Genomic DNA, 144,179 nt, shown 5'->3' with positions numbered 1-144,179 from the left:
TTTAGTTTACCTCTCCTCCCAATCTGAGTCGTTCGTTCATCCCATGACATCTTCATAACCTGAGCTATGCAGTCGGTACTGGATACAGAAATTATTAGTTCACCTCTCGAGTCGTTGAGTCGTTTCATTCTTTTGTCACGTAACTGTGGTTATTATATGTATCTTTGCTTTATCAAAGTGATTTTCCCCATCATACGGATACAATTTTATAGCATTACCGACTCTTTATTACCACATTCAATCGTATGGAAAATAACCATCATGACAGAAATTAAAAAAATTATAAATTGTAAGAAATAAAAAACCTACATTTTGAGACCAGAAACGCATCATATAACTGTAAAGCCCCGTTCACACCGCCAGCGTCACGCAGCGACAAAGCAACACGATCGCATTCATTTAAATGGAGTGCTGGCGACTTCCGGCGACACGATCGCTCGTGACCGTTGGCGACAGAATGTGGGCGTGTCAAGCGACGCGAGACATGCGACAAAAGATCCGAAATTTCAACTTTATGCAAATGAGAAGCGATTTTCGCGAGCGACAACCAATAGGAAAGAATACTTTCAGTGGAGCTCACGTCACCGTCTCGAGTGCAGGCAAGACAGAAGTGTTTGAGGGCGATTTCACTCTTTTATTTGATTTGACTGTAACCACATACATGGATATAATAAAATGATGCATGAAAAAGAAACTGTCGACACAGTCTCAGTGAGTTTAATTCATACATTTATAGTTCGAGTGTTGTAATGTTATGATGCAAGTTTAGCACTGCTGCAGTTCACTTTACAGTTTCCCCTGCATTATGTTGACTATTAGGGACAAGAAATTAGTTCTCAAATTCGAATGACGTTTTAGTAATTTATGACAGTATGAGTGAGTTTAATTTGTTGATTGATCGATCATTAATCTAGTAAATGATTTAATCCACTGAACACTGCTGTGGTAATATAAAAACACTCTCCCAACAGCATACTGTTTCTTTTGAGCCTAATTCCTAGTCAAAATAAAATTACATAGTTGTATATCACTTGTGATGGTATTTTGTATAGATATGGCCAGACGTGCAGTCTACCAATAACATTAGAGCGACAGCACTAGGAACGCCCACAAGCGACTTCACAGTACAGAGACTAGCGACATACAGCGACAAAGTCGCTGGCGGTGTGAACGGGGCTTAAGAGTTATAAAAACGGCCTCCTGAGATAGATAAGATCAGATGTGCACTTCAAAATCTTGCTAGAAAAAGTAAATCCGGGTACTTTTCGCCTATACTCTCTTATATACTGTCATTTAGACATATTACTCATTGACTTGATTATAGTGAGTACTGCTTGTCGACTACTGAGGAAGAACTGTAGGCATGCTTGGACGTTTCTGACAATCTGCAGGGAAGAGGAGAGCAAAAAGAGAATTTGTCTTTGATTAGTGTAAGTTAACATTTGTAAATATATGAAAACATTTTACTTTTAAATACAATTTAGCATGTTCTCAATTTGGAAGTTTATTATTTTAATCTCAAGCATCACCATCACCATGTACTGTCACATCAACCATATTTTTTTTTTAATTTAAGCTCTATTTGTGGAAAAAAAATCTTGATTGCAGGCACAACATTTTTGCCATTGTTTGTGGAGTTACGTGATTTGCATAATTCCTTTAATGAATTCGGCGTTAAAAGAATGCAGATAGTGTGCAAAAAAAACCTGTGTTATCAGCAGCCCAACTTCATTCTTAGTGAAAAGTCATCAAATGAGTGTTTCAATAATCAGTCTAATTATATGTATTTGCATTACTACCAAGATCAGAGTCATTTGTGGCTTGACTGAATATCTTAACTGTAATGTAGTGAATTGTGCTTTGGCTTATTTTTTCCTACTATGTCTCTGGGTGCACTAAAATGAAATGCTTCAACCACACAGCTTTGATCACTTAACATCCTGCTTCACTGACTACAGACGAGTTCTGCTTGTCGTCAGTAAAATTTTGTCAACAAGACTTCAGTTAACAAGAATTTCTGATAAGGGCTCTTACAAGTGGAGATGAGCTTTACACAGTATACTATGAACTTCACCATAGCAGTTTGTTTTTACTTTTCCCCCAAATCGGAAATATTCACAAAACAAGCAAGATTATTATCTCTGTAGTGTTCACCTTAACCTTTGTTTTCATTCCCAGATTACATTTAACATCACACTGCCTCCATTGTGCTTCTAAACTAGATTAGAGTAGAGCCGCTGCGTGATACATGGAACCATTTTCAAGACGATGTTTAGGAAATATGTCTTGCTAACCTCAACACTGCACCCGCTGAAACACAGTGAATGAGATGTAGGCTCTTGTGGATATATGTTTGATGGAATTGACACACATTATCGATTTTCCCTTCCGAGAAAATACACAATGTACGGTCTAACATGTCAGCTGGAGAAGTAAAGAGATTTAACTTTCACCAAGCGCCGCTCTCACAGCGAGAACATAGTTGGCATCCCTTTCTTAGGATGCAACCACTGTCTATTTATTTAGCCTGGAGCAAAGCCTGATATTGCTGCATTTGCATATACATGCATTTGTAAAGATCCAATCAGACATCAAGGTGAAAACACAATTCCAGAATTCAAAGCTTAGACAGCTCAGTGAAACAAATGCACATAGCCTGGGGTGGTGGGGATGCAGATAAAGCGGCTAACTGTATCTTGCTGATAGGACTGAGTGAACATTACCTTCTTTAAAAAAAAAAAATATACAGTATATATATGGTTGGCAGTTTTGGCAGACATTGTACAGATTTTGTTCACATGTATTATACAGTAGGTGCTTCAACTATGGATACATTTGTGTCTGTGGATTTATAGAAAATAAAACACTTTTTCACATTCTCAGTTTATTTAATGAGTAGACATACAAACATCACAGGAGAATTCAGTCATGTTTTGTTAAAGCACATTTCAAATGAATCGTATTTAATAGCATTCTGTGGTGGAATTGACATTTTAAATATTATTTGGATTAAAATGTCGGACTTGTCTAGCTAAGAATAATTTTAGATAGATTTTTAGGTGTCCTAAATACAATTAAATCATATATAAAATAGTGTTTTATTCTTTCGTCATTATTTGCATAAAATTATATTTATTTATTAATATGACATTTTTTGTCTTGATAACAATGAAATGATAACAATACTTTTTAATATTATCTCTCATATTTCACCTTGAATGCGTTATTCACTGACACTTGTCTCCTCGGTCACGGAAAAAAAATGTGGAAAAACAAAACAAAAGACTAAAATGTTAATCGGTGATGAATGATGAAAATGTGGGATAGTCGTAATATGTGTAAATTAGTGTTATTTTTATTCAGCTGTTTTATAGCTTTTTTGCATGATCTGCTGTATCTAATATTTTTATATATACAGATAGTCAAGGGTAAAAAAAATCTAGCCTATATGTAAAAGTCTCTTCAAAAGTAGTAACAATGTTCTTCAAAACTTTTCTAAAAGAATGTGACCTTCTTACAACACAAGATAAAAGCTGAAATCTGTTTTAATCAAAATCACCCCCTGAATAAAGGCACCAGAAGTTCATAAAACAATTTTCTTTTCATCAAATACAAAATTATAACCACCACTTCATGTTGACAGATGTATTAAAGATTCATTTTAATAACAGTTTATTTATTCTTTGTGAACTTCTTATTGTACTGGTGTCAAGTTTATTCTTTAATAATTGTAATGGAAATAACTGCATTGCTGTAATCTTCAGTAAATCAGTACAACGAGAGATACTTTCTTCATAAAAACCTTCAGCATATTGTGGATGGAATAGCCTACTTGAAATAATGATTATCATATTATTCCATTCACATCAATATGTCACATTCAAAATGTTTTACACCCCAGAAATGGAATTTCTGCTTGCAATACTGTGGCAACTAAGACCAATGAACCCCCACCCCCCAAAAAAAGACCAATGCAAGGCTCAAATATCCAGCACAAAACATTATCACTCCCTTGCCTTCAAACGGATTTTATGGTAAAATCTCTCATACTAGTTAGACTGCGCTGATTTAAAAAGTTGAAAGAGAGCAGAAGTCAGGAGCTCTGGAATATATTAAACACAGTGCGAGAAGATAGCAGAAATATTCATCATTCTGAGACTTCAGAATGCATTACCAAAGAACAATTTCAACAAGCTCTTAGTACCTCTCATTAGACGGTGTATCAAACCAGAACAAAACTCACTTCTCCTAACTACGTGGAGGAAGTGGATTGGAAAATTAAATGGAAGAGACAGCACAGCCTTTGCCATGGTATTGTCGCCAGGCCTCGTTCACGCTCAAAAGTCCCTCAGCTGCTAAATTACATGCTCTTTAATATCAAATCATTGACTGTCTTTGAATGCCTAAGCATATCAGAAAACACATAAAAATAATTGCTTGAAGACACAATGTCTGGAGTTCACTTGAAGATGCCCAAGCACACTTTTGAAGATAATGCATTTTAAAGTTTGCATGGTGGGAAGAGTTGGTAAAGCGAAGACCTTCTGACCATCTTCTTTTTAAAATCTGGAGTTGTATCACAGAGCATCAGTGGTAAGTTTGCAGACTTTCTTTTCGTGTAGCAGTGACACAGTTGCTCAACTCATGGTGAATATCTTAGGAGTAAAAATTTATTGGGCTGGCTTTGCTGTGTCAATTGCCCCTCCTCTTTTCTTTCTTATGCATTGGAAGCAGTCCTCAAATGAGTCTAGTCTCTCATCTCCGTCTGCTATAGGGAATCAGATAAAAGCCTCTTCAGAGAAACCTGTTCCTTTGCATAAGCACTACAGCCAAATCAAACAGTCCTTTCCTTCGTTGTGCTCTGACAGCAGTATGACAAAGGTACACCTTTGGTTCTTTTCCGATGGGACAATAGTTGTATCATGCACATCAAGGGAACTTTTAAACATTTCAAGAGCCCCCGAGTTGTACCATGCATGCAAATATTCTCTTTGCCTCTGTGCATGTGTGGCTTGAAAGACAGCAAGCTCACATTCCCTAGAGAACAGTGGTTTGAGAGCACAGTTTTGCCCATATTTTGCGTGCTAGCTTCATCCATATGCATTGCATGATATTTTAAAAATGCATTAAAAATCAAATGTGTCATTTTGCTTTTCATTGCTTAATTTTTCCAGTGATGATGCCAAGTTTGTTTAAATGCCCATGCATTTTATTAGTGCTGAATAGAACTGAGTAACTGAATGCACTGCACATATATATCGTCTGCAGAATAAACAAGCTCATGGTTTTATTTTTATCAATTAATCTGAAACACCAAAGGTTTTTTTTTTTCATCTTTAACATGGAAAAACATTATTAAATTATTTTGTAATGACAACTGCCTTATTGTTGTTGTTTAAAAAATTATCATTTTGATTTGGACAATAATAGCAAAATAACAATATATAATAATTAGTTGCATAAATGTTTGTCAAACTGCTTTTTTTAAAGCTTTAATCAATTAATGTATTATTGGGCGTATCATTATTATGGCAACACTAAATTACTGTCACTGCAGCATTTTTTGCCTCGAGACTGGGATTCTGAAATCTTTATTCCCCAACAATTGGTCTGGAGACGAAAGTGTAACACGGAACAGACAAAATAACCATCCAATTCACTCAACAGCCTTTGCAATCACATATTGAAATGGAAATTACACCCTCTTGGAAGTGCCTAGCTGATTCATGAATTACTTTTGCATTGATTGTGTGTTTTGCATGCATCCAACAACTTGCATTTTGCACAGTTGCTGATAACATATGGAGTGTTGTAATTTACGACCGATTGTGTATTTTCACTGCTTGAAAGTGACACAAATCATTTTTGATCCATTCTGCAAGATTTATTTATTCTGCCACTGCAAAATAATACACCAATTTTTTTTTTACTGAGGAGCTACTGAAGAAATCTGTACAAAATTATAGTGCTGCGGTTAAAGACAGCATGATGTTGAAGAACAAATCAAGCAGATTGTGAGTTCTGCAGCTTGGAGAAGGTAACAAATGTGTCATGACATGCCAAAAATAAGCAATTTACCTAACAGAGTTGTAAAACAGATCCATGCAAATGGTTTAGGTGAATTTGTCTATTTACAGAGAGCAGCTCTAAACCTCCCAATGGTACATAGAATTAGTCTGTTTAATTGTCTCTGCCTCTTGCTAGAAAAAGTAATCATTTTAAATGCACATCTGGGGCCTCATTTATAAAGCGTGCGTATGCACGGATTTGATCTTAGACTGTGCATACGCTAAAATCTACGTCAACGTTCATATTTATTAAAACGGTCTTTGACGTTGAAATGTGCTTAGCGTCACGTCAGGGCCTGAGCAGATGTACGCACTTTTCCTTGTGGCAGAAAGTCGGAGTACTACAGATATTCGGAAATCTAAGCACTCAAGTAAAGGATTTGGACGTTGACTGGTGCTTTATGTCCGCTTTGTAGGTGACGTTTACAAAGCGGAGATCGGAAACGATTCAAGATCATTTGCGATGTATAACTTTCACTTCTGGAAGAGAGAGCGTACGCACAAAACAACTTTTTTTGTCCGCCTCTCTTCCAGAAGTGAAAGTTATACATCGCAAATGATCTTGAAATTGTGCGCAGCTGAATGTTCATTCTCTAAATCACATTTAGAAAATTGATCGTAATATTACGGTTTCTACGCAACATTTTATATTTGAGGCCCCAGAAGAGTTGGCGTGACACAAGTCAGCCAGGGAGTTGTTGTTTTCTCCGTCATTTAACCAACCCACAGATGACCTTCCACATCAGGCCTGATAGCGAACACCATTGACTTGGCCTCATCTATGTCTCATTTGAAGCTCTCTTATGTACTTGGTGTGACACAACTATTTCTAGCTGATAGTGCATCTCGCCCCAAGTCTTTGTGATCTTAGATATCGTGTTTGACTTTGCCAGCTGATCAATATTCTATGAATTTTTGAAGCTCATTTAGTCTTGGGGAGAGAGAGCAGTCAAACGTGTTGGGGCATTACTGTGGATAAATAAATAAATAGGACTTTTCACAGTGCAAAAGTTGTGTTGCTGTTGTTCTTTAAACACAGTGTATTGCATGTATACAAATATCTTGATTGAATTTATGAACTTCATAACAAAGCAGTGGTTCGGTTTGTGTAAAAAAAAAACGTTTACAGAATGGTATTTGCTGCAAACTATCCGACAGATATCTCATTTGATCAAATGGCCATAATACTGCAAGCTTTCACTGTCTCCTGCTGTCATTTCATTTAGCAATACCGGAAATGTAAGACCCTCATACTGTGCTTTCTCCCAAGAGATTGTTAGACACTTCAGAATAGGAGATGACTTCAGCGGTTTACAAAGATGTTTTGAAGAAATTTGAAGATGACTAAACCCTCATCCTGCTTTGTAATTTGTGATGTAACAGTACTTTAGATAGACTATTGGTGGCACCAACAGAAAGATGAATTTAACTGAACTAGATGTCTAAAAGGTTTGCATGCAGAAGCAGGTCTGATGGAAAGCGCATTTTAAATTTGAGACCTCCCATTCAACTTCAAGTCTTCTGAATATTTGATACCTTTTTGTGATGAATAAACTGAAATTAAAGCATGCAACTACAACTGAATGCACTGCACAAACTGTGTGCAGAAAAGATGAGTCATTGAATCATTAACTCAACCGATTTGTTCAGAAACCTTGCTTTATTCAGCTATTAAACAAATGTTTATGAGCGAGTCAGTTAAACATTAATTAATCAATTTGTTTAAAACACTGATTCATTCAGAAACACCACTAATCCGTGCCTGTAGATGCAACAGTTGTGACGTAAGCCGCGCTTGTTGTTGTGACTTTTATTTTGACTGCACGGCGGACCTTTATTTTGACAGCGCTGAGAACGCCAGCCAGAGCCATGTGCTTGCATTATCCGTGTTCATTAGTTTACGATCTGTCTAACAGTCTAATATGTTATTAGATAGAACTATTATACATAGAAAGCAGACAGTAATGAAAAGTTATTAGCGTATACCGTGTGGTTGATGTCCCGTGTTTCTAGCTGAGCAGAAATACATACTGTACATAATGTTTCTCTTGGTCCCCTCAAAGTTGGGTTGGATTTTCTCCTTAGCGTAAAGGTTAAGAGGCCCATCTATCACTGTTTTCCATGTTTGAGAGTTAGTTTCTGGAGTAAATCAGCGTACACTAACGCCACAGATAGTTCCTATAGTGCTGGTTTAGACCTTACTCTGAAGTAGGAGCTAAATTAGTTCCTCTAAAAGGAGTTCCTAGAACTAAAATCGTTCCTAGTTCCTGCGGCGCAAACACGCCAAAAATAATACTTCTGCCAATAGGTCTAGGAACTGAAAAGGTTCCTCCGGTTCGAAAGCCACAATTGTTGTATAAAAGCCAATTCACGCTGCACTGACAGACACGATAATCACCAGATTACAATACGGACACTTCTCAGACATTACACGATCCGACAAATGCCGATTCAACATGTTTAGCGAGAGCCAACAGACGATGACGGTTAACGCACTGATCCGACAAACTGAGACAATCACTAGATTATAGTATGTCACTTCTCAGACATTCCATGACCAGACAAACAGCAACTGAATATAGTTCAACTGGCGAAAAGGAGCGCTGACAAATGCCAACAGACGCCCAGCAGGGGTAACGCACAAATACGACAAAACTGGACAAAAATTTATTTTGCCATTTGTTGGCGTCTGTCGATGCAGAGTGAATTGGCCTTAAAAGCAAAATTCTGATTCTGCATGAGCGGGTAATACCGCACTCTTTCTCATGCGATATGTGACGGTGCTTAAGTATCAAGCATAGAGTCACATATTCTTGCTAAATGTACAATAAATCATGGCTGAAACTTTGTGTGCTCGTGGGAAGTACTTTTGTTACTAGAATTTCCCTTGAGAGAATGCAACCGGACCGGATCATAAGTTTAGCCACCTGTCCAAGAGATTAATTTGAGATGGTTTGTAGTGGGCCTAATGATTAGAGGTACACTCTGCTGCAAGAAAAATAATCACATCAGCTAGTGTCATTAGCACTCCTTTCCCCAGAGGTTAGGCCGTGTGGCACTGTGTACAACTGAAATTAATTCCCTGACCTAATCAGAACCACATTCCAAGACACGGGTTTGATTTTCTTTTCTTAAGGCTGTTATAGAATTTATAGATTAGATACATTGTGGCTTCCGTAATTATTAGTTACAGCCATGTAATTATATTCTGCAGTATTCCTGACTTGAGCATGCAGCAAAGGAAGCTCACATAGTTTATACCTCACATGCCTCAGTGTTTATCTCCATCCTGCAACAAGTTTTAATATGCTGGTTTATTATGAAGTTGTTATAATCATGCTGCCATTATAAAAATAAAAATAAACATATTAGGGAGGCTATAAACACGAGGGTAAATTGGACTTGACACTGTGAATTTCAAATTGTAAATTAGCCATAGGCAAGACTTTCGCTTTTTTAAGTCATGCTGAAAACACTCTAATGTCAAACCAATTGTCATTGCTGAATGAGATTGTAGTATCAGTTAATAAGAAATCCATGTTATGCTTTCAAAACGAAAACATGCTTATCTTCATCTAGCACCATCAGAGGAAGTCATTAGAATTGACAGTGTCTCCTTTGGTCTTAATTCTACTAAATCCACTATTATGCATAAACAAATAATTTCAAACACAGCCTGTATAGTTTTTGTGCTGAAACTTTTAGTTAAAGGTATAATTTACCCAAAAATAAAAAAATGATGTCATAATTTACTCACCCTCAAGTTGTTCCAGACCTGTATTGAATTTCTTTTTTCTGCTGAACACAAAAGGACATATTTTGAAGAATGTTGGTAACAAGACCCATTGACCTCCATAGTATTTTTTGAAGACATACTGTGGAAGTCAATGGGCCCATCACCTGTTTGGTTACCTATATAGCCACATCAACATCTTCCTTTGTGTTCAGTATAAGAAATAATGTTCTAGGTTTGGAAAAACATGAGGGTGAGTAAATGATGACAGAATTTTCATTTTTGGATAAACTCCTTTAAGCTTAGACCTTGAATTGAGTGAGAATGACAGAACCGCAAGATATGTTATGCTGTTAAACTTATTAGGGTGATTATTTGTAAATTGTGGGAATATTTTTTTTATTTACTGTCCTGCAAATGAATTTTGTTAGCATGGCCATATCACTTTAACTATTTTGTGCCCAGTTCATTGTGACTACATAGTGTGAATAGGGAGAATTTTCATTTGGCCAGCAGTCTTCAGCTGTCACAAACATGGATCCGACTTGTTTTAAAGGCTATAAGGGAATGACAGGCCACTGTAAAATATGCTTTCAGACATTACCCTATGATGATGCCAGTTCTTCAGCTGTGCCACCACTTGCCACAATTTATATGAATCATTCCCACACTCCCCTTGCTGCTTGTGACATACAGTATTTATTGTAAATCTATTCCACACAAGTATGACTTTCAAATATGGCTATGCTGCACGCTACTGAAGAATGAACATAATACTTTGCACTGACCATAAACATTACTTTACAAGCCAGTGCCTGTCATAAAAGTTGTAGGGCGTGTGATTATGAATTTTGCATGTTTATCATGTTGGATGACAATATAGAGAGAAAAAATAGTATAAATCTTTTAAAATGTATTCAGAAAATGAAAGGGGCATTATTCAGAATGCCATATTGCTGAAATAAACATTGATGTCTTAAGAAATCAAAGATTACAAAAGTATATTAATGTTAATTAGTGTACAACTTTACATTATATTTAATTGATTTTCCACTCAACTTAATGATTGATTGGGCACATTAATTAAAAATAAAGAATGATGTGCAAAAAAAGAATAGTTAATTTTGATATTATGGTGACTTTATGTTCCTCTAACAGATCTGTGACCGTTTTATATAATCTGTAGTTTAGTAAACTATAGTGACCGGTAAAAGGGAATAATTAGAATATCAGAATAGCTGCAGAGAAACTTAATCTATGATAAAAGAAGAAAGATGTTTCAGAACGTAGTCAAAATTCTGTATACCTTTTCATGCCTCAAATCTGAGCAAATATACCAACCGCTCAGGAACGAGAATCTCTTTGTTAGTTTGAGCAGGATTTGAGTAAACTCTGAAACAGTGCTTATTGCTCAGTTATCCACTTTTGCTATAATGAAAAGCATGTCCTGAATCTGTCATGGGAGATTAGGTGAATGTGATTACTGTTGTCCTTTTGCCAGTGTTGATTTTATACCCGGCGGCAGTACAGTCAAACCATCCCGATGTGTTTTACCTCTCTTTATACAAGGGAAGATTAAAAAGATTGAATTGGTGATAAGGACTTAAAAAAAAAGAAATTGCATCCAAATTGTGGTCAAAATAGAAGGAAAGGGGCTATTTCACTTTTACAGTGCCATGCAAATGAATTTACCGTATACCGTTTTAAGAATGAATGTTCTAATATTAGTGCTTGTGGCTATATTTGCATCCATTTTTGAGGGTGTTAATACTTTACTTATGAAAGTGTCATCTCATCTCATCGCAGTGCTTTGCTAGGGAATTTTATGCCAAGAGAAGAAGGCACAAGTTGTAAGTGGCTTAGGTATGCTTGGCCATCCTTTGTTTGCTGCCCATTATAACATCCGGGATGGAGAAAAGGTCAAGGCATGTGTATGACATCCAGCCAAAGATGTGCGTCATTGCTATGTGGTAATGTATTTCACACCACACAGAACATATGACATTTTATTGTGACATATTAAAGGACTTTTTTTGTAAAACAAGACGCCGCCATTGTTTTGTCGTACGCCTGATTCAGTGCTGCCAAAATGGGGGTTGTGGGATGAACTTTTTGTTACTTCACTATGTGCTTACATAAACAAATATTGTTGTGTTTAGTATTTTGGAAACTGCCTACAGTTCTGTGTTGGATTCAATTAACTGAGCAGTTTTTATCTTTACCCGGTCCTATGTTGGCAATAGCTGTGAATGTTACAAGCGTGGGTGCTCTGCGAACAGCTACTACCTAACTGAGAGTGTGAAGAAGCCATTTTCTCTTGGCTCTAATTAGGATATGACAGATTGTAAAGCAGTCCAGGTTCAAGAGACTTTCTTTGTAATATTTCAAGTATTGTTTTTATAAAAGCTTTAGTTCCCCTAAAAATAAATATGCTTTCATCATTTACTCACCCTCATGTTGTTCCAAATTGTATGATTTTCTTTCTTCCGTTGAACGCAAAAGGAGATATATATTTAAACAGTACAAACAGATCTTTTCCATATAATGAAAGTACTGTAAATGATGACCAGAGCCAGTTAAGTGATTAGCACTATAATAGCATCTTAATGTTGTCTGTACTCAAAATTGCTGCTTGATTAGTTCACTTGATCTGAATTAAAATGAGACAAAGCAACTTAATTTAATTGCATTCAATCCATTTAAATTTGTATGGGACTGCATTAGGAGAGTAAATGTAAATAAAAATAAGTGTTGTTTTATGTGTTTTCAGAGGAGGTTTAGGATAGTTTATGTTACGCTGGATTTTGTGTGTGAAATGTGTGCATGTGTGCAGCAGCTAGTGTATGGTGTGTGTTGCTTTACTCACTGAGCATGAACTGTGCTGAGACTTGGAGTATACCAGCAGCCATGTCACCCTGTAGCCCAAGACTGGTCGCCTACTGAAGCTAAGCAGGGTTGAGCCTGGTCAGTACATGGATGAGAGACCTCCTGAGATAACCAGGTTGCTGCTGGAAGAGGTGTTAGTGTGGCCAGCAGGGGGCGCTCACAAAAAGCTCACAACTATAGAATTCTGTTCAAATTTGACCTCATCTTACCTGAGTGTTCCTTGGCGAATATTTTAATATTAACAGGAGCGAAGTGGAATAAAGAAAATGATCAGCAGGATTGATATTCAAAACGGTAAGCATGCACTGCTTTGTTTACGGTTTGTGTATCTGCAGCCTGCAGCGTCAGTTTTCCTTTTTTAATGACAAATATAGATGAATATATATGCAGAAATAGACAGTTGTCTCATTTACACGCAGGCGCAGTTCTCACAGCGTGTTCAAGTGCAGCTTTTTTGGCCCGAAGCAGGCGACGCGAGGCGAACACAGTCGGCTTTCATCAGCGCTAGTTCTTAAGCATCATTTTGGTGTGTCCCTAAGATGTGGCACCAAAAAGCAGATTTGTTTTTTTTGTTTGTTTTTTTGCTACTGAACTCAAATTTCCTCAAGCCTCAACCAAATCGTTTATGCAGGTGCAGATGAATTTATCATCAATATTTTGAACCTAGTCTCATTGGAAATGCACTACGTTTAATGACTACAAATCACTTGTAGCGCATGATTTGAAGACTGCGACATTTTGACATTTTCATCACATAAGTTATAACCATACACATCCATATGTACTGTTGACTTTTCTGACAAAGGGGGGTTTTCACACTGGGCACGTTTGCTGCAGCCTGAGTCTGAGCGCGATTGTTCCCCCGCAGCATTGGTCCGGTTGCATACTCCACTTGATTCTATCTAACCCTGGTGCATTTGCGTTCATCTTACGTCATCACAAATATGTACAGCGCATGATATAAAATAGAACACGGGTCAATATTTTGTGTATTTTTTTTTATAATGTGTTGCTATTACACAGCAGAGTGAATGGCACTTGAGTTGCACCCTTAGTAAACTTGCTCAGTAGCCCAGCTGGTACAGCATTGCACTTGCTTGTGTCAATCTGCACCTGTACACACTTAAAATAATTGTACATAAACGAAAAATTAATATGACAGGTTTAACAACGTGTATTTATAGATACACCAGGTTTATACCCCATCGGGCAACACACAGATATTTGACGCTGGAGGCTCGGCCGCACTCCGACATATCAAACAAACATTGCAAACCTCATCAAAATCTCCCACACACATTTAACCCTCAGAATCCCAATGTCCCAGCAGATCAAATGTTCATTCAAACGGCCTAAATTGTCCGGATTGAACTAAATGTCCTCCACGGTAAGAAGAAAGGAAATAGAAACAAAAAAATATATATCAGGTGAAGCTTGGCGAGACGCCGCAGTCAATATATTCCGCCGTTGACTTACCCAACCTCGCCACAGTCTGTTTAGCCGATGGGATGATGTAGTAGTCCAGAAAAAAAAAAACGATGTATAATCCACCAAAAAGAGTTTATTTGTCCCTTTGTTGAGTTCCTCTGACCAACATTACACAGAGCCCACTAAACTCCGACCACTTTGCCGGTTGCACTCTAGAGTTCCCCCTCCTTGTCACTTCCCACTCTCCTTTTAAAACCTAGGACAATGAAGAAGGAAAAAAAAAAACATTAAGGAAAACTGGATGCCCTTTTAGCGCCACACACTGAATATTTCACTTTGAAAGTGTCGCGAAACATGCAAAAACAACGTAATTTAATTTTGCAGAACTTTCGCCACTGGAATGTATTTCCAATAAGCCTGAGTTGCATGAATTACAAGAAGAATTACTATGACTGTCAATATGAGGTTGAGTACACAGATTATTTTGGGATTAATAATTACTTAAAAAAAAAAAAGTAATTTTTTTCAGTATTTTTCATGATTTTCACAAAATATTCATGGCCCCTAGAATATTTTCTTGTATGAATATCTGAACATAAAATATATATTTTTTAAAAGAACAGAACCACTACAAAGACTATGTCCGGATCGGATTCAGAGCGATAATAAAAACCTATACTGAGTAGATTAAGTCCATCAACACCAGTAACGTTGGTCAGTTTCGGTTTATAAGTTGTTTAATGTTTGATGATCGCATAAGCTTAAGCTTACATGCGTAACCATGCTTTGATCGCTTGTTTCTGCTTCTTGTTTTTGGATCCGGATATTCGATTTCAGAAGATGTGTAATAGCGCCCCCTACCCTATGACAGTGAAATCATAGATTACCAAAACATTTTGTCAATGTTGGGGAAATAGTTACGTTTAAAGTACATATTGAAGATTCTGACAAATACGAACTCTGTTGAAGAAGTTCTGTAAACCCAGTTACTCTAAAAAAGCATTTTCGTTAGCAATCCAGTGTTATAAGGGGCTAAGGTCAAAAGCTTTATCAGATGGGAGCATTAGAATTTCGAAACTTATTGAGGGAGGGGCCATGTTTGGTGATTGAAGAGAGGTAAGAGAACCAGCTTAATTAGTTTCATCTGAAGAATTATTGGGCTCTAATATAATGGTGCGATTCATCTTTCTCACCATCTGGTCCAAGAGAAGTGCTCCAGTGGTGCTGATTGCTTTCCCTGGTGCTGTGTGGAGGTAATAGGCTGTTCAAAGCCGACTCCACTGTGGACAGCTGAACAGAGGTGGGGCAGCAGCATCTGGGCTTGAGGTTGTCACCAGCTGCCTGTCACGCATACTCCCTTAACTAGCAAGCGAAACCCACTCTATCCAGCATTATGCACTTATGCTGAAGGGGAACAATCGTTATATCTTTGGAGGACTGACCAACTGATAGCAAGCCTGATGGCCCACAAGGTCATGGGATGCTAGGGAAAAATTATTATCGTAAATGGTTCCAGTTTCTTGTAATTATTGTGCATTAATTTACCCTGCACCCGAGTGATTTTGTACCATTTTTTAAATATAATGGATGGACCATGGTCCCGTCGGAGCAATCATACAGATAATCTGTGTAGGAAAAAGGTTCAAAAGACGTCTGATCAAACTGTTCATCTCCTGCTGACAGTGTTATCAAAAAAGCAGTCAATAGTCAAAGGAATAACAAGCTTGATTCAAAGGGCACTGTGTTTCATACTCTTTCCCAATGGGCCCTTAGTCCTCAGTCCTTGTCACGAGAATCTTGATGTCTAATTTTAGAGCCCTGAATAATTACGGAGTCTGGATGACATTTTGCAGCCCGTGTGTGGTCTCAGCTAACTCACCTTTTTGACACAGACCGTCTCCCTTCACAATAATATGAAACGCAGTTCATGAAGGTCTGCTCTTCGTACAAACAAAATATATGTAGGAAGATTTTTGTTCTTTAAACTCTTGATGCATGGAGCACATTACCTTGTAATCGCAATTCAAAGTCCCAATTAAAACCAAACGGGGCTTGCTCTTCATTACCCGATCTCCAGGCGATTTTCGGGTCATTAAGCTCTACCTGTATCTGTGGAAATGTTTAAGAGGTGAACATCTGGAGGTTACGAGATCGAATATAAAATGCAATGCCTCGGTGTCCTCTCTTTGACTTTTGTCCAGAGAGGCCAAAGATAATTAAATGTAATGTCGTGTGATAAGGATCTTGGCAGCATTGTCTGCAAAGCGATGCACAAATCATCATCGTTTGATAAAACAGTAGATAGTTTACGTAGAATGTTAATTATTTAGCCTCACACTGCTCATTGAAAAGTGACAAAAATCCCTATACCGTTATTTTTTAGAAACCTTGGGTTTACTCATAACATAAAATATAGATGCAGCTATATGAAGTCTTTACATTTTAATGCTGTGATAGTACAGCATCATTCCTCAAAGCCCTAGAGCTCTAGTCTTTATTCACTGCTGTGCCTAAAATCATTTGTATCTAAAGACCTCCTCTATGGTGTCCATGGCACAAGGTAGCATATTTTGTCACACAGAGGGAATAATACCCCCGAATAACCTTTGTTAAGCTTGATAATATGAGCTCTGGGTATGAAAATATGATTCACTTGTCAAATAAGAAATTCTCTGAAATTGCACCAAAAAGATTAGTACGACATGCACTAGATATGTGGGAGGAGTCTTATATTTAACTATATTTAACAGATTGTGTGGGAGGAGCCTGACGTTTGAAACATTAATTGCACTCTGTAAATGTGAAAAGTTTTGTGCCAGATTGCAGCGCTGTCTATTAAAGTCTTCAGATCTCTCATAGCTTCAAGGATTGTATAAATGTATTTCTTTAATTCATTTTTGTTTGAATAATTTAGACGTTCATCTATGTTAAATGTCTCTACCACTGGTAGATCCAGATGCTGTTAAAGTTCGCCTCAGGCCGACTTCAAGGAGTTTTCGTTGATCAATATTTTTTTAAGCAGAGGTACCAGCTAAATTTTTATTAATTATTAACTCTGCACTTTCGAGAACTACTAAAGCAGAATTAAAAGCAAATTGTGAAATTAATAAATATTAACTTTAGCCAGGCTTGATCCTTACCAGCAGCTTTTAATCCTGCGAGGTGATTTTGATCTGAAACTACATGTGTTTAAAAAAGAAGAAAGTCTTTTTCAACACAGAACTGTTTTATGATTTATGGGAAGCCCACATAGTTCAACCATGCAATATTCATGTTTAATTCTGTCCTCGACTTTTTCAAAGCAAATTTTATTCTTGCCTCAATATTGATTGGAGAAGAATGCGGGGAAGAAGTTTAAAACTGATTTTATTTCAGTTACCTAGATACTCTAGAGATTCATGTGGTCACATTCTGCAATAAACATACGCTATATCTCACAACATCCTACTAAAGCAATGTTTGTTACTGTAATGGAATCAGAATAACTTGACAAATATTGGCAGCCTGAAGTGAAAAGGACACATGGAAAGAACAACCAAAGGCCTTTTCTTCCTGGTCTCACAGCAGGTGGAATAGCAACATAAACTCACATGGTTCTTCAGGCTTCGGCTGCCTAAGAGACTAGCACACTATAAAAAGCAGCAAGATGAGTCAATGTTGCCATCTTGTGGAAAGCGAATATCCAATCACATGGCCAGTTCACTCACACAAAGAATGGCTCTCATTACATAGTCAAAAGAGAAATGTACTTTCTTGAAATGTGAGAAATTAAGATGACAACCTACTTCCAATTAGCACAATTAAAAGTATTCCTATATATAGTTGTTGATATAGATATAATCGCATTAAGAGGAGCATTACTTTTAAAGATGTGATTAAAAGAGGCTTATATTGAATATTAAACAGTTGAAAAGCACTTATGAGACATGACAGTCTTGACAACTCGAGTTAAAACAACGACAACAACAAAACTTTTATTGCCATTGGTTTGCCTTATGGAGCTGCTGTAATGATCACACTCAGTGCAGTTGTGAGTGTTTTTAAACCCTCTCTTGTTTCTGTGACCATCGTCAAACACTATTTAGAGTCTCGCTGGAGATTTGGATGCTTGTTGCATTCAAGATGATCCACAGTAATCAGCTCCTTTGAGTCCGTCCTTCTGAGCAGCAGCACATCTCGCTGTGTCTTTATGTTACATCATTCTCCACATGGCATATTATTAAGCTTATGGGAGCATGCTGGAAGAAAGCCTTGCCCTCCGATTCTTCGTTGCACTGAGCCTCAGCTGTTACGACCGCAGATGGATCACTTGCCGACCAACCCAGCGCAAGCCATTGAAAGTAATTTATGCATGCTTCTGGAGGACATTCTTGGCATTGACGTGACTCACATTGCTGTGATGCCTTTGAATATGATATTAATGACATGAGTTGGCTCTGTCAACAGGGATGATTTCTAACCGGAACAGAAGAACGACATCGCCCGGGTGGATTTCTGCATTGCACCTACACTCCTAAAAGTAAAGGTTCCAAAAAGCAGTGACAAAACATAAACATAGACAAACTACTTTTGGTTCCCCAAAGAAACTTTCAGTGAACAGTTATGTGAACAGTCAGTGAACAAAATATGTTTTTTTTCTTAGTGTGACTGCACATTTAAAATCTAAAGAATCTTTTGTAGAATGCAAAGGTTCATGGAACTATCGATGCCAATAAAGAACCTTTATTTTTAAGAGTGAACACAGCCATCTGCAATTCTGACCAGGTGCCGTGTCACAGTGATGCTTAGTTATGCAGTGGTGTTTCTTGTGTGCACTGCGGCAGATTATCGGAGCTTAACATGCCACACTGGAGATTTAGCTTTTATGTAGCCCATCCTCCAAGTGGCAATGCATGATCCAGGTGTTTTTTCTTTTTTTTCCTGAAAACACTGTGAAGGGCATGTTTTAGGAAAGTGCTAAAGCTTGAAACACAATGAAAGTGGCTTTTCTGTCACAGGGGGTGCTGGTTCCTCTTGCTCAACTCCCTGTGACTGAAAAGCTCAAAGGCATTGGCATGAAATCCCTCATTGGCAGACACATCATGCCTTTCAATTTGTCCCTCTTCATGGCATCATACCTATTAACTCTCGCTGAGTTTAATTGCATCTTCTAATGTGTTCTCTTTTATTCCTAGCATAGTTTTTCAGTTGATTATATACCATGCCTTCCACCAAGTTATAGGGGCCCTTGAGTAAAACTTTTCTATTATACTGATAAGTACAAATCTCTTTAATTTGTCCTAAATTAAATGGAATTCAGAACAACTTAAGGGCCATTCCTGTTGCGTATTACCTTAGGAGCTCTGTAAATTTACTACAATGAACATGCCTCTTGTAGTGGATAGATATCAAGCTCAGGCACTTCAGTATTATTAACTATGACTTGATTGTTTACATCGGCAAGAAAATTAGCATGTTGGAAATAAAGGCTAAAGTAAGCCATTGTTCAGAGAGGGATTGACAGTTAGCTTAATTGAGGGTGTCAACTTGAAGTTATTCTTTTGAAGTGTGAATTTTTTTTTTTTTTTTCTTAAAATTATACAACAGGACTGGATTATTTTAGAATGAGACAAACCAACTAACACCACAAACCCTTTGATTACTAAGCATGAGCCTGGTTTTTAACATACTACTTAAAATAAGAAAGGATAATAATAAACAAATTACCTCTAAAAGATGTATTAGCTTAGATAATTAGTTGCAACTGGACCCTCTGACCCCCCTTTGTTAGTTCAAATGATTTTACAAAAGACAAACAATATGAAAAGTGAATTTTAGGAGAAAGGATAAACTTATATAAATATTGTCATTATAGGCCTACTGTATTAAATAGGCCTACTGTATTTCCATTTAAGAAAGGGAAAAAAATTAAATATTTCTTAAAAGTGTCATGAACTGCGTTTTTAAAATTTATTTTATGTTCTCTGAGGTCCACTTATAATGTTATCAAGATTTTTACATAAAAAAACATTCTAATGTTTTGTAAGACTTTTGTAATGACTTGTAAGTAAACAACCAATATATCGTCACTGCATCATCTTTTATTTTCAGTCTGAAAAGCCTGCGTAGAACTGTGTCTTGTTTAAAAACGAATCTGCAGTGAAATGAAGCAAACAAACGAACTTACTGACGCGATCTGACTGGAACTTCTTTAAAAATATATTTTTTCACGGTTTATTAATGTTAGGATCGCAAGGATGGCAATACAAAGACAAAGTCTTGGCACTTCAAAACGTCTTGTAATCCTCAGAGGTATCTCTATCATTTTGTTGCTGGAGTAATCCTGATTTGCATATGTCTCATATTTACATGTCATGTGTGAATCGGTGGGCGGGGCTAAAGAAGCAATGATGTAGAAGTCAATCTTCTGCAGAGGTGTTTTTTTTGTCGAACAATGACGTTATAATCTGACAAAATCCGAAAAGAGTCATTTTCTGAGCCTTCGTTCAGATAAAAACTGTTTTCGGACTAATAAGGAAGTTCAGAGTTCTGAAACTTACAAGGTATTTTTATATGTGCCCTGTTATATGTCAAAATATCAAGGAAATTTGAATTCTCAATTCATTACCCCTTTAATACATTGTCTGTTTTTCATGTTAGAGGTTATTAAAGCACACAGGGACAAGAATTGCACAATCCACACCATACACACAAGACAAGTGACTAATTTCATTAAAAAGGCCCATGATTGACTGTCTAGACGTGAACTGCTGTGTGGGGCTCTCTGAAGTCAAACCCTAGGACTGTAATAACAAAGAAGGTCAGTGCCAAGTGCCATTGAGTCCTTAATAATCAGCTTTCAGTTCCAGAACTCTTTCACACTGTCCACATTCACCTTTTCCAGGAGCCTGGCTGAATGAATGAATTTATTCCAGGAGTGATTTGTTGCCCTTGTTGAAGGTTCTGCAGACATTCTGTACATCCAAAGAGTTTGTCTCAGTCCAAGTCAAAGGGCTACGAGAAAATTCTATTTTATGTGAAGCGAAAGATTAATGTGTGTACATGTTTGTGTTTTGCCAAGGGCGATGAATGGGTTAAGGTCGACGGAGACTCAAGCAGTGAGATGTTGTATGAAGGTCATGTGTGAACTATGGTGGGGAGTTTACTTTCAAGGACGTAGATGTGTGCTGTTAGAATATGCAGTCAGGAAAACAGTCTGCTTCGTGAAAACCGAGCCTGGACCTATACAAAATAAAAGACTTGTTGTGTGTTTTCATAAGCTATTTTCCTCAACACACAGTACAAAATATGTTTCTTAAATAAATCTCATGTTCTGGTGAGACTGCATGACTGCTGCCATTGTGTAAACGGTTGATGAGACCCCAGTAATAATAGAATCATCTGAGAAAGCAGACATATTCATAAAACCTATTTCAACTTAAAAACTTGCTGGCTTAAATTTTAAGAATAATCAGTTGTTGTGAATTACTGATCATGTCTTCTTTCTCTTTTTTTTGTACATGTACTTTTCAGACATGTCCTAGTATAGTAACATATTCTGTTTTGGTGACAAATCTAAATTGACAGCTTGCAGAAGTCTACTACATACTACAGAGTGTACACTAATCAAATTCAGTATGTACTGTTGATATTTTTTCTCCAATGTTTATGTTTATAGCACACTGAAGTAATTTTACGTACAGTATTATCTATTAAGATGATATTATCAAGCATATTATATAATTTGATGATGATCTTTAAAATGGAACTGAATCAACACTGAACTGACTTCAGCTGAACAATGACACTATTTTCTTTTAGAGCTGCTGTACAGCCGAAATGAACTCTGCTTGCATCAATAATCCATTTTCCTGTTATCACTGTAAAGCTGCTTTGAAGCAATCTTGTATTGTGTAAAGCGCTATATAAATAAAGGAGTCTTGACTTGACTATTATCAAGGTTTGTTTATAGTCATTTCACATAATTAGGAAAGTCCATGAAGTAGCAAACCTGTTTTTCAGTGTTAGGTTTTCTTTTTAAAATGGCTGTGTAGTAAGTTTTATATAAAAATATTTTTATACAATGTTATTGTTTATTTAATTTAACCCTTATGTGCTGTTGGGGCTGTTTTCAGCCACTATGGGGTATTTTTTAGTCTTATTTTGGCCATAACTTTCTCTGTGTTTCAGCACACAAACCACCAACAATCAAAAATGCATGATTTTATGGTGTCATGGCTTTGCAATCAAAAAATGTGGTTATAATGGAAGTCAATGGGGCAAAAACAGCCACGAACAGTAAATGTGGGAGAAAAAGTTAAAATCTGATGCTGCACAAAAACTATCAATGCATCAAAACCAATGTTGTTTCTAATCTTTGACATGTCCAAGACTGTGATAAAAGGTAAAAAAAAATCCAGTCCACAATCACATTTTATATTGAAAATAAGTAATTTTGTGTTTTTTTACCCCCAAAATCAGTGACATAATTTATGAATTTGGCAATTAAAGAGTTAAAATCTCAATTTTTTTTTTAAAACATTTAGTAGTTTTGAACAGGACTGAGGTTGATTAATAGATTTATGCAAAAAAAAAATAAAAAAAATATTTATCTGATCAATTTTTACAGCAGTTTAACGTAGTGGCTGTTTTCAGCCACGAACATAACGAAAGGATGGGAATTTGAACGATGCACAAGGGTTAAATGTGTATCATATCCGTTTTGAATGCCTGCAGAAGACGGTTCTGTTATGTTTCGCAAAACTAGTAATGGTGGATGTGAAAGCAGATAACGTCTTTATTCAATTACATATACAACGTGGAGAACATTTAGGTAGTGAATTGGATGCATGGACTTGGATGCAAAAATCCTGAACTTTGCATTACCAGCTTTGAATATCCACACAACGCCTTGGTTCTCCAAATGATATAACGCTTGTTAAACACATTAAAAAAGGCAGGTTGGGAAAGATGCACCGAGGCTGATTTTAAAGAGAATCTCTCAAATTTTCAAGCTGAAGGCTATACTACAGTATGTCAACTTATGCAAAGCACCCTTATGCAATAGCACCCCTGTAAGATCAAATTAATCTTTTTGAAGTTGTTACCAGCGATAGGCTGAAATCCAGACTCTGAACCTGGATCAGGCAGGTGCAGCATGTGCTGCCATGGGCAGGCCTTCTGGCGGTGCGAATGAGCTTTGGGCTTACACAGTGCTGTGAAGCAGTTCCCCACCATGAAACCACCTACAAAACGTTCCAAAAGTGATTAAATTAACTCGGTGTGCAGCAGTACTTGTGCCCCTTGGCTGGCAGCTCTAGACTATGACCCAGAGGTTAAACACTGCCACCTCTGCCCTGGTTTTCTGTGATTATCCTCTGAATATTTTGGGACATTGTTGGCTGATGAGAATAACTGCAAGTGACCTGCTTTGCTTCTGAACCTGCAGGTGTACGGTGCTTATGAGGTTGGGTGCGATTCTAGCAGAGCAGATTGCACCGCAATACCAAGGGGAGTATAAAGTGGTGAGGTCCTGTGTTTTTCCTCTGATGATTTATTATTAAATTATGTTAGATAAGAGTGATAATGATTTTTTTGGTGCCTTGTTTAACATGACGGCCTGTTGTTTGAAGTATTTCCACACTTAGTAGAACATAACTTCAGAATAACAGAATATCTCTGGGAATTGACAAGGAACTAGACAAACCCAGCCTGAGGTCTTTTTAGAACAGCTAAGCTTTGCGGGGTAACCGTTTATTCAGCAAAGTAATGGCCTGGAACTTTAATTGTCATGGGTAGTTCATCTTCACCAACAAAAGCAGCTAACAATGAGGTCTCGGTAGAATGCCTACTATTCACCTAAACTGGTGGTGATTAAGTTCTCTCTTCTTTTTGCAGCTGTGGAGAGCAAAGGATCTGCTCAGGGGGGGTTACGTGATGATCTATCGACTGATTCAATGCTATATTTGATATTTAATTAATATTTATTTCTGGCTTTGTTTAAACCTCAGTGTCCTTAACAAAAATCTTATAGAGGACTGCTCTTTGAAAAGTTCAGTCAAAAATGAGAATACTTTCATTATTTACTCAGTTATGTTGTTCCATATCTGTTTGACTGTACTTTCTTTCTGTTCTGTAACACGAAAGGAGGAATTATCGGAGAATGTCATATTTGTCTTGCAATTACAACGAATGGAGACTTTCGAGCGGATGCAAAAGCTCTAAAATCATCATAAAAGTAATGCATACTGTATGATTCATGGGCTATATTTAAAGTCTTCTAAAGCCATGCAATAACATTGTTTGAAGAACAGACTGCATTAAAGTTGTATTTCACTGAAAATATTGACGTCCACCCATTGACATAGCTCTCCTTGGCGTATTTATGAGAGTTCCTGATGTCTGATTCATGAGCAAGTTCACAAAACCGACCTAAATTATTATTAGTTTAAAATGAGTGACTCGCTGGAGAGGAAGATTACCAGTGAAAAACAATTGAATACTGTAAATGTTATCATGCATGACTTCAGAACTTTTTGTAGCATCAGTTGTGAAACCCATTTAAAACCGTTTTGATGCTTTCATGGAGATATTGCAACGCTATCTCACGACCAATTCGTACGAATTTGTACGAGTGATTAAAAGGTGGCTAATTCGTACGAATTCATATGACCTCACTCGTACGAATTCTTATGAATTTGGCAACTCGTAAAATATGTACGATTTAGCAAAAATCGTACAAATTCGTACGAGTGAGGTCGTATTAATTGGTACAAATTAGCCACCTCGTAAAATCCATACGAATTGCCGTGAGATCAGGTTGGATATTGCATCCTTTTTTAACCTTGAAACCAATAGCATGAAAAAAAGCTTTAAGGGGAAGTTAATGTAAAACTTGATTAAATGTTGTTGTAGGTTTATTATTATCTTGTACTCCGACCTTATGGTTGTAATTTGTTTTCTTGTCTCTTTTTCAAGCTATTTATATTTTTGTTTGATCTGAAATGTGAGGCACATCATATTTGCGCTCAGCTTGTCACTGTTCCTAAAACTGCAGTCAGACAGCAGACTTAGATGAATTTTGAAGGGTGTTTAATTAATAATCATAACACAGCCTTGGGAGCATTTCTGATGTAATTGCAGCCTATTATTTACTAACGTTACCAAAGTTGTTAGAAGTGTTAAACTTGGGCTCATGTTTGATAGACTTTTGTTGTCTTATACGTTTCACATCTTCACTCATTTTTTGTGCTATTTTTTTCTCCTGTGAGGATATTAAAAGACAATCCGTATTTTCAGTTCATATGAAGACATTATTTTTTGCACTCATCACTGAAGTGTGATTAGTTCTGTGTGTTTCTAGTTCTGTCCGTTCTGGTTCAGATCTTACAGATTATTAGAAATGCATTGCAAAACAAAGTCCATTGCGATTTATACACAAGGTTTCCTACAGGTAATTTGGATATGCTTGTCATTCATACCTCTGTTAAAAGTTCACTCACAAGCTTGTCTGGGAAATTGACATTCATGTTTGTGGAGGTTCAGTCCTCTTGTGTTTGTAATAGTGACTCAGTGTATGTAGTCGCTGAATTACAGAATATCTCCCTTGGAAGTTGAAGCCCATTAAAATGATAGATTGCACTGTGTCGTAGTTTATGCTTAGGGACAGTTTACACCCACAAAGCAGTCTAATTGCATTCATTCCGGTGAAAAATCCACAAACGTTGAATCTGGGCTCTCAGGCGAGTTGGCAGCAGTCTACCTGACATCAGAAGACTGCCTTTGAGGGGGAAGAACGAAAAATTTAAATTTTGACAATGAAAAGACAGGCTCTATATCATCTGAAGTCAGTGGACAGGCCTACCATGCATAATTTCAAAGACGGCACAAAGCCTGTACAAGCAAGCGATGGATGGGTTCATTTCTTCTTCTCTAAAGCTTGTTGATCTGCACATTCCTCCCGTCACATCTTGTTAAATTGAATGACAATCAGTGCATCATTTCAGCCTCTGAGACAAAGTCTCTACTTCCCATTTCAGGCTCGAAACATCTGACGAACATCGCACTTGCCTCTCATGCTGTGTGTCATTTTCTGGCACTGCAGAAAATACCTCTGAGAACGTATGAATAGCAATTAAGACATTTTCAAATGAAGTGGCTTTGGTACAACAGTTCGTCTTTCTCTTCCTCTTCCCTGCCTTGCCATATCACTTCTGACATTTTTGACAGCAATTACCAACATTTTTTTTATATGTACGTGTATATATATATAGGTCAACGCTGTATATAAAATCATATCCACATATTGTTGCTTTATTTGTATTTTCTATTTGTCTTGAGCTTCTAGCATATAAATAACCCCCAAGTTATATTTGTTGTCAGTTGTAATATTTGTTGTAGGGGCAAAATGTAATATTCAAAAGAAAAGAAAAGAAAAAAATGTTTTATAGAAATATTTCTTTTGACATTTAATCTCTGCATACCCAACACAAATGCATTTGCTGGGGGGATTATGGATGCCAAAAAGAAACTCTAAGGCAGCCATGCTCTGACATGCTCTTTTTTTTTTTTTTTTTTTTTTTGCAAATCATAAAGCATGGTTTGTCATATAGTGAGTAGAGGGGTGTGGAAAATATATACTGTATATATAATTTCCTCATATTTCATCTAATATTATGCAGCATTATTTTCTCAATTACCTGCCCTTGACCTAGTTTATGCAAGTTATTGTTCACAGCAGGGACAGAGAACGCCTTTTTTAAGCAATGGGACTAGAAGTGCAACAGCACCATCTGCTGTAAACACACAATTATGCATACACATTAAAATGTAAAGCCATGTTCTTTAGAGCCAGGTTGAGTCTGTCTCACTGTAAGTCATTGCAAGGTCTGCTGCAACTTTTACTGGATCTAGTCCAGACTGTCGTGTTCATATTGAATTCTTATTTGAGCTCCGCAAATATGCAAAGTAGTTTGATGGTCCCAGTTATATCGACAGGAGCGTAGATTACTTTCATGTAATGTCCAACAAAATTAGACTTTTTTATGCAAGATGAAATTAATTTGTGACAGATTATTATTAAGTTTTGTGATTTCAGAGAAAGTAAAGTAAATATTCTCAAACTTAGAAAGTTGCTAATACTAATAAAACAGATGAAACGTGAAATGTGAGTGGAATTTCTATAGGTCTGTACTTTCTTACCTTCATTCAGAGGTCTTGGCATTGATTTCTCAGTTCCTGCTTGGATGAAACAGACACAGCTTTCCATGAACCGGAGGTCAGGTAATTTCAGAAGGCTTTTCAGATATTGCCATTTCCAACATCTGGTGGGACTGAAACAACACCTGCAGCCGTTTTAGCCTTTCGCACTCCCTCTCCACCCGTCTTCTGATGTGCTGCAGCGATTGCGTTGCATTAATAATCAATTTTTTATTCCCTTTGAAATGTTCAGTCTTTGTTTTGCTCTTGCTCTGCTGGAGAACAAAGAATATAATTGCAATCTATCCATTTTATCAGATACAATCTGGCTTTGGACATTGCTCTGTCCTTTCGCATCACTTTCATCTTGTGACATTTCAGACTATCAACAAATAACACATTAATTTTTTAAAGGTTACACTGCACCAATTCAGGATCTTTTTTTTTTCTAGCCTTGGACCACTTAGGTGAACCTCCTAAGTCTCTGGGCCTGTTTGATTGAAATGCTATTGCCTCATTTCATTTCATATTGATTCCGTTATGTCCTTCATGTAGAATAATGATTCTACCCGTGTACTGGATGTATTGACCATTGTAGTAATCTTGCTGTCATTGTCAGATTTTGACTTCTAATCCATAATGTTTAGCATAAAGAAAGAAGCCAGACTGTTGGTAACATTTTGTTGCAGATGGCATGGTTCATCTTTGTGGTAGTGATACTTAGTGACTTGTTTCAGTGGTCGTATTTTCATTTTCAGATAGAATTCATTATTAGTTTCAAGACAGTAGTGTCTGTTAGATGTCTTAGATACAAGACATCTAACAGACACTACAGCTGAGGCAATATGCATCCAATGCTGTTCAAGAGACAACCACTGGAGGCCACTGGAGTATTACAAAAAATAAAAATAAAGGGGCTTGAAACAGCATATGCAGGACATGCAGTGCCTATTCAGATGGTATACGCCATGGAAATACTCAGTAAAGAGAATAACTTTTTATTTCTAAGTTTCTTCAGCATGCCATATAAAACAATGAAAAAGTAAACGAAAGCATTTTCTGTATTACAAATGCGTCACACTAGTAAACGTATTCTTGATCAGCATGTTACATTCCAGTTAAGTCAGGTAATGAGGCTCTTCAATAAAACATTATGGCAGTCAAACAACAAATGAATGTCAGTACATCACAAAGCAAGAATTTATATAGGCTAACAGTTTTAATGACTGGTTTTGACGTCATGGTTAAAGACCCCATGATATCAAGAGTGTTGTGGCATTTTGTCCATGTCTAAGCTTTGAAGTTGTATTATTGTAAATGCAGACAAAATTATCTTTTGGCAGATATACAAATTTTGAATTGTCATGGCTGTGACAAAACTTAAGCCGATTTAATATGAAATGAGCCTTTTGATATATCCCACCCGGTCTTCCAGTTCGAATAGGGAACATTTCAACACAAAACTGTTTGGCAAGTGATTTCATGGGGTCTTTAAAATATTTAATAATGGAATTCGAACATATTGAAGTAGCATGCCAATATGTTATGATATTAAATTACACTGGACCAGGGACTATATACAATACAAATTACAAAACCTTTACATAAAGGTGAAATATCAATATGATATAATAGTATAATTTCTACTGTAAACCTTATTACCATTAAAATCATGACTTACCAACACGTGCTAATTACTTTGGTGTTTTTTGTTTATTTGTTTATTTTTATTTTTATTTATTTTTTGCTTCTAACTTCGTGCTGAACCTAGTCTCAGACAAAATGTGTCTTCTGATGAGAATTGCATGAGTGAGTGTCCTCAAACATTTTGGGTAAACCAGGGTGATTTGTTGCAAGTATACAACTAAGTATTCACAGTGGTTTTTTAAAATTGTGTATCTAAGATCAAAATACATTTTCCACAAAATACACAAGTAAACAAGTATGCTGCTGTCTTTGAAATACATTTGATTTTGATATAGTTAAAAGATAGAACAATGTCAAAAATGTTGGATGAAATTAACAAGATGTAAATACTAAAATGAAAAGTTATATCTAAAAAAAAAAAAAAAAATTCAGCCTGGATACATTTTCAAAAGTATTCTTTTTTTTTCTCAATATAAAATGTGAAATTTTCTTATATACTTTTATTACAGTTAAGTAAAATCTTATAAGCATTTTTTTTTTCCCAGTCTCTAATAGTGCTGAAATATCTGAGCAAAAACAGAATGAACTGCACACGGTTGTTTAAATCTGTTGAGATGAATCCAGTATTGACGAGCTTTGATGAACTTTCTGTACTACGTGAAAAGAGCATTCCAAGAGTTGACATTGCACGCCTTTTTGAGGTCAAAGTTCAGGGACTCTGTGCCTTCAAGGCAGTTTCACGACCACCACACAGGCCCCAGCTCTCCCGATGTTTAGAAGAACCTCCTGGAATAACAAGAGACAGAGGTTAATGACCAGTGTCCGACCGCAGCAAATTCCCTCCTCCGCAGTGCTCTCAGTCACACTCTGTCTACTTACAGCCCATTTCAGGTAATCTTATAAAAGAGAGAGCAAGAGGGAGCCATGGGAAGCTCAGACAGGAGGCAAACTAGACTTGAACAGAGTGTTTCTAATGCAGGCTGAGGAAAGAGTGGCTTGTGACACAGTGGAAAACAGATGAATGGCAGGAAAAGCTTGCACTTCCTGTTCACAGACGCACATCATCCACGCATTGAAAGAATATTCACAAAGCTGACTGTTTTGACATATATCCAATGTTCCAGAACATTTCAAGATTTCGTATTATTATGAGCACACGACATGGTTGGTAAAATATGGACAGTAAAGATTTGTTTAGGAGTATTTATGTTCAATCCAAGTTAAAGGCACACTATGCAAGATTTGTCCCTTAATATAATAGCTTCAAATAATTTTGATGGTAAACAAACTCGTAGTAGGGCAAGCCATCACGGTAGCAAAGCAGGTTGGGGGGGGGATGCCGCTGGCAAAACCAGCCATGCAGGCTTGAGAGGTGGCGCACCGGCAAATCTCGCGAGAATCACGACTTGCTTTACGGCACGTCACATACATCAACAACATATGAAGAAAACGAAGAGGGGATCAGGCCGTGAGTGCAGAGACGGCTCTGCGTTAGTGGTATTTATGACGATAAATACAAGTACTCCACAGCGAGTCTAGGAGTCGCTGTTTGACAAAAACGGAAACTGCATAGTATGACTTGAAGTTTAACTGACAGCACTTGTGGCATAATAACTTTGAATTGTTCCTTCTGTCTTTCAAAAGCAAAAATCTGGCTTGCAGTGAGGTTCAGTGAACTTACAGTACAATACAATGGGGCCAATGCATAAAAGCTAAAATACTTTGTTTCAAAATTATAGCCACAAGACATAAACAATATGCATAACATGATTTTACTGTGGGGGGGAAAAAGCACTAACCTTTTCTGTGTTGTAATAAATTTTCATTGCCATGACAATGTAACATCTAAACACTACACTGACCATAAAAATGAGAGAGCAACTTTACAGCTAAAATAATATAAAAGTGTTAACAGAAGTGCTTTTATAAAATAAGCTTGACATTTCTGCTTTTAAATCCTTCTAATTAAGTGGCCCCATTAACTTCCATTGCACGTGCGTCACTGTAAAAAAAAATATACATAACTATGTTTATGCCACAAATACTTTTTATTGAGATTGAACAAGGAAAATTCCTTTAAAGCATTTCATTGAAGTTATAACACTATAGAAACATATACATATATATATATTTATTTTTGCTGAAAGCGCAGTATTGTTGATTATTTGTCCCACTTTTGAATGTAATCCCTCTGAAAAACTTTAAAAACTCTCAAGTGCATCACATGCTGAATGATAGTTTTGGATAGCAGATAGTGGGTGGGTTGGGAGAGCGAACGATTCAATTACCCATTCATAAAGTGACCAATCACTTGCTTCATTCCTGAATTAATCAGTCCTTTTGAAATAATCAAATGATTCAATGACTCACTAATTAAGACTTTACACGACCTACTGGCAGTTTTAGTTTAATTAAAAGAAAATTGCAGTGTAAAAGCATTCATACCACCTTTGAATTTCATTAAAGTCTTTGTAAATATATCTAATGCCACTTCAGATGCAGCTTCTGTGCTGCCTTTGCAGTATACGCATGAATTCTGTTGATATTGATTTAATTCGATTGGTATCAAATATAAACACAACACAAAGTTTCTTTAAACCATTATGAAACAAAACACTTAACCATTTAGCGCATCGCGTTCATATTCTGGGTTCATCTGCGCGTCTCTATATACAGTATGCATCATCAATAAAGCCAACACTGATTTTGATCTTTTAATGAATTTGATCACTGTTTTATTACATTAAGGCCCTGTTTTAGTACTTTAATACTTTAGTACTTTACTCCTAGCTCCTGTCTGTAAAACCGGGCCTAAGTGTTTTTCAAGTTAAGCGTTTTAAAATGTCTTGCTGTTTTTAGTCATTGAAATACTGCAGGTGCTGTATATGGATCACAAGTTTTTTCACTTTTTTTTTTTTTTTGATGGAAAATGAACAGGCCTATGCTGCAGTTCTATGGATGTTTTGCCTGCTAGGTCTCCGCACCAGTCACGTAACTCAAAAAGAAAACATGCTTACTAGTGTAACCTCCGTTCTCTGAAGGAGGGAATGGAGACGTTACGTCAGAACTGACTGATGCAGTGGGATCTCACCTAAGAGCCCAATTACCTTTGAGTGGTAACAAAACAAGCCAATGCACATTGGCAATGAGATTTGCATGGCAAGCCACATCCGTACATACAGGTATATAAGGCAGCGTGCAGCTCACTCGTTCAAGTTTGCGTGTAAGTCGCATCTGTACCTGGTCGGACTGAAGGACACACTTCCCAAGAGGAAGATCAACAGCGGCTGTTCTTTTCTGTTTACAATAAATCCACGACTTGTTGAAAAACACCTAGGAAGAGTGCCGAATCCAGATGGAAAGGGACACTACAGAGACCTCACCCTGCCCGTAGGGAGGTAAGATGTGGAAATTCACATATGGACTGACCCTCGGGGCAGTGCTATATATGGAGGATCCCTGCGGTAGGCCCTGCCTAGACAGGGATGGAACCATTACCAATGCAGAGACAGAGCAGAGTGGAATCTCCTCAGGGAAATACACTGGTTTACAGACAGGCAAATGGTACCTTGGAAGAATACACATAAAGCTGAGATGTGTATTGTGCATGTTGCCTACTTGGGTCAAACCTAGTGTCAGGTCCAATCCTGCATGAAAAATTATCTGGGCAAATAACATGGGGCCATTATGGAACCTGTGGACAATCCTATATGGGGCCCATTTTTCAGCCCATTTCATACCCATATGGGTCCCAGATACAATCACAACATACGGGGCATCTATACCAGAGACTGGCCGACCAGGCATGCATACGGGTACTAGGCCTGGGGTTGGACGCCTCCGACGCGTCTGACTGCCAAAGGATGCTCGGAGGAAACTCCCTCCAGGGTTCGTCAGGCAGGGAGCTCACCTGGTGAGCAAATAAGGTGCTTGTATCCCCCCCTTGAGAGGGGAATGGCGGTGCAAGCAAGACACAGAGCCAGCCTTCCCTCATATTACCTGTTTGTACTCAACAGATGGGAGGAAACCGGCTCCACATGGAGATTGCAAAATCTCCCAAATGTGTTAGGCAGAGGTGGATAGTAATGAAGTACATTTACTCTGTTACATTTACATGAGTAATTTTTTGGGGAAAATTGTACTTTTAAGAGTAGATTTAATTGTGGGCACTTTAACTCAAGTACATTTCTAGTGAAAAAACTGTACTTTTACTTCGTTACGCTGGGACTGGCTCTGGTGCCGGCGAACTGAATCGCATAGTCGAGGCTAATCGCATAGGAGGCATCGTGTTTTTTAAGATTTTTAACAAAATCTTATAACTCCTTGATTATTTTTTACAACGAATATATTTTTGCAGTTATGATCAGCTCTAAAATATGAATCAGGTATAAATTGTGAGTAAAATAACAGCCTGATTTAAACATTGACTCAATGCACCCACCTCAGTCCATTCATTGTTCTGTGCATCATAGGACTCAACACTGTTTAAGTAGGTCTGACCATCGTAGCCTCCGACCGCATATAACCTGTCTCCCAGCAAACACACCCCCACTGCATCCCGGGGGACGCTCAGGGAGGACACTGTGGTCCATGTGTCTGTTTTGGGGTCATACCTGGGAATGCAGTACAGAAAATATGAGGCGAAATACAACACAATAGAAAAACAATGCTAGTACTTTCAATATAAGCCACTGAAAAAAAAGAGAGATAATTACACAGAGCATGTAAACAGCATTAAGTCTGTAATCTAGACAGTGGAGGCCTTTGAAAGCATAAGGACTATGATTATCATCTCTAACAATGAAATCTATTGTGCTTTCAACATGTAGAGTAATGCGTTAAAGTAAGATGGCCTTAATTCATGTCTTTTAATGTACATTTTATTGTATTTTAGCTACTTATTTCAGTTATTTACTTCTAAATTGGCTCCAAAATTATTTGCTTTTAGACCTGAGCCTTTTTTCCTCAACTGTTTCACCATTTGATTTCACATTTGATAATGTTAACAAGGTTTATTTCACATTGGTATAGGCTGTAGTTCAAATCATCACCAGCAGGAGGCGTTTGACACCAGAGTACTGAACTACTGTGGCTTCCAACCACATTCCTCAATAACAAGGTAACAGTGATTTCACAATGAAGTAAGGTGTGTCCAGATTTGCAAATAAATGTGCAAATTATAGTACTTGGCACCCGTAACTATCTGCCGAGACTCACAACCTGCTTTTGTGGGCTGTTGTTGTCATTATCATGAAGATAATTAGGTGTTGGGTTTCTTTCTTCCCAGATGTTGTGTCATTGTAGCTTACCTCTCCACACAATCAGACAGACGAGAACAATGGCTTGAAGCTGGTGCATCATGTCCTCCGACTGCATACAAGAAACTGTTATATGTGGCCACACCCACTCCTCCCCTCCTCTTTGACATCGGTGCACACATGCTCCATTTATTGGTGTGGGGATCAAAACATTCCATTGATCGCAGACAGGAGCTTCCATCACGACCACCGACAGCAAACAACCTGTAAATATATAAAGACAAAAAAAAAACATTTGCAGCTTATTTTACTTTACTAATGTGAAGTATTTCAGAGTGAAACAGGATGCTCAATGACTTAGATTTTTTTGCAAGCGGGAAAATACCTTTACTAGACCAACCTTAAAATACTTACAATAACATTTTCCCACATTTTATTGGTTATTTGGCATAATGTCGAAACATATATTAATAAAACAGGAACAAAGAAAATGTTTTCTCATTAAAGTCAGCATGAAACTGAAGTTGTTGTGGTCTTTTCTTCCCTAGTGTGACGTATATCCATGTCAAACGGCTTCTCAAAAAAGAATGTAGGGTGGGACTTGATTTTGTCCATCAGGAATTGATGTGATCATTGTGGTTTGCCATTGTTGCTGTTTGTGGCTGAAGAAATGTCAGTTTTGATTCATGGTAACTTTAAAGCAGACATGACCTGTACTTGTATACCTATTAGATAGAAAATAGCTGCTAGGGGCCATTGCCAAGGTGGCTGCTGAGTGAACTGAAGCCCTGAATGTGAGTTTACAATTAATTCCAGACTACTGCCCTCCTGCATCACCACAGTCAGAAATTATCTTTTTTATTAAGCGGTTTTATTTGCCCCCTGAAACAGAAATTGAAGTACAGTAATATTTTGCATATGTCACATACATCAAGTGAGCATATCACAAGGCTGCACTGCAGATAAAGTTTAAACCAACCACATTCATATACAACCATCTAAAAAAAAGTCCTGGAGTTTTAGTCACACATCACAATACATTAGTAAAATCAGTAGCAACTTCCATATATATATATATATATATATATATATATATATATATATATATATATATATATATTACAAGCAATAATTGCATGGTTTAAATGAGCACAGTAAGACCAAAGCACAGGTTAACTTTAAGTGAAATATGAAAGAAATTTGTATTTTTCTTTTTCAAACTCACTTTCCCGAAAATACTGAGAATTACACTGATAAAAATAAATATTTGAGATAGCCTAAGTGGTATATTTCAGAAGAGGATTTGTGAACTTCTTTCAAGGTTCTGTGGATTACTTTGTGAAATGTAAAAATTCCTAAATATTGTGGTTAAAGTTTATGGTCATATAAAACAACATTTTCTATTTTATATTATTGATTTTATATAGGCATAAAAACCCTAAATAAAATAAAGCCTCTCTCTTTTAACCTCTCTCACTTTTGGAGAAACACATCAAAGAAACCTTGGACATGACCAAGGTATTAAGAAACTAGGTTTAGCAAAAAATACTAATGTTTTTCAATGAAGGATATTATATTGTCAATGTACACTTTATTTATATAGCATAATTGAAAACAAAGATCGCTGACCAAGGTGTTGTACACTAAAGCCAGAGAAAATAGATCTTTTTAGAGCTTTGCTTATAAGTAGGCTTTTCCAAAGTTGTGGTGTAGCAATGACAAAATATCATCTCTAAATTTTAGCCAAACCTGCAGAACATTTAGCAGTGTCTGGCTGGATGACCTTAGAGACCTTACTGAGGCCTTTTACAATGTTACTAATAATTTCGAGACCTTGGGTTTTGCAGAGAGAGAGTTTTGGCGAGGGATCCCTTGGTCAGAAGAGACTAACAACCCCTGTCCTACAGAGATTCGAAAAGATGTTCTGTTGAAAAGACTGATCAATTAATCACTTTGAAAAGTAGGACAGTGGGCTCTAGAGGTAGGCTTGAAGGTTTTGTTTTTGACCTGGTCATAGTCATCAGTCAATGTTCTGCTAGATTCAAAACCAGCCTCTGTTTTTTTTGGATAAAGCTAACAGCAGCTCGCCTGCCACTCAAGTGACTTTAATGTAAAAGACACTAGAGATGCTTTGGTCTCAGAGCCTATTAACTCCCGTCTGGCTGTGCAAGGTTACGCAGTGTATTGGATACAGAACCTAATTCAGACCTCATCATGAGGAGAATCCATGGAGGAAAGCGATCAGCCACAGCACACTGCACATATGCTGAGAAAAGTTGTTGTTTTTTTTCACTTCTCTCTTTTTGAGTGAATAATTTTTGAAATTGTATGGTAGCGCAACAATCCCACAAAAGAAAATAAGAACAAATGAATTCCTTACTTTCCATTGAGAGCAGTGACTCCGACAGTGCTGCGCGGGGTGGACATACTGGCCACATAATTCCACTGCCTCGCCTGGGGGTCCCACCTTTCTACTGTGTTCAAATAGCTCCATCCGTCATGGCCTCCCACTGCATACATGGGCCCCTCCAGCACAGCAATTCCTTTTTGAAGAAATAAATAATAAAACAAGTAAAGAGAAAGACTCTGGGCTCAGCTTTTGGTGGTACACGGCATACATTCGACAAATGCACAATCCAATATTAATTGTCTTAGTCTTTGTATTGTAGTGAAACTGGCAAATGGCAAAATTCAAATGGCAATACTATGGATTTAATTTCCATAGGAGCACTTCATCAGTAGCTAAAGACATTCTTCCGGTCTGACTCTGAGGACGAGAGCCCTGAGACGCTGTGGTAAGCATTAAGTATTCATGGTGCATCTCGCTGCTCCCTTTACAGAAAAGGTCCCTCATGTTTCTATTATAAATCTCTGGCTGTCGCTTTTGGGGGCTTGACATATAAATCGTCTCTTGACCGACATTTTGGTTCTGATATTGCAGTGCACTTTATAGACCTCAATGAGCAACCTTTGAGTGTCGGTTTTATGGGATTATTGTACAATGCATTTTCTCCTCTACGAGTTTAAATTACCTGCCATATTTTTTATATACATTTTTATGGGCAGCCCAGATTGCCTTTATTAATTTACACGGTTGTTTTGATGTGTGACCACCCAGTTTATTTTTATAGTTATTTCCTGAGGCATGGGTGTTAAAGCCACAATTTCTATTATGTCCCACCTTATTGAAATAGGTGAGCAGCAATAAGGCTTGCTTTTATCTTATAACACCTCCATTTAATTTTCTAATTTCAATTGTCAATTTAGGTTTGTGTATTTGGTGCTTAAATTATCAACTCTCACGAGTAAGATTCAATGTCAAGTAAGCCAGCACTAATACTGGAAATAAAATGTTTTTGTTTTTTTGCATCTGTACTAAATATGTTAAAGAGCACCGTATGCTGGTAACACCTGCTGGTCAAGATGTTGTAAATGCAAAAATAACCGCCAAAACATGTAGGCTTTAATACTACCTTTTGCAAACTAATTGCAAATGTTTTCTTGAAAGTGAAATATATTCAATGTAATCTTCATGGAGCTGTGTTTCAAAATCACCAATCACTAAACCAGACTTGAGTGGAGGTGTTTATTTTTATCCAACAGAAAACGTTGTCCAATATAACAGGTTCAAGTTCAGTGTTACTTGTCTTCTCTACAAATGACTCCCTAATGGACCCTTATATGGAAATTAAAGCAAATTGGCTTGATAAATTAATAAATATTAATTTATTAACTATGCTCTCAGAATAGTAATATTTATTTTTCTTTAACAGCTGATTAGCAATGTATTCCTTTCAGTTAATAAGTTAGACCTACCGGGTGAACTAGCTTCATTAATATTCATGAGCAAAGCCTAAAAAATTACAATAAATGTGAGGTCGTTTCTGTTCTCTTTACAGAAGTTATGTTTAAATGTTGTTTCCCCCACCCTAAAAACTACAAAGCTTTGATCATAAAACTATACATTTAAATATCATCTTACTAAGACATTATTGGGAGATACAGATATGTATCTAAATAACTGATATTTAGATAAATTTTATGAAAGAAGTTTTCTTTACTGTTATAAAGATCTCATTGATTTACATTACAAGCTATCAGTATTTCATCCTGTATTGCAACTGGACCAAATTGTTTTGCCTCCTCAAATGTGAGATTCATATTCTCATTTATCATAATATATGAGCCATAAAAGCCTGATGTATCAAATGATACTCAACAAAAACAAAAGCAATTTTTGTTTTTTGTCTAAAAGTTCTGACTATTTTCATACCTTGTCAATAACAGGGCTCTATAGCACGCATTGTGTTTATCGTGCAATTTATACGCGAAAATGAGTTTTACGTGCATATGATCGCTAACATTTGATATGCACTTAATACACACGCACCCCACACCACTAATCCTAACCAAATGTATAATACACACGCACCCCACACCACTACTAAACCTACCCTAAACCTACACATGCGTGCCTATGCACGTAAAAACTCATTTTCGCGTATAAATTGCGTGATAAACCCAAAGCGTGCTATAGAGACGCATTTAGTGTGACCGGATTGGAAGCAGATAGTGAACATTACTGTGTAACAGTTATTAATATATGAACATGATGTGTAATAAGATTACACAAATATCTGAAGCATTCAATGAACGCACCTAATCCGTGTCTGTGGGTTGACATTGGAGGCATGGTGGACCACACTTTAGTGATTGGATTGTAGCACTCCACCATGTTAGAGGTCTTGAGTCCATCCCTTCCTCCAACCACATAGAGTTTGTTGTCGATCACTGCCACGCCGAACTGAAGTCTTCGCCCATTCATGATGCCAACCTGGATCCATTTGTTTGTGCGAAGGTCATACTTCTCGATTGTTGTAGACCCTAAATGTAGACAGACTCTTAGTTCATTGCATGCTGCACTGCCAATAGCTGTCAGCGACAAAAAGTCTCTCAGAGACAACATCAAATAGATAATGACTTACAAAAAAAAATCTATGTTATGGCAATGAGAGGTACTGCTATAAGAAAAAGTCAGGAAAGAGCTAAATAATGGTCCACCTTTAGAGGCGTCCATCCCTCCAACAGCGTAGAGCGATCCAACAGTGGATTTACGTGGTTTGGTTCTTGGGCTCTGTAGCATGGGACGGCGCTCTGGTAAAAGATGGTACTTCATGGCTTCCATCAGGAGCTTCTGGCATTCCAAGTCTTCTGAAAACATCTTATTGTTTTCCAGATCAGCAAGAAGCTAAATCAAGAAAATTGTGCATTAACATTCAACAGAAAAAGGGACTAAACAGTGGAATGTTGAAGAATAGCATTTAAATATTAGATTAGGGTAGGTTTTAGGTATTACATTCAATTGTATGAAACGAACAATAGTCTCATATGCATGTTGTTGGCAAACCTGTGGCGGTAAAAGGGGGAGTCGAATATACGCCAGTAACACTCCTAGATCCTGCTGCCGGGGCTGCACATCATAGCGAACCCACATCATCAGTGCTTGAAAAATCGTTTCTTCATCTGGAACATTGATTTCATCACTGGCCAAAAGCTTGACAATTTCCATTGTGGGTAGCAGGAGGAACTCCTGATTCTGAATGACCTCTAGAAAGTGTTCCTGAAATATTAAGCAAATGGATTTGCTTATATTATAAATAAGTGAGACATTGATAAATGCAATGAGACATTAATTGCAAGTCCTGAACTACATGTACAATTCCAAAATATATTTATTTAGGCCTGTTTAAAATATTAGTTATATTTTATGATTGTAAATATTTAAATGTTTTCTCGCTGTGTCTAATGCAGCAATCCAGTTGTTAAGTCTTACAAGTGACCACTTATTCAAACACTTCTTCAGATTCCAATCGCAAACATACATACACTTATGTGCTGTAGTACTACCAACTACTCACTATCCTAATCTTTATCTCCATACCGGGTGACCCTTTTTTTTTCCTCGATAGTGCACTTTAAACATTCTACTATCGGTGTGTTAGACTGTCTGCTTAAAGGGGACCTATTGTGTAAAATTAAATTTGACATGGTGTTTGAACATGAATGTGTGTCCGCCCTCTTCTGGACAGTGGGCTGGGGAGCAGCAGCTCATTTGCATTTAAAGATACATGCACGAAAACAGCATGTTTTTCTTTCCACTCAAAAATGGAACAACATCGTATAATAAATTACCTGTGGGGTATTTTGAGCTCAAACTTCACAGACACATTCTGGGGACACTTGGGACTTATATTACATATTTTTAAAAAGGGGCATAATAGGTCCCCTTTAATGTCTGCTAACACTTTATTTTGATGGTCCCCCAATAGAAATTCGACTGACTACAAGTAACTTTGCAATTACACGTCAACTTATTCTACTAACCCTAAAACTATAACCTAGGAGTCTCTAATGAGAGTTAGTTGACATGTTGTTGCAAATTACTGAGAGTTGTCTGACATAGTTACAAAATGAGTAGAATGTCTAAAGTGGATTATCGAAATAAAGTGTAATCCCTATACTGTAATCTCAGTGATAAAAAAAAATTCAGGAATCATAAAAAAAATTGGAGTTTGTGAGCCTGGAGAGTGTAGTGCATAGCATGATTTTTAAATTTTTTTTAAAGCTTCGTTTAAAATAGTGATATGAAGGATCAACGCTCACATACTATTAAGATAGTATTTTCACTTGAAACGGTGTAGAGGTTTGGACCTGAAAGAGTATTCAATATGTCAGAACTTAACAAGTGGATGGCACTGACCCAAAATATAACATCTTGTTTTAAATAATGCATTTTTGAGAATCTAATAAATGTTTAAAAATATGTCGTATCAGCGATATAATGATCTGCTCCAATGCGTCCACAAGGACATCCGAGTTGCTCTCTGATAAAACCATTTTGCAAGGTTCAACTTGTAGCAAGTAAAGAGGAATGCCGGAAATCTCTCTAACAAGCTTGTTCATTACTTATGGCACTTCCAGAGTCTCCTTTGTGCATCAGAAGTAATCCCCATTGATTCTGTTGCAAATAAGGGTAGTAAACATCCTATTGATCATTAATCAGATCTAAACAGCATCATCTCTGCTAAAGCCGTGCCTGGGCTCTCGGAGCTTAGCTCAGACACACATAATTAAATGAGTACCATGCATTGATTTTCAGCCCCTCCTCAATATAGATTTAAACTCTACTTCTTCTGGTGACATTGATATAGATTCATTATTCGCAATTACCATCACAAGCACCCTGGCAATTAATTGAATACATTAATTCTGTTTCACTGCAAACATTCATTTAAAGGCCTCTCAGGGCATATATTTTAGGCAAGGGCATTAAACTGAACAGCAAGTAACAGGTCCTGCAGCAATATTAGTGTGAGAGGCACAAGGCTCCGTAAGATCTAACTGGATTAAATTGTAAGGGAGGATGTGAGAATTTAATGGGTTGCACCAAATCTAATGTATTCATGAGGGGAAATTTGACCTAGAGCGGTGTTTGTGTTGTCAGTCATTTATCTAAGTATTGTCTCAGTTGCTTTATTCTGCACATGCTTTTCCTTTTGTGACTGCAAACGAATCTCCCTTTTACATTCAAAAGAAAATACATTGACTTCCAGCATGCTACAGGCCATAGATGTCTTGAACTGAGACATTGACACATGTAAGACTGCAGCTTCTCACATACACACAAAAAAAAAGATGTAATGTCAGGATGAGACAGAAACGAGGAAAAACAAGCTTATCAAAAAATAACGTTATAATCTGAACACCACAGCAAGCAAACCAGGAAGCTCTGTTTAACGCTGTGTTCATTACCGAAGCGATGGAACAGGAAATTTTCTGCTTGTGTTCTCTGATTAGATTAACCTCTCTGCTCTGGAAAGCCCTTTGTAAACAGCCTGTGCAGATGTCCTTCAGGAGATAACGGCTATCTTCCTAAGTTGTTTCCGCACTTGGGCAGAGAAATGCCCATCAAGCAAATGTGCTCTGTGGATCCTTGGGCTCCTGAGAATACTTAATGTATTGGCATTATTTAACCAAAGCTGCTTTTGCTATATTTCTCACACATCAAAGAGCTCTGCACATCCCTTTAAACTGACCGCATGCTGAGATACAAAATGTCACATCAACTAATTTTATGCTTGGAATTCTCTATGTCAGTGACTAGGTTTTAAAAGTTGTGGTATTTCCTGTTTTTCAATATGCAGGAAAGAAGTTGACAGGTACAAGATTTCATTTTTAAAGTTTACCTCAAAATGAAAATTCTGCCACCCTAATGTTGCTTCAAACCTTTATGAATTTAGTTTGGTCAATGGAACACAAAAGGGGACGTTGAGAAGAATGTTCTTGCTGCTATCTTCCATACAATGAAAACTAGAGTGGTCAAGCAGGGGGGGGGGGGGGGGGATTGCTACAAAAAACATGCACTACATGTACTCTGAAGTCAATACTGTATATTTCAATCTGTAATTTACTCAAAATCTAGCCTTAAAATAATTGATTGACAGTTCTGATAACTATTTAACTTTCTTTGTATGGAAAAGAGCTGATATTCTGGGATACATTTCTCCTTTTGAGTATGTCATTTTACTTTAGCAGTAGTTTCTTACATGAAAATACTATGTCTAGAATCGTACTCTAATACAAAAAAAACAGATGAATAAATATTGCAATATAATTTAAGATAATTGGGTAAGCATCTTTCATTTTCTTTTGAAATCATTAGGGTTTAGTTTTTCTTTTGGCTGGGATTTTAGACCTTTGTCACTTTAATTACATTTAACTTACAATATAGTATCTTTATTTCCCTACACTGTATGTGGAAACATTGTGTGTTATAGTACAGAAATAATTCATAATCTTTTTACAATTGAGGTGGGGGGGTGCTTTCCTTTTTGGTAAAATAATGCTTGTTTATTGTCAGGATTATTGTGTTTTGTATGCTAAATGTTGATATCTCATATGAATATTCCCCAGATGCTTGTTATCTCTAGTGATCCTTTAGTATGTGATATTCATACTAAAAATCACTTATTCTGACCATCAACAAGCCTAAATTTAAATGCATCTGTACATTACAAAATAAATCAAACGCAACCGTAATAGAAACCGGCAAATAGTAAAACAATGAAACCGCATAATTTATTCATGCCAGAGTGCATGCTGGGAACATCGCCAGCTTGTACTCTAGACATTATACTAGTTAATCTGTAAATATGCATGAGCTTACTGTAATGCAGACACAGATAATCATTGGGATTCTACAACCATCAAAATCATTCAACTCCCATTCACTGTGACAGTATACGGGCGTTATTTAACTGTAATTCTACAATTACTACTGTGAACATTACTGTAAAAGGTCAGCAACTAGCAGTCAGGACAAATGTTAGCGCTATTTATAGATAATTTATAATTTATCCTAGACAAGCTACTTTGTATGCCAGGTCCTACCATAGTGTAGATGTGAGCGACATTCAAAAGATCCATGCATCCCTGTGCATCAGCAAACGAACGGATCCCCAGGCAGTTGGATGGGTGCAGTTGTTTCATCAGAAAGTTGCAGCAGACCTGAATAACTTGTGAGAGCTGAAGGAGGCAAGCAGCAGCTAAAAGACTTTCAATTGTCTCCTCTTTTAGCTCCAGGACTCCTGTAAATTTAGAGAAAAGACTAAAATATGCAGGAAACTTTTCAGAATTATTCTGGGAATAAAATGCTATGTTTAACTGGTGCAATATGTTAAACAGTTCGTTTGTGTCTGTAAATTAGTGTTTTGCCCACTGGCATCAACGAAAAAAAATTGACCTGTTTGTGGATGCCACACTTCTGCTATGTACTACTACTAGTGCACGTAAGAAGTCCACAAGTGGAATGTAGATACTCACCAGTATAAGCAAAATGAACCAGTGCTTTCAGCGCCTCAGGATCAACACCCTCCATTTTAATTTCCTCTTGTTTTGCCTCCCTCACATCGTTTGTGAACATGGCAGCAAAGTAGTCTGAAACTGCACTCAGGACAAGTCTGCAAACAATTGCGAAAAATGTTTATACATGCAACCGCATACTTCACGATGAACTCAAACAACTTCTCCGGAGTCGTCTTCGTAGAAAATTCCTCCCGTACAAAAAGATTTATCTCAGTGCTGTGTGAGCAGCTATTTTCACCAGGTTGTTTCATGCGGCTCTGGGATGATGTTGATTGAGCTCAGTGTCAAACTGGGACATGCAGCAGAGCTTTGGCTACAGAGATTTTTCCAACAGAATAGCATCAAAACACTCAGCAGCGGCCGAGAGATTTCTTTAAATAAACACTGTTTTAGAGTCCTTGAAGAAAGTTCAACACGCTCTGTAGTTTGAAATGGAGCATGCAGCACAGTTTTGACACTTCTTGACGCTACTATTTGCATATCTGTCCTTAAAAGAACAGTGAACACAAAATGAAAATTGTGTTATCATTTTTATCTTAATTTATGTTGTTGCAAACCCATGAGTTTTTCAGAATTTTGATCAAGGTACTCATTGTAATTTTCCATGAAATTACAACGAATTACCCTCCATCTTTCAAGCTTCAAAAAGAATGCAGAAGCGCCATAAAGTTTCGTTGTGTGATATATTTCAAGTTTTTTGAAGGCATACTGTATCTTTGTGTAAGAATATTGTAAAAAATATTATTCACTGAAAATCTTGCACACCCTGCACCCCAGAGCTCCTTAAAGGATTAGTTCACTTTTAAAGTGAAAATTCTGTCATCATATAGTCACCCTTAAGTTGTTTCAAACCTGTATGAATTTCTTTCCTCTGCTGAACACAAAGGAAGATATTTAGAAGAATGTCAGTAACCAGACAGTTTTTGGTTCCCAATGACTTCCATAGTAGGAAAAAAATATACTATGGCAGTCATTGGGAACCAAAAACTGTCTGGTTACTGACATTCTTCTAAATATCTTCCTTTGTGTTCAGCAGAGGAAAGAAATTCATACAGTTTTGAAACAACTTAAGGGTGAGTATATGATGACAGAATTTTCATTTTAAAAGTGAACTAATCCTTTAACACGTTCATGAGAGAATTATATCCGTTACATGACAGATTGCTTCACAAAACCAGTCTGTACATTTCTGTACTTGGACGTGAGGTTACACTTTATTTTGATGGTCCACTTTAGACATTCTAGTAAGTGACTTTGCAAGTAAATGTCAACTAAGTCTTATTAGAGTATTAATTGTTGACACATTCATCTTCCAACAAAACTTCCTCATTAAAAAGTACAAAAGCTCAGTAGTAGCCTATACTTGTTTGATGCATAAGGACCAATGAGGCTTCATTTATGTTCTGAAGAAGAATGGACGACTTTTGGGTTTGGAACCACATTAGGGTGAGTAAATGATAGAATTTTCCTTTTTGTGTGAATTATTTTTTATTTTATTTCCTTACACGAAGACTTCAGACATATGACTTCAGAGGACTATATATAGTACATGAATCATAATAAAAAATGTTATGGTGCTTGTGCAGCCTTCTTGAAACTTGAAAGCTCCAGTTCACATTTATAGCATAAAAAAAAACCAGTACAGCTCTTTAATGTTTCTCCTTTTGTGTTGTGAAGAATAATGTCATATTTTTGGAGTCTGTTACGGTGAACTATTCCTCTAATGTTAACTACAGGTAAGAGTTAAACGCAATCTTTATGACTAGCATTTAGTTGTTTTAAGTAGCCGTACTAATAGTTTGATTTTGTCTAAGAAAGATGAATGTAAATTCAATCTCTTTTCAGTTGATTTCTAGAGAAGTATTGCACTGAATTTTAAGCAGCGTTCCCTTATGTCCGGTTCATCTGTCTGTTTTTGCAGTGAAAGTAGGACATTTGAAACGCCTTGATTCGGTGGAGACTCACCTGTGTGCAGGGATCTTGTGATCTCCAGCTATCAAAAGTACATCACACAGCTGCTTGTGCTGAAGATAGGTCTCCATCTTTCGAAAGGTCTGTTCCGCATGGTTTGTGGCCTGGAAAAACTCATCTGAGCAGTTGGAGCTCATCCTAGATATACTGTTCAAAGCCAACCTGTGGGAAAGAGGAAGATCGGAGTTGAGCTGAGACCGAGCGATGTGCACTTCTGTCAGTTTGATATGGCTATTTGATCTACGCGGGTGACAGGAAAAACTTAACACCTGCACAAGCTGCTGTGTCCACCTGTGACTTTGTTTTCCCCTCAATTGACCCGTCAGTTCTGAGGTTCCACAAAGTTACACTGACTGACAGGTCATGTTGGAGAAAATGTGTTTGGATTGCGGTAAAGCATGAGTCACGGACATGTGCATTTCAGTGTTTATAGAACACTCTTCCAACTCTAATAGCTGTTAGTTGTTTAGATCAAAGAGAAAAATGGCATTTCTGTCATCATTTACTTACATCATATGATACAAACCTGTATGACTTCCCTTCTTTGGTCCATACAAAATGAATGTTTGTTTTTGACCCCTTAAACTTTTCTTTCTTGTGTTCCACAGACAAGTAAAAAATCTCAATAAATTATCATCTCAATAAATATGCGCGATTGTGCATATATTTTAGGTAGATAGATCTGAACATATGATAAAGCCAGGTGCAAAATTCTTTTTTCATTTTGTTTACACACAGGATGAAAAAAAAAATGCAGAGGGATTTCAGGATATATGCTTTCATTACCTAGTCATAGGAAATCAAAATATACTGTCCATAGCTTTAAAAAAAAATTATTTTCACCATATTTGTTTGATTAAAATGTCACATAAATCAGGCCAGGAATGATTTATTAACAAATCCCTCTGAAAATATCATCAGAATACTGCTAAGTGTATAACTGGAAAGTTTGGTGCTACTTAGATGTTTGTACTGGAGAATGACAAAAAAACTCATTTTGAGAAAATGGCATTAAAGATTTGTAATGTAAAAATTCTTATTTTTTTTTTAGTGGAAACAACTATTTTTACAGACACAATATCTTATCAAATCATTAGCAACAACAATACAAACCACCTAAAACACATCAAAACTTATAACACATCATTTATGGCCTTCAACTGAGCAGAACCCATGTCAAAAACAGTCAAAAACACACGTCAGAGCACGTCACGTGATGCATCTGAACGAATCACGTTGTCAGAAATTGACATCAGCCATTGAGATTTCGCTTTTAGAGTTAAATGCCCCATTGTACACGCTTGGTTGCTATGGAATGACATGAGGGTGATTAAACAATGATAGAATTTTCATTTTGGGGGCAACTGTTTCTATAACTATCGTTTGGGTGGACATATTCCTGAAATGTGTGTATGGCAAAGTATTATTTGGACATGCAGATTTAAGGGTTATTTGACTCTGACGTTAGAAACCATGACATACTAATCTGGCAAGGTTTTTGAATATACATTTGTAATATTACTTGGAAAAGCAGTTAGCTTGAGCAAACCTAATAAGTATGTCATGAACAATTTTGTGCCATTTTCCATCAATTTTCTCTGCAGCACACATGCTGTTAATGTCATAATGAAAGAAACGCATATCAAAGAATGATAGCAATGGCCGATTTTACCTTCATAATATTAGACTATTTGATGGCTTTTTATTTGCACCCACAAAAACAAGCTCTGCCAATGACTCTCATCATGTTGGATGATGCCGTTTTTGTATGCGTGAATTATACACTGTGCGGAAGTCATAACAATGCTCTTTTTTCTTCCAATTGGACATTAGTGATTCTATACATATCTTCCTTCACACTTGTCAGAGCTAAAATTGAAACCATTAGAGCTAAACTCCGTAAATAAGTGGATTGAAAGCCAGAGTTTTCCAAAGGGGCAGATTACCATTTGCACAAACTTTACTGTTTTTATTTATTCTTTTGGATGCACGGGACTTTGCGGGGATCTGGTCTCTTCATAGAGCCTTGATAATGTAAATTCTGAGCTGCTCTCCCTGCGGACCGGTAGATTACAAGCCATTGTGCTGCATCTGAATAATCCCTCTGACTCACAGCAAACAATCTAAAGCCTTCATTTTGCTGTCCTTCACGGAACAAATCCGTGGCTGACATTTAACCAGTCCACAACACTGTTCAAAAAAGTCTAGCTGCCGTAGGGACGCACAGTATGCATTTTGATTACTTTTCTGTAATTATATGCCATAAAAAAAAAAGGAATTTTCAAAATCTCTGCAATTATGGATTGCTTTGCATGATTGGTTATATTAGCCGCAGTCAACCGAGATTTGCATAACAAAAACAAAGTATTAATTATGATATTTTTAATAACTGCACGTCCTGTTGTCCATTTCATCTTTAACAAGAGTCGCAAAACAATAAAGTTGGGAATGAATATTAAGCACCTGATGAAACGTTATGATCTCGTAAAAGTTTTAATTACAAAGTAAATCCCAGTGAAAGCTGGGATCAATGGTTTTGTGAACTGTGACTCCGTCCTTAGAGGCGTAAAGCATGAAGCAGAATTTCACCCTTGTGTCCTCGACTTTGAAGGCAGACATGCTCCATCATATGAGCTCGTTTTTAAACATACTGCCATATATATCACATTAATTCCAGAGACACACTTCTATTCTCACTTTATAGCAGAATACCTGTGATAAGCAGTCAGTTGGCCCATTTAAAAAGATGGAGCTGGCTTGACATGAGTTGGCTTGATGAGCAAGGTGACTCTCATACGGAATACATTATCTTTATCTCTCTGGTCAGCTGTCAGGGGTAGGTGATCACACTGATATTTACAAGCGGAGGGGGGTTGACTTCTAAACATTAAGAATTGTCCTGGGGTTGCTCTGATCTAATGCAGCATGCAAAGCCAAACTCATGCTGTCTGGCTGACGGATCCTATCAAATAGCTTGTTATTTCACATATACTTTAGGCTATTGCAGAGCATCCAAAAAGTGGGTTTGCTTGAAATATATTGTACGTTTCCATGCTTCCCTTTTATTCTGTTTTGAGATAATGGTACTTTAGTTGAACAGACCACGGGAGAAACAGTTTAAGTGTTCAGATGAAATATGTGTGGTGCTTCGATTATTGGTTTTAAAACCAGCAGCTGCTGGTGTTGCATAAGACAATCAAGTGTTAAAGAAGACAATAAATGTACATCAAATTCTTTGCATTATGCCAAGATGTTTTTATGAATTAAAAGGGACACGTTTGCAGCTGCACGGCATTAAAACTTTAATATTAGCGTGTTTATATTGTGTAGACAGCAAAGGCTACCAGTCCCAGACTCCTTCTGGTCATTATAGGGTTGTTTTTTATGCTAAATAGATGGGTAATTTATCTCCATGACATTATAACTACATTTTGGCACAGAGCTGGGTGTACTGAATAAGAAATAAGCCAACATAAGAGGGGCTGTAAAAACCTAGATGCATTGCTTTTGCTCAAAGGAATGCTGAGAGGACTTTTATGTCTACCAATATCGGAGAACCAAATTGCTTCTGTATCACTTTCTGAAAGGTTGTAAATTTACTGAAAATGTTTTCTTTCTGCTTGTGAAATTGGCTTTTTATATAAAGGGTCTTTAAGAGCCACAATGCAGCTGGAAAATGATGTATAGCAAACAAAACCACATTTCTGTAACCCCTAAATAATATCGGAGTTTCATACATATTATATGTATTAATATAACATTGGAATTGCTTTTGAGAAGTTTTATCGTTGCTTGTTTTTATATGATTATCTTTTAATGTTTTTTTGTGTGTGTGTGTTAATAATACACTGGTCTTAGAGTACTAGCTGTAAAATTTAAATCATTATGCACTATAAACAGGAAGAATGAACAGCTCAGTAGTTTAACTGCTATATGATATATTGCGTACTGTATTCAGAGGGCATTTATAGGAATCTATTGTGGTGTATTACATAACCCATCATATCTCCATATCAGTACAGCATCTGAGCAGTTATTGAACTTGAACTGTATCACTCCATTCAACCAGATCAATAACAAGTGGGAAGTTGTTACAGTTACCTGAGCGTTTCTTGACAAGTGCCTGCCAACAGGCTCTTCAAACGCTATTTCAAGAGCCTAACACAGAGTGGAGCACCACAAAGTGCTTAACCAGATTTTACATCACCCCCTTCTCTCAAAAACAGATCCTTATCATCAGTAGTATCATCTGCTTTGAATGTTTTATTCTTTAAAAACTGCTATTTGTTAAAGTGCACTAGCTCTGCATATCTGATAGGTGTTTTGATCAATGCTCTCAACAAAAATTGCTCAAAAATATTTATAATCATGCTTTCACAATTTTAGAGGTGCAGCTCAGAGTCGCTGTCAATCAAATGAGAGTTTTGCTAGGAGGTAGTTTTGAAGGATTTTTCAAGGATCTTATAATGAAATATGTGTCAGCATCTCTGCCCACGTGTGTTCTGCGCATGTATTCGGTTGACCTTTCAAGAAATAGCTGCTAGTGGTTGCAAACATACTGAAGCAGCCCTAAGCGATTTTAAGTGGCAGGATCTTATTCCTCATAGAACAGCGTGTCAGTGTCTCTTTCCTGGTTTCTGAAGCGTGCTTTGTTATTCAGTGATGCACAGTGCAAACATTGAAGCTGCACAACAGTGCTTTCCTGCTTAAAAAAGAATAACTGAACCAGTTCTGTGTGTCTGTGGGGTTTTCATCCATATTGCAATTTGCCTCTCTTTTCCAAAATGTCATTGAACAAGATGTTTCATTGTTAATGTAAACGATGTATTATAATTCAGCTTCTGAATCTTCTCTCCATGTTCAACCCTTAGATGCATACCTCGGGTCTTTAAAGTTAGACATCAACCTTCTTAGTATTCCTCAATCTATTCATTAGAATCAAAATAACAAGAAAAAGAAAATGATAAAAGAACGCCTGTTTTCCCATTATTTTTGTGTACAAAATGTATAGGGTCTCAAACGACCCGAGTTGTGTAACAGTGTAAGTATATTTTTCTGCACAGCAGTAATTGAATTTTTGATGACTGAATAAGTGTAATTCACCTTTATTCCACAAGGTGGTAATGTCTGATACACAATGATGAAGTGACGTTTTACTCATAGTTACCACAGACAGAAAACAAAAGAATAGGAAATATCATCAGCAAAACTTGAAAGGGCTCAGTGATTTACTGCAGAGCAAGAACTGAACGCAATCAAATATTAGTGTCACTGTCAAATGATGGTGCATTTGATAAAGAAGCTGTCAGCAAAAAATTATAGTTTTGAGAATATGTTTGAGATGTCGAATATATGAGCCAGATGCTGAATGTACTGGGAAATGAGTTCTGATGAGGACAGCGATGATGGTATAAAGCAGTGTTTCCCAACCTTTTTTCAGTCAAGGCACCCTTTGAAAATAAAAAACAATTGTGGCACCCCAACACTATGTTACTTTTATACTATGTATACTTTGATACTACACCTTGAAATGTATCGATTTTCAATACCACAGGGAAGAACCGCCGTATATTAGGCCTGCGGTCATATAGATATTTTTAATATTATTATTCTTTTTTTAATCCATTTTAAGCTTAGGAAATCATTAATTTCTTCTGGAGAGATCACTTTACATGATGACATATTTAATTAAGGCTTTTAATTATAACTTTGCTCAATTACCATTGCAAATCTCACCTAAATGTTGGCTCACTCAGTGTATTTGTATTTTTATATTGGGATAATTTTGTTATAATTGCACAAAATAGCTTGTTTTTAATATATTGTATAATGTAATAATTTCACAGTTAATCTCAAAATAAATGTAGAAACAACATAAAGACAGTATATTTTAAATAATTGTTTAATGGCATCTTTTTATGAATGAAGGCCAGTATCACTGATACCAATACTTCTACTGATGTATTCAAATGTTTTTGGGGTTTTTTTAAACATTAATTATCACAATTCAACACTACAGTATAATTGAAAGCTATCCATTTTAAAAATGTATCAGGCTCCAAAAAATATAACAACTTTTAATTTAAGTGAGCTTAAAACAACCTTCACACAGGCCCATAATAAATGTCATATTGACCTGTGCCCTGTCCATGGGTAGGAAATGCACAGAAATAAATAAAGTTATCAAACACTTTACAGTCTTCACTGCACAAATTATAAATTAAATATAGATTAATCCTTATAAAAGCTACAAGCATTATTTAGTCAAGAGCAGTGAGTGATTTGCTCTGTTCCCTTTGTTCTTTGATTCTGCTGTCACTGGCTGGCAATTCAACGCCAAAAACGTATCATTTGCATTTTTTTATTAATTTGTGTGCATTATTTGTTGTTATTAGAGACATGCGACGATCCGAGAATGATGGTCATTTTTTTTTTTTTTTTTTTTTTTTTTTTACACATTTTAGCAATTTTAAAATGTTTGACAGGAGTTTTTACATGGCACCCTGCTCTCGCCATGGGCACCCCTGTTGGGAAACGCTGGAATAAAGCATCTGCTCAAACCCTTCTAAGCTCCTAAAGGTAACAAACTGTATTTAATTTAATCTTCTGTAATTGTTACTTTAAATTTCAGGACAGAGAGTTTTATATTATCACAACTGGTAGCTCCATCCATGTTAGAATGTCAAAATCGACTGCTGGCGGTAGATCCTTTTCCTATTTAGCACCAAAACTTTGGAACAGTCTTCCTACCATTGTCCGGGAAGCAGATGCACTCTGTCAGTTCAAAGCTAGATTAAAGACACATCTCTGACCTAGCATTCACATAATACATTATAGACTTCTATAATATTAGGCTGCATAGATTAGGTCAGCCGGAACTGGGAAGACTTCTCATAAATCCTGATGTACTTGTTACATCATAAGAAGAATGGCATCTACGCTCATTTTAGTGTCTTTGTTTATCCCGAGGTTTTCCCGCAGCCTGCCGGATCCAGGCTGTATCCAGATCTGACGAAGGACCTTCGCCTAGACCCGATGACAACGCAGTGCTGAAGTGCCAACTAGCCTCTCCCTATGGAGGATCCCCTTACCACTCTACAGATAAAGCGTTGTCGGGATAATTTCGGTTTCACGTATCTACCCCGAAGTGATACAATTCTGTCTAAAAATGTTTAAGGCCAGACAAGTATGTTAAGGTAGGGAATTACAAACCTGCTCACATATATTCAAATGCGCATAACTATAGAATTAACGCCGTGTGTTTATCGTGTAATTTATACGTGAAAATTTGTGTTTATGTGCATAGGATATGCATGGGTTGGTTAGAGTAGATTTAGTAGTGGGGTGGGGTGGGGTGCGTGTGTATTATACGTTTGGGTAGAATTAGTGGTGTGTGTTTTACACGCAATGAAGTGCGTATCAAATGCATGCAAAAACTGCGTATCATATGCACGTAAAAACAAATTTTCGCGTATAAATTGCACGATAAACACACTGCGTGCTATAGAGACGCATTTACTTGAGAACAGATCCGGGTCGCTAAAGACCCAAATATGTAATAATGATTGGCGAAACATTTATGCATTTAAGGGTTCAAATACTACAAGTAACGGTACGGTCGGATGCTGAGACAAAATACTGAGTAGGCCTATGTTCAAAAAGTCTTGAGCCTACAGTGTTCAAAAAATACCAGGCCAATGTTTGCAAGGTGTTTTATTTTCTGCCTTGCATATCTTTTAAAGCACCTGGCATATCTATAATTCTTCAGTTCATAGAATACTAATAATATGCCGTGTGTGTCTAACAGACAATGCCATAACAATAAACTAAGAAAGATGAATGAACCTCACTTCTAAAAGAGGATTACAGCTATCTGTGCTCGCTCAAAGCCGTGCGTAGAAATCATCTTTATCACCCAGACAGCTTAACTGGGGTTTCATTCCTCCAGCATTTTCACACACTGTCCTTTAAGTCTGGTGTAGTGAGTACATAGGGGCTCAACCTCATTTTTAAGATGGATCTGTTTTCATGTAAGCCCCGGGATTTGTGCTGAAGGAACTATTTTCTTTTGGCTCAATTGCTCAATTCCAGCATTCAAAGAACATGACCGTTTAAGAGATAAATATCCAGCCATCAGCATTCAGAAAGAGTTTTGTCCAAATTATTTGTCAGAATGGGGATAAATAAACAGATTGAGTATGAGTAAAATATTGCCTTAAACAATACAATTGCAAGAGATTTTCCACCTTACAAGCTTTTGCGAACACAGATGACACAGAGCTGCTGCTGTAAAAGTGCACGAGTTTAGATTAAGCACACAAACTCATAAACCTACACAATTTGCCATACTTGTTGTTTAATGTGTTTGAGACAGGTTTTCCGACCACAGCGCACAATATCTTACGGTTGTATACTTAGGGCTACCTGTAAATGTTAGAAATTCACACAAGTATTTATATTTTGCATAAAGGCTCATTCTGACAGAAAGCGAGTCTCGTTTTGCAGACGGAGTCAAACAGAAGGAGTGTATGTGCAACAGACAAGTCGGGTTCCAGAAGTAAAAAAATATATTTTGCAACTTTTTGACTTATAAAAATGTAAAGACAGCCTTACTGTGGGCTATGGGGTTGTTAATTGATAGTATTTGCTTCTGTTAAAGCCGCCAGCACATTATTTCAACTTAGTTTTAAAACAATCGAGTTTAACAGCAGAATTTGTGTTGAAAAAATACAAAAAATGTGGAAATTATTTATCAGAAAGTCAAAACAAGCAAAAACTCAAAAGAGCTCTTTAGCCCCGCCCCACTCCCATGAAGCACTGCGAGTGACCTGTTGAAAAAGAAGTTGGTGTTGAAAGGGAAGTTGGTCCCTACACTCTCAAAATGTTTTAATATTTCAATCTATGCATATCTTGCAATTAAATCAATATATAAAATAAATACTGTATTTATAATCAACATTTTTAAATGCGTATAGTTTTATATTACTCCGTTGTTTTTAATTTGATGCTGGTCTTATCTGCTAAGCTTTAATGCTTCATGCAGTTTTTTCCCTTATTAAAGCTGTTAATTTCACAGTCTTGTACCTTTGTATTTTTTTAATATTTTCAAACACTTTTTTTCTTAACATTTATTTTACCATTACACCAACACCACTAAATCTGAGATATGAAAATAATTTTACCAAATGTAATAGATTAAAAATATCCATAGCTGATATTTCAGGCCATCTATTTTTTAAGTAGCCTTGTAATACGCGAGATAATTATTGCAAGATGTCCCCTTGAAAGTGATACCTGACAGGGTTCATTTTGCTACCAGCTTCCCAGACAGCTACATAGTGTCGGCCCAGATCCGGCCCACATCTGGTACACGTGGATTCCACACATACCAGATGTGAGCCGGATCTGGGCCGGCACTATGGTGCTGTCTGAGTTCCCTTTATTTCCCCTACCTACTGAATGGGTTCTGCTAATTTTGTGGTAATGATGTAATGACCCTATCCACATTTGTTGTTATAAACCATCCAAACTCCTTTAACAAGGAAAGTCATGTAGGCCAATAGAACAGTTGAGGCCTTTGTGACCATGAACACATAAAATTGCTACTGCTGTAGCAATCAAAATAACTTATTGCCTCAAAATCCCCACAGTATATGAATTCCACTTGTCAAAAACTCAAGTCCTTTCAGCTTTCAATCCTGACTGAATAGATCAAAGGTGTGGCTCCTTTCCTAAAGTTAAGGCCTGTATGCTGAAATGAGAAAGGATGTATTTTTCATTAGACTATATACGGCTTTATACATGATTTGAATAAGGGGGTAATGCCAAGATAAGCCGTTTTTATTGTTAATGGTAATTAATATTCCCGCACCTATTTAGTGTCAACACAGTCGAATGATGATGCATTGCATTTAAAGCTCAAGGTTAACTGCCTAACTGAATTGGTTTTTAATAATCCACATTCTGTGAACAACTTCTGTGAATGCATTATTAATGAGACAACAACAAAAACATTATGAGTAGCAATACAGGTCACAGATCTTCAAGGCCTTTAATTAGATTGTATTGCATATAAACGTACCTCTTGCAGAAACGGAAGGAACAATTACCTAGTGTATCAGTATGTCTTCATATTCAGTGCTATAACACTCGCCATGTGGTAGTTAAAACATGGTGGAGTGCATTAAAGACGTTTTACTTTGATTCATTGTTTTATTTATTGCCCTTTTGTAGAGATAAAATGAGTTATTCATAAAAACAACACCCCCAGACGTGTTTGTAATTTTTTCTGTCTTTCAAGAGCTGCACTTTAAAACAAAGATAAAGTCACTGAGGATATTTGTAAACGTAACCACGCACAGCCCTTCAGAAGCCGAACAGGTGTGAAGATGAAAGCCTGTTTTTTTCAAAGTGATATAGAACCTCCAGGTCAGACCTCTTCTTATTATCATAAGTATTGCACTTGTTTTTTCTTCTTCTTCTTTATCTTCACACTATATTGCCCCTTCAGTGTGCAGTGTCTCATCACAATTGCTAACCAACTGCAAGTTAAATAGTGCTTACCTCAAGGGTTATAAAAGCTGTGCAGAAAATGCTAGAAGTAGTCATAGTCTTATGCCATTAGGAGTCCTCTGACAGAGGGGCTTTCCTGCACTCTATACATTATTTAAAGAAGTACATTTAAATGGGCTAGTTAAAATATACGCATGAATTCTTTATGTTGTTAAATAATCTTTCCCCATCATATTCGGTAAGAAAAATTAAGCCAGATGTTTGCTAAGTATGCATTTTTTTTTTTTTTCTAATATCCTATTCTCAGCAAATGCAAATTATGAATATCTACAAATTATGCTGAGGCTAATAGACATGTTGAAAAGCTGAATGATAATTTGATTGAATGTGGAACACTCAGCAGTGTTAGGATAATTTATTGCTTGGCTTTAATGTATTGACTTAAAATGACAACAAGACCTGAATTATCAATAATTATGCTAATGCTGCATTTCGAAAGACAAAATACATTCTGCGGAATGGGGACGTGAGTGTTAGTATGTGGCACTTTTACACATATAGTGTGTTTTAAACATACAAATATTTACATTGTGTATTACGCCTAGATGAACTGTAAGACAGATGGTGTTGTGTTTAGATATTTAATGTAAACGTGAATTATGAAACTAATTATAAAGGCTATTGAGCTTTGCACCAATTGGAATAACAGTCTGCTGCCGTCTCAATCTACCCTTTGAAAAGAACAATTTTCAATGTTCTCTTTTTTCCTGCTGCCCTTTATTAAAAATGTTAAATAAGCCCTTGTGAAGTTTAGATATTTCCAAGGCTGTTGTGTGATGCTTTCTTTTGAACACATAAAAACTTAATTCACTGATTAATCAATAAAGCCCGCACAAAATCAAGCTTCAAGCCAAAGTCTTAATTTATAAAGATTGTAAAACAAGCTTTTGAAAAGCCAATTTTAATACAATGTTTGTTAAAAATAGTGTTCAATAGTTATATTCTCCATCTGTTTAAGCGTCAGTGTGTGTTTTATACTTTAAACAAACTAGCATTGCTGTGCAAACATTTCATGCCCCCACCCCTCCAACACTACATTTCTATTCCTCCACCTGGACAATGTCTCTTGCCCTGCCAATGCTTTATGAACATACTATAAATCTCTCCCTGAAATGAAGCTCTACTCATCCTAGGACAAGATGGTGTCATTATTTTCCAAGGCAATTGAGAGGAAATTGAGATATCATTCAACTTAACAGCTGCTGACTCAAGTCTCTGCTGTTTCCTTATTAAAGGGTCAGGGCTAAAATTCCTCTTATAGACAGCATTTCATCAAAAAGAAAGGGGTGGTCTTTTTTTTCTCCCTCTTTTTTTATTTTTTTACAAGGACTGTTCAAGCCGAATATATTGCTACTGTCGGCTCTGGCTTGCTTGGGGATGCTTAATATTCAACACTATTATTGATCTGACTATAGCCTACTGATGCTGTTGTATGAGAACTGAACTGAGCTGGAAGATGACATCATTTTTTGTAGAACTGCTTTATAGATGAAATTAACAAATATAATAATTGATGATCTTCACGTCGTATGCAGCCGAAATGCATAATTTACCTGGGCTGTTATCACTGTAAAGCTACATTTAAACAATCTGTACTGTATAAAGTGCTTTTTAAATAAAGGTGACTTGACTTTACTTTATTATTATTATTTTGACAATTTCAGGATTTAAGAGCCTAAAAGTTGTAAAATGTAAATTTGTGTTTATGATAGACATATAGAAAAAAAGTATGTGCACTATTTCATGGACAGATTAACATAAGGACTATAGGATGTTTTTAGTCTAAATATTTAAATCATATATTCAACAAAATACTTTTGTACAATATTGATGTCATGTTCTGTATGGAAACCTGTTTCTAGAGCCTCTAAGCCTAAAAAAAATGGGAGGAAACGTTATTTGGCAAATGTTTTGCGTTCCCCTGAGAAACTTTGCGTTCGCTCACAAAATGTTTGTGTTCCCCCGATAAACTTTGTGTTTGCTCACAAAACTTTTGCGTTCGTTTGCGAAACCTTTGTGTTCTTTGCGAGGGAACGCAAAGTTTCTCGGGGGAATGCAAACATTTTGTGAGCAAACAAAGTTTATCGGGGGATCGCAAAACATTTGCAAGAGATCGCAAAAGGCATTGCCATATAATTTTTCCTCGCATCTCGTATTTTTTTCTTTTCTTTACCATGTCCTTTTGGAGCTCCGTATGTTTCCACCATGAAAAAAAAAAAAAGGCAATTGCGTATTTTTATCTCACAATTCTACGGAGCCCCTAAAGGTACATGGCGATGAAAAAAAAATATGAGATGGGAGGAAAAATGATATGTCAATGCTTCTGCCTTGCGTTCCCCCCGGGAAACTTCGCATTCGCTTGCAAACCTTTTTACTTCTTTGCGAGCGAATGCGAAGTTTCTCGAGGGAAATCGCATTGAATAATTTTTTTCCATCACGTCCCTTTAAGGGCTTGTTTTTCCCACTTGCAAGTTTATATCTTACAATTCTGAGGAAAAAAGTCAGAATTGCGAGAAATTAAGTCACAATTAAGTCAAGTATTGTGAGATATAAACTCGCAATCGCAAACTCGCAAAAAAAATTGTGAGTTGCAATTACCTTTATATACATATATATCCTATGTATATATATATATATATAGGCCTATATATATATATATATATATATATATATATATATATATATATATTTTTTTTTTTTTATGTAGTTCTTTGTGCAGACATGGAAACTACAAAGGATTTACATAAAATCCTTCAACAAAATTACTTCCAGCAAGTTATTACATAATCGTTTTAAACTCGTAACCTTTCAATGCAGTGCATTCAAGACAATGCATTCAAACTACTGAATTGTCATTAGCATTTTATCAAACATGTTATCATGTCTGTCATTATATATATGGTCATCAGAATACAGAATACAGAAAATTATATTAGTTTAAAAAAAAACATTGATCCATAGACGATTTTCCACTGTGATTTCATGAGAATGCTTGATATGAACTATTAATGTGCGCATGACAGTGTTGTAGATAAACACCCATGACCCTTTGCAAGGCAGCATGCTGTCAGCTTGTTAGACTATTGAAGAAATGGTAACACAGATCACTGACAGGGCTCTAAGCCCTTTACGCCTGCAGGGATATGTAGGACATCAAACATTTCTCTCAGTTTTTTGAAAAGATCAGAAACAAATGTTTCACAGAAATATAAATTTATTTTAAATGAGTGTCGATAGTAAACATTTGTTTGTAACTGGGATTCTACATGTTAGATTTAGTAAGATATTGTTTTTGATGTTAAATTGAATGAAAAACACATCAAATTAATGTTTCTAAACTTTATTCATAGAGCCATTTAGGTTCAATAAATATTTCGTTCTGATTGGGATACCAGTCTGCTCTCCACTAACATTATTTTACTGGTTGTGCATCATTATAAAATCACCATGACCTCTGTAATTTCAGTATATGTTATACACGCCTCTTCATCTCGCTTTCTGTTTGAACAAATAATACTAAAACAGATAGATATTTCATTAACCCCTCTGAATTATTTATGCTGAGCAGGTCAGCAGCCTCGATATTACAGAAGATCGACAGAAACATTCTAAACATAGTATTCAGCAGTTTTCATCAATTCCCATAGTGATATGGCTTCCATGCTGAATCCAGATTAATTTCTTTCCTAAAATATTTTATTCATTACTGCCTTGGCTGCCTCACAAGATTTTGATGTTCCACGGTTTGACTTTTTACTGGTAATAAAATCTATGAGGGTTGTATCAGATGAATATAGCTTACATTTTATATAGCTTACATTATTAGGCATGAGATGTTTGGCACCTCCTCTAGTAATGCATTCATTTGGAATATATTTAAAAGCTAACATAATTGTGCATTTGTTTTGAGACATTGCATGTCAATAACTCTTCCTTAGCCTTTTCATCATTTTATTAGCAGTGCAAATGTAGAGAGGACAGCAAACAAGAGGGAATGGAAACCTAAGCCATGAAACCTATAACCGTTACGCCAAGATAAGTACGGAACATTTATGTGTTTAAATTATTTTTATAGCAACCTATGAGACCAAAAAACAAATAATGCTAATAATTTTACATGCATATTCTCTTGATCTGATTTATGATAATTTGTATAAACTCTATCAATGCTTTACCACCTCCTGTTCAGTTAGCTCTCCCCTACTGATGAATGTCTTAAAGGGAAATAAAATGCATAAATAATGAATAGTCATTATTTTGCCTTTTGGGTAAAAACGTGCAATTGGGAACTTGGTCTGATCTCACTATTAACTCACACACAGAGATGCACAACAAAATCCCGAGTCTAGAGGCACATTAAAGGCCTCATTTCCATCACGTTGTGCCTGTGAGGCAAATTTATGCTTTATTTACGCATACTAAATGAAAAGTGATAAAAGGACGGGGAAGAAAAACACAGAATAACAAACATATGTAACAGCAGATGTATCATTGTATACCTAGAGGCTCTGAGGTATTATTTAAAGCACATGATGGGGAAGTCTTAAGAGATCAAATCTCTTTTGTTTTATCTAATTCTCTGATTAAATATTCATAACGCAATGCATGATAGCCTCACTGTGGTGTTCATGAAAACATAGCAGGTCATTTTCAGGGGGTTATCATTTTCTAGTGTATAATATTACATTTGCAATTTGTTTTAATGTTGCAGCTAATGCCATTTCAGTCTGAAAATAGGTATTTTCTATGGTAGATGAAGAATGAAGTCATGGTACTTAAGTTCACAAGACCATATCAATCAGTGCAGAGGACTAACACAAAGAAAGCTTTCATAGCAAAGTAATTAACATAAGCTTTTAAAGGGTCAAAACTTGATGTTTGAGAGTTGCGCAGATAAGCAATGCGGATAAGACTGGCGTGAAGATGGCTCAATAAGGAATAATCTTGCCAGATTTCCCCATTTTATTTATTGTATTTGACCTAAATTGATTCTATTACCATACTGTTTAAAGATAAAAGGCCGAAACCACACTAAAATATTGATAGACTCGTAAATATCCACGAGAGATGTGTCTAGCAGGAGATATAGCAGAGCTTCAGTGGGTACCAACCCATGGCCATCTACAGTATATTAATACTGTACAATAAAAAAAATTTAAAGGAAAAAAAATGCATTTAATGCCCTCTGACCCATGTAAAAAGCATGTGTTTTTAAATCTGTTATCTGTTTGAACCTGTTATTGCTTCCAAATAATGTTGTGTTTATATTTTCATTCGGGTGCATTTCACAGCTTTGTGATTAATTATGTTGAATTAATCAGCACATCATGATATTGATTTGATTACATATTTGAGTCACTTGACACACTATAATGAACAAGTACAATTGTATTCTTAACCAATATTTAAATTTAATGTAAATATTGTCAAAATCATGTGATGAATTTATAGTCATACTTATATATAAAATAGGACTTTATATGCATAAAAGACTATAACTGTTGATCAGGTGTATGTTATGTACTTTATGTTGAAACATTTCTTTAGAAAAGAGTGTGTTTTGGTTTTTATCTCTCATGACATCATCTTTTATTGTGGGTCAGTCTCTCCACTTCCTTATCTGAGAAAATGTTTACTTCCTGCATTACACTACAATGACATTATACTAGACAGAGCTACTCGGTGGAAAAAAACAAGATCTTTCTCTTCGAAACATCCAGCACTTAATATGTGAATTGAAACGTATCTGTGGAAGTAGGTAGTAGGCCTTTATAATCTCATAAATTTCGATCGATCGGCGCAAGCAAATTAAATGTTCTTTTTTCTCCGAACTGCACTGATGTGTAAATATCATCCCCACTAAAGATAATTCATCCGGTTGCCCTTCCCAAATTTATAGCCCTTGCGCCAATGGTCTCTGATGTAATGGTATACTCTCTGTAACATTTATAAGGCAGCGGATGCATGCATTAACAAGCCGTGAAATATTCCAGCTTCAGGTTATGAAAATGCATGCTGCTAAAATGAAGAGCGAACCACCTCACGGCTTACAGAATGTGTTATTCTGCCAGCTAAATCCAGACGCCTCTATGTTTTCCTCTGTGTTTTGTGAAATGTCTGCTTGATGAATAATTTATCCATGGATATTTCAGAGCTGTGTTTCTACAACCCGTATGCCATGTGAATGAACTATTCCCAGGTGAGCTGTGGTGGCAGCTGCAATGGTGGAGTTGATTGAAAAATTATATTCTCCGAAGACCAAACCAACGTGTAAGCGGCGGCCCTAAGCACTGGCAACACAGCGAATGAAAATAAAACAAACTGTCAGTTCTGAGAGAATTTCACTGGCGTAATGAGCTCAAATAAAGTGACAGTTAAATACTGTACTTGTACTCAATCCTGTCGCTCCCTGGGGCTTACCGTAAATCCACTTCGTGCCAAAATAACACCTCGCTCATCTCTCAGCACCGTACTGTCTGTTTTCATTACTGCATGAAGGGCAAAAATAGGATTTTCATCTAAAAACCGCATGTATGTTATGCCTACAGGCAAAACTTAGCCGCTTGAATGTGTTAGCTGACAACAGCAGGCACCTCTTCACACATTTTCACGCACGGTTCTATTTCTGCACTGATTTTTTTATTTATTTTTTACCTGTCTTTGGCTTCCTCTTCAGAGGGATCCTCCGGATTGCTCTTCACATCCTCATAGCTGCTCTTCGCCTCCTCTTTCCTGGCACTGCAAGGTGAGTTGCTCTTGGGAAGCTCCTCGCTAGCTTGGAGGTGCTGGATGATGTTTTGCTGGTGCCATGATTGATTGCCCGGCCTGACATAAACCGGCGTGGGTCCAGGGTTCGGAGCCAGAATGCTGTGCACGGGGCTGTTGCTCTTGCGAAGTCCTCCTCTGTCCCGAGAGTGACTCTTCAGCCGGACCGGTGTTCCCCGGTGGTCGAAACCTTCCTGTTGGATATAGCCCCCATTCCCAGCTGAGGTTTGAGTGCTGTGGCTGAACCAGCGCCAGCGGAGCCTGAGGATCTGCTTCACGTCAAACTCCTTTTTCCCAGACACAGACATCCTATTCGCCCTCAATCGCAGTGGCACATGGAGGAATAACGAGGAATAACAAGGCAGAACGTCTGAGTCTCGGCTTCAGAGGCTTTACCTCTTTTGTCTTTGTTGCCGGTTCTGGCCAAAAAAGAGACGATGTCTGCAGCTTCTGCCTTGTGTCTTATTTCCCCTCTTCTCCAACTCTGTCTTCTCCTTGTCCTTACTTATAGCACACACATGATATCCTCTGCCTGTTCCACCCTCCTCCCTTCCCTTTGTCGCTCTGTGTCTCTCTGCACATACGACACACACAAAACACAAAAAATGAGGAACGCTTACAGCAACCTGATCTGATTCCAGCAGCAAAAATATGAACAGCTCTTACCCGAGAAGGTGAGGTGCCAAACAGACAGGACGCAGAGGTCAAACCTTAGTGGGGGAAATCTTGTAGCACAGGAAGGAACGCCAAAACCAGCACCATCTCCTTCCACGAGCAGCATCATCTGCGCTCGCACTCACACTCTGCCCCTTTCCTTTATGTGTGCACACATGCTCTTTCCCTCGCTCCAGCTCTCTCTCGCTCACGCATGCACATAGACTTCTCACCCCCCCCCCCCCCCCCCCTCCCCGATCTGATGGGATCCCGAGGGAGACAGTCTCAGCCTCTCAACGAAGGAGGAAACCATGCAGAAAAATTATTCTCTCACTGTCTGTCTCAAGCCATAGTGACAGATAAACACCAAAGAGTACCACTGTTTTGACTTCTTCATTGCAGCACCAGTCAGTGTTTCACCTATAATAAATGTTCAAGAAATGTCTAGTATTTGACTGTGTAATGCTGTTGAATCCCAATAAAAATGCTGTATATTAAGAAATATATACTGTACATCTTACTGCAGTATCTAAAAGAGTCTTTGCACTTTGAACAAAATAACAAAAAATGTATGAACGGTGTATTAGTTTTAATATGCTTAAAACTATTTTGCTCAGGGTTTGGCGATGGTATCAACTTATTATTTCTGATTCTGAACTTATTTAATTTTTTTAATACAACACACAACCTGAAAAAAGACAAAAATAAAATCCTGCATGTGTCTTCCTTGAAATACATATAAAGCTAAAAAAAAGTGAGTTTTTTTGAGTTTTTTTTTTTTTATCACAATGCTAATATTTCCTGATGTTTGCACACGGGGATGTGATAACATTAATTCATTTTCTACAGCTGATGTTGTTTATCCTGTCCTATGAAAAAGGTGGATCTAAATGCACTGCAGTGTGCGTCATATTGCTCATTGCCTCTATTTGTATCCAAAGATTTGCTGGTCTTATACTGCAGATAGTCAATGATTTATTCATGTGCAGTGCCTTCAGTTCATGGTTCTTTTGTTATGCTCAAAATATGGATACCATTGTCCTTTATGGTATCCATTATGGTGAGGAGGTTCCCTTTGCTTCATTCCTTAGTGTGATGGAGGTGCTTTGAGCCTCAGACAAATTTGCAAATCAAAACATTAAAAAGAAGAAAAGAAATAGTGAGTGATATATTGTTTTAAGGTGATATGCATTAAATCATCAAAGAAGTACCAAGTTTTCTTCTCTTTTTTTTTTTCCTGTCAGCATCAGATTTCATTACTATATGGTTTTGTTGATAACAAATTACATTAAGGTCCCTTTAATTAACTTCCCAGACGGCAACATAGTGTCGGCCCAGATTCGGCCCACATCTGGTGTGTGTGTGTGTAATCCACGTGTACCCGATGTGGGGCGGATCTGGGCCGACAGTTGCTGTCTAGGAAGAGTTAATGCATTAACTAACATCAACTAATGCATTTGTTACAATCTTTGTTTAACGCTAGTTACAACTGTCCTTTGTTAGTTCATGTTAGCTCAGGTCCATTATATAACTATTCATTTGAATGATCTGTTAATAAATGTTGAAATTAACATTAGTTGATTCTTTTTTCATTGTAAATTCATGTTATCTAGTTAACTAATGTTTACGAATGGAACCTTAATGTAAAGTGTTACCTTTTTGTTTTTAATTTAGATGACGATCGATCTTATTGTTTCAGAGCTTTCACAGTTGATAGCCTCTATTACTGTAATTATTTCAGTAACATGGGTGATTTGAAACATGATCTTGCATTGTTTGCTACTGAATTAACTAATTGTTAAATAGGTATTTAAATTGTGTTTTGGTGATTAAACCAAATGTTCTTATTACAAATTACAATAATCTTATGTTTTGAAACAATGACAAAGTGCACTGAAAACATGTATAACTGTAATTAGAACATGAGATCCGGCTTTGAAAGATTCTTCTGATCTGTGCAATGCACATAGTACTACAGCAAAATTGTAAAATTAAGCCATCACTGCTGTAGTTGTTCTGAATCTTAACATTTTTGGTGAGAATTCTGTCATCCAGATGTTCTCACCTCAGCTGTGTGAGACTGTTTAATTACCAATGTCTGTACCTTGATGCATTATGTAAGCAGTGAACAGCAGGGGGTGGAGGGCATGTAGGATGGATGAATTTCCTTTGGTTGCACAAACTAATCATGAAACAACAGCACTACAGTAGATAAATTGTGCATTTATCTTAATATTTAGAAACTGATTTCTGTCATCTTGGTCAATTAGACTAATTACAGGCTTGAATAGGACATTTTAGCTTGCTTGAAAATAATTTTTTCAAGCTACAACAATTTATCTTAAATGGTAAATAGCTTTAAAGATCCATAACTAAACAGTGAGGTTGAAGATTTATCAAATAATTTAAATCAGTACTAAATATCCATATCCAATATAAAGATCCAAGGCCATACCACAATTTTAGTGTATGTATATATATAATATATATATATATATATATATATATATATATATATATATATATATATATATATATATATATATAAATTGTTATCTGTCCTTAAAGTGCCAAGGGGGTTGACTAAGAAATACATATATTACTGATTATTTTGTTTGAGAATTCCACCATAAAATGTATATTTGCTTTATGGGTCGCTATAAAACACACCAGCATGAACTGAAATAAGTCCATACTTCTTATTCCTGTAGTCATGGACACCATCTGTTTGCGTTTGATACAAGAGACTTCAGCCTAGACTGCCGCTTGTTGTATTATCCACAAACAACTTCTTACCAGATAAAAAGAGATAGTTGATTCTTTCTACCTGCATACCTCATAATTCTATATGCAACTACAAAGAGGGGCATTTGATGTTGAACAACACTCTTAACACACTGACCCTTAACCCACTGGTCATTTTGCACTGCATATTTTTTATTTATTATTAATATTTTCACCGTCAAAATTTTTGTTTTCTCTAGGCTTTGATTTATAAAAAGGCATGTCTTGGAATGAAGCGATAACATGATGCCAAGCACACAAATAGGAAACCAGTTTAATTCAATAAATTCTGTAACATATTGTCTTTTGTAAAATTTGACACGGACCGTGTCACTAAAAATTGGCAATTTGAAAATTAACCCAATGCGTAAAACAGCATATTTTATAATCATATAATCCACTCAATATCTTGTGTAATGTCAGTAGCATTGCATAGTAAAAGAAAGTCATATGTCTTACCTTTCAAATGAAATAAGAAAAATATGGATTTTTGCCTGTATTCCTCTCAGCTTAAGTTCCTTCAAGTTAACTAAAGAATGCATGCAGTTGCTCATCCCAGTTCTGCTAACGAATATTTGCATACAAAACAAACCACACTTTCCTCCCTTAAAGGAATTTCCTGAACATTTCCTTCCTTAGTGATGATTTGAAGAACCATGCAGGACAGGAAAACCCATTTCCTGTTTTCTTGGTTTTGGCTCTTATCAAAGTATTCATAGAAAGCTAAAAGCACAATGGTTAGATTTAACAGGGTTGAACAAATCCAGTCCTATTTTAAGGAGTTCAGTGATCTTAATCCTGAAGTTAATGTTCCAACAAAACAGTTCTATGTGTGGTTTTACAGTTTTTACATTTTAATAGCCTATATAGATTTTAAATGAAAAGAGTAACATTCTCACCACAAGCATGTATTGATAGTTGATCACTTTATTTTAATTTTGCAACTCATACAAGAAAAAGAGTTCAACTTGAAGCCTAAATGTCCCATTATTTACAAGGGAAATGCACATTTTATGACTTTTTAAAAAATATTAATGTTTAACCATTGGCATTAGATTTCCTGTAGTTATATCCCCACATGACAGTACGACATTTCATACATTTAGTGAGAGGAAGAGAGAGAGCCAACTGGACGTAAAGAAATGTGGAAGACATAACTAAGAAAAAAAAAAATGCCTTAGAAACCATTAAAAATCAAAGCAAGTTTTTGTCAACTGCTACCTGGTGTGCATTTTAAAGAGATTCAATCAATCAATGTAAAAGACAGTCTTAGATATAAATACTTTAGAAGATTATAATCTCTGTGTAAATTCCATAATATCTGAAGTGTTATATTATTTGGGAGACAATGTTATGTTATCAAATGTATCTATTTTGAATCAATTTATTTACAGTTTGTACAGCCCTTAAACTTCATTGTGCTTACAAATTATATCTGGTTTATCACTGTTGTAATTAGTTATTAATCTGTGATGAGTACATATGATACATCACTAAATATATAAATGAAGTTGAAGTCATAAAATCCTTTCAAATGTAACTACTGTAAAATCATGCCTCTTGTGTGTAAATGTATCCAGACAATTTTAGAAAGGACAAGAGTCCCAAAACTTTCAAAAGGTACAAAAATATAAAAAGTTATCAGATGACAACTCAAAGCTAGATGCAGAACATTTCATATCACCTACACACATTGTTGGATTGGACATGAAATTCCTATCTACAAAACAAATGAATTAAAATTACATAACAGATTTCTCTTATTTACAGTTAAATTGTGATTCAAAAAATATCAATGCCTGTAAAGAACATTTGTGGAAATTGAAGAAACAGTGCACTATTGTTTAAATGAAAGACAGATTTGCATGTAGCCATCAAGACTGACAAAAAAAAAAAAAAGTGAATGTACTGTGTGTATATATACTAGTGTAAAAACTATTTCTTTGGCGAAACGGCTATTTCGAGATGTGGTAACCGAAAACTACCTTTTGAACCACCATCACTGCTAGATGACGACGACATTCTGGACTTCTTTAAAGGCTGAGCAACTCCACCAGCACCCTCAATCCTAACCTCACTTTCATCTGTCACTTCATATGAACCTTTACTTTTTGAGCTAAAACCTCCAATTGTTGCAAACTTCAACTTTCCTTTTTTGCTTTTAATCATCGTTTCTCCACCATCTATTGAAATGTTGCCACCCTCAGCCTGTAAGTGCCCTTCAGTAGAAACAGGGATGGCTAAACCTCCCTCATCACTTACAGAGGATGAGTGATGTCGTGATTTTTTGAAGAAATCAAGGGAGGCAGATTTACTCTTTGGTGAAACCTTAAATCCAGAGCTTCCCTCTACTGCCAACTTGCCACCTATCAATTCCCCAGAACTAAGACTTAACTCCTTAGACACATTTGCACCACCTTTAGTGGTAAGATCAGCATCTTCTCCCTCAACAAAAAGATCAGCTGCACTGCCACCTTTAGATTTAGATTTGAAAAATGTTGGCATTTTGACTTTCATTTTTCCACCACTGCTTTTCATATCAGTGCTCTGCATTTCTAGACTTTGGGAACTAACTTTAACACCAGCAGCCAGTTCACCTGAACCTACATCTACACCCATCTCTCTTCCTTCTACTTTAGGCAATGCAACACCAAACTTTGGTACTTTGATTTTAGGAAAGGTTACATTACCTTCTGGGTACTCAACCCCAGATAATGATGCATCTGGCTTCATGCCTAACCCACTTGCAGCCACTCCCTTTTGTCCCCTCACATTAAAGCCTGGTATTTCAATGCTCCCTTCTACTCCTTTTCGTTCAGTGAGATTTAAATCAGCATCTAAAGCCACACCATGGACATTTACAGACTGCACTGTCCCCTGTGTTTTTCCTTCCATATCAATTTTAACATTGCCTTTCCCATTAATGCCTGATCCTGCTACACTGACATCTGGGGAATGCAAGGTCTCCAATGTTCCACCTCTAACACCCAGTTCAGGAGTTTTTAATTTAGAGCCAGTGATGTTGATTTTTGGCATTTTTATTTTTCCCCCTTTTGTTTTGAAATCCGGACTGTCTAAACTAGCATCTGGTGTCTGAATATCAGTTTTAAGGCTTGCAGATGGCAAATCAACATTAGATGATTTTATAGTTCCAGACGCAGATGAACTACCTTTAACTTTTGGAGATTTAATGTCAAATTCCACATCAGGAAAATGTAACTTTCCAAAAAAAGGTTTCTTTACTTTGGTTGACTTCAACTGTAAATCAGGTTCATTTGTCTCCAACTTGACAATTTCAGTCTTCATATCACCATCAACAGTTTTAGACTTCCCTTTGGTCAGTTTGAATTTACCCTTTTTTCCTTTTACATCTATGTTCATATCAGGTCCTTCTAAACTACCACCAGCATCAGGAATATCTGCATCCAATTTTGGGCTCTTAACTCCAAGTGAAAATTTAGATTTTTTGGTTTTTGGAACCTTGATGTTAGCATCTGGTCCACTAATGTTGACATCACCGCTTGCCTTAATATCTTTTTCAGGTACTGAAAGACTGACACCCGAAGACTTTGTTCCAAAGTTGGGCCCTTTGAATTTTGGGAACTTAACATGTTTGAAACCCCCCTCAGGTCCCTCAATGTCAAGATCAGGAGCATTACCATCAATTTCAGGTCCTTTGATATCAAAATCAGCTTTTGGGAAATTGATGTCAACATCTGGACCGTCCACTTTAGGGCCTTTCATTCCAAATGAAGGCATTTTGATTTTTGGCATCTTTATGCCACCCTCTGGGCCCTCTATATCAATATCAGGACCTTCAATGTCCCATCTTGGAGCATTTATGTCACCCGTAATCTTTGGTCCAGAAACATCCACATCACCCTTGAATTTGGGGCCTTTTAAATTTAAGTTAACATCTGGCATAGAGATCTTTGGACCAGATGTGGAAGGCATTTTAAACTTGGGACCTTTGATTTTGCCCTCAGGTCCCTCAAAGTCAAGATCAGGAGTTCTAATGTCCATTTTAGGTCCTTTAATATCAAAATCTGCTTTTGGTAGATTAATGTCAACATCTGAGCCCTCCACTTTAGGACCTTTAAGTCCAAATGATGGCATTTTGATGTTCGGCATCTTAAAACCACCCTCAGGACCCTCGAGGTCTGGGCCTTCAATTTGAACTTTTGGTGCTTTAATATCTCCTTCAATGTTTGGAATGGACATGTCAACATCACCTTTAAGTTTTGGACCTTTCAGGTTAAAGTCAACATCTGGCATAGAAATCTTTGGGCCAGAGATAGATGGCATTTTGAATTTGGGGCCCTTGATTTTTCCCTCAGGTCCCTCAATGTTAAGATCAGGAGTTTCAATGTCAATTTCGGGTCCTTTAACATCAACATTTGCTTTTGGGAGATTAATGTCAACATCTGGACCCTCCAATTTAGGTCCTTTGAATCCAAACGATGGCATTTTGAATTTAGGCATCTTCAAGCCACCTTCTGGGCCCTCTATATCAAAATCAGGCCCTTCAATGTCCACTTTTGGAGCCTTTATGTCACCTGCAAGCTTGGGTCCAGAGATATCCATATCCCCCTTGACTTTTGGACTTTTCAGGTTGAAGTCTACATCTGGCATAGAGATCTTTGGACCAGACATAGATGGCATTTTAAACTTGGGACCTTTTATTTTCCCTTCAGGTCCCTCAATGTCAAGATCAGGCGTTTTGATGTCAATTTCAGGTCCCTTAACATCAACATTTGCTTTTGGGAGATTGATGTCAACATCTGGACCCTCCAATTTAGGTCCTTTGAATCCAAATGATGGCATTTTGAATTTAGGCATCTTCAAGCCACCTTCTGGGCCCTCTATATCAAAATCAGGACCTTCAATGTCCACTTTTGGAGCCTTTATGTCACCTGCAATCTTGGGTCCAGAGATATTCATATCCCCCTTGACCTTTGGACTTTTCAAGTTGAAGTCTACATCTGGCATAGAGATCTTTGGACCAGACATAGATGGCATTTTGAACTTGGGACCTTTGATTTTCCCGTCAGGTCCTTCAATGTCAAGATCAGGGGTTTCGATGTCAATTCCAGGTCCTTTAACATCAACATTTGCTTTTGGGAGATTAATGTCAACATCTGGACCCTCCAATTTAGGTCCTTTGAATCCAAATGATGGCATTTTGAATTTAGGCATCTTCAAGCCACCTTCTGGGCCCTCTATATCAAAATCAGGACCTTCAATGTCCACTTTTGGAGCCTTTATGTCACCTGCAATCTTGGGTCCAGAGACATTCATATCCCCCTTGACTTTTGGACTTTTCAAGTTGAAGTCTACATCTGGCATAGAGATCTTTGGACCAGACATAGATGGCATTTTGAACTTGGGACCTTTGATTTTCCCGTCAGGTCCTTCAATGTCAAGATCAGGGGTTTCGATGTCAATTCCAGGTCCTTTAACATCAACATTTGCTTTTGGGAGATTAATGTCAACATCTGGACCCTCCAATTTAGGTCCTTTGAATCCAAATGATGGCATTTTGAATTTAGGCATCTTCAAGCCACCTTCTGGGCCCTCTATATCAAAATCAGGACCTTCAATGTCCACTTTTGGAGCCTTTATGTCACCTGCAATCTTGGGTCCAGAGACATTCATATCCCCCTTGACCTTTGGACTTTTCAAGTTGAAGTCTACATCTGGCATAGAGATCTTTGGACCAGACATAGATGGCATTTTGAACTTGGGACCTTTGATTTTCCCGTCAGGTCCTTCAATGTCAAGATCAGGGGTTTCGATGTCAATTCCAGGTCCTTTAACATCAACATTTGCTTTTGGGAGATTAATGTCAACATCTGGACCCTCCAATTTAGGTCCTTTGAATCCAAATGATGGCATTTTGAATTTAGGCATCTTCAAGCCACCTTCTCTGCCCTCTATATCAAAATCAGGACCTTCAATGTCCACTTTTGGAGCCTTTATGTCACCTGCAATCTTGGGTCCAGAGATATCCATATCCCCCTTGACTTTTGGACTTTTCAGGTTGAAGTCTACATCTGGCATAGAGATCTTTGGACCAGACATAGATGGCATTTTGAACTTGGGACCTTTTATTTTCCCTTCAGGTCCCTCAATGTCAAGATCAGGTCCTTCAAAATCAACATTTGCTTTTGGCAGATTAAGGTCAACATCTGGCCCCTCCACTTTAGGTCCTTTGAATCCAAACGATGGCATTTTGAATTTAGGCATTTTCAAGCCACCTTCTGGGCCCTCTATATCAAAATCAGGACCTTCAATGTCCACTTTTGGAGCCTTTAAGTCACCTGCAATCTTGGGTCCAGAAATATCCATATCACCTTTGACTTTTGGACCTTTCATGTTGAAGTCTACATCTGGCATAGAGATCTTTGGACCAGACATAGAAGGCATTTTGAACTTGGGACCTTTTATTTTCCCTTCAGGTCCCTCAATGTCAAGATCGGTAGTTTTGATGTCAATCTTGGGTCCAGAGACATTCATATCACCCTTGACCTTTGGACTTTTCAAGTTGAAGTCAACATCTGGCATAGAGATCTTTGGACCAGACATAGATGGCATTTTGAACTTGGGACCTTTTATTTTCCCTTCAGGTCCTTCAATGTCAAGATCAGGAGTTTTGATGTCAATTTCAGGTCCTTTAACATCAACATTTGCTTTTGGGAGATTGAGGTCAACATCTGGGCCCTCCACTTTAGGTCCTTTGAATCCAAATGATGGCATTTTGAATTTAGGCATCTTCAAGCCACCTTCTGGGCCCTCTATATCAAAATCAGGTCCTTCAATGTCAACTTTTGGAACCTTTATGTCACCTGCAATCTTGGGTCCAGAGATATCCATATCGCCCTTGACTTTTGGACTTTTCAAGTTGAAGTCTACATCTGGCAAAGAGATCTTTGGACCAGACATAGAAGGCATTTTGAACTTGGGACCTTTTATTTTCCCTTCAGGTCCCTCAATGTCAAGATCAGGAGATTTAATGTCAATTTCAGGTCCTTTAAAATCAACATTTGCTTTTGGGAGATTGATGTCAACATCTGGGCCATCCACTTTAGGACCTTTAACTCCAAATGATGGCATTTTGAACTTTGGCATTTTAAAACCACCGTCGGGACCCTCAAGGTCTGGGCCTTCAATTTCAACTTTTGGTGCTTTAATTTCCCCTTCCACTTTTGGAATGGACACATCAACATCACCTTTGAGTTTTGGGCCTTTCAGGTTGAAGTCAACATCTGGCATAGAAATCTTTGGGCCAGACATAGATGGCATTTTGAATTTGGGGCCCTTGATTTTTCCCTCAGGACCCTCAATGTCAAGCTCTGGGCCCTCTATATCTACTTCTGGTACTTTGATGTCACCTTTAACTTTTGGAACCGATACATCAACATCCCCTTTCAGTTTTGGACCTTTCAGGTTGAAATCAACATCTGGCATAGAGATTTTTGGACCAGATATGGAAGGCATTTTGAACTTGGGACCTTTGATTTTCCCCTCGGGTCCCTCAATGTCCAGATCAGGAGATTTGATGTCAATTTCAGGTCCTTTAACATTAACATCTGCTTTTGGGAGATTGATGTCGAAGTCTGGGCCCTCCACCTTAGGACCTTTAACTCCAAATGATGGCATTTTGAACTTTGGCATCTTAAAACCACCGTCGGGACCCTCAAGGTCTGGACCTTCAATTTCAACTTTTGGTGATTTAATATTTCCTTCCACTTTTGGAATGGACATATCAACATCACCTTTCAGTTTTGGACCTTTCAGGTTGAAGTCAACATCTGGCATAGAGATCTTTGGACCAGACATGGAAGGCATTTTGAACTTGGGACCTTTTATTTTTCCTTCAGGTCCCTCGATGTCAAGATCAGGTCCTTCAACATCAACATTTGCTTTTGGGATATTGAGGTCAACATCTGGGCCCTCCACTTTAGGTCCTTTGAATCCAAATGATGGCATTTTGAATTTAGGCATCTTCAAGCCACCTTCTGGGCCCTCTATATCAAAATCAGGACCTTCAATGTCCACTTTTGGAGCCTTTATGTCACCTGCTATCTTTGGACCAGAGATATCCATATCACCCTTGACTTTAGGACTTTTCAAGTTGAAGTCTACATCTGGCATAGAGATCTTTGGACCAGACATTGAAGGCATTTTGAACTTGGGACCTTTGATTTTTCCTTCAGGTCCCTCAATGTCTAGATCAGGGGTTTTGATGTCAATGTCTGGAGATTTAATAGCGACATCACTACTCGGCACATTAACATCAATATCTCCTTTGGGTGACTTAAAACCAAATTTTGGCATTTTAAATTTTGGCATCTTGAACTTTGGCTTTTTCACATTTGTGTCCGGAATATTGACCTCAACATTAGGACCTTCGGGACCAGATACTGATGGCATCTTCAGTTTGGGGCCCTTGATTTTTCCTTCAGACCCTTCAATGTCAAGCTCTGGGCCCTTGATATCTACTTGTGGAGCTTTAATGTCCCCTTTAACTTTTGGAACAGATACATTTACATCACCTTTGAGTTTTGGGCCTTTCAGGTTGAAGTCAACATCTGGCATAGAAATGTTTGGACCGGAGATTGACGGCATCTTGAATTTGGGGCCCTTGATTTTGCCCTCAGGTCCCTCAAGGTCAATCTCTGCAGCTTTAATATCCATATCTGGTGCCTTAATGTTAATATCTCCTTTTGGGAGATTGATGTCAACGTCTGGGCCCTCCATTTTAGGACCTTTAACTCCAAATGATGGCATTTTGATCTTTGGCATCTTAAAACCACCCTCAGGACCCTCAAGGTCTGGGCCTTCAATTTGAACTTTTGGTCCTTTAATATCTCCTTCCAATTTTGGAACGGACACATCAACATCTCCTTTCAGTTTTGGTCCTTTCAGGTTGAAGTCAAAATCTGGCATAGAAATGTTTGGACCAGATATTGATGGCATCTTGAATTTGGGACCCTTGATTTTTCCCTCAGGTCCTTCAAAGTCAAGCTCTGGGCCCTTGATATCTACTTCTGGTACTTTAATGTCTCCTTTAACTTTTGGAACTGATACATCAACATCACCTTTGAGTTTTGGACCTTTTAGGTTGAAGTCAACATCTGGCATAGAGATCTTTGGACCAGACATAGAAGGCATTTTGAACTTGGGACCTTTTATTTTTCCTTCAGGTCCCTCAATGTCAAGATCAGGAGTTTTGATGTCAATTGCAGGTCCTTTAACATCAACATTTGCTTTTGGGAGATTGATGTCAACATCTGGGCCCTCCATTTTAGGACCTTTAACTCCAAATGATGGCATTTTGATCTTTGGCATCTTAAAACCACCCTCAGGACCCTCAAGGTCTGGGCCTTCAATTTGAACTTTTGGTGCTTTAATATCTCCTTCCAATTTTGGAACGGACACATCAACATCACCTTTCAGTTTTGGTCCTTTCAGGTTGAAGTCAAAATCTGGCATAGAAATGTTTGGACCGGATATTGATGGCATCTTGAATTTGGGGCCCTTGATTTTTCCCTCAGGTCCTTCAAAGTCAATCTCTGGGCCCTTGATATCTACTTCTGGTGCTTTAATGTCTCCTTTAACTTTTGGAACTGATACATCCAAGTCACCTTTGAGTTTTGGACTTTTCAGGTTGAAGTCAACATCTGGCATAGAGATCTTTGGACCAGACATAGAAGGCATTTTGAACTTGGGACCTTTTATTTTCCCTTCAGGACACTCAATGTCCAGATCAGGAGTTTTGATGTCAATTGCAGGTCCTTTAACATCAATATTTGCTTTTGGGAGATTGATGTCGACATCTGGGCCCTCCACTTTCGGACCTTTAACTCCAAATGATGGCATTTTGAACTTTGGCATCTTAAAACCACCGTCGGGACCCTCAAGGTCTGGGCCTTCAATTTCAACTTTTGGTGCTTTAATATCTCCTTCCACTTTTGGAATGGACACATCAACATCACCTTTGAGTTTTGGGCCTTTCAGGTTGAAGTCAACATCTGGCATAGAAATCTTTGGGCCAGACATAGATGGCATTTTGAATTTGGGGCCCTTAATTTTTCCCTCAGGACCCTCAATGTCAAGCTCTGGGCCCTTGATGTCTACTTCTGGTACTTTGATGTCACCTTTAACTTTTGGAACTGATACATCAACATCACCTTTCAGTTTTGGACCTTTCAGGTTGAAATCAACATCCGGCATAGAAATTTTTGGACCAGATATGGAAGGCATTTTGAACTTGGGACCTTTGATTTTCCCCTCGGGTCCCTCAATGTCCAGATCAGGAGTTTTGATGTCAATTTCAGGTCCTTTAACATTAACATCAGCTTTTGGGAGATTGATGTCGAAGTCTGGGCCCTCCACCTTAGGACCTTTAACTCCAAATGATGGCATTTTGAACTTTGGCATCTTAAAACCACCCTGATGACCCTCAAGGTCTGGGCCTTCAATTTCCACTTTTGGTGCTTTAATATCTCCTTCCACTTTTGGAATGGACACATCAAAATCACCTTTGAGTTTTGGACTTTTCAGGTTGAAGTCAACATCTGGCATAGAGATCTTTGGACCAGACATAGAAGGCATTTTGAACTTGGGACCTTTTATTTTCCCTTCAGGTCCCTCAATGTCAAGATCAGGAGATTTAATGTCAATTTCAGGTCCTTTAAAATCAACATTTGCTTTTGGGAGATTGATGTCAACATCTGGGCCATCCACTTTAGGACCTTTAACTCCAAATGATGGCATTTTGAACTTTGGCATCTTAAAACCACCGTCGGGACCCTCAAGGTCTGGGCCTTCAATTTCAACTTTTGGTGCTTTAATTTCCCCTTCCACTTTTGGAATGGACACATCAACATCACCTTTGAGTTTTGGGCCTTTCAGGTTGAAGTCAACATCTGGCATAGAAATCTTTGGGCCAGACATAGATGGCATTTTGAATTTGGGGCCCTTGATTTTTCCCTCAGGACCCTCAATGTCAAGCTCTGGGCCCTTGATATCTACTTCTGGTACTTTGATGTCACCTTTAACTTTTGGAACAGATACATCAACATCACCTTTCAGTTTTGGACCTTTCAGGTTGAAATCAACATCCGGCATAGAGATTTTTGGACCAGATATGGAAGGCATTTTGAACTTGGGACCTTTGATTTTCCCCTCGGGTCCCTCAATGTCCAGATCAGGAGTTTTGATGTCAATTTCAGGTCCTTTAACATTAACATCTGCTTTTGGGAGATTGATGTCAAAGTCTGGGCCCTCCACCTTAGGACCTTTAACTCCAAATGATGGCATTTTGAACTTTGGCATCTTAAAACCACCCTGATGACCCTCAAGGTCTGGGCCTTCAATTTCCACTTTTGGTGCTTTAATATCTCCTTCCACTTTTGGAATGGACACATCAAAATCACCTTTGAGTTTTGGACTTTTCAGGTTGAAGTCAACATCTGGCATAGAGATCTTTGGACCAGACATAGAAGGCATTTTGAACTTGGGACCTTTGATTTTCCCCTCGGGTCCCTCAATGTCCAGATCAGGAGTTTTGATGTCAATTTCAGGTCCTTTAACATTAACATCTGCTTTTGGGAGATTGATGTCGAAGTCTGGGTCCTCCACCTTAGGACCTTTAACTCCAAATGATGGCATTTTGAACTTTGGCATCTTAAAACCACCCTGATGACCCTCAAGGTCTGGGCCTTCAATTTCCACTTTTGGTGCTTTAATATCTCCTTCCAATTTTGGAATGGACACATCAAAATCACCTTTGAGTTTTGGACTTTTCAGGTTGAAGTCAACATCTGGCATAGAGATCTTTGGACCAGACATAGAAGGCATTTTGAACTTGGGACCTTTTATTTTCCCTTCAGGTCCCTCAATGTCAAGATCAGGAGATTTAATGTCAATTTCAGGTCCTTTAAAATCAACATTTGCTTTTGGGAGATTGATGTCAACATCTGGGCCCTCCACTTTAGGACCTTTAACTCCAAATGATGGCATTTTGAACTTTGGCATCTTAAAACCACCGTCGGGACCCTCAAGGTCTGGGCCTTCAATTTCAACTTTTGGTGCTTTAATTTCCCCTTCCACTTTTGGAATGGACACATCAACATCACCTTTGAGTTTTGGGCCTTTCAGGTTGAAGTCAACATCTGGCATAGAAATCTTTGGGCCAGACATAGATGGCATTTTGAATTTGGGGCCCTTGATTTTTCCCTCAGGACCCTCAATGTCAAGCTCTGGGCCCTTGATATCTACTTCTGGTACTTTTATGTCACCTTTAACTTTTGGAACCGATACATCAACATCACCTTTCAGTTTTGGACCTTTCAGGTTGAAATCAACATCCGGCATAGAGATTTTTGGACCAGATATGGAAGGCATTTTGAACTTGGGACCTTTGATTTTCCCCTCGGGTCCCTCAATGTCCAGATCAGGAGTTTTGATGTCAATTCCAGGTCCTTTAACATTAACATCTGCTTTTGGGAGATTGACGTCGAAGTCTGGGCCCTCCACTTTAGGACCTTTAACTCCAAATGATGGCATTTTGAACTTTGGCATCTTAAAACCACCGTCGGGACCCTCAAGGTCTGGGCCTTCAATTTCAACTTTTGGTGCTTTAATTTCTCCTTCCACTTTTGGAATGGACACATCAACATCACCTTTGAGTTTTGGGCCTTTCAAGTTGAAATCAACATCTGGCATAGAGATTTTTGGACCAGATATGGAAGGCATTTTGAACTTGGAACCTTTGATTTTCCCTTCAGGTCCCTCAATGTCAAGATCAGGAGATTTAATGTCAATTTCAGGTCCTTTAAAATCAACATTTGATTTTGGGAGATTGATGTCAAAATCTGGGCCATCCACTTTAGGACCTTTAACTCCAAATGATGGCATTTTGAACTTTGGCATCTTAAAACCACCGTCGGGACCCTCAAGGTCTGGGCCTTCAATTTCAACCTTTGGTGCTTTCATTTCTCCTTCCACTTTTGGAATGGACACATCAACGTCACCTTTGAGTTTTGGGCCTTTCAGGTTGAAGTCAACATCTGGCATAGAAATCTTTGGGCCAGACATAGATGGCATTTTGAATTTGGGGCCCTTGATTTTTCCCTCAGGACCCTCAATGTCAAGCTCTGGGCCCTTGATATCTACTTCTGGTGCTTTGATGTCACCTTTAACTTTTGGAACAGATACATCAACATCACCTTTCAGTTTTGGACCTTTCAAGTTGAAATCAACATCTGGCATAGAAATTTTTGGACCAGATATGGAAGGCATTTTGAACTTGGAACCTTTGATTTTCCCCTCGGGTCCCTCAATGTCAAGATCAGGAGTTTTTATGTCAATTTCAGGTCCTTTAATATTAACATCTGTATTTGGAAGATTGATGTCAACATCTGGGCCCTCCACTTTAGGACCTTTAACTCCAAATGATGGCATTTTGAACTTTGGCATCTTAAAACCACCCTGATGACCCTCAAAGTCTGGGCCTTCAATTTCCACTTTTGGTCCTTTAATATCTCCTTCCACTTTTGGAACGGACACATCAAAGTCACCTTTGAGTTTTGGACCTTTCAGGTTGAAGTCAACATCTGGCATAGAAATCTTTGGACCAGACATAGATGGCATTTTAAATTTGGGGCCCTTGATTTTTCCCTCAGGACCCTCAAGGTCAAGCTCTGGGCCCTTGATATCTACTTCTGGTGCTTTGATGTCACCTTTAACTTTTGGAACTGATACATCAACATCACCTTTCAGTTTTGGACCTTTCAGGTTGAAATCAACATCTGGCATAGATATTTTTGGACCAGATATGGAAGGCATTTTGAACTTGGAACCTTTGATTTTCCCTTCAGGACCCTCAATGTCAAGATCAGGAGATTTGATATCAAATTCAGGTCCTTTAACATCAATATTTGCTTTTGGGAGATTGATGTCGACATCTGGGCCCTCCACTTTAGGACCTTTAACTCCAAATGATGGCATTTTGAACTTTGGCATCTTAAAACCACCGTCGGGACCCTCAAGGTCTGGGCCTTCAATTTCAACTTTTGGTGCTTTAATATCTCCTTCCACTTTTGGAATGGATACATCAACATCACCTTTGAGTTTTGGGCCTTTCAGGTTGAAGTCAACATCTGGCATAGAAATCTTCGGGCCAGACATAGATGGCATTTTGAATTTGGGGCCCTTGATTTTTCCCTCAGGTCCCTCAATGTTAAGATCAGGAGTTTTGATGTCAATTTCAGGTCCTTTAACATCAACATCTGCTTTTGGGAGATTAATGTCAACATCTGGGCCCTCCACTTTAGGACCTTTAATTCCAAATGATGGCATTTTGAACTTTGGCATCTTAAAACCACCGTCGGGACCCTCAAGGTCTGGGCCTTCAATTTCAACTTTTGGTGCTTTAATATCTCCTTCCACTTTTGGAATGGACACATCAACATCACCTTTGAGTTTTGGGCCTTTCAGGTTGAAGTCAACATCTGGCATAGAAATCTTTGGGCCAGACATAGATGGCATTTTGTATTTGGGGCCCTTGATTTTTCCCTCAGGTCCCTCAATGTTAAGATCAGGAGTTTTGATGTCAATTGCAGGTCCTTTAACATTAACATCTGCTTTTGGGAGACTGATGTCAACATCTGGGCCCTCCACTTTAGGACCTTTAACTCCAAATGATGGCATTTTGATCTTCGGCATCTTAAAACCACTCTCAGGACCCTCAAGGTCTGAGCCTTCAATTTCAACTTTTGGTGCTTTAATATCTCCTTCCACTTTTGGAATGGACACATCAACATCACCTTTGAGTTTTGGGCCTTTCAGGTTGAAGTCAACATCTGGCATAGAAATCTTTGGGCCAGACATAGATGGTATTTTGAATTTGGGGCCCTTGATTTTTCCCTCAGGTCCCTCAATGTTAAGATCAGGAGTTTTGATGTCAATTTCAGGTCCTTTAACATTAACATCTGCTTTTGGGAGATTGATGTCAACATCTGGGCCCTCCACTTTAGGACCTTTAACTCCAAATGATGGCATTTTGAACTTTGGCATCTTAAAACCACCGTCGGGACCCTCAAGGTCTGGGCCTTCAATTTCAACTTTTGGTGCTTTAATATCTCCTTCCACTTTTGGAATGGACACATCAACATCACCTTTGAGTTTTGGGCCTTTCAGGTTGAAGTCAACATCTGGCATAGAAATCTTTGGGCCAGACATAGATGGCATTTTGTATTTGGGGCCCTTGATTTTTCCCTCAGGTCCCTCAATGTTAAGATCAGGAGTTTTGATGTCAATTGCAGGTCCTTTAACATTAACATCTGCTTTTGGGAGACTGATGTCAACATCTGGGCCCTCCACTTTAGGACCTTTAACTCCAAATGATGGCATTTTGATCTTCGGCATCTTAAAACCACTCTCAGGACCCTCAAGGTCTGAGCCTTCAATTTCAACTTTTGGTGCTTTAATATCTCCTTCCACATCAACATCACCTTTGAGTTTTGGGCCTTTCAGGTTGAAGTCAACATCTGGCATAGAAATCTTTGGGCCAGACATAGATGGTATTTTGAATTTGGGGCCCTTGATTTTTCCCTCAGGTCCCTCAATGTTAAGATCAGGAGTTTTGATGTCAATTTCAGGTCCTTTAACATTAACATCTGCTTTTGGGAGATTGATGTCAACATCTGGGCCCTCCACTTTAGGACCTTTAACTCCAAATGATGGCATTTTGAACTTTGGCATCTTAAAACCACCGTCGGGACCCTCAAGGTCTGGGCCTTCAATTTCAACTTTTGGTGCTTTAATATCTCCTTCCACTTTTGGAATGGACACATCAACATCACCTTTCAGTTTTGGACCTTTCAGGTTGAAGTCAACATCTGGCATAGAGATCTTTGGACCAGACATAGAAGGCATTTTGAACTTGGGACCTTTGATTTTCCCTTCAGGTCCCTCAATGTCAAGATCAGGAGATTTGATGTCAATTTCAGGTCCTTTAACATTAACATCTGCTTTTGGGAGATTGATGTCAACATCTGGGCCCTCCACTTTAGGACCTTTAAGCCCAAATGATGGCATTTTGATCTTTGGCATCTTAAAACCGCTCTCAGGACCCTCAAGGTGTGGGCCTTCAATTTCAACTTTTGGTGCTTTAATATCTCCTTCCAATTTAGGAATGGACACATCAACATCACCTTTGAGTTTTGGGCCTTTCAGGTTGAAGTCAACATCTGGCATAGAAATCTTTGGGCCAGACATAGATGGCATTTTGAATTTGGGGTCCTTGATTTTTCCCTCAGGTCCCTCAATGTTAAGATCAGGAGTTTTGATGTCAATTTCAGGTCCTTTAACATTAACATCTGCTTTTGGGAGATTGATGTCAACATTAGGGCCCTCCACTTTAGGACCTTTAAGCCCAAATGATGGCATTTTGAACTTTGGCATCTTTAAACCACCGTCGGGACCCTCAAGGTCTGGGCCTTCAATTTCAACTTTTGGTGCTTTAATATCTCCTTCCACTTTTGGAATGGACACATCAACATCACCTTTGAGTTTTGGGCCTTTCAGGTTGAAGTCAACATCTGGCATAGAGATCTTTGGTCCAGACATAGATGGCATTTTGAATTTGGGGCCCTTGATTTTTCCCTCAGGTCCCTCAATGTCAAGCTCTGTGCCCTTGACATCTACTTCTGGTGCTTTGATGTCACCTTTAACTTTTGGAACCGATACATCAACATCACCTTTCAGTTTTGGCCCTTTCAGGTTGAAGTCAACATCAGGCATAGAGATCTTTGGACCAGATATGGAAGGCATTTTGAACTTTGGACCTTTGATTTTCCCCTCGGGTCCCTCAATGTCAAGATCATGAGTTTTGATGTCAATGTCAGGTCCTTTAACATCAACACCTGCTTTTGGGAGATTGATGTCAACATCAGGGCCTTCCACTTTAGGACCTTTAACTCCAAATGATGGCATTTTGAGCTTTGGCATTTTAAAACCACCCTCAGGACCCTCAAGGTCTGGGCCTTCAATTTCAACTTTTGGTCCTTTAATATCTCCTTCCACTTTAGCAACGGACACATCAACATCACCTTTGAGTTTTGGACCTTTCAGGTTGAAATCAAGATCTGGCATTGAAATCTTTGGGCCAGACATGGATGGCATTTTGAATTTGGGGCCCTTTATTTTCCCCTCCGGTGCCTCAATGTCAAGCTCTGGGCCCGTGATATCTACTTCGGGAGCTTTAATGTCTCCTTTAACTTTTGGAACGGACACGTCAACTTCTCCTTTCAGTTTTGGGCCTTTCAGGTTGAAGTCCACATCTGACATGGAAACCTTTGGACCGGATATGGATGGCATCTTGAATTTGGAGCCCTTGATTTTTCCATCAGGTCCCTCAATGTCAAGCTCTGGAGCTTTAATATCCACATCTGGTGCCTTAAACTCAATATTGCCTTTAGGTATTTTCACATCAACGTCTGGACTCTCCACTTTTGGACCCTTGATCCCGAATGATGGTATTTTAATCTTTGGCATCTTAAACCCACCCTCAGGACCCTCAAGGTCTGGGCCTTCAATTTCAATATTTGGTGCTTTAATATCTCCATCCACTTTTGGAACAGACACATCAACTTCTTTCAGTTTTGGACCTTTCAGGTTGAAGTCTATATCTGGCATAGAAATCTTTGGACCAGAGATTGATGGCATCTTGAATTTGGAGCCCTTGGTTTTTCCATCAGGTCCCTCAATGTCAAGCTCTGGACCCTTGATATCCACATCTGGAGCTTTAATTTCCATGTTTGCTTTGGGAAGATTTATGTCAACATCAGGTGCCTCCATTTTTGGACCTTTGATTCCAAATGAGGGCATCTTGATTTTTGGTAGCTTAAAACCATCCTCAATGCCAGGACCTTCCATTTCAACTTTCGGTGCTTTTATATCTCCTTTCACATTTAGAGTGGAGACGTTCTGTGTTGGCCCTTTCACGTTTAAGTTGACATCAGGTACAGAAACCTTTGGACCGGAAATTGATGTTATCTTGACATTGCTGTCTTTAACTTTTCTATCAGATCCCTCAATGTTAAGCTCTAGAGTCTTGATATCTACATTTTTTGCTTTAATCTCCATTTCTGCTTTTGCAACATTTGGACCCTTCTCTTCTGAACTTTTCATTCCAAATGAGGGCATTTTTACCTTTGAAACCGTAAACTCACCCTTAGCACTCTCACGATCTGATTCTTTAATATCAAATTTTGGTGTCATAATGTTCCCTTCAACCTCTGGAACAGACACATTAACATCTCCTTTCACTTTTTGTCCTTTCAGGTTTAAGTCCACATGTGGCTTATAAGTTCCCTGACCAGAGATTGATGGCACATTAAATTTGGCTTCTTTGACTTTACCCTCATGTCCTTCAGTGTGTTTTTCACGACCACTGATGTCCATATCTGGTTGTGTAATTTTAACATTAGCTTCTGGGAGACTTACTACTGTATCGGGTACCTGAAACTTTGGACCTTTAAGTCCAAATGAGGACAGTTTTACATCAGTGCCCAAATTGGAGCCCTCCAAATTAGTGCCTTTCACTCTAAATGATGAAGCTGACAGATCCTGATTGCCAGTTATGCTAAAACCTCTTTGACCAACATCTTTAAGATTTTGATTGTTATAAATCACTTCTACATTAGGACTTTCTACAGTAAACTGTTTAGTTCCAAATTGTGGTTCTTTCACATGGGATACCCTGAGTTCACCACCAATTTCCTCTGCGTGAACAACCGATCCACTAGTATCGACTTTTGGTAACTTGACTTTACCCTCTACATCTGGGATGGCAAAAGATTCCCTGTCAAAACTGCCCCCTGATTCTCCACTAATGGAAAAACCTGAAACACGAGTGTTCAGAACAGGGCCCTTAACTGTAGCAAACCCAGTTTCTTTTATCACACTTGATGCTTTAAAACCAGCTTCCATTGGAGAATAAACATTTCCCACTTCTTTGTCTAAACCCATGGTTACTTTGCCAGAGAGATTACTGCTGCCTGTAGAAGTTTCAGTCCTTCCAAAACGTTCTATCATCCTCTGTCCTTTTCCCCCTGACAATCCAGTGTCTGACAAATTAAATGCAATCTCTCTCCCACTACCATCTAATTCACTTGTTGCTGTGATAGATCCTGTGCTACAGTGCTTCACAGAGGAGCCAGTGATATGGGGCCCGCCAAGAGATGTGTCCCCCATTTTTATACCTCCGTGTGCACTGCTAACAAGGCTACTATGTGGTAATCTGATTTGAGAAGAATCCCCCTCCGACTGCTCATGCTGCAAGACCTGCATTTTGAACTCAGGGCTTGACGAATCAATCTGCTGACTAGTCCCCCCCGGCATGTCCACAGTGTAGGTAGTTATTCTCCGAGTGATTGTAGTAACGGTGCAACCATCACTGCTTGTGCTGCTGTGACGCTCTGTTCGCACATCAACACCCTCAGCCAGATCCTCAGACTTCAGTCTAGGTTTAATCTTCTTAGTGAAGATTCTTTTGTAGTCTTCGTCATCTCCACTCTAAAGTAAAGGAATTACAATATTAGTATGAAATTTCCATGTCTGTGTGAGATTTAAATGTAAGAAACAAATATACCAAAAAAAATTAAATTAGTTCAATAAGGAAATACTGATGAAACTAAAATCCATTGACACTAACTGTAATAATGTTTGTTCTAATACTATGTGTAACAATGCTGAATAAAAACATTTAAAATTAACTAAATGTATAGGTCACATGGTCATGGTGCTGGTACCATATAACACATGGACCAACAACTGAGGTCACATTACCAGAAGAATGTCTGAACTAGAGCCTCCTAACCCTCCACGTCCTTCCCACGACAATGTTCCCATTGGAGAGCGGCAAGGTGACTTGTCTCCAGTCTTGTTTTGTAATTTTAGTCCAACCTTATGTCGGTTTAGAGTCTTCAGTAGATCAGCTGTTTCTTCTGAGCTCATGTTGTCAAAGTAAATAGTGGCCCCCACAATTTGGTCACCTGTTACAAAGGGCAGTACATGGAAAGTTCAAACTAAACAATACGTAAATTGTATTTGGCAGAACTACAAGAGCATTAGCTCACAGACAATACCTCAACACCAAATAAGGGAATGATGCTCAAATGTTGCTCTAAGTATCAAACATTCTAGAAATATTAGAAAATAAGATTTTCTAAATGTTTGTACAATAAATAAGAACATGCAGGGTTGTTTTAACTACATACCTTCATATACATTTCCAGTATGAGCAGCAGAGGACTCTTCGTTCACCTCTGTGACAAAAATCTCTCCTTGACCTTTTTGTTCTATGGTGAGCCCATGCTTATCAGGGCCCATCCACTGTGGGTAAAGCACTTCCCTTGTTTCCTGCTCGTCAGCCATCTTTAAAAAAAAATACATATAATAAATAAATAAATAAAATGAGATTACACAATATACAATAAAACAGAGTAGAACTGTTATAATACAATACCAAATATACTAGATGTATGATGCCTAATGTGTAGTTTTTATTGAGTTATAAATGAGCACAAGCAATTATCTAAAAATGTTATACAAAACTTTTAACCAATTACTATGCTTTAAATTACATGTAACTATTAACATCACATAGCTATAACATATAACATTCATTCACTATACCTCTAAATGTGTTGCTTCTTCGCCTGCCCCCTAGTGTGGACCGTGTCAGCACTTGTTCTTTCCTTAATACACACACAAAAAAACAACTGTAAATGAGGATCAACCTGTGACCACTAGATGGCAATACAATCTCCAACAAAAAGTTGATTAAACAAGCATGATTTCTCTTTGGGAACTTAGCTCATGTTTCTAGTTTGAACAGACTATCTGTATCCTATGTATTTATTTAGCATTGACCCAATGCACTGAACAGCGTAAAACACTTCACAACCAGAGCAATAACTTATGTATTGCAAATAAGCCAAACGCTACAGTCACTAAATATTAGGCTCAGTTTAGTATACAGCTTAAACATTTAAAACCATCTGATATCCTTAAAATGAATATCAAACAGTAGCTTGCAGAGCAGGGAGGTTTTTACTTGATGAGCATTGCTTAACATGGAGTTATTTAGCTGGCATGTGGGCCTGGCATTCCAGCTTTCAAAACAATAAGTTATTTGTTTTAGAGATATCACCCCCTCACAATCATCCACACTACAATTACACAGGACCTTTTGGATATGAAAACACCTACTTGCATATTTCACTAAACATTTTCAAATAATGTTCTAGTTCACTTTAATTATAAATTATATACTTGATACAGTGGCACTGAATTTATTTTCTTGTATGATCTCAGAATAACTGTACGTAATAGCAGAAACATAATATAAATATAAAATAACAGCTACAAAATATCTAATTAGATTCAGCATTTTGAAATCTCTAGAATCTGAGGAAATAATTAGAAACTGGGCACATGCTGAAAGAGAGTTTTTAAAAAAGTACATAGCCATTAGCAGCACGTTGCTTAAATCAAAAGGGCGAAAAAAACGAATTGTTGTAGCAAAAGCCAAGCACAACTAAAGTCAAATCTGTAGACTAAAACGGAAAGAAGCTTTGTCTCATGTGATCATGAATTTGGTGGGATCATGTATGATAGTTATTCAAGTAACCTGAATGCTCCCTTGAAAATTGTAAATATACCCACATCTGAAAAAAGCCTGACCCTGACCTTAGTGGATTACTGAAGGAATGTACACTCAAAATAAAATGTGTGAATACAATGCTGAAAAATATTGAAGGCACTATTCCACTATTCATGAAACTGAGAAATGATGGATAAAGTTAATTATATAAATTTAAATATATTTACTCTTTCAGCAATGGTCAAGGAAGTTAAAGTTGTTAAAGTTGTTGCTTTTAGGCTATTCTGTGTTTTAGTCTGTGTCTATATTAGTTTTAAGTTAATCTATAAGTAAGAAAAGTATTCTTAGATCATGTTTAATGTTATATTCTTAAATAAGAAAGATTCTTAAATAATTCATTCTAAAAGTTGATAATTCACCTTTATAAGATATAGGCCTATGCTTTTAAAATGTAGTCTCTCTCTTATGGGAATAGGGACTCCAAAAAGATTCATCATAATAGAACGGAGAAATTCTGTTTACTTTCTAGAATGAGAACATTCCCTCCCCCCTAAATTATAAATAACACTTGCCTCCCACTAAATATGGGGAGAAAGAGGCCTGGTTTTGAGTCCATGTTGACCATTGTTCTCCAGGCACAGGCCACAAAACATTTGCGACCCATTTGAATAGTACATAAAATATTCTACTTATGGCTAAAGGACCATTAGGGAGGCGGACAAATATTAGGGGATAGACAGCCTCAACATTATAAACAACACTGAAGAGTAAAAAAAAAAAAAAAAAAACACTGTGCCATGCAATGAAAGATTACAAGGCTTGTATATGTAAGGGATAATGTAGAGCGAGGCGGTTATAGCGAATACAGCCCCTTCAGGCTGATTGAAAGACCCCTCGGTCCTGGCGTCGGGGTCCTGATCAGTCTGTCGGGGTTGTGTTCGCTATAACAACCGCCTCGCTCATTATCCCTTACTTATTATGTGACTGTCATGGGTTGTTAAATAAAAATAGTTATTGCATCACACATGCAACAGCATAACGCACAACATTTTGCACTTAATAGATATCAGAACTATCTGCACTGTATATAAAAAAAAAATTAAAGTGTCTGCCTTAAATTTAGTATACAATCAACTTGGATTTTAAGTCATTTCAATTTAAGTTACATTAAACTGATTCGAGTCTGACTTAAAATTGAATCTTGTATTAGGCTACTTATAAAAAAAGTTTAAATTGCTTAACTTATTTTGATGAGTAAAAGCAATGTAAAAACACATGTTGTCATAACTTATTGATCATATCATTTTCTACAGTGTGCATGCAATTTCAGTAAAACAAAGTCCACAGTGGGAGAAATGTAAAACATGAGACATGGAAGCTGTGAAACCAAAGCCAGGAAAAAACCCTTATTATTGTTGGCTAAAGCCAGTATTTATGAAAGGAGAAGGGGAAGACCTACAGTGCTGTGTACTCAAGAACTCCCTAGCAAGCACGGCAATAGCTTATTATTTCACTCCCAGTTTGTTAAATGTTCTGCCTCTTAAAGGGATAGTTCACCCAAAAATGAAAATGTTGTCATTACGCTCAAGTTGTTGAAACCTGCACGAGTTTCTTTCTTCAACTGAACACAAAATAATTTGTTTTAAAGAACGTTGGTAACCAGATAGTTGACGGTAGCCATCCACTTCCATAGTTTATTTTTTCCTACTATGGAAGCCAATGGCTACCGTCAACTGTTTGGTTACCTATCCCTTTAACATTATGCCACACCCTGCACTCAATCTTGTGTATATGTTCCACTTCACCCTTTTGTTAAACTATATGATCTACAGTGCTATTTGTGTGGAAATTGTTCTCACAGCTCTGACAGATTCCTCGTAATGCATCTCAGGAGGAGCAAACTCTGTGAATGGGGAAAAAGGCACATCTGCACATCCATGTCTGAAATGTGGAACAATCAGAGGCAACAGCGGCACATAACGTCTAAACCATGACACTCCTAGAGCATTATTTGTAGGGTATCTGCTTAAAATATGGCTCTCACCCAAAATCATATGATCTGCTATGATCCATGTAAGCACATACTTCATAATACCGCAAGTGTTTGAGCAACCATAAGAATTCAGCAATGAAATAGACAACATCTTTGTTAACTGTTGAGTTGTAAGACATTGAAACAAAACAAGCAAAAAGGAAACCCCTGGATTTAACAGTTTTAAAAATTTACTTGGTAGATTTGAAAAGAAAAAGCTTGGCCCATGAATCCTAATTAGGTGACATAACATACACCAAGTAGTTCTTGCTGATAGGCAAGTAGGCGTTACTGCTCATGCTTTCATTCAGTCCACTGTCAAAGGAACTGATTAGCAGGAGCTTCTAGTTGGTCTTATACAGTAGCTGATGTTTTATACACGTTATAAGCCAACCCCACTTTACACTCAGAGTGCCTCCTGAGATGGTCTGACTGCAGTAGAAGTATTCACACTAAAGACATCTGAACAAATGAACATGAATATTGCAGTTGTTTTCTTCTATGCATTAAGATATAATCAAATATGTTTTTTCAAGCAAGCATCTTTTGCAGCATTGAGGAAAACCAGTACTTCTCAATGTTGACTTGTCACAGTAGGAAGGCTTGTGCAACCCTCGAGGTGGAATTTATGATTAACAATAAAATGAGTGCAAATCTTAATTCTAAAATCATTTTAAGATCTAAAAAGTTTAATTGATTTAGTTAACAAATATTTTAGAATGCACCTACTATAAAATCATATCAGGTTTGAGTGCATTGTAATAATTCCATTTAGCATTAACATTCCAAACAAATTAATAAAATAAAACCTTGCAAAAATTTACTTTAACTCCGGGAGGATAAGGGAACCTACTGAATTGCCGAGGCTAAAGCTCAAACTCTCTCCCGTCTTCCGTTATATTCTGAAAGAAAGCTATGTATTTTCCAAATATTTCCATGCATCAAACAGTCCGACCAATCTAAAACGGCCAATTACAAAATGTACATTCAGTGGAAAAAGAATAAAACAACCACCAGCCTGTTATCTAAAGAGAAAAGCTCTAAATATAAATGTTTGCATGGTTTCGAGACCTTAAGCTAGTGAATCAGACAGACTTAATTTCCCTTTTCCTTCAAAAATGCAGCCCCACCCTAGTTGCTTTTATACTTTGGTTTGCCCTAAGAGGGCGACAGTGACTAAACCAGTTGCAATATGAGCACACAACACAGGGAGTTTTCCTTTGCAAGACAGGAGCTTGTGTGTCTGCACAAGCTTAAATATTTCCTCTGGATGTTTCTGTCAAATAATTGTCTGATTCGTTTTTGCCTATACTAGGCAGAATCATGAAATTAGCTTTGTGTTTAAATTCCAAGTTTGATAAGTAGCTATTGTTAAATACAATTACCAACATCACTCCCTCAAAATAAACTCATCCTCACATGACTGCAAATCCACCCTGTGCTCTGAACACTGGGAATATGTTTGAACAGCTACAGAAAGAGCGAAATTTAATGTCATACTCAGATTTTACGGTTCAATTAAATTACAATTTCAGTTGTCTAGAATTAAAAATGAATTTAAATTCTCACACTGTCACCTAGGCCTTTGTTTGCAACGTTGATGTCAGGAAGTAATTCAAGATGACTGTAAACTAAAACCAAGTGAGATGTAGCAAGCCATTCATAGTAACCATGACAATGCCATGAAACTGTCACTTGCCACAGGCAAAATTAAAGTTCATGCAAGTTTCTCACAGGAAAGCAAACATCATGTGCAAATCCTCATTTGATCGCCTAAAAGCTCCACGAGTCACATGGTACGGCCGAAGACACTAAACTACGCAGTCATTTTGCTCATTTAATTTCACAGAAACCAAATTATCAAACGTCATTATCCACTCTTATCTTACATGAAAAAAATAGGGAGGGAGATCAGTAATTTTAATTTCATTTAATGAAAAGGTTTAGATGGCCAATTCATGTGGGAAACAACTCCTCTGTCAAGTAGTTCAATATTTACTCCACTCAGTATTTGTTTAAATAATGCAACTCTCTAGTTAACCAAAACTGATAAGTGTCAATTGTTTGATCTCATGCAAGGCTGAATCAAATGACTTCTTACAAAACTACTAAATAAAATACTCCCTCAACACAGAGAAAGACAAACTACGGAGTTTGAGCATGCAAGTGCCATACGCTCTTACGGTATATACATTATTGAAATCTTTAAAGTGTTGAATTGTCCTTCATGCTGCATGGCCTTTGAAGCTGTCCCGTGGCTTCCAGTCCAATTTAGCATTCCCTTTTGATAATTTCTGCATGGAGGAGGATGAGGAGGACAAAGAGATATCTGTTTTAAGCCTTTTGGTCTAGGCTAGAGAAATGTTGGGAATTTATTTCGTTACATAAACATGTCCTTTCAGGCTTTTAAAGCAAGACTAGATGCATGTGAATTACTTTCCTCTACAGCAGAAAAGCACAAAAAGACTTCATGTAACACTAGCACTGCAAACAAATGCTGGAATCAGCACAGACAGGTACATGCTTGCGTGGACCTGCCCTGATATCAATTCTCCTCTGTACAATTCCACTGTTATTGACTCTGCTAGAAAACAACAGTTAACAGCAAAAGTGTTCATTTAAAGCTGTCCTAAGAAAATAGTATATTTACCCTAACTTATAATCAAAGTAATTCTCCGTCCCACTGAAAAAAGAATGGACAAAACGCTGCTCTAAACATTTACAAGCAATCACTTGATGAGGACTTTGCACAATATGTCCTGAAAATGAGTTGCTATTCTGAAGGGGTCGAATCAGTAGGAACGAAAACGCATTGATTGTTCTCTTTGCCAGCTCGAACTTCTTTGTCTATTATTTGGAAACCATTGCCAGAACCTATCACTACCCTGTCGTTTCATTAACGGATGGTTATTTCTGAGCTGTGACTGAAATAGTCATAGGCTCGCTGTGATAAAGGCCAGTCTGAACGGGGCTGTCACACTGTTTGCAAAGAACAACATTTGGCAGAGCAGCTGTGTACACTCAAACGGGTGACATCTACTAACCCTGCACTTAGTTGTATCAAGTTTGCTGTCACCTCGCTGAAGGTGGAGCTAGCCGAACAAAACCAGGTTTTAAACAAGCTCACTAATAATTTTTACTAAAAGTTTTACACGTACTGAATTTAAAAGAATGCCATCTAGCTTTAAAAAGCTTTGCGACCACTCAATTTCACAGAATAAATATCCTTGCATAAAGTTTCTATTGTCGTGCATGAGAAAGACTGGTACTAGAACAAAACGCGACCATAATCACAGGTCTAAGATGTGTCAGACGACACCGCAATGCTTCCATCTGGCAGAGGTCGTTTGGCAACAACTGCGCAAATCTAAAAGGAGCAGACTTTATAGCACAACACAGCCGGCAAACGTTGCAAATCCAAAGCTGGGGACACGCCCTTCGCACAACAAGAGAGAAACTACACGCACACCATCTCTCAAGCCCGCACATAGCGCACAGAGAGCTGAGAGCCCCACCCAGGCCTCCAGTCACACGCATTCCTTGATAGAGCCGTCAGGCCAACTGGAAGAGAGCCCAGCCTCTCCTGCAGTGACTAACTCCAAAGCAATGTCCTACTCTCTACCCAACCACTTAACTCACCCAGTGGGTCTGAGCTGGGTACAAAAACAGGGTACTCTTTCAAAGTTTCCACTTACTGACACCCAATGAAGCAATGAAACCTGATCCTTTTCTTATTACATTAAAGGAAGCCAGCCGATTTCCTAATGTATAAAGACTAACAGAAGCCCCTCATGACACTGATTAATGCACAGCAAAAGAAGTCGTAAAATGATTGTTTGCATGGTTTAAAAGGTCTTAGTGCTCCAAAGTAAATGTGGATTTATAGTTGTGCAATAGCTCACATTTGTAAAGGTTCAGCAATGCAGAGGGGTAGATAAGTGATAGAATTGTTGGGCAAACAACCAAACCACTAATTATAGAAAAGCCACTGCTAGGGTTTAATGTCACACTTTTTCCATTAAAGTGTCGTAATGTATCATAACAGACGCACACACATACAGTCAGCCATTACAAAATGCAATAACATAAATTGTGGCCTTTGGCTTTGCTTACAGGAGATGCTTGGTTACTTGGCTCTTTAGCAGACACGTTTTTCCAAAGCAAATTACAGGATACTTTTTATTGTAACAAGTGTAAGTCATATTTCTCCATTAAATGCTCATCATTCATTTTTCCTGCAAGAGGCAGGCAATTTTGACAAAGCAAGAGCTCATACATAAAAAGGGATAACTACAATTTGGTTCCAATTTCAACTTTTACTTCCACATGGACTCAATTCAAACCCACAGTGACCAAACACTCGTGGAAATACATACTGTACGCTTTCAATATTATTGTGGAAATATCAACTATTTAGAGGAACAAACAGGAATCAAACAGATGAAACCATTTTTTTTAAAAAGTGCTGTCGTGAATTACACTAAATATATCTTGATTAATGAAATGTTAGAGAAACGTTTACATAACTCAGATACATGTAGGCTATATTAGCTAAAGGCTGTCAGTATTCACATTGAGTCACGTTTTTTTTGTCTATCCTGACATGTTTGTTTATCCTGTTAACAAAGCTTTTCAAACGGACTCAAAGGATATGAGTCAGCAATCAAATACATAGTGATGACTGATGGGAAGGAGGTTCGCTTACCAGCTCCCATCAGATGGTTTTATAGTTAGGTCTGAAACAGCAATGGCAAGTGTTTTGTAGAAGTGAAAAGGCATGTGGTTTGAAACATCTAAATTAGTCAGATCTTAACTCTTATCTACAATTCAACTAGAAACGAACTCATGTAAACTGCACCTAGAATGATCTATCCTCTGCTGCGTCTCCTTGTGCTGTTGTAAACAAGCAGCCTAGATGTGCATACCTACATTACTGAAATGGTGTGATGTAGTCCGAGCTGTAGTCAAACGTTAAGTCTACGTCAATAAATCATCTAATAACCTTAAAGAATACTTTTGAATGCATAGAACTATTAAAATATGGCCTCACTTTTTCAAATAAGCGTGCAACTTTGAAATAATATTGATTCGTCACAAGCAGCTCTTACGTCAGGAAGCCATGTATGTGTCACTGGCTGCAGTGTATATCTTTGCTGTTATTCAATGATATGGAATATTATTTGGTCATTTTACATTTACTTGAAACATACTTGAAGCATTTTATAATCAAATCCTGATAGAATATCACCTGAACAAAATAAACAGTGGCCTTTAAAGGAGTAGTTCACTTTCAAATATAAAATTCCTGATAATTTACTCACCCCCATGTCATCCAAGATGTCCATGTCTTTCTTTCTTCAGTCAAAAAGGAATTCAGGTTTTTGAGGAAAACATTGCAGGATTTTTCTCCATATAATGGACTTCTAAGGCAACCAACGGTTTGAAGGTCCAAATGTCAGTCTCAATGCAGCTTCAAAGGCTCGACACGATCTCAGTCAAGAAATAAGGGTCTTATCTAGCGAAACAATCAGTAATTTTCTAAAAATAAAACAAAAATTATATACTTTTTAACCAAAAATGCCCGTCTTGTACCATCTCTGAGATGCGCCACGCATTACTTCATCACGTTGGAAAGGTCACGCGTGACATCATTAAACATCCAGAATGTGCACACATAAGGACCATTTTAAACAATAAACTGACACAAATACATATAAATATGTGTTATTCAACATACAATAACTTTGAACTGTCCACTTACTCCAAACTTGTAAACAGTGAATCTTTCCAACATGATGACGTAATGCGTGGCGCATCTCAGAGATGGTACAAGACGGGCATTTGTGGTTAAAGTATATCATTTTTATTTTATTTTAGAAAATGACAGATTGTTTCGCTAGATAAGACCCTTATTTCTCGACTGAGATCGTGTCAAGACTTTGAAGCTGCATTGAGACTGACATTTGAACCTTCAAACCGTTGGTTGCCATTGAAGTCCATGGAGAAAAATCCTGGAATGTTTTCCTCAAAAACCTTAATTCTTTTCGACTGAAGAAAGAAAGACATCGACATCTTGGATGACATGGGGGTGAGTAAATAATCAGGATTTTTTATGTGAAAGTGAACTACTCCTTTAACTATATAGGTACTAGTAATTAGCAGTTAACTCTTTCACTAATGGCACTAATTTATACTTGTTCAATTAAAATGCACAAACCAAAATCAATATTTAACCCATTATGTCAATCAGCAATGACAGGTGTGGCTATCAGGAAATAATTGCTACATGTCATGCAAGTAAGTGCATCCAATGCATGCTTTTAACCTTGGCTACAATTATAACCGATTTACTAGTTAACCCAGTAAATTAGGGTTTAAGCGTATGAATCACTAAAAGTAGTATATGATATTATATATATCATTTCTAAATCTGTTTCTGAAAACAAGAGGACTCGCACATAATTGAAGCATTAATGTCAGAGCAAAATGGCCAGCCTTGGAAATTGAAGCTTATAAACTATAAACAGACTAACCATCCTACTGTCATGTGATCGTAAACCTTAATCAAATGCAGACCGTATCTTCTATTTCAAGTACACACAGCAAATGCAATCTAGTAATCCAACTGGATTGCAGAAGTACAATGGAAGTACAGTCTATCATGTGTTGTAGACGTGCATACAAAAATTAAATTCACATGATGACCAAAATGACAATAAAAGAATAAAAAAAAGTATATTAAATATAATTTTAATTTTAACATTGTGTTAAACAATTCACAGAAGATAATAAATAAGTATTTTTAAAAAATCATAAGGCAGTAAATGGGATCAATTGGAAACGCCAAAATGTACTATAATAATAAAAGTATACCATAGAATAGATCTATGTGAAGACAAATCTCTTGATACTAAAAAAAATACATAAGGTCTAAAAAACAACTTCATTTAAATCTTGACAATCTGCCCTTATGTGCACAAGATGTTACTCTGTTCTCTGTGCTAAATTGTGAAATATGAATGCCTGAACCATATTGGCAAACCCATAATGTATTGTCCAACTTTGTTTTAGCTTCAAGCCAGTATTTCTCAACCATGGAATGACGATAACTTCAGGGTCTGTCTGAACAGGAAGACGTGTACAAAGATAATGCAACAAAGTCTTCAGCTCAGACTTCATACTTCAAAACTCTTCAAATGATCCCTACATCCTGTAAGGTATTATCTACGAAATCAATAGTGCTGATAACTTATCTGTGATGGATAATCACATATTCACGGAGTTGACTTCTATCATTCTGTACCCTTTTGGAAGAACAAAAAATTAAGATTCAAGATGTGAGAAAACAAACAAATAAGAGAATGAAACATTCCGTTACGAAGCCTGCCACTCCTCCCTTGGCATTCTTCTCGCAAGTCCTCGACAAGCTTTTAAGGAAACGACAAAGGAAGTGTGCACAAGTCCAGACTCTTTCCGTTTTCACACTGGAATAGAAGGTCCTGAAGCACACCCTAATCTGCCCTATCAAAACAGAGGAGAAAGTTGTGCCTCCACTGTAAACCTCCAGGACAATCACGCATCAGATAAAGACACACAGGCCCACCAAACATTGTTTCTACTCAACATTCAAATCCTATATCATTTAAGATAAGCAAGAAGCTCACTGTTTTAAACCAAACACTTTGTAACCTTCAAATACAACCAAGGTTGAAAGAGATTGCTGAAATTGAGGCAGCCACACACATAGAAAACTAAACATCGGACTCCAAAGACACACCCTTGCACAGCCAAATTTTTCTAGTTTATGAAAAAATGGACTAAAATTATAACAATTTCAATAAAGTTGCTTTATTACAGCTTTAATATAGTACAGTACTACTGGTTGACTGCTTTAGTCTGCTATGAAGTCATCTGTTCTGACAAAACAGAAGAAAGCTTTGGGTGTGGCAGGAGAAGGGGGATGGGCTCCAAATGTGAAAAAATATGCTTGTGGACATTTTTAAAAGTTATCTTAAATCAGATAAACTGAAAGACAGCTTTTTAGATGACAACACTCCATGGTTTATCTCCAATCTCTCAGCACTTATGTGCAATGCTCCCCTTTATGTCAGTCTCACTCTCTTTTATCTATTCCTTTATTCTCTTATTTTGTTTTAAGAAACCTTCAGTGATCCTACTGAAAAACAGCTCCATAACTTAAAGTCATGGCGCAGTCGGGCGTGAATAAAACACCTTATTCTTTCCCCTGCATAGCAAGCCTTACTTTCCCCCTCTGTGCTTCAAACCTGGTTTCAATTAGTAAGTCTTTCCAAACCACTACATTCCATTACCCCCTCCTCCCTTCACCCCCTCTTACTCACTACCCACACCCTGGCCAGGGCTCCAGGTTAAGAAAATCAAGGAAAAACAGGACAGAATTCCCAAACTAAATTTAAACATTCACACTTTATTTTGTAAGGATATTAAGAATCTTTAAAACTAATTAAAACTCAGTCTAGAAAAAAAAGCAGAAAAATATGAGAAAACGATTCATCCAGTGCAGAATACATGTGCTGACGTTGACCAAAAATCTTGAGCTATGACCAGATTTGGTATGGCAGGATAATACTCGTTTCAAGAGGAAAGATACAAATTCTATGGAAGTGTGAAACGACTTTATTTTACTGTATAAAAATACATTTATGTGGAAGGGGAAATATAAGATCTTTCTTTTAAACTTTTTTTTATTTTACAGCGTGGGCAAAGTCATGCAACCAAAGTCAGAGACAACCTTCTTATCCACGTTGCACTCTTTGGGTGTATATTTTGCATGACATGCAAAAACCCAGAATATTTGCCTTACTTATAAATCCCTTTTTCTTCTGAATGATTTAGCAGGTCGAGTTTAACTAAATAGACGCTGAATTCTGAACAAACTTTAGTAATGTTGGGAGAAAAAATAACGTGCGCAACAGATGACAATTGAGCAGATACACACCCACCCTCTACATCCTCAACAATAGAGATGATAAGTTTGAGATTTTATGACATGTAATAGACTTTCTAAGAACCAAATAAGCAAACATATAGCGTTATTCGGCATAATTAAGAATATTATAAATTTACATACAGTCTCTGGAAAACTACTTTAAATGCAACGTGAGCGTCGCACACCAGAACTGCGTAACCTCAGGAGATACACAAACATACCTGGAACCTTCAACACCTTTGCTCTGGCATCCTCCGCGGTCCACAGCTTTCTGCCACAGCCCAGAAAAGTTTTCCACCACGCTTTCCAAACTAAACTTTGACGTATTCGTGTACTCTCTTTCTTTCTCGAGGCTTGAAGCCTCGCTTTATTATTTTCTTGGTTTTGTTAGTTACTTCTCTCTCTTCCTCTCACTTTGGTGCTATTTCTTTTCCTCAGTGTGCTTGTAACTCCGGGCTATGGAGAATGGCAGAGTTTGGGCTAGGTCTGTGGAGTTCTTCACTGGAGAAGAGGGCGGGGGAAACGGTGTAGTAGAGGAGTGGACCCTTATAATTTTAGTCCAGCCCACCTACTGTTTGAGTGACATGTAGGTTTAACGCAGCGATAAAGCGCGTGAATGTGGATTGGAATCTCAGATTTAAACTATATGACAAGAGCCAAACTCATTTTAATTATCAGGTTGGTGCAAGCTTTATTGAGGCAATTTGTTGAGTGTTGCATTGTAATTATAGGCCTACGATCTTCAATAAAAAAAATCCGGGGCAATGGTGGAATTTCTTTTTAGTCAAGATTTTAAGGCAGAAATTGACTTTCAAAAATTAGTCTGGGGTAAACCGGAGTAGAAACTGTGACAACTAGCCCCGTTGCCCTATACTATTGCGTAATAAATAAAAGTCACATGGGATGGTGGCACATGATCCCAATCTTTTAGGAAGGGCACAAACTAAGCAAAGACTGTGTTCATTTGTAAAATTATATATTTTTGCATGTCTCTTCCTAAAAAGTGTAGACCTATAACACATTACAACAAATATATCTGTTTATTTATTTAATTAGTTTCATTATTTGACTGTTGATGCTAGTCTTATTTTATTGTGCTCATCCAGATACAGCGATAATGATACTGGAATTTTACTTTGCATAGTAGAATAGAGTTTTTAACTAGATGTTCAAAGAAAAATACAAGCCAAAAAAAAAAACATTTGTGAGGTTTAATTAAATCAAATGATACTGGGTATAGCTCTTGTGACCCCATGACAATTCCCAATGTGCATACTATCCATACATAATATGAGACATTACTAATTTTCAATACTTAGGGTATATAGAGTAGACACATGACATCGTGGGACACATTGCACTCACTATAGGATATGAACAGAACATTCTGTTCTGTTCATTGTGAGTGCAATGTGTTCCCACAATGTCCTGTGTGTATGCATAATGCATACTTTTTCTGAATTTGTTTTTAATGACAAAGATCAAATATGTGTTGCCATCTGAAGGAGGGCTTCTTGCCTTTGATATGTGTTTACTGTGTCTGTAGTCCAACATAATTTTCATAGCATTTTCATAATAGAAAATCCAGTGTAAATCTCTGAGGAGTTTCATTCTCATTTTGTGACAACTGGATTGATGAAACATCACTGCAGTTAAACAATTTAATCTTTGAATATGAATAACAAGTCAAAATAACATAAAGTCTTGTTTTTTAAGGGTCTTAGTGCTCCATGTTTGAGTATTTAAAATTTGTATGGTTAAAAGCTACATTTTATGAATTAAAATCGATTACCTTTCAGGTTGATTACCTTCATGTTGACAAAATGATTTATGCATGTCTAAAATGAGGTAACAAAGTAGAGATATTTGTTTATTAATTTTAAAAAAGCTACAAAGACAACAGTTCATTCAAACTGATCAGACAGCCAACAAATACGAACAAACTTAAATGGCAAAATAACAGTCAGACAAATACAATCTGTATGTTTTTTGAACGTTATATAAACATGAGTCAGAACGTTTAAGAAAGCTGAATAATATCTCAGGAATTTATTATAACAATGCAGAGCTTGATCTATTTTATGCAGCAAGAGTTTGAATGCATTGTTGTGCTTGTTATCAGCTGTTCCAATTTTTCATTTAACATAGTCAAGATAGTGAATGAATGAATGAATGGAGACAAATTACAGATGCTCGCAATGACAAATGCAATGAACGAAATATTGAAAAAAAATAGAATAATTAATCGAATTAACTCAAATTATAAAGGTTGTGAACATTTTTAATTCAGTATTCAATTAAATGTAATTATCCAAAAGTGTCATAGTTCACTGAGGCAAGTATGCAATTCAGAGCACAAACCTTTGAAGATGGATTCTCTGTATCTAAAGCTAACTCAAGATGAGTTGCAAATTGCAACTTGAAGATATGTGGTGGCCTTTGCATGTCTCTCTCAAAAATGTCTTAAAGGGGTCATGACATGGGTTTTTTTTATTTTATTATTATGTTCCCTTAGGTGCAAATATAGTATTACTATAGTTTTTTTTTTTTTTTTTTACTTTTAAAATGTAGTGATTTGTGACCTTTTCCCACCCTGTTTCTCATCCTCTGATTCAAACAGTCTGTTTTGGGGGTGTTTCCCCTTTAAGAGTTCAGTGTTAACGCCCACTGTTATGATTGGCTAACGTCAGTGCCTATGCATCAATTATTAACGCCCCCAGCCAGAACCTGTGCGGATTCAGCGTATTTAAAAAGTAGTTTAAAGTTTTAAATACATTACTTACAGTTTGAGTCGTCGTTGTTGAGCCCAGAATAGTCGGCAAGGACTTATCTTTGAGCAACAGTTTTCTGGCAAAGCCAGCATCATTTTGGGATTTGTTCTCAAAACAGTCATCCTTCAAATGTATAGAACAAACGCTTAAACTAACACTGCCGTGACTGAGACGTCCGCAAAAAATAAAGTGCATCCATTTTCCTCTGACGACTGGATCTTTCGCAGCGTATTCAAAGATGTTGTTTGTCCACAGCCAGGAACAGCACATCTGCGTGGCATCGCAATTTCCCTGTACACAGACCCACTCGCTGTCCGTCGACTGAACACTTGTGAGGCGCGCGCGGGCGCGACAACGATACGAAATGAGCGTAGTTGTCTTGCGCTTAAAGCGTAGTTGTCTTGTGCTGGAGGCGGTCTATATGCAAACGCTGGTACGTCACTTCGTACCATGACGTCACTTCTTACCATGGATCCAGAACGAGCTGTATTTAGAGCTTGATTAAATAAATGATTCGTTTATAATGGGGAGGAAGTCTTAAGCTATGAAACTTGCAGGACGTTTTAATGGTACAAAGACCTCTTATATACTAAAAGATCAAGGCAAATTTGGTTTCTCATGTCATGACCCCTTTAATCAACTTAATATTTAACACACACACACACACACAACTAACTGTAAAGTTTTTAGATAAAAAGTAACCCCAAGAGTAAAGTGATGTGAAATGTATACCTAACCCGAAGCAACAATTGAAATTCACATGATTTGCATGTCTGATGAGATACCTGGAAGACCTGGAATACGGATTTAATCAGACTTGCCACCTACACCCTGACACTTTTTCAGTTCTTCCTGTTTTATGTTTACTGCAATGGGTTCGTTTGCTGCAGGACTTACCCTGCAGCGACCAAATCAATCATTCAACCTTGTCAAAAAGCAGCCTTTACTTGAAGCATCTCACATGTTCCTCTAAACCCCTAAATTCTCCCTCACTAGTTTTGCTTCGTTTTAACCTGCCCTAATCTCACAAAATAGGTTTCACAAGGTCTAATTCACATTTGATTGAGTAAGACGTCGGTGGTTGCTTCATTTAAAGGGCTGTTCCAGCTGCCTTAGATCACATCAGCAATGCAGGTAAACAGTGTAGGTGTGCATATGTGGTTCTGGGATGGGAGGGTGGTTGGTTGGTTGGTTTTGAGGCAAACAGACGGAAAGACAGACAGGCAGAGAGAAAACCCTAAGGCGCATGGTGAACAAATCCACGTGTCACACCCATATTCAGGGCTGTGTAATGGTAAGCAAAGGATGAATTCTCCAAACGAGAAAGGGGTTATACTGTCTGCCTTGTAAAGAAGCAAAGGGAGTGGCAAGTTGCTTTGAGTAAAAACACGTGAAATATATAAGAAATATGTTGCAGAAGCCAGTACTTGAAAACCTTACGACATTATCAGACATCTTAGAAATCCTGTAACCAGAAGAACAGACAAAACGTTTGAAACAACTGGTACAGTGTGCATGTGTTCCAGTGTCCTCTTGTTGCTTTCGTGGTGTAGGAGTTTTGTCTCCCCAATGCAATAAAAACTTTTGGATAACAAACAGGCGAAGAATGTCAAGGAACAAAACAGTCATGCTTTTCTGCAGAGTTCCAAAAACCATGTGAGAGGGGGAGACACAAAATGGCCACAGCAAATGCAACAAAGCTCTGTAGTTTGAGGCAAATGCATATTTGTGAGATTAGTCACTGTAATCTAAACAAGAGGATCTCATGCTTTTCATTTGGATAAAGTGAGTTATCCAACGATGCTGGAGTAGTAGTCATAAAAAATATAGTAATAGTTCAATACTAGGATATGTGGGAACGGGTGTTTCCTGGTGAGTGGCTCATAGGTGTGTCTGCTTGTATGAACTAGTGTGAATAACAGCAGTCAGGGTTGGTGTGTCAGGGTGAGTCATCCCGTATGACTACAATGCACGCAGTGCTATACCAAGAAGCGAAGGAAGGGAAAAGAACAAGGAGGGGCAGAGAGGATGAATTTTTTTGGGTGTGTCCTGGGATCAACTTTAGGGGATAAGAGGAGCCACTTTATTTGAAGTTTAAAGATAACACCACAGAACAAAGTGATCTCAAATGTGCATTCTTGGTTGTGTTTTTACTTGTAAATCAGAGAACAGCTAGTTTTACTCCAGGGAGTACGCATAGTCTCTAATATAAAGCTTGAAAGCTTTCATTGATGCTCACCACAGCCACACAATGGGCAAAAAATCATAGTCCCATCCAGCCAATAAATATAAGTTGTATTGTTAAAGGATATGACATTTTTTCACAACTGATCAGGTGACGGGTAGTTTTTGTTCCCCAAACTCAAATTAGTCAACATTTTTTTGAAATGAACTTTAATAGTTAAAACAAAATAAAAAATAGATGTAACGTTTATATGTTATATAGATTTTGTATTTAATTACATATAAATATATCATTATACTTAAAAAAAAAAATATTAAAAAATATCTGCAATTTTTTATTAATTGCATTATTTTATTAAAACGTTTTATTATTATTTGTATTTAAAAATAGACTAGGCTTACTATGTTAACCTTTACTAGTACAATTCTTTTTATAATAAATATATTTTTAGCTTCTGTTAATGTCCTTTTCATACATGCATGGGCAAGGTGAAATACACATTATCAGAAGATAAAAATGTCATAGTATAATTGTACTTCTAAAATAATCTGCATGCGCTACTTCAAAAAATGTATCCCTCCTAACGGACAGCTGTGCATACTTATTTAGATAACGTAAACTGAATCCACACACATTAGTGCCAGGTGTTTTTTAACACTGCTGAGGCATAACAGACATATATGTTACTGTATCTAGAGTACAGTACAACACAAAGCAAGGTTTTCGGTTTTTCAATAGGTTCATCCTGTTCTTTGTGGGAGGGTTTGTTGCACAGCAAGGGCGTTGGCTACCTGTGTATGTAGGTTACTTCTGAGGACAGCAAATATTATTAATATTTCAGTTGGTGTTCCCCATGAGGATGGAAGAGTTTTTGAATAAGTGCATAGATTTTTGCCACAATAGTTAATATGATCAAGTCCAAAAGGGAGAAAATTTCCTGTGTTTACTGTTTATTTCTTTGTTTACGTGTTTTATTTACTGATTTTTCATGCAACACTAAACTCTCTTAAGTAGAAAATCTTGCCCCATCCCCCCTTAAAATGGTTTTGATCATTGTGGTCTCCATAGCCACATTTTTTTGTGTGTTTTAATGGAGTTCCCCTCTTTGAGATCCATTTGTTCTAGTAGAAATGTAGAGGAGGAACATCATGAGATACAGGCTGAATTGCGGTTTCCCCTGCAGGTTGTGAGTCATAAACACGAGGGAGGGACAAACTGAAAAGGACTATTCTGGGATGGCTGCCATGGCAACATAATAAGCAGGAGGAAGGTTATTGCAGAGATGTTTCCATGGCGATCTCCTCTGTGTATATAAATAGGGAATGTCAAAACTTTTGCAAAAGTAGTAACATGTTGCGTTGCTGTGCAGTCAGCGATGGCATAATGAGATGCGAGCACAGACAAATTAGTTTTTAACTATTTTTATTTCTGCCAAATGTGCCTCGAGGACTTTGAAATGCTTTAACACTGGTTTCACTTTGCTGAAAACATTCACACCTCTAATCATGCCACACTGCCATAAATACTACATGTTAAAGTAATGCACGTGCTTCAGAGCTGCTCCAATTAGAATTGTATCACATATCTACAGTTCAATTTCTGTCCAATATTTGAACTAAACAACAATATTATTTATTATAATTGTATTATATATTAGTACATTGCCATTTTAACAACATGGATTACAAATGTTTTACATTATTTCGGCCTCATGGTAAAAAAAAGGCGGGGGGTTAGCACTGTTTATGTTACCTTCACTGTACCATTTTGTCTTGTTTTTAGACGCAATAGGCAACCTATAATCATTGCATTCCTCTCATAGTTGTGAAGTGTTACGACAACAGTCTTCTATGGGCAAGTTTCAAGCCTTGTTAATACAGGAATGTCAAGCAATCTTTTACCCAAAGAACAATGTGTACATCGAAAGTACATTGCATAACAAAAGCCTTGATGGTTGGATTAAGAAATAAACAAGATAATTTAGTTTTATATAGTAAAAATGGTTTACTATTACACACACATTTGATATTTACACACACTACAGTAAATGCCGTCTGTCACGCAGTGGATGCAGCAAAACAAAAATAAAAGGTTGTAAAGCAAGCATTATCTTTAATCAAAACAAACTAAAACACTCAGGGTATCTCAAGAGACAAACATACTGTAAACAGAACAACCACTATAAAAATGACGAGATCTGACAAAAAAAGAAAAGAAAAAAGAAACAAACACAGGGCTATAAGTACACAGAGAAACACCAAGGAATAAACAAGATAATTAACTAGACACAGATGTAACACATGAGGGCAAATCAAAAACCATGGCAACAGCTGAACTGGGACTTAGGAGGAGGACGCAGAGCTGGGAGAAGTGACCACCACGGACGGGGAGGGGCCTGGGAGTGACTTCAAACAATATAACAGGCTGAAGGCCCACGGTGGAGCTGATGGAGGGAGGAGACATGGTAAAGCCTTGGTGGAGAGGCCGGGTGGAGCCAGAGAGATGACTGACAGAGGCGGAGCTGGTGAAGGTGAAGACCCGGATGGAGCCGAAGAGACTGGGCGACACCGGAGGATCTGGAAGCCAAGGCGAAGCCGCAGTGAAGAGCAGCCTAGGTGGAGCCAGGGGTCTGGAGGACTGAGGTGGAGCCATAGACTGTAAAAAAAAAAAACATTGATGACACCCCTTCACTTTGTTTCATTGGTGAAAAGTGAAGCCGCCAAAGTCCTAATATGGCGCTGACATCTTGCGCAGATTTGGGACCTGCTTCTGTGCAGTAGCGAGCAGGAAGTAAAGTCACGATATCATGGTTCCGCTCTCAGTCCCGCAGAAATGGTTAATACAAAATTTACTGTGTGAAATAAACAGTCATGGACATGTATAAATTAAAGTTGAAGCTCCAATCTCCTCCCGAAAATCCCCCAAGAAAGTCTGTTGATGCCTAGGTGACTACTTCGTTTAGAGAAGCTGTCAATCACAGCTGTCAATCATGACGTCAAATTCCTGTTTTTATAGCATCAACTAACTAAGACCAAACTTGTTTTAAAAAACGAACACTTAAACTTAAATCAGCGTGATAAAAACTAACTAAAATGACAAAAGAAAAACATTTATTTGAAGTGTAATTTGATTGTTTAGTTTCCATCGCGTCCAGTAGACTCCATGGGGAGGCGGGGTTTATAACCTATACTGGGACCAGCCACCGGGGGGCGATCGAGAAGCTGAGGGAGGGAAGATCCAAGGTGGAGCCTACTGGTCGATGGACCGAGGTTGAGTGACGGACTCGTGGTTCGAGGTGGAGCTAGGCGGTCAACAAACCAGGGCGGAGCTGCAAACTGGAAGCCCAAGGCGGATCCAAGCTGCTAGGTGGAGCCAGCGAAAGAGGAGCCGAAGGGCTGTAGGGAGCCAGCAGAGACAGGGCCAAAGAACTGAGTAGCATAGGCAGAGGGTTACGAAATGGCATCCTTGGCCATGACAAGACAGGGAGAAAGTTCAGAAACAGCCTCCTTGACAGTAACCGGGCAGGTGGAGAGTTCAGAGTCTGCGGTGGGCTCAGTCTTGTGGTCCGTTGGGAGCGTGGTTGATGGTGCGGTTTGCACTGAAGGTGCTAGCAGGTCGTGATCCTCCTCACTCTCTCCAATGGTGTAGGGGGAGCCGCACTGGTGTAACACCCACTCGACAAATTCTAGGAACATACCTCAAGGGCCTTCACCAGGAAGGTGCACCTTGGTCCTTTGATTCAGACCTGCCTGGAAAAACTCGCAGAGGCTGATGTTGTCATAATGCACGAAAGAGACATAATAACCTCTGCATGTGCACCTCGAGCGAGAGATCCCCTGGGAAAGGAGGTAGATCCGAACTGCTGCTAGATACATTTTGACAGTCAGATCTTGTGTCACACAGTAGATGCAACAAAACAAAAATAAAAGGCTGGATCTACACTCTACACTCCTTATTGTGGTGTATTATTGGATTGAATGAGTGCACTGGATAATGTCCACTATGGTTTCGGTCACCATGTCCCCTCAAATAGTACCCTATTAAGGGTATAGGGGGTGAATTCGGGCACAGCCATGAATTAACACAGGAAACCTAACTACAAAACTAAACACAATAGCCTGGATTCAGAAACAGGGTTTAGATTAAGCCTAGGTTAGGCCTTAGTTCAATTAGGACATTTAAGTAGCTTTTATACATGTCTTAGAAAAAAACATTATTGGTGTGCATTTTGAGACAAAACAATAGCACTGACATATTTTAACCCTTGTGTTATGTTGGATTTCTGTGTACACCCCTTATGGTTCGGGTCAAATTGACCCTAATTGGATTCAATACAATTCCTCAAAAATTCCTCAAAATTCCACTATGAAAAACAACAAAGATTCAGGTACAAATTGTAAACTTTTAACATAAACATTTGTCAAACATTACAACAACAAAAAATATACGAACATATGATTTATGAAAATGTTTTTTAACCATTTTTTAAAACTGTTTTGTTTTGACAAAATGTTATTATTATTGATTAACAGTATACTGTTTTTTTTTTACGTTTTCATTTTTCATTTTTTTTATGCTTAGAACATCATAACTGATAAATTAAATTTAGCTGTATAATGAAAAGAATGTTTACTTTTCCTAAGTTGGCTCAACTTTTGTTTTGTAGACTCATTTCATAAAGTCAAGAAGTTACTTCTGACATGATGAGCACACAGCAAGTGTGTGTTTTCTGCATATGAAGTTCTTGCACTTCACACACGGTGCTGGTTTTGCTCTCACACTTGGATGGGCACACCTCACATCACAAGTGCCCTGCCATACATAACATAAATGTTTTTATTTTGTGTCTGTACAGTTTCTTTTGAATAGCTGTCTATGAGGGTCAAATTGACACTATCAGTAATAATATGAACGTATAGTAATTTTGTTTGTATATGTCAAAACACATCAGCATATTGAAACTTTGCATGCATGTTCATGATGATAAATGAGAAAAAGTCACAAAATATCAAGAAAAAAAAACAAAGGTTTAATTTTATTTCAGGTAGCTTGAAAAAATAAACGATAGCTAATTTTTTCAATCTGGCTGACAAACTATTTTTCTGTATTGAAATAAATATGGACAAGCTATCTTTTTAGCTTCATAAGGTAGTAAAAAGCCACAATAACAAAATATAACCAATAAATGTTATTATTTTGGGTCGGTACAGTTGCCTTAGAGCGTTAAAATATGCGGGTCAAATTGACCCGCGAACATCACGAACGTAATAGTAATTTTGTTTGTATATGTCAAAACACATCAGCATGTTGAAACTTTGCATGCATGTTCATGATGATAAATGAGAAAAAGTCACAAAATATCAAGAAAAAAAACATAGGTTAACCAGTATTTCCAACAACTAGAAAATCGAAACGGGTCAAATTGACCCGCAACATAACACAAATAAGTTTGGAAGTTGCTCTCAGTTAAAACAGCTCTAACATGCATTTTAATCTGATACTATCTTAAGCCTTTCTGTGAAACTGGGGGGGGGGTCCTAGTCCTACTCAAGCAAAACACAAACACAGATCAAACGTGACACCTTCCGTTTCTCAGTTAATTATAGGTTGTACAACTTCATTAGAAAAATAATAATAACAGAAATAGGCAAGCGCATTCAACTTGAATGAATTGCTAACAAACCACTACTGAATTCAATTTGATCAAGATTATTTAAAATGTATTTGACTGCATAGTACAAAATTGCAACATGTACTAATATTCTGAAGAATTAAAAAAAAATTACATAAATAAACTACAAACATGCTGCATTATCAGTTGAAGTATTTTCCTAACATAAGGGTTTAACCTTAGGTTACCTTACCTTACAACACACCATAATGTTCCTTCTTGATGGCACACAAGAATTTCTGTGGTTTTATGGTCATTGCTGCTTTAAACCAGTGAAACACAAACATGTTTAACCAAGTCAATCACAAAATGTACACAACATATTGTACACAAATGATACACACATCAGAGGTGTCAGTTTCAGAACCACAGATTCCTTTGAGGTCAGTGTTATTTCACCTATGAAATGCCTGATATGCTGACTGACTGCAAATGAGAATGTGTTGCAGACTTCGGCACCGGCAGTAATGAGGGGTTACACTCGACTGCAACAATACAATCATTTAACATCTGTTTAGGCAGCAATATAATAAATTAACACATTTAGGCAGGAGTATGATTTTAATCATTTGTGATTTTATAAACTTATTCTGGATAAATCGTTTTACTCATGCTTATAGCTCTAGACTAAATGTGAGCATTGATTCAGATTCAGTATTGCTCAAATAAAAAATACAGTTAAATGCAAACTCAGAAATGCACGTAAACCTCGAGTTATTTAATGTTAAATTACACAAATATCAATGCCAATGCTGCTGACCATTTGATGATCCAATTCAACCATAGTTTTAGGGGTTTTAATGAATGAATGAAATGATGCCACTAAATGAAAAATCTAATATGTGACGTTCATTGTGAGTTCATTTGTACAGACTGTCAGATGATCTTACTTCCATTGAATAACAACACTGTAAAAAAAAAGTTGCTGCCTTAAATTTTTAAGTATAAATCACCTTGGGTGTTTAAGTCATTTCAACTTAAATTACATTTAACGGACTTAAAAAATGTATATATGTATTTTTAAATTGCTTAACTTATTTTGATGAGTTAAAGCAATGTAAAATATATGTTGGCATAACTTATTGATCATATAATTTTTTACAATGAAGATGCTTTTTTTGTAATAGAAAAAAAAATCCATTAGTGGGCTCATATTTGAACTCTAATAGTTTATTACATTTTTTAAATGCATTTAACAAAATATTTTGTTGTTTATTTGTTGTTATTTTATTGTGTTACTTCGCTCAACTACAATGGATTATGATATGGCCTACAAAGTGTATTAAATATGTTTATATATATGGTATAATCCTTATATTGTACTACATAAAATATATGTATTAAATTGTCATTACAGTAACTGAGCGCTTGAATATAATGCATTCGCATTTGTCCACTAGGAAAATAACATAGTTGCAGCTCCAGCTTTCTGCATCATACATAAACGATAAAAGAATAGTTCTGCGTGACATTTCTGAGCATTGTAGTAGAGCTCTGGATGAAACCAACGGCTATGCTCCACCTCCCCCAATGGTAATCTGAGCCAGCAGAGTTATGTATGGGGTCTCATGTCCAAAAATGCAGGGGCTGCCTGTTTTCACTCTCCCTTCTGATTTCTGCAATGCTTTGCACGAAAACGAAAATCGTCCATACTTTCTCGTCCAAACACATTGAGAGGCGTTGGTTGACCTCTAAAACTTCTGAAAGCAAAGAAATGGATGTTATAAGTTCAAATCATCAGAACCATTGTGGTGGTTCCCAGTGATTGACAGCACCATCCACATTCTTCCCTTTGGCACTCTGACCTTCAACCCCTTCACTGGAATGCCAAAAATTCTCTCTTGCACTCTGGAAAGGGGAAAAAATATGCAGGCCATCGTTAAAACTCCGATACATACCTGTCCACACAGTTTCCCTGAGGAACGACATAATGTATCAGGGTTAAAACGCAAACTTCATCCCCACATACACATTTGATTTGATTCTGACGTAATTTAGCATAAAATTAAAGCGCAAGAGTACAGTTGGGGAAGACTTTTGTGAGTTCTGGTGAGCCTGATTGCAAACTTGCATGGTTATTTTTTCCTGGCACGGGAGCATGGCGACTGACTCCAGGGGAAAATTCACATATCAGCACAATGTAGCACAAACCACGTTCAAAGATATGCTTTCACAGCCTGGTTTCTGTTCTTATGTTCCTCATCCTAAATTGAGGTTTCATTACTGACTCATTGTTGCCATGGCACTACTTGCATACAAGGTAACACTTACGTGACGCTGCTTTGTGTCAGTGTTCTAGAGTTACCGTTGCGATCTAGAGAATATATATTTATCTAAACTTCTCCAGATACTGGCTGAATGTTTTTCGAAGCGGACTGCTTTCCTAACCGCTGCTACCCCTCACTCTTTCCAGATGTGTGGAACAGATTCCTAACAAAGGCATACCAGGCTTTTTTTTCTTCTCAACTCAATGAACAATACAGACCTCACTATAACATTCTGTCACAAGTACTTGTTGTAGCCTCATAAAATCAATGCGGAAGGAGTCGAGTGATGGGAGCTAAGGGAAGAGCTGGGGTGGGAATAACAGCAAGAGAGCGAGGAAGCTCTGGGGAACTTCAGGGGGAGCTGGCAGCACTAGTATAGTGTTGCTGTTGGCATTACAGTACATATTGTTCTTGAATCTGGTTTAGTTTGACCCTTTTAACTGCTAAGCCTCTGAACCAATACAAAGGAAGAGGAGGTTTTCTGGCAAACATTTCAGTTCCACGCTGTGTTTCCTAACACAGATCGTATTTTCACTCGCTTGACTCTTAAAGCACTGAAAAGCCAGAATTTTAGATTTATATATATATATGCTCAAGAAACATTTCTCAGTATCAATGTTAAAAGCCAGAATTATATATATATATATATATATATATATATATATATATATATATATATATATATATATATATATATAGCATCAAATCAGCATATTATAATGATTTCTGAAGGATCATGTGTGACACATGTGAAACTCAGCTTTGCCAGCACAGGATTAAAATAGATAATACATTTTTTTAAATAGAAAACAGGGTAACACGAAACAATAAATTCCTTCTAGTTAACATAAGTGAACGCATTAACTAATCACAGATACAAATTTTCAATTTAATACAAAAAAAACCCCTCATATTTTGTTTCTTTTTGAAGGGGCTTTTTATTTTTTTTACTTCACAAAAGTTGAGACAAACGTTAGTTTTTAGTGTACTAGTAAATGTTGAAATGAACATTGTTTATTAAAGACTTTTTCCTTGTTAGTTTAACTTAACTAATGTTAACATGTATAAAGTATATTGGTGTAATTCTATTTCTTCATAATATTACTGTTTTTACTCAACATAGCCTATCATTATGTGCAGGGCCTTGTAATCATGCAGCCTTCATGCAAAACTTCCAATGAGAGCCCACAAGACCGCTTTTATCTGAGAACAACGACGTCTGTACTCTTCAAAGGCATTCACGTGAATCAGCTATCACTGTGTGACAATGTCCTGCTGACACACTCATAGTTATAAGGTTAAGTGAGGACATCGCATTCAGCCGTAGAGAAGCATTGACATGCTTGAGCCGAGGCCACACCCTGTGCTCACCATTGAGCAACAGCTGTGAACTGATCATGAGGACATTTTATCAGTGGAACTATTTAGCACTAAATCCATCACATCTTTTGTAAGTAGACTTGACGAATTATTTACTTAACAGCAATCAATTATTCACAGTTTTGATTAAGTTGCTCCCCAATGTGTGTTTAATACAGCAAAATTCAGGCAATGTTATTCACCTCTCCCACATGGATCAAGGTTGTATACCTTTCTTTTTTCAAATATGAAATACAGAGGATTAGTAACCAGATTCAAGCACATTTAATTACTGAAGCGTTGAAAACAAAATAAAAGGATAAGTTACCAGTTACGCCCATGGGTAAGGTGTGGCTTTTTTCCCCCTCCTGAAGTTTACAGAGTCTTACCTCAGGTGTGTCAACAAATATGACAACCTAGCATACTCCTATGCCAACAGAAGTGTGTGCTTGGAAATCAGCAAATGGGTAATTTCTCATCCGGGAACAAGACAATATCACTGCGTAAAGAACAGACCTGTTTGATCAGCCTAAGCTTGCAATAATTTGCCTTCATTAGGGCAATTCCATAACTTGAAACCTGGCCTATGGCAATAAATGCTTGTAAATAAATACCTGTGGTAAAGATCCAGACTTTATCCCCTGGCTTCATAGACGAGGTTTAAGACTAGTCCCAGAATAAATGCATGTTTAGGAGGGTTTAACTGAAAGCAACTTGCACTGACATTAAAATATATGTCAGTAGCCTACCATTGTTTTGTCTCAAGATATACACCAGTAATGTTTTTTTTTTCTTCTAAAGCACGTTTATAAAAGTTATTTTAATGTCCCAATTAAACTAAGGTCTAATCCTTGTTTAGCCCCGTCTGTGAAGCCAGGCCAATATGACCCTGAAGTATACTGGATTAGAATGCTTTTGAACTTTAGCAGACAGTTTTATCTGAAGCAATTTGCAGGGCATTTATATATACATACCTTTATGCATGTTTCCTGGGAATCAGAACCATGACCGTGACAATATTCAATATCAGGATGCATTTTATGGAACTAAAATAAAAAAAAAACTAAATTTGTACCATTCTCCTATGAATGCTGGAGATTTGTTGATTTGTTCCCCCCAACAAATCCTCAGGCTGACTAAAACTTACATTTAAATAAATTGCTCACATGACTTTGAAATGGAATTAAAAATGCAAAGTAGTTTACATGAAGGGTGCAGAATGTGGGAGGAGTTAAACCTTTCACACAGGACAACCTAAAGAGAGAAAAAAAATGTACAGGGAAATAAACGAAATGCCAAGGTTGAAAAAATATCCTTAAACTTCCACAGGATTTGCAGTTGGGTCCATTTCGGGGCGTTAATGGGATCCGTAACCTGAGGCTCCCTCTGGTGGATTTTAGTAGGATACATTTTTCCAAATGCCAAAGTTAAAATAGGCAAACATTCTCTTAAATAAACGGCTGAGACTCCATTTTGTTTCCAGAGTTTCAATGATTTCCAGATTCAAAGAGAGCATCATAATTTATATGCTTTCTCAATTTCAGATCCCAAAAGAGCATCAGGCACTGTGAAAAAATACTTTCCGGGAACATTAAACCAGCACTAATTAAAAGCAAATTTTATACTTTAAACCTTGTTCAAAGCTTGACCCCCACCCCCAAAAATATTGCCATCAACCATTTATAAAACTTTTATGTTATAGAACTACAACATGTTTTTTTTTTTTTTTAAAGAGACAAACACTCAGGAGGTAACAGTCAAAACAGAAAAAAATTAAGAAAACACAAAGTGGGATTGTGAAAAAAAAGTTTTATTTCTCAAGTCTTCCTTCCACCACAGCTCAAAGCCTTGTACATGGGGTTCTCAAACAAATGTCATGTCCATTGATAAGGATGTTGATAAATACTGGGCGCAAGATGTTCTCACTTGAAAATCTTGCCCTGGTTGAAAGCTTTGCCTACATGTTTGAATTCACCCTCCCATGCAAAGTATTCCTTCACCATGGTCTTGCACTCCTCGCTGTCCACATTCAACTTGCGCCAAGTGTATGACTCGTAGTCAATCTGCCAATCATCACTCAGCTGGGGAGATGAGAAAAATAATTTAATACAATTTTAAAAGTAAAAAATAAATAAATTATAAATGCTCAATATTCACATTTTAATAATAATGAATGTCATTGAAGCGATTAAACTCCACTCTGATTATATCGAAACGGTCATTAATCCACGTGAACTTCACACCATTTATCTTTGCCATATGCTGAGAACTACAAACAAAACAGATTTGTAGTCAACTTGTATCAATACTTGTCAACTAACCATATCAATATATACAGCTCACTGGTTTTAAAAACATTTCTGCTTTTTATAATGCTAACATTTGTATCCATCTACTTAACTGCACAAACACTGAATGAAGCACATCTAATAATGACAAAAACAGCTAGTCAATTAAGCCTGGTTATCCAGTCTCGCATGTGAACCCTTGATGTTAATTTGGTGAGCCATTTTTAGTCTTAGTCCTCTGCCAAATGTACATTCTTGTTATATTTAGTAAACCTTGTCCTGTTTCTGTTTAGGGGCTATTTACACAACAGAGTTTTCCACTTAAAGCATAAAAATGTTAATACGTTTTGTTCGTTCATTTACACAACAATGGTATTTTGGGAGCCCGAAAAGTGCTTTGAAAACAGGTTTCAAAGTGCAAGTTTTTTTAACTAAGCAACAAAAACACGAATCCGTGAAAACGATGACCTCAAGCACATGTGTATTACACGTTCAGTCTACAGTGTCATCGCCATCTAATGGCCTGGCAGCAGAATACAGCGTTTAGTCATTTTCGCGGATCCGGTAATGAGGATAATTTTGACAATGTGTAAAACTCAAAGGAAAAACTTCAAACCAACAATATAGGTGACAACATACAAGTGCTGTGACTAGTCCCAGTTAGTCTAGCGCAGTACTTTTTTTTAATATATCTAAATATTGAATAGTTAGTGTTAGTTTTAATGGGTCAAGTGTGCCGAAAAAGATGCGTCTTCACCCATTTCTTGAAAATACAGCTCGGGTTGAGTTAGGCAGGTCATTCCACCAGCAGGGAACAATCCAGGTGAAGGTACGTGAAAGTGATTTTGTGCCCTCTTTGAGATAGCACCATAAGGCGCCGTTCACTTGCAGAACGCAAGCTTCTGGATGGGACATAGGTCTGGAGTAATGCGTTTAGGAATAGGGGTGCAGAGCCAGTGGTTTTATAGCCTATTGGCTAAACTATTGGATCTGCCCAGAGCCACTCTGGATCTGCCATAACCAATCGCTAACGTTTGGTCGTGGGTCTCGTGACGCATGTCAACTCAAACTAACGCACGACCTCAACGCCATCGTTCTCAACCACTCCCTCCGTTCGCTGATTGGACCGGTAGAAAATTTATCGGAGAAAACCCAAGAATATACCGCAAGCCCAGACGTAGTACTGAACGAAAATTGAGCGGAAGTACGTAAGAGGGCGGAACAAGGCTAGTGGTTTTAATTAATGAAAACACATTTTCATCATGCTGCATAATGGTTAAACTGATAATGATTATTTTGCTCAATTATAAAAATCGCAATTATTTTTTACATTTCATCAGAATTATTGCACTTATTGCACCAATAAGCACAAATTAAAATAAGCCATGCGTAAGATTCAACATTCTATTACCTCATTGAGGCCTGGTTTCACAGACAGGGTTTAGATTAAGCCAGAATTAGGCCTTAGTTCAATTAGGGCATTTAAGTAACTTTTATAAACTTGCCTTAGAAAAAAAGAAATAAAAAAATCTTGAGACAGTTACACTGGCATATTTTAAGATATTTCAGTGCAAGTTGCTTTCAGTTAAAACAGCTCAAAGATGTAGCTTCTAACATGTTACAGATGAATGTATGCCAACTAGAGGATGGATACCCGACCCGACCACGACGGGACCCGCCGGTACCCGACGGGCCGGGCCGGGTTCGGACAGATATTTAGAAATGATGTTCGGGTTCGGGTCGGTCACATCAGCGCGATAAGGCATTGAACATTTTAAATTTAAAACAGCTTATTATGTAGGTAGCCGATGTGCCTGATGCTTTCACTTGATGCAAACGTTCGTTTTTGTGATTAAAATACATGTAAAATATTACCATAACATCCGTCTTCCTGTGTGCGGACACTTGTTTATGTAGCCGTGGCAACGAAACACGTGCATAATGTGCGCGCGCCAGGTGTTAAGAGCGCTCGTTGCTCCGCGCACTGATGCGCTTGTCCTGTTGACATTTCCGATTGCCTTCCTACAGTTGCATAATAAAAGCGGGCTTTCCACACAAACAAACGTACAATTGTCATTAGTATGAGAAAAAAATGGGATTTTAACTGCCGGTCTCGGGTCGGGCTCGAACATAAATATCTTTATGCCTGTCGGGCTCGGGTCGGGTTCGGTTACTGCTCTGTCAGACGCGGGCCGGGCTCGGACTGAAAAATTCGGCCCAATCCGCACTCTAATGCCAACCATATAATTTGATTGGAATCAGCATCAACAAAACATACAGGAAGTGTTTTCCACATCTGAGAAAAAATCCTCCTTTGATGTGCTGGTTTTTATTTACCAACATTATCAACTTTCAATTAATGTGAAATGTTCAAGACTTCTGACAACCCTGCTGCATTTGTTGCTGCTTTAAGATTGATCACTACAGCTGTGCTGGAATGGAAAGATTGTTTGGTTATTGGTCACATTTGGCCAAAACTCAAAAGATGTTCCTTTTATTCAATGCTTTCTGCAAATATGACGCAAGGCGCCGAATTAAACTTTCACAATGTGTCTTCAATTGTGCCTAATCTGCCTGGCAGTTTTTAAAAGACTGATCTAATCAATGTGGTTTGCAATGTTCATAAAACTAATGCATCACATTAAATGTACTGCACATGACATGTGGAGTACAATTAACAAAGAGTACAACAGAGTACAAAGTTTGATGTTGGTTAACCTAGAAAACAAAAAGATGGATTAAAATTATGATTCACAAATTTCTCTTAACTTAAAGGCTTAAAGGTAATTTGCACTAGAAATATTTTATTTTTCCTGGTTGAAAGTCAGTAAGTTAAGTGGGATAAATGTATTTATATGTATACATTGTGGAAGGTGTAGGACCATAAAATGTTTACCCAATCATTGCATTCGGTCCAACCTGCCTTAATGTACGCATTTCCATACCTCCGCGGACCCTGCTCACATCACACATCATCAGTGCGTTTCATGCTACGAGTTAGTCAGATGTCAGTCACCAAGCACCGTAACAGCAGCCACCTTTTTCAGTTCCTCATTATTGTAATGTTATATGCGCTTGACCGGGACAAGTGGATTTTTTTGAAGGGACAAGTAGTCTGATTAAAACGAAAACAAAAAAATAACTAGAGAATCACTAAAACGAGAGAATTATACAGTTTTTATTTGTTTTATTGTAAGTTGCGATTGATAGCGGATAATAAAATTTATTACTGAAGGTATCAAGGTTGTGCGGTTGAGGCTCGTAAATAAATTTAACACCACGCTTTTTTTTTTCTCGGACAATCAACTTTTTTACTCTGACAAGTGAATGACAGATGTCCTTGTCTGAAGGACAAGCCCATGAAAAGGCTTAATTTCGAGCCCTGATTTCGATTTCCTGCCTGACAATGTAATTACCACAAGGACCCGCCGTTCTGTCCCTTGGACTGCGTGACTTTGCTACTTCCTGTGGACTTTTTTTTCCCCTCGACTAACCGGCTAATACAATTTTGGTTGACTAACCCTCTTCTCGTTGACTAATGTTTAGTTGACTATTAGGAGGCAGCCCTACATTTTCGATACAGTGTTTATCCTGGAATCAAACTATAAACATACATATAGACACTAAACAGGGTTCTGAGTACATGTAAATCACTCACAGTAAATGCAAGGTCCTGGCCTCTGAAGACCCAGATACCAGAGATGCAACCGTCGTTGTTTCCACCAAAGAGGATGACACTGGCAAATGCATTCTTACGTAGTTTGTCAAGTCGTTGGAACATTCCTGAGGAGAGGAGCAAGAGAGTACTTGTATATATTTTTTTTAAACTATGCAATGCTAAACTCTTGCGCAAATAGTACATGCTGAACTGAAGGGAACAAACCAAAAACAAAGTTATAGCATTCCAGACACTGTTTAACGAGACAAGGCAAAGTGACCTGACTGTACCTGTGATAAGATTACAGCTCATGAAGGCCATGGTCAGCTCTTCAGGGAAGCGGTACTCAGCGTACCAGATTGAAAAGCCCTCACGATCAAAGTGATCCCAGAAGTAAGGCAATGCCACAGTCATGGTGTCCTCGTTGGAGTATTTCCTCTTGAACTCATCCATGACAAAAGAGCTAGAGCAAGAGGACAAAGGCAGACTGATGAGAGAGCGAACAGACTTTCAAGCTATCTCTAAAGTGAAGGTTTTTCAAGTACGTTTTTGGAAGGTGAGCAAACGGGTCCTTAGTTTTCGGCTCAGAAGCCAGTGCAGCCTCACATTCGTCCATCTCCTCCTCAGCAGGGGCGGCTTTCTTTTCCTCCTTTTTCTTCTCTTTTTTCTCCTGCTGCGGTTGTTGCTGCGGCTGCTTGCCTCCTTCCTTGCCAGCTTTCTCCTTCTTGATAGGAGTCTCCTTCTTCGGCTGCATCTCAGCAAACTTCTTAGCTAAAAAAAAAAAAAAAAAAAAAAGCACATAGCACTCAATATCGGGGAATTTTTTTTTTTGAAAAGCCAACTGCTGCAATTCAAGTTTTTATAAAGAAGAGGAATCAGAAGAGAAACACCCAAAAACACACAATACTTCAAAGCAGAAATACTTCAAAGAACTATTTATATATACATACATGTGCTTATGAGTGTACATCATAATGTATCATGAAGCTGTCACACTCATGATAATTTTCCTGCACCATTTCCATTGACCAGCAGGTGTCCCTGCGTGCATTCGAAGCCTTGAGAATGAGAAACTAACACATCTGGCTGGAAAGCTTCAAAGCTTCATCTCACCACTACTAATATATACTGGGGAGATACATATAAAATGTATTCCAAGTTGTTTTTTTAGCATGAACATTTAAATATAAAATTATATGGTTTGTCACCATTTTGCTCAAGCCTGCTCTACAAAGACTTGTATCTGCCTCCATAATGGTAGTATGGCCTATACCCCATGGATTTAGGAAACATCTTTGATTGTGCTTGAGGACAATATGCTGATAACCATGAAATCAGATGTCCTGCACTTTAATTCAAGTTCAAGCTGAAGAGCAAAAACTACACGACAAGGTTGGTTTGAGAAACTTACCATCAAACTGAGCCATTTTCTCACAGAGCTTAACCTCCCCCAAAACAGTCTTAAACTGTGGTTGGTTGACACAGGTCACAAACCAGCGAGTTACATTGGGGTAGGGCTGACGGAAAGCAGGCTCGAGAACCTAGAAAGGTGAAAAAGAAAATTGCACAAAACATTCAAATGCTAATTTAAAACCAAAATTAAAAGCTGCTTTGAAACAATCTGTATTGTATACAACACTATATAAATAAAGGTGACTTGACTTAAGTATGCAACGGATTACCCAATCACTAATACAATATTTTATCTAATGCAAGCAAGATCTGATTAATATAGATTGTAGCTTTATAAAGTACATTTACTCATTAGAATGGTTCAGTCATCAGATGGGTGAGAAACAAATGATTATGGGGCGTAACAATAGATTGTTATATCAGGATAAAATTTCCACTTTTCCACTGCGTGGAACGGCTCGCCTAGCTTTTCACACTGCGTGGAACGGCTCGCCTAGCTTTTCACACTGCGTGGTACGGCTCGCCTCGCTTTTCCACTGCGTGGAACGGCTCGCCTAGCTTTTCCACTGCGTGGTACGGCCCGCCTAGCTTTTCACACTGCGTGGTACGGCCCGCCTAGCTTTTCACACTGCGTGGTACGGCTCGCTTCGCTTTTCCACTGCGTGGAACGGCTCGCCTAGCTTTTCACACTGCGTGGAACGGCTCGCCTAGCTTTTCACACTGCGTGGTACGGCTCGCCTCGCTTTTCCACTGCGTGGAACGGCTCGCCTAGCTTTTCCACTGCGTGGTACGGCCCGCCTAGCTTTTCACACTGCGTGGTACGGCCCGCCTAGCTTTTCACACTGCGTGGTACGGCTCGCTTCGCTTTTCCACTGCGTGGAACGGCTCGCCTAGCTTTTCACACTGCGTGGTACGGCTCGCCTAGCTTTTCACACTGCGTGGAACGGCTCGCCTAGCTTTTCACACTGCGTGGAACGGCTCGCCTAGCTTTTCACACTGCGTGGTACGGCTCGCCTAGCTTTTCACACTGCGTGGTACGGCTCGCCTAGCTTTTCCACTGCGTGGTACGGCCCGCCTAGCTTTTCACACTGCGTGGTACGGCTCGCTTCGCTTTTCCACTGCGTGGAACGGCTCGCCTAGCTTTTCACACTGCGTGGTACGGCCCGCCTAGCTTTTCCACTGCGTGGTACGGCTCGCCTCGCTTTTCCACTGCGTGGTACGGCTCGCCTAGCTTTTCACACTGCGTGGTACAGCCCGCCTCGCTTTTCCACTGCGTGGTACAGCCCGCCTCGCTTTTCCACTGCGTGGTACGGCTCGCCTCGCTTTTCCACTGCGTGGTACGGCTCGGTACAGCTCGCTTCGCTTTTCCACAGAGTGGTACGGTTTGGTTCGGCTCGCCTTTCAACTGCGTGGTACGGCTCGGTTCGCTTTTCCACTGCATGGTACGGCTGGGTTCGGCTGGCCTTTCCACTGCGTGGTACGGCTCGGTTCGCTTTTCCACTGCGTGGTACGGCTCGGCTCGCCTTTCAACTGCATGGTAAGGCTCGGTTCACTTCGCTTTTCCATAGTGAGCACTGGGAGAGTGTGCATGAGCGGCTTATCTGTGTTAATGGCTCGTTTCCACTGAACGGTACAGTACAGTGCGGTTCGGTAAACCATGATCCGGCTAGCGTTTCCACCGCCAACAGTACCCTTACTTGATAGGCGTGGTGTTTGCCGGAAAGAAGCGATCAACGTCATTTCTGCGTGAAGTTGACATGACATACAGCAGATCTTGTTTTTGCTTCTCGGCATGTCACAAGACGACAAGCGCCGACATTAGGCGTTTCTCAATACAACTCGTGAGTCCGGTAATTCTGCAAATGGAACAGCGCGTTTCAGAAAGCGCCACTCGGTTATCTCAGTATGTACATTTTAGGCAACAATAAAACTAAATGTTATAAAACACCACTCTGCCTCTTTTCGTTTTCATTTAAATAAATTGTAAACATTATAGGCACACAAATGTGGTTCAGGCAATGAGTATTGATTATAATCACTGCATATAAAACTATCTTGTTATTCCAGGCAATATCTGCATTTGTACACGTTGCAATAAACAACATTACAGTGATAATCTTGTAATAAAATAAACGACAACGCAACCCTCTCTCTTTTTGTCAAATTTCAGTTTTATCAATAATAGCCATTATAAAAGTATAGCCCAAGTAAAAGGTACAAGAAGCAATACAATAAGAAGAAATAAAGCAAACAATTCAGTCTAACAGGGTCCGAAATTAACTTTTTGGCTCACCTGCCACGGGGACTGGTAGATGAAAAAAATCCACAAGTCAAGCATATTTTTTACCATTCAAAATAATAAACAGCCTTTTTGTGTCAAATAAACATGTTAAATACAAACATAAAAATTGCCCAGAGCAAAATTTGATATGTACAGTGTTTCCGCTACATTCATTCAGCCGTGGTGGGCCGCCACACCAAAAATCCTCCCGCCACGGCTGTAGCTTCTCAGTGAGGTCCGATATTGTGCATACTATTGTTAAGCCCCACTAAAGGCATAAAAAACATTGTAAAGCACCATAAAGTTTTCGTGCACTATATTCCAAGACTTCTAAAGTCATTCGATAGCATAATGTGAGGTAAAAAATAATATTGAAGTCGTTAAGTTAAAGTTAATGAAAACTCATCTCTCCTCAGTCATTCTCCATTCAGCATTCAAACATCGCGTCACCTTCGGTTACGAGTAACACGATGACACTCTCCAAGATCAATGTTCACATTATTATACTTTATTTGTAGATAAAGGTCTATGGTTTGCATAAAATTACTTTATCTTACTGTTACTGGAGTTTATTGCGTTAGTTCTGTTAGATTACAGCACTGAGCACTCTGAATTCGAATTGTTCTTCATGCGCACTGTAACTGAAATTTAAAACTGTTAAAAGAAAAGGCTAAATAAACTGTTGCATAGATATAATACAGTAAGCATCAAATATCTCTTCGCTTTGTGCTTTTAAATAAAGTGTGCCAGTCAGAGAGACTGGTAGTTGTGAAACAGTATTTCGTGTGTTGTCTGTGTACTCTGCTAACACTTTTCAATGCGAAGCGCTGCGCGCTGTGACTTCGAGTTGCTTCAAGTGCATCATTCGGCGCACGGGATGCGCATAATCGCATTGCCGCTGTAAATTGGAACCTTTCATATAGAAAAACTATTTTTCGATTAATCGTTTTTTAAATTGTGGTTAATTCAATATCGATTCTCAAAGGCTATGAATCGATTTTTTTCCCCCATATTTATTTATATATCACCCAAAAGCCAGTATTAGTTTTCCTACACTTCATAGGCTTGCAGCCTCCATGTTATTCTAATGCAGCGAGATTTTATGTTTGTTTTATCTTAAACATAAAATAACCTGATCCTGTTTGATCAAGGCATGAGACTGTTCTGACTTTTTCAATAATCAATTTTTCATCTTGCATCAAAATCCTGTCTATTCATTGTATGCATTTGATATATGCTGTTTTAATGTACCCAAGTGTACCTAAAATAATAAGAGTTTAATATATTGGCTCTTAATTTATTTTTATTAATTAACCACTCGTAAACTTATGTTCACTGTTCTTTTTTATAAATATAGGTTTTGTGTTAAATCTACAGTATATTCATTGAGTGGAATCGAGAATCGAAATTGAATCGAATTGAGAGCTTGTGAATTGAAATCGAATCGGAACATCTGAATCGATACCCATCCCTAATTATAATACTTAGGGGAGGTTTAAACACCTGGGGCAAGGGGGCGTGGCCCATGGGAATATCACGCATGGGCGACGCCCCCTCCCCCTGGGGAAATGGGCCTGCCACCACAGCTGGAAAAAATCCTAGAGGAAACACTGTATGTATAATAAAAAATCTATATATATTAAATTTAAACAGTATCTGGAGACAAACATTAACCTAATGTTACAGAGCCATAGGAAAGCATGGAGCTCGCAATGTCAGCATCAGCAGGCCTATTATTTTACTGTATTTACACAATTATTTTGAGGTAAACCAAAAGCTTAACACAATCTGAGAAATAACCAATACTGGCCAACGTCTGCTAAATAGTCTTTAAAATCTACCTATAAAAACACTAGTCTAGCTACAGGAGGAAAAACATTTTCACTCAAGGTGAGTGTGCGATTTTTGCTGTTTTTACGAGCTCGCAGATTATTTTTTCACTCGGGAGAAATCGAGTGGAAATCTGTTATGCTCGCAGTGTCGCGGCTCGCAGTGTGTGAGGAATTACGAGCCGAGCAGCACCTCCCAACAATGTTTAAATATGTTTAAAAAATTTGGGGAGTCGGCCCGATTTTCACCAACCTATAGGCTGTCCCCTATTGCCAAATCATACACAACCACGTTACAGGCTAGATCGATGGGGCTATACATCTCAGTGGCAGCAACTATACAACAGCGTGCGCAAACACTGTCGCTCTCACTCTCGTTTTTATGTTGAAAGGAATGGCTACTGTTCTCTGCTTTTCAACAAATCATTTGCCCACACATTTCAGTCGTCATTTTTCCATCTGAAGTTTAGCGTGAAAGCTCATGTGATTGCCGCCGGCTCGGGATAAAATTCGTGCAGGACAGTCGTGCCGTGTACAAGCTGTTTTGACTCAATTATCAGTTTAACTGACTCGTAACGTGTGCAAGATCTCACAACCTCCCGAGTGTCCGAACATTTTATTACATTACTATTTTGGTATGATGAACATTCACCCACCAGTGTGGCGGATAGCCTCTTGAGATTTACTTGCCAAGCGGAAAATCTACCTGCATTTGGCGAGTGTTAATTTCGGACCCTGCAGTCAAATATACAAATTCAGCACTCCAAGTTAAATAGCCAAAATATATGAAACTTAACTTAGCCCTCAGCCAAAACAATTGGCCAGGGAACGAATTATAGATTCACAAGACCAAAGATCGCCTGTTAGGTCAACACAAGACTAATTATATCTCAGGTTTAACCATAACAAATGAACCAATATGGACCCAATTTATTTTGCATCCCTTATATAAAAAAAAAAGACCTGATTTCAGCTGAGATTTTCATAACACCCTGTAGACTCACCTGTTTGTAGAGCCAGAGCAGAGAGCAGACAACAGTGATGTCAGCCAGACTGACTCTCTCCCCAACCAGGAAAGTGCGAGTGTTCAAGTGCTGATTCAGGACGGCAAGGACTCGTTTCACCTCTTCCTTAGCCTGTTCTGTGGCCTGCATACAAGACGAAGGACAGTCTTACAAAGATTCAATGCACTTCCTGAAGATAAATGCATTACATCAACAGATATACAAAGCTCACCTGTTTGTTGAACTGCATGATACCCAAGGTGGGGAACACCCAGGCACTAGCTGGAGGGATGATCTCAGAATCAGCAAAACTGACCCACTGCAGCACCTGGGCACTGGCCTGGGGAGTGCTGCCACGGAGGGCATCACTGCTCACTGTCAGGACACACATCAGCATTGATGGTGTGCAATAAAACACCATAATGGGCTCACTTACAATTGGCCACTTCATGCATAAAGACCTGGGGTCTCATTTATAAAGACGTTCATATGATAATCCTAAATTTAAAAAAAACACAACAATTTCTAAAATGTCGCTATGATAGCTTTTGAAGTCTTGAAAAAAGATTGATGGATTCAGGCACTCAGCAAGGAAATCCAAGCACACTCTCCAAAAAATGTATATGGGATAGGCATGGGCTGGTTTCTGTACAATAATATTATATATAATTTTTTTCAGGAAATCATTCATTTCAGTGATATAATTAGCACAGAGCAGTTAAAATGACGCTGATTAGCAGAAACAATTATATTAAAACATATTGTGAATGTCTATTTATCTTTACATTTTCATAAATGACTAATTGGTTGAACTACCACAGTGAAAAGTTTGTTCAGTTGGCGTGCGCGTAAGAACATTTCCACATCGGTTTCTGCCTTTATAAATCCTAATTTGTTCTTTACATATGAAGGAAAAAAAAAAAAAAAAATCCACAAAACTTATGTTAAAACAAATGAGGCCTCAGGTTTAAAAGCCCCCTGAAATGCTTTTAAATTGGATTGCAATCCTATCGCTCAATCCCCTTTAGGGTGTGATTTGAGATGCATTCCACCTGGACAAGTGTAAGAGCATTTGGTTGAAGTCACATTTAAAATACACTTCTGCCAAAATGCCACAAAATAAAGGTGTGAGTGTATGTTATGTCAGCTCCTGGCTACCAGATAGCACAGCGCTACTGCAGCACGCATCTCCACAGATATGGCCCGCCACAAATCAGCATCTCTCTTCAGCAAGCCGCAAAATGGCCGCGAATAAAACTCAATATTCAGCATCCTGAAGCTTAACTTCAATCTTCAATAAATGTGGTGAACATGAAATTCTCTCACCAGAGCTGAAGCCGCTCTCTCCAATTGCAGCCGTTGCTCGGTGCTCAGATGATAAATAAAATGCATTTGGGCAAGTGCAAACGGAATTTTTTTTTATCAAAACGGATAACGTATCCAATAAAAGGGAACGCATGAAGTGGCCAAGTGTAAAAAGGCAGTATAAAGCTTACTTACAGTAGTGAGCAATGGCATTGCTCTCAAACAGACAGAAGCCATCATCACCCTGGAAAGCAGGAACCTAAAATGGATCGAAACCACATCAATGAATTAATTCGACATCAAGAACATATGCCAAAAAAAAGAAAAAGAAAGAGGAACACTGACCTTGCCCAAGGGAAAATTGCTAAGGAAAGCAGGGGATCGGTTCGTCTGCCCAAAGGTGAAGGCAGGGGGGGCGTTTGAAATCTTCAGACGAGCCCCACTGTACTGGGCAGCGATCTGAGCCTTAAAGGCCCTCCAGTTCTCTGGGTATGTGTAGAGAGTCTGCAGAAACAAGGTTTGGGGTCAGATTGCTGTAACGAATGCAGCTTGTTCGGCCTTTGTCATCTAACAGAAAATGCCAACACAAGCTGCCCCCTTCATTTAGACCACTCATAGAGCATTACACAGCACTTTCCACAAGCTGACGCAGCTGACAGTGAATTCCCTGCTATAAAATTACTTCACAGATTGTAAACAATGTTTGCATAGTCAAATAGGGGGTTACTAGTGGCAGAACTAACGAACTGGATGGTGTTGCAGTGCAATATCTGTAAACCATCTGTTATTGTTAATCTTTAAAACCTCTGAGATTTTAATGAGTCTGAAAGTGTTTGACACTACCACTAAATTTCAGAATCAGACGTGTAAATGGTTAAAACGGAAACCGTTTGGCTTACACTAACGGAAAACTACACAGTTAATGCATAAATGACTACCCTTTCTACCAGCTCACACAGGTAATTTATGCTCTTAACTTTCACGGAATGCAAGTAAAACTACAAACATGACATTATGCTTTTTACATAAAGGTTAAAGCGGAGAATGAGGGGCATGGAAGGGAAGGCAAGGGAAACGTGGCACAAAGGAGCACAGCGCTGTGCTTCTGCCCGTCATCACAGTAACCACCGTATAAAGGGGTGTGGGGAGTATTTACAACTTAAATAATCATCGTAACAGCTTCATACGAGACTACGAAATAACATGGTATGAAAACAACGTTCAAAGACATAAGGATTGGAGTGATTGGGGTATGATTGTGGAGAGAGATGTGCTGTAATAATGCATGTAAGGGTTTTCTCCCATCTTACTCACCCCTGCCGCCATCTTCAGGACGAGAGAAAGGAGGAACGAGCTGCGCGGTGCTGACGTATAGGCCGGTCCTGGCGCAGAAATAATACGTCACAAAGGCGTGAAAACGAGAGCTGGACGACGTGTTTTCTCTTTAAAATGTGATCTAAACTTTTCGCTGAACGATTTATTTATTTATTTTTGACAGCAGCCATGTTTTAACTTATTTTCTTTGTTTTGCATTGCAAATTCTTCATTCAAAAGACCAATAATTTGTTCTCAACACTTTGTCTAGATTTTATGTTTCTCACAATGTAAAATCTCTTAAACTCGTTAATAATAATAAGAATAACACATTAAAACGAAAACCTCAAACTGTAAGAAAGATAAGATAATAGTTCTTGTTTACCTCTTTCCTGCATTCCCTTTCCATTTTTGTTCTTTGTTTCTCCAGTGGTTTCTTCTTTGAAATAAAAAGGGAGATTATATTTCAATGTTGTTGTTATTTTTTATAAAAGTGTTTAATCCTGTATTTATTCTTCTGAGAAAGTATTGAAATGAAATCATATAATGACAGATCTTCAGTCCAAACATCTTCTTTTGTGTTCCAGTGGATACATACAGGCTTGGAACAGCAAAAATATATATATATTACGTATTTGGAATTTAATTTCCTTTCATATATACAATAACAGTATAGTACTTTCACTTGAACACATATGGCTATGTTTAAAGCCAATCTACAGATTTCCTTTCAAATCAAAATGTAAATAAAGTCTACAGATTCCTAGGCCTGAACGCTAAACAACTTATTGATCTCGGTAAAATCATATTTAAAGGACTTAAATCCACTTGCTCTGATATTTATGTTGAAGATTTCTGTGAATGGTCCCCGTTTTGAGATTTAATTTTAATGTTGTGCAACATTAAATATGATCAAGGTAATCATTTTAGGAGGATGTTGCAAATTTATTATAAGGTCAAATACTTAGTTGTTAATAGTGTAATAGTGAGCTTTTGTGTGACTGGCATGACAGGATGTTTCAATTGCAAATATATTCCTGTCAAAATTATTGCTATGATATATTTCTTATCAGAGTGGAATCAAAATATTAGCAAAAATCAGCAACGCACACTGTGTAATATGTATTGGAGTACATATCTTTGCTTAATATAAAAGAATATCAGAATAGACAACAACAAAAAAAGACAAGTTGGAGACATGTTCAAAATTTTATGAGTTCTGTGTTACAAAAGAGAAATATATTCAACATAAGGCTGACTGGCATTTACAAAAATAATTCTAAAAATGGCCTTATATAATAATGAGATTGAATAACTTCTAAAAGCAATGTGATGAAAGATTCCTTCCAAACCGTGATTGTGAACTGCTTACAGGATCTTTCAACAGCCGAAGAACTCTAGATTTACTCTTTTTCTGCTGCCTCACTATAAATGAAACAGTTGAAAGTCTTTCCATCATGTAGAACCACTGCAACATTTAGCTCCCATTGGACTTGATGTTTCACAAAACAAACGATTGCCATAGGAAAACTATAGATATACCAACATGGGGATAAAAGGAGACCATAAAAAAAAACATCAAATGAATGGGGAAATAATTACAGTATATACAAACTACGTAGCATCCTCACACCGTCAAGTTTCATATTTCCCATATTCTTGACAGAAGAATCAGCTCACAAGACCTAGAAGTATAAGAGTGAAACTTTTAGACAATGGTTGGATAGCACAACACAACTTAGAAATAAAGAATTAAATACATTGAGAGAATTAGTTTTGATATCACATTTTAATAATTACAAAAATAGTATAAAATCAACATAAAAGTTATAGCACAGCGAACTGCAAGCCTCTGACAGTAAACAAAGAGATGTGACAGAATACGTTTATCATATGAAATACATACCCAGGTAGTCATCCATAAGAGATCCAATGGCAAACTAATAAAATAGGAACAAAAAAAATTTGAATGATCAAAAACAGAAGAAAATGTTTGTATCCAAAATAGAACAATATTCAGCATATTCAAGAGAAAGTGCCAGGGATTTACAATATCATTCTTATCCACTCGAGTTCCCACAATCTTCAGTCGAATTTCATCATCTTGCTGGATCACAATGTCCTGTTAAAGAAAACAAACTGAAATGTTCTATGTCTGTAGGATAAAAAAAAAAATCCTTTCAACAAACATTTCTTAAAGGTGATTTATTGACTCTTACCTCATCGACTGTCTTATAGCATGGAGGATTTGAGTTTGGGTCAAACTCCATCTCAGAGGGAATAGACTGGACACAGAAATATCACAGATATAAGACAACTACGAAAGACACTGAATATCAACACAATAATATATATATATATATATAATTTTTTTTACTCTCCATGGAAAACCTACATGACGAGAAATGAAGCAAGACATGGGGCCAATTTCTGTAAAGAGTCCAACCTGGAGAAAGAAAGAAAATAATACTGTATTGAAGACTAGAAGAAAAAAAAAAAATCAAAAGCAGGGACAATGATGAGCTTTATTAACACAGAATGATTACGGTGCATGCAAGTTATTTATCTTAAATTAGTCACACTAGAGTAGGATACATGAACTAATGAACATCCAGAATATCGAGTGTCCAGCACTAGAAGATGATAAAAATGGACCCGTACTTTGTTAACCTGAGTGACAACAGCATCCACAACTTCTCCCTTGAAGGGACGGAATACGATGGCTTTGTATTTGACGGGATACAGCACAAAACCTCTGCCAGGCTGTATTACACCTGCTCCAATATTATCAATTGTGGTTACTGCAATAACAAAGCCATACCTGTGAAACAAAAGAGAGACATTAGAGACTCATATTTCAAAATATGCATTACTTGAAGAAAGTCTAATCTCAAACCCTTCGGTTGGACTTACTTTCCTGTACATGTTCCCTCCACCTCAGTGAACAGTTTCTGCTTGACTGTGTTCAAAAGGTTAGGTCCAAAGTATCTTGGATGGAGGAGAATCTCATGCTCCAAAGAGATCTATTGTGATGGTTATTGAGAAAACAACAACAAGCTACATTAAGGTAATGGATATACATCTAGAATCGGTTTATACAACACACTGCATTAACATAATTGACTGATTTTGACTTTTAATCAAAAACGGAAAGTAAATATATCAACACAATATTAATTTAAAAATGACGAGATCTGTCTAACGTTAGCTGCATTTCATTCACCAACACTTTCGAAACCCAGCGAGTGTGCAAGTAGCAAAACACGAGCCGAAATTATTAATTCTTAATGCTGGGGTTCGTTATACACGCAAAAATAAAACAATTAAGGACTTACGTGATAAAACATCTCTTAACTGGTTTTATCTCACAAATGTCTCAGTTTTAAATTTATAAAGCCGCGAGTATTGATTTCTGCGTGTCAAGGCGCCGACCCTCAAAAAGAATCGAGTCACAAAAGCGTTTCCGGGTTACCGTGGCTTCAAATTAAGAGTCACATGAAGGCTTTATAAAATAAAATAAAAATGATAATAAAAAAGAAGGGTTTGCGTCATAAATTGTTTAACTTCTGGTTAAACTAATATTTCGTGAGATATTTATTTTATTAAACAACTATTTGTTTACTATTTAGTCAAAATGTTCGATGCATTGTAAAGTATAAAATCCCATCAGAGTTTTTTTATAATGCATTTTTATTAGCAATAAACAATTTAAATAGCTGACGTTTATTTAAATGCATTTCTGTCATGCTGTATAAAGGGTCCAAATGATGTTACCTCCTGGTTGTGCTTTAATGAACATTTCATTCCACACATTTTCACTAACATTATATTCCACGAATGCTACGGTTTTATGCAATTAAAACTAGCTAATAAATAAAATAATTTTTACATATATTTTAAAATCAATTCAAAAAATTAGGCGAACTTTTTTATAGCTAGGCTACTTTTAATTATAGGATACACTTTTTTAGGGGAGGTAGACGTTTGATATGTTTTGAACTAGATTATGTTAATGTTAAGTTAATCTTATGCTTTTTTTTAGTTTTTGTAACATATCTAGCGCTTTTAGAAAAGCGCATTATAAATAAAATGTATAATAATTATTATTATTAAACAGCAAAAACATTTTCACGATTTTACCTTTAAAAAAAAGGTATCAGTACTCCTGTAACTCCATCAGTAGCCTACATATTTTTCAAAACTGTATGGCAATGTTTGCTGTCCAGATAGCATTGAACAAAGTGATATTCATTCTAATAGTATTTTAACATAATGGCAGCCTAACTAAATTTCATCAGCAATTAGTAATTTTGTTGTTTCCTCAAAATCACGATTTTTACTAAATCAATTTTAAAAGGGCTACTTTGTCTCGAACCTCGTTCTCTGACACACAGAATGCAAGACAAAATATGAACACAAGGGGTCACTATAATTCCAAACTTATGCAACGTGTGGCCTGATTGATGGGAAGTTCGGATCATACTGACTCTCTTGTTCGATCTCGTTCATCAAAATGAACGAATCTTTTTTTCCGAGTCGTTTCGTTTATTAAGTGGCTTTAAGTGTTTTACATTTAACAGCCAAATTGCCCGAACACATCCACCTACGCAATTTCTATCATATTCTGAATTAAGAACTCATTATTATGCAGTCAAAAATAATTTATAGGGAACATAAATTATTAGGCCTACTTTACCATACGAGTCTTTCGTTCATTTGTCACGTGACACACCCAGTCTTTTTCTCAAAACAATAAGTTTGACCAGTTAAGTTTTTGATCACATCAGATTTGAATTTCTTAAGCAAATTGCATGTGTTTTAGCACGTGTGCAAAACAGTAGCAATCTAATTTGCACAATAGGCTAATCGAATGCACATGGCTTGTTGATCAAAACTGATGAGTTGATTCTCATTGAAATTGTCAAACTCTTCACAAATTTCATCGTGTGAGCCTTCACATGCAAAATGCACAAATACATTCAATTATCAAAATCTGTCAGACATGCATGTATATTCCATAAATAGGCCTATGACATGGAATGATTGTATGTCTGCTAAATTGGCAACTGGCCTGCCATTGTAATGGATTAGGAATCGCAATCTTACCAACAACAACCAATCAGGTTTGGAAGCATACATGAGGTTTTATGGAGTTTGTCCAGCAGGATCACTGCCATTTTTGAACATGGAGGAATGTCACAACCTGAAACAGCAACATCAGTTGTTGTTTTTTTTGTACAAATGTGTTATATAAGCTGAAAATTCACAGTTGCTTGTCATGGAAGAATATGTAGATATGTAAGAATATCTGGTGTTAGGAGAAGACATAAGAGTGTGTAAAAATGAACAAGCAACTGTGAATTTTCAGTTTACATACACATTTCTACACAAATAAATGTGCTGTATAAATAAATAAAAAATGCAATCCCTCTTTTTAAATTGGTTGTCTTTAACTGTACTACAATTTTTATTAATAATTTGATACAATGCACTTATTATGTACATACCTTTTTACATTGTACTTTTTTTACATTGTACTTTACTTTTTATTTTTGGGGGCATTGGCCAATTTACTGACACAATAAGGTTTTGATGCATCAATTAAATGTTTTGGGTGAGTTGTCAATTTTGCAGACATGCGATAGAGTTCTGATGTTCCAGCAAACAGTTGTGACATTGTCACACTTACCCTTTAGAGAATGTTAAGACTGTTTCGAAAGATGTGCCAAAGCGATGGAGAAAAACTGTAAAGCACTTTCTATCAGAGCAAGCCGAACGAGTGCAGTTTCAGTGCTGTTGAATCCAAAGCTTTTTAAATTAAGGTCATTAAATAAAAATGCCAACGTGTGGCTTTGCTGGTGGTTTGTCAATGAACAAAATATAGATAGAGATAGATAGATAGATAGATAGATAGATAGATAGATAGATAGATAGATAGATAGATAGATAGATAGATAGATAGATAGATAGATAGATAGATAGATAGATAGATAGATAGATAGATAGATAGATAGATAGATAGATAGATGGTCCCTTGCACTAAATGTAATTTGACAAATAAAGCTTATATGTGGAAATCCTAAAAGTATACTTCCAGTTTGTTGCTATCCTGTAGCTTTAATAGCTAGTTTTAAAAGGTTCTCTTTCACAAGCAAATAAAAGCAAATGCAGTGGAGTGCTATAGATCAGACTGTCTCACTATTGTTGCTGAGGCAGGTCAGATACCCGAGGACTAAAGCCATGCATGCTGATGAGCATGGGCAGATGTCCACAAATATCTGAGCATGGTGGATGGGGTTTGCATCATGCATAGTCCAAATCGAAGACGGTCCTTGGGGACTTCTTCATTTTGTCCGTACCACATTCTTGCAGAGAGCTGACGCTCGTCGCATTAACCTCAATATTATAAAGGAGAGAGAGAGAGAGAGAGAGAGAGAGAGAGAGAGAGAGAGAGAGAATGCTTGCAGATGTCCTCACAGTCACAAGTTCACGGCCTTCATGTTGTGGATGCAGTACCTTCATTTAAATCAAACCCTTTCTATTTCAGTGGAATTTTGCTTTATATCAATTTATCAAGTTATAATTTCTTGTTTCAAATTGGTGCTGTCTTTGACTTAAGGAGAACACTGAGTGCAAATCCAATTCAAAATGCCTTAAAAGGATAGTTCACCCAAAAATACTTACTCAACCTCGAGTTGATCTCAACCTTGTTCTCAACGCAACATAAAAGAAGATGTTTTGAAGAGTGTCGGTAACCAAACGTTTTTTGGTCCCCATTGACTCAATATACGGAAGTTAATGGGGACCAGGAACTTTCTGGTTACCAACATTCTTTAAAACATCTTCTTTTATGTTCAGCAGAAGAAAGAACTTCATACAGGTTTGGAACAACTCAAGGGTGAGTAAGTAATGAAATAATGTTTGGGTGAACTATCCCTTTAAAGCAGTATTTGACAGATATTTGACAGATATAAAGGCATTTTGGCCGAGCTCTGGGGAACTAATCATAGACAGGTCTACATAGGAAGTATATTTTTGCGTTTATTTCAATGTATTGCTGAATAATAACATACTCACTTAATCACTTTCTGCAACACAGTAAACTCTGTTTGAAAGTAAAACATAATGCATGAATTCAAAAATACATTGAATTTATTTTAATTTATTTCTTAATTCTCATTTCTGTGATTGATTTATCCATAGGAAGTGTTATAGATTTTTTAAACAATTTGAACACATGTAAGCAAACCTACTTGTCGTTTATTCCCCTTTCATTGTGCAACATGTGTTTCGACCAACACGCTGTGTTCAAATATATTTCTCTTGTGTCGCTTTTGTTTTTTTGAAAGCAAAGCCCTTCTCCAGTGTTGATCCGAGTGCTCTCAGAGCTGATGGAAAGAAAACCCCTGTCCCTGAGCTTCAGCTCACTCCTTTCCTTCCCCCTCTCCCACTGCTCTCGCCAAAGGTAGCTTTCAGATGCAAAATAAGCAGACATATGGAGAGGAGGTCTTTCTCCAGCCCTCCTAAAGATTCAGATTGTATGACAAATCACGTCCACCACCACCCTCCCAACCCCACACAGAATCTCCAGACAACAGCTTCATTAGAGTGAAAGAAGGAGTTTTTGCAGCTTTGTCGAGTCAAGCTCGGACTTCTTTCCCTTCTCAATTACTCCATTGTTGGCTGGAGATTCAAGTTATTGCACTCAAAACCATATGGCTGATTTGAACACCTACTACAAGTGATGCCATCACCCGAATGTACGTTGCAGGGGGGGGGGATGCGCATCTAGAAATAGAAATAGACAGCCATGGCACGTTTTTCTTTAACAAATGGATGTGTTGACTTGCAGACCAGCAGGACTACTAAGTGAAAAGTCGAATGCATGGAACAGTCTGGCGGCGAGGTCAGGTGTATGAACTTATCATTAGTCAGGGAATCGTTGTGTACTTCCTCCCTTTAACGGTGATGTGGCTTGTGCAAAGCTTCTTCTCATTTTACCAAAGAGTTGCCCTGGTTACTTTCAAATATAAAGTCTTTAGAGACACAGCTCTCATTGTTAGCACTGATGCTGGGTAAACTAGAGGTAAATTATGCACTTGCACAAACACACGAAGACAAGTGAATGCCCCACCGTAGGGTTTGTATTTAGAATTGGACGTCTGATTGATAGTACTAGGTTCACGAACTGGTACATTATGTGCCTGACTCACAAAGAGAGCCGAAAATTTACATTCACATAGCTTGTAATGAGATTCCATTGCATTTTAATAATAGCACCTGTTCTGAAATCTTGTAAATATGCACAAAATATATATATTCCAGGTATATCTGGCAAACATAGTTTGGAACCATTTAAATGAATGTAATGTTTATGAAATGCAGCTTTCAGTTATGCATTTCAGACACATACAGGACACAATATCTGTAAAATGTCTAAATAAAATTAACAATTATTATTATGGTTTTATAAAAGATAAATGTTTTATGCATTTTTTTAAGAATGAATGAAAAAAATATATATTTTTGTAAATATAACAAACCAGCACGCATTTAATGTTCTGGAAAAATAATACGGTAAATATTGTATTTTTCAATAACTGGGCTGTTAGCACAAAATTCAGCATAGAAAGAAAGAAAGAAAGAAAGAAAGAAAGAAAGAAAGAAAGAAAGAAAGAAAGAAAGAAAGAAAGAAAGAAAGAAAGAAAGAAAGAAAGAAAGAAAGAAAGAAAGAAAGAAAGAAAGAAAGAAAGAAAGAAAGAAAGAAAGAAATTAGATGTGCAATATTTTCCAACATTACCAAAAAATATATATATTTTATTAAATATTATGTGTGTGTTTTTAAGTAGTGCAGTTAATTAAAATATTGAGTTGGATTAAGTTTAGATTTTTAGGCTTTATCAAAACTTCAAGAATATTACAGGGAGTGACAAAGCTGCATGTATTTAACCATTGTGTAACCCTAGAATTTATTTCCAGTCTCTTCTTGCACGAGGCATGAGGGGCTGATTTTCTTATTTGGGGTGTGGTATCCCCGTACAATTGAAGCACTGGAGTAAGGAATTAATTATCATTCAAAAGTAATGGCCCTATTCTGCCCTGCTTGAATCCTGAAGAAGGAAGAAAAGGTCCTCTGGCCCCGATCCTGCCGCAGCGCCAGGGGAAAGGATTATTCCGGGGATTACCATGTGAAAACTTCTATCAGACTTTCTGACTCAAAGATCTTTTGCGAACAGTAATCGCGTTAATACCCGGGGATTAATGCTGGGCCAAATGCAAAATTGAATTTTAATTCGAATTGCATAAATAGATATAAAATAAATTAAAAGACTATTCTAGCGGGGACTAAAGCGAGTTCTGTGCCTCACACGTCACATGCCAATCCAAGACAGGTCGAACAAGACCAATGCACCTTTCACTTCTTGATGTGCTTCACACCTGTCATGCAAATCTTTCGCGTTTTAATACTGCTCTCTTTCTTTTTCCCTTTTTAATGTTGCATTAAGCCATTGTGCATTGAAATATCAGTTCCATTCAGGCCGCATATTTAAGTTTACTCGCAGCAGACCCTCAACCACGCGCGTTGCATCGCTTTCTTTTTAAAATGTGCAGTGTGCATGATTGTTTTGGGGTTCGGATCAGACCCTCTTTAAGTAATTCAGTTGTTTCATTTTCTCACGTGTTTCTGCTATTGAAATGCAATCAGGTCTCGTGCACTTGTGCCTAATCCTGTCAAAATCTCCTTGGCAACATCTCTCAGCTGTGGGCAAAACCCTTCTTCCTCCCCACCGCCCCTTTCTAGGGGGGGACCCTGACACATCCATCACTTTGGTGGAAATAAGTAATGTTAGGTAACATTGTAAAACAATAACTTTTTTATGACTTTATAAGAGCAATAAGTACAAGGTCCAGACCAGATCACTAATGCTCTGACTGGAAGCAAAATAGTCATTCAAGCTGTTTTCTCTCTTTGAAGTTATTACTGACAGGTTGGTGTTGTAATAGTAAAATCGATCTCCCCCATCACCCCAGTCTGGACCTCCACAGAGTGACCAGAGGGGTTTTAAAACGCATGCATTCGCAGTAAAAGCATAAAAAGAAAAGAAAGAACATGTTTGTTTATATGTTTGCTATGTTTATGCTTATATATTATATATATAAGCATACATATATATAAGCTAATATATATATATATATATATATATATATATATATATATATATATATATAAGCTAATATATATATATATATAAGCTTATATATATATATATATATATATATATATATATATATATATATATATATATATATATATATATATATATATATATATATATATATATATATATATAGTGCTGTCAAATCGATTAATCGCATCTAACATAAAAGTTTGTGTTTAAATAATTTAGGCTAAGTGTGTGTATGTACATGCACATACAAATACACGCACAAATATTACATAAACACAAACTTAAAATGTTATTTTAATGTAAAATACAGTGAAATATTGTAATTTTCCTACCGACCTTTTTAAATAGCATATTATAAAAAGCAAATTTTATATAGCCTAGGCCTATTTTTTATTTATTTTTAGTAAAACGACCAAATATAGCATTCATTTATTTCCAGAATTCCTTCCACACACCAACACATTTGAATTGTAGGCTATATACATTGCATTTAGGCCCTAATTTATGGCTATGTGTATGCCTACACACGCACATATAAACACAAACTTGTATGTTATATGCGATTAATCGCGATTAATCGATTTGACAGTACAATATATATATATATTAAGTGTTATTATACTAGTCTATATTTGTATAGCCTACTACTATTTGCATGTTCCAATGAAAAAAAACAGAGTCTCGGGTCACTGTAGAAGTTCACTACATCTTCATGAGTCCATATTAGTTAAAATGATGCATCTCCACTTGTGCTTCACTTCATGCCAGCGAAAGCACAAACGTGCATCAGAAGCGGGGTGTTTTTGTTCACGCTGGGACTATTTGAATAAGAATAATGCTATTGGAGTGTCGCAGGCCGAGAAAAATGAGTGACAAAAGCTCAGAGGCGCAGAATTTGGACGGGGGACAAGCCGTATAGAGCTGAAAAGAAGAGAGAGGAGAGGCGCACAATGGAACAATTCACCTTATAATCGCTTTGATATATCATACATGCCTGAAGACTCTAAACATTGTGTAATTATTTATAAATGACTGTGCCCCTATCGCCATAATACCGCACGGAGAAAGGCGCCGCAGGTCTCTCCCCAAACTATTTCTAAATAGTGCCCGTTCATTTTTTTTTCCAAAGAGGGGCGAGTTGCTTGCAATTGAATAAATTGAATAATTAATGAACAATTGTACGGCTGTCTCATAAAGATGTCTTTAAATAAAACTTAAGGCTCTGGGCACAGCGGAGGAGTTTGATTGAACTGCATCTTTCACCTCGAGAGTTATAACTCAAGATGCGTGCAGCAGGCAAGGTGGAAGAATGTCAAATACACTAAAACCTTACACTAACACGTTATTTTAATGTAGAATACAATAACAGATTGTAATTTACCTACATCACATATGCCATAGCCTATACATGGTAAAAAAAAAATTATATTAAAAAAAAACTTTTATTTATATAAATGCATTAAAGCAATACAAGAGATTACGGTAAAATGTTATAGGCTAATAAAATATTTTTTTTAGTAAAACGAACGAATATGGTATAATTTTTCTTCAGAATTATTTCCGCTTACCAACACATTTGAATTTGACTTTTTTCACACTGTAAAAAAAAAAGTTGCTGCCTAAAATTTGTAAGTAGCCTACAATCAATTTTGATGTTTAATTTCAACTTAAATTACATTAAACTGATTTTAATAGGCCATTGGTTGAATCTTGTAGCTATAACTTATAAAAAAGTTAGAAATTGCTTATTTTAAAGCAATGTAAAATATGTTGTCATAACCTTTTGATCATATTTTTTTTACAGTGTGCACACTGCAGTAGGCCCTATTTTATTGTTTAGTTGCCATTTTTGTATTGCCAGTGTGTTACACTCATGCTTTGTTTGTCTATCACAGCTGGCGAGAGGCAAATTCTGATGAACTTTAGTCATCACGTCGTAACATTCAGAAATAACCTTTTTTTTCCAATATACAAAATGTTTAGAAGTATTTAAACATAGGTAACTACTAATACTAGCACTTTTTACCTTGTATTATAGGTAATGAGAATGAAAATGAGCTGAAACGTTAAAAAGAAATCACATTTATAATTTGGCATCAAAATCAAAACAATTGTGTATAAGTTTGTCTAATAAAATCTTAAAGAGATATATGCGTACAAAATACAAAACTTGTCTTCTAGCCTCAGGCCACTTCGTGTTGTCTCTTCTTTTCAATTTCCTCCAGAGATTTAAGTTAAAGTGGGCTTGGTTCATGCTGGACTGATAGCAACAGCTCTGCTCGCGTGGCTTGGCAGCTCTCCGGCTCTCTGATTGGCCAGCGGTGATTACAGGCACGCTTCAGAGGGCGAACAAACAACGGGCATAAATTATGCTAATGAGATGGTCGTGCGGCACGGGGCAGACCTGATGCAAACCATTCATTCATCCTTCACAAAAATGCCAAAGCGAGGGGGGTACGTCCATTGTCTCACCAGGGTATATAAGGTAGGTGAGGCCAGTCGTGTGCCAAGCTCACAAGCTCACACGAGCTGATTGAGGGGTAAGAGCAAGACAGACGCGTGCCTTAAACTTCAACACAAACTATCTGCAGGACTCTGCAAGACTTCAAACACCCAGTTTCATCTCTCAGCCCACATAAGGTGCGTATTTGCAGCACAAAACACCCTCGATGCTGCACGCAGAGAATTTGGAATGACTGCTTTTATTGTTATTTATTTATTTTTTTGCATTTCTAACTCTTTCATTCTATATCTCCAGGTTATCAACAATGGAAACTGTCTACTCCGACATGGACACCTCAAGCTGTGACTACTCCTTTACGCACACCGATGATGAAGACTCGGGCAGCAGCCTCCACCCCGCGTCCCCCGCGTCCTCCTGCGGCAAGCCACCTGCGTCTCCAACCGAGCTGCAGCAGAAAAAGCGGCGCAGGGGGCGCGCGAGGAACGACGGCACCGTGCACGTGGTGAAGAAGAACCGCCGGATGAAGGCCAACGACCGCGAGAGGAACAGAATGCACAACCTCAACGACGCCTTGGATTCGTTGAGAAGCGTGCTGCCTGCCTTTCCCGACGACACGAAGCTGACCAAAATCGAGACTCTGCGCTTCGCTCACAACTACATCTGGGCACTTTCGGAGACCATCCGAATCGCTGACCAGCGGCAGAGCAAGTCAAGAGACCCTCCGTTGCTGCTCCCCGGACTAAGCTGCATGGGAGATACACCCAGCCCCAGCCGGGACTCTTGCTCCTGGCCATCCAGCGCATCCTCTTCGTCTTCATCCCCATCTTACTGCAATTCAGACCCGAGCAGCCCCGCAGCCATGGACGATTATGGATATTTGCAAACCGATGTAGTTTACAGCTACACCAAATTCGTACCAAGCATCTATTAATGTGACCTAAGCATTCTCATGTCTGTATAGAGTCTGCAGAAGTATGTATAGTGTAATATCAAAGGATGTTGCTGTTACTTTTCTATTCTATTAGAACCAAGAGCACAGAGACAACATTAGGTATTCACTGTTTGCCTTATTGACAGTTCACAAATGAGAATGTTTTTATTTTTGTATTTTTTGTACGTTTTGTTACTGACATTGATGCTTTTCCCGATATCTTTGCACTTTTTTTGCATTCCTTGGAGCATGACCTTAACCCCTGTTACAGAAAATTATAATTTAAACCAAGACAGATTGGCCTTTGCAGTCCAAGGTGAAAAGTCAATATTACAATTTGTAGAGCGATAAAGCAGAAAAACGAGCGTGAAAATTCAGTTTCAACGCTGTGACAATAGGCTGAAAGGACAAGACAAAGATCTGGCCTTATGCATTATGTATTTTGACCTGAAGAAACCTCCTCTGTCTGACTGATCCGTACTGTTAACTATAGCTCTCTTGACTGCTTTCCCATCACTTTCTTTTTGTTTTATTTATTCAACCTGTTGCTTTCGTATGCTATTGTATTTTTATTGTATATAAAGAGATTTATTCTATTATGTATTTACCTCAAAATTTAAATCTGGTGCAAACATGTTTTTGTACGAATAAATATAACGTTTTCTACTAAATGTCTGTGCTTGCTTGTTTGTTTCATAATGTGACGCTAATATAGACCATAAACAACTCATAGCAATGTCTGGCAACATAATGGGCATCATTGTAATGAGTGCAGCCATTGAAGCGTCACACTGGGTCACAGCGCATAAAATAACGGTTATGCGGCAGGTGCATGGATATAGATCGAGATCGCGTCATCTAATCTGCCAACCAATGCACAATTTTATACACGATTGCACTCGATTGTATCGAAACGTCCACGTGAGTTGTAGTCATTAGTATCGCAAAGACAAAAGCTTGAATTAAAAGAATGCAAATCGTTAATGTTAAAAATACACGAGGCGGCATTTTGGTCACTGTGTGTATCTTACAATATATGCAGCCTATATTCCGTGAAATCATATCATAATCCTAATGTAAATATACCAATTTATCTGAGTTATGTTTGTTAGCCTACTATAAATGAATTAATAAGGCAGGTGGATGCAAATTTCCAAATAATAGCATATAATAATACAATGACAACTCTATAAACACTAACCAAAAAGAATCTGACTTTTAAAATAAAATCGAAATAAATGTCCCTGTTATAAGGTAGGCCTAATAAAATCATGTCTCAACTTTTTACCGTAAAACTAATAAATGTAGCCTACATTTTCTCCCTAAATTAGCCTATACTATTCTTCTAAAATAATTTTGCATAAAGCCTACAGTTTATTGTCTTTACAGAATCGTTTTAACAGTACTATAAGATAACAAAATAAAAACAAATTAACAGGCTTGTATCTAGCATCTTACAATATTTTTTAAACCTTTTTACATGCATAAATTAATAAAATGCAAATTTATTTACAGGCTAATCTGCGCGTTCAGATAGCAAAAGATGAATGAACATTCTATAATCCATAACAGAATTTGCCACAAATGAAAATTAAATTATACAAATAAATTGAATTCTACAAATAAATGAGGCTAAATATAAACTATCGAATATTTGGTTATAAATGGACCTTATGTAGTCTATACTAACTTTTTGGGCGAATG

The 144,179-nt window shown here is 37.6% G+C and overlaps 5 protein-coding genes across 7 annotated transcripts; 1 reads left to right on the top strand and 4 right to left on the bottom strand.

Annotated features, from left to right (window-relative positions):
- Positions 1-28,269: 28,269 nt before the first annotated feature.
- klhl4 (kelch-like family member 4) lies at positions 28,270-67,589 on the bottom strand. Of its 2 annotated transcripts, XM_079629964.1 has the most exons (12): positions 64,095-64,256; positions 63,318-64,002; positions 46,086-46,253; positions 44,079-44,215; positions 43,647-43,843; positions 39,604-39,816; positions 39,258-39,444; positions 38,856-39,080; positions 36,577-36,739; positions 34,248-34,460; positions 33,380-33,551; positions 28,270-29,724 (listed from the first exon to the last, which is right to left on the bottom strand). In XM_079629964.1, exons 2-12 carry the CDS (start codon positions 63,734-63,736, stop codon positions 29,665-29,667), a joined length of 2,154 nt encoding a protein of 717 aa, XP_079486090.1. In that variant the 5' UTR covers positions 63,737-64,002; positions 64,095-64,256; the 3' UTR covers positions 28,270-29,664. The 2 variants fall into 2 exon arrangements, with proteins under 2 accessions (XP_079486090.1, XP_079486091.1); XM_079629965.1 differs by lacking the exons at positions 63,318-64,002; positions 64,095-64,256 and adding an exon at positions 67,326-67,589.
- A 186-nt stretch (positions 67,590-67,775) lies between these two features.
- On the bottom strand, positions 67,776-100,066 carry ahnak (AHNAK nucleoprotein). 2 transcript variants are annotated; one of them, XM_079629963.1, is made up of 6 exons: positions 99,767-100,066; positions 87,576-87,637; positions 87,158-87,314; positions 86,727-86,932; positions 83,090-86,453; positions 67,776-82,738 (listed from the first exon to the last, which is right to left on the bottom strand). In XM_079629963.1, exons 3-6 carry the CDS (start codon positions 87,312-87,314, stop codon positions 68,802-68,804), a joined length of 17,664 nt encoding a protein of 5,887 aa, XP_079486089.1. In that variant the 5' UTR covers positions 87,576-87,637; positions 99,767-100,066; the 3' UTR covers positions 67,776-68,801. The 2 variants fall into 2 exon arrangements, with proteins under 2 accessions (XP_079486089.1, XP_079486088.1); XM_079629962.1 differs by having other exon boundaries at positions 67,776-86,453.
- Positions 100,067-115,587: 15,521 nt separating this feature from the next.
- Positions 115,588-129,322, bottom strand: eef1g (eukaryotic translation elongation factor 1 gamma). The gene is made up of 11 exons (XM_079631849.1): positions 129,276-129,322; positions 128,891-128,958; positions 127,922-128,080; positions 127,772-127,835; positions 126,504-126,646; positions 126,272-126,415; positions 121,156-121,285; positions 120,290-120,515; positions 120,035-120,207; positions 119,745-119,869; positions 115,588-115,879 (listed from the first exon to the last, which is right to left on the bottom strand). The coding sequence occupies exons 1-11, from the start codon at positions 129,286-129,288 to the stop codon at positions 115,721-115,723; spliced, it is 1,404 nt and encodes a 467-aa protein (XP_079487975.1). The 5' UTR covers positions 129,289-129,322; the 3' UTR covers positions 115,588-115,720.
- A 457-nt stretch (positions 129,323-129,779) lies between these two features.
- Positions 129,780-132,458, bottom strand: polr2g (RNA polymerase II subunit G). Its single transcript, XM_079630902.1, has 8 exons — positions 132,226-132,458; positions 131,804-131,913; positions 131,552-131,711; positions 131,286-131,336; positions 131,110-131,175; positions 130,941-131,012; positions 130,797-130,830; positions 129,780-130,575 (listed from the first exon to the last, which is right to left on the bottom strand). Exons 1-8 carry the CDS (start codon positions 132,235-132,237, stop codon positions 130,562-130,564), a joined length of 519 nt encoding a protein of 172 aa, XP_079487028.1. The 5' UTR covers positions 132,238-132,458; the 3' UTR covers positions 129,780-130,561.
- A 9,012-nt stretch (positions 132,459-141,470) lies between these two features.
- neurog1 (neurogenin 1) lies at positions 141,471-143,143 on the top strand. Its single transcript, XM_079630909.1, has 2 exons — positions 141,471-141,720; positions 141,839-143,143. Exon 2 carries the CDS (start codon positions 141,849-141,851, stop codon positions 142,473-142,475), a length of 627 nt encoding a protein of 208 aa, XP_079487035.1. The 5' UTR covers positions 141,471-141,720; positions 141,839-141,848; the 3' UTR covers positions 142,476-143,143.
- The last annotated feature ends 1,036 nt before the right edge of the window (positions 143,144-144,179 follow it).

The sequence above is a fragment of the Phoxinus phoxinus genome, assembly GCF_949152265.1.
Source record: "Phoxinus phoxinus genome assembly, chromosome: 12".
NCBI lineage: Eukaryota > Metazoa > Chordata > Actinopteri > Cypriniformes > Leuciscidae > Phoxinus > Phoxinus phoxinus.
The sequence above is the reverse complement of the archived record's forward strand: the minus strand, read 5'-3'. Positions and strand labels throughout refer to the sequence as shown.

Bases quoted from the DNA above. Each gene is read 5' to 3' on its own strand.
- neurog1 (XM_079630909.1), top strand. From the start codon at position 141,849: ATGGAAACTGTCTACTCCGACATGGACACCTCAAGCTGTGACTACTCC.
- klhl4 (XM_079629964.1), bottom strand. From the start codon at position 63,736: ATGTCTGTGTCTGGGAAAAAGGAGTTTGACGTGAAGCAGATCCTCAGG. The intron at 36,740-38,855 runs GTGCGTTCATTG...TTCTTCAAAAAG, and splicing joins AACCCACAGACACGGATTAG to GAATTGCTGTGCTGGAGGGG. The intron at 29,725-33,379 runs GTGGGTGCATTG...TTGTTATTCCAG, and splicing joins AGAACAATGAATGGACTGAG to GAGGTTCTTCTAAACATCGG.
- ahnak (XM_079629962.1), bottom strand. From the start codon at position 87,314: ATGGCTGACGAGCAGGAAACAAGGGAAGTGCTTTACCCACAGTGGATG. The intron at 86,933-87,157 runs GTATGTAGTTAA...CCTTTGTAACAG, and splicing joins TACTGGAAATGTATATGAAG to GTGACCAAATTGTGGGGGCC. The intron at 86,454-86,726 runs GTAATGTGACCT...CCTTTACTTTAG, and splicing joins CTAGTTCAGACATTCTTCTG to AGTGGAGATGACGAAGACTA.
- eef1g (XM_079631849.1), bottom strand. The intron at 121,286-126,271 runs GTGAGTCTACAG...TCACCTTTCTAG, and splicing joins TGCTCTGGCTCTACAAACAG to GTTCTCGAGCCTGCTTTCCG. The intron at 120,208-120,289 runs GTACTTGAAAAA...CTCTTGCTCTAG, and splicing joins TTTGCTCACCTTCCAAAAAC to CTCTTTTGTCATGGATGAGT.
- polr2g (XM_079630902.1), bottom strand. The intron at 131,337-131,551 runs GTACGGGTCCAT...TTCTTTCTCCAG, and splicing joins TTGTCACTCAGGTTAACAAA to GTTGGACTCTTTACAGAAAT. The intron at 130,831-130,940 runs GTAAATCCCTGG...CTATTTTATTAG, and splicing joins GAGTGGATAAGAATGATATT to TTTGCCATTGGATCTCTTAT.